Raw genomic sequence first — 136372 nt, forward strand, 5'->3', positions numbered from 1 at the left:
TCTCAGCAGGCGAGATTGAGTGCAGGTGGGTAGGTACTAGAGCTGGAGAGGGGGAATAGACCACCCAAAATCCCAGAGAAGGTAACAGAATGAACACTGAATGCTACCATTGCTTTGAATGCACGAGACCTTCTGCTCTGTGGCAGATCATTTAAGTCCTGCTTCGCCACTTGGGTCAGTTCCTAAACCTCAGTGGCAGACTTCCGAAACTCAGGCAAACTGACCGATGAGTCCAGGAAAAGGAAGAAAGCAAAAAAGACATGTACAGGTAATGATATTTTAAAGCAAGGCTCACAAACCCACACTCATGGGCTAGTGAGGGTCATGAATAATAAAATAGTAGGTTTGTTGTTGTTGTTTAGTGGTTTAGTCGTGTCCGGCTCTTCGTGACCCCCTGGACCAGAGCACGCCAGGCACTTCTGTCCTCCACTGCCTCCTGCAGCTTGGTCAAACTCATGCTGGTAGCTTCGAGAACACTGTCCAGCCATCTCGTCCTCTGTCGTCCCCTTCTCCTTGTGCCCTCAATCTTTCCCAACATCAGGGTCTTTTCCAGGGAGTCTTCTCTTCTCATGAGGTGGCCAAAGTATTGGAGCCTCAGCTTCAGGATCTGTCCTTCCAGTGAGCACTCAGGGCTGATTTCCTTCAGAATGGAGAGGTTTGATCTTCTTGCAGTCCATGGGACGCTCAAGAGTTTCCTCCAGCACCATAATTCAAAAGCATCAATTCTTCGGCGATCAGCCTTCTTTATGGTCCAGCTCTCACTTCTATACATCACTACTGGGAAAACCATAGCTTTAACTATACGGATCTTTGTTGGCAAGGTGATCTCTCTGCCTTTTAGATGGGTTTATATTATTCTGTACCTTGTTACCCCAGTGCTTTATGGACTCTCTCCTTCCTTGAAGGTTTCTAAGCAGAGGCTGAATGGCCATCTATCATGGAAGCGTTAGCTGGGATTCCTGTATTGCAGGGGGTGAGACTAGATGTCCTTCGGGGTCCCTTCCAAGTCTACAATTCTATGTTTTTATCATTCTAATAAAAGACAGGCTTGAAAATGCCACAGAGCAGAGATGGGAATGCCATCCCCCTGCTGTGCAATATATAAATTTGCTGCAAAGCAGAGAGCAATTTGTAAGCTGTCGTTAATAATTTTCTCTCAAATGAGCGTAACAGAATATTTGCTAGATCTTATCTGAGGGCGAACGCGTCGCACTGACACAAATACGGTGTGAGATATCGTAGGCCACTTGTCGAGGGCGTAAACGGATTGGTCAGAGAGAAGAGGTTTTAACCTTTAAAGCCCTATACGGCCTAGGACCCTCGTACCTACGGGACCGCCTCTCCTGGTATGTCCCACAGAGAAATTTACGGTCTGCAAATAAAAACATCCTGAAGGTCCCGGGCCACAGAGAGGTTAGGCTGGCCTCAACCAGAGCCAGGGCTTTTTCGGCTGTGGCTCCAATCTGGTGGAATGCTCTGTCACAAGAGACCAGGGGCCTGCGGGACTTGACATCTTTCCGCAGAGCCTGCAAGACAGAGCTGTTCCACCAGGCCTTTGATCAGGGCGCAGCCTGACCCCCTCCTCTGGCAATCTGCACAGAATGTTGCTTAATGGTTGCCATTAATTTGATTTTAATTAATTTTATAATGAATGTTTTTAGAATGTTGGATTATTTTGATTGTTGTTCGCCGCCCTGAGCCCAGCTTCGGCTGGGGAGGGCGAGATATAAATAAAAATTTATTATTAATTTATTAAGAGCTGGCATGAGTGAGAGAGCAGACGCTGGCGTATTGAGCTGTGTCTCACACAACTTCGCTGCACAGGGCACCAAGAAAAAGTTACAGTGGTACCTTGGTTCTCGAATGGCTTGGCTCCCGGGAAAATTGGCTCCCCAACTCCGCAAACACAGAAGTAAGTGTTCTGGTTTGCAAACGTTTTTCGGAAGCCGAACATCCGACGCCGCTTCCACTTGGGTGCAGGAACCTCCTGCAGCCAATCAGAAGCCATGCCTTGGTTTTCAAGAGTTGAAGGGACTCCTGGAGCAAATTAAGTTCGAGGACCAAGGTACCACAGTACAGTGATGCAGCTGTCATACACCAGATCCTCCAAATATCCCTATTTTCCAGGGACAGTCCCAGATTTACAGACGCCATCCCAGTTTCTGATTTCATCCCAAAATGTCCCGCTTTTCCTTAGGACATCCCAACTTTCATCAGAGAAATATTGGAGACTATGGAGTTTCCCCCAAGCCAAGGAGATAAGTAACTACACAACCTTAAGAAGACATCTGAAGGCAACCCTTGGATAGGGAAATTGTTTAGGGAAGTTGTTTAATGTTTAATGTTTCATTATGTTTTTATATATGTTAGAAGCCACCTAGAGTGGCTGGGGCAACCAAGTAAGATGGCTGGGGCATTATTATTATTATTATTATTATTATTATTATTATTATTATTAACGCTCGGGGGGTGAACATGATCCGTACAGGATGCACATTCACAACCCGCAGCATTCGCAACCTGCATCTGCGTGTCTGTGCACACGCGGGTTGCGATTCGGCACTTCTGTGCACGCGCAAAGCATGAGTTAGCGTGTCTGCGCATGCGCGACTGCCAAAACCCAGAGGTAACCTGTTCTGGTACTTCCGGGTTTCGGCTGTCCGCAACCCAAAAAAACACAACCTGAAGAAGCAGCTGTAACCCGAGGTATGACTCTATTCTTGTTGTTGTTGTTGTTGAATAGGATGCCACTGTTTTCATCAGAGAAATGTTAGGAGGGTATGTCATACCTACCTGCAGCCAGAAGCCACAAAGGAACTCTGAAGTGCAGAGCCAATCCCGGATGCTTTGCTGCTAGAGGCAAAACAAAATATGCCACCTCTTCCAGTCCCTCCTTCTCCTCCTCCCCACACCCACTTCTGCACATTGCTAGGAGAAAGTGATGGCGCACAAGACAGCTACTGCCCCACTTTGCCCCGTGAGTGGGCTGGCGCCGCTAAATTGTACATCTTGCACTTGTCTCATGAATTGCAATTATTATTATTATCATTATCATCATCATCATCATCATGAATTACAACAACAACAACAACAACAACAACAACTTTTATTATTTATACCCCACCCATCTGGTGGGTTTCCCCAGCCACTCTGGGCAGCTCCAAACAGAATATTAAAAACACAATAAAACATCAAACATTAAAAACTTTCCTAAACAGGGCCGCCTTCAGATGTCTTCTAAACGTCAGGTAGTTGCTTATTTCCTTGACATCTGATGGGAGGGCATTCCACAGGGCGGGCGCCACTACCGAAAAGGCCCTCTGCCTGGTTCCCTGTAGCTTTGCTTCTCGCAATGAGGGAACTGCCAGAAGGCCCTCGGAGCTGGACCTCTGTGTCTGGGCAGAACGATTGGGGTGGAGACGCTCCTTCAGGTATACTGGGCCGAGGCCGTTTAGGGCTTTAAAGGTCAACACCAGCACTTTGAATTGTGCTCGGAAACGTACTGGGAGCCAATGTAGGTCTTTCAAGACCAGTGTTATGTGGTCTCGGCGGCTGCTCTCAGTCACCAGTCTAGCTGCCGCATTCTGGATTAGTTGTAGTTTCCGAGTCACCTTCAAAGGTAGCCCCACGTAGAGCGCATTGCAGTAGTCATGCTGGGGAACCTCAGCTGCTTTGCATGCAGAAAGTCCCATGTTTGAGCCTCAGCATCTCCAGGTGGGGCTGGGGGAAAAAGCACTGCCTGAAGCCCTGGAGAGCCATCATCAGTCGGTATTGACAACCCTGAGTCAGATGGAGCAATCGGCTGATTTGTTATAAGGCAGATTCCTGTTTCAAAATCTCAGTTTTGAGTGATTCTTGTTAATTCATGGGTAGGGATGGAAGGACCTGTCAATGCAGTTCTCCACATTTCTATAGTAATTTGAAGGTTTTCTTTTTTAAAAAAAAAAATCCTCATGAAAGTTCTTCAGAGTTTTGGGTAAAGAATACGTTTTGAATGCAGTACAGTGGTACCTCGGGTTACAGACGCTTCAGGTTACAGACTCCGCTAACCCAGAAATAGTACCTCAGGTTAAGAACTTTGCTTCAGGATGAGAACAGAAATCATGTGGTGGCGGCGCAGCAGCAGCAGGAGGCCCCATTAGCTAAAGTGGTACCTCAGATTAAGAACAGTTTCAGGTAAAGAACGGACCTCCAGAACGAGTTAAGTTCTTAACCTGAGGTACCACTGTACAAAGTTTTGCAAGCAATTTCTCCTAACACGCTGCATTCTTGCATGTTACTTGTATGTTACTTACACTGATACATTTCTTTTCAGGCACGCTTTCACCTAATATATGCAGTTTTGTAAATACTATTTGGCAGCAGAAACGCATTGTAAAATATGGATAAGTGCAGATTTTGAAGGTTGTTTCTGTGTTTCATTTCTTATATTGTTTGGGAGAGTGTGGATTTGATAGACTTTGCTTCAAATGCAAACAGTTCTCCCCCAATGTTATTCATGAGGTCAACCCAAGACCATTTCCTCCCTGATCCAAGCACATCAACAAATGTGGGTTTTTGTTTTTTTAAAGTTACGTGTTTCAAACACAGTGCAGTACTGTTTGCGGTTTCTCTCTAATCCTCCGGCAGGAACAGTCAACTGTGTCCTTTCTAAACATCCGTTTTACAACATCTTCTTGAGCTTGGACCAAATCGCTGCTCCAGTAAGTTGTACAAACTTGCTTCATATCAAGACTTCAGTGCTGTATGGGTGATATGAAGGGATTTCTGACATTTTGTTGATGTTTATTTACAAAATATGCTGGCATTCACTTTTTAAAAAGTCAGAGCAGTTTGCAACGATTGCACACAACACCATATAGTTTTAAAAAATATAAAAGTGTTAAAATCACCTGAAGGAATAAAATGTTTTCGGTAGGCATTAAAACATAAGGTGTCTGCTAAAGCTCTAGTGGCAGAGTGTTCCACAGAACTGGGCTGATAACACTGTTGCTGTCAAATGAGGCTTTGTCAACTTGGGGAATCACGACCAATGGGTGCACCCAACCAGCTGGCAATGGACAAGGAGCAGGATTCTCACCCAGCCCTTGTCCGCTGGCTGGTTGTGGAAAGAGGCCCTCATGCTTCTGCCAGCTGAAAAAACCCAGGCAGCGGGTGTGGCGCTCTGAGCTCCCGTTTCCTGTGCGCGAGCGGCAACAGCTCAGTGCAGAAAGAGGCGGCTGTATTTATATGTGAAAGGGGTTTGTTATATTAAATAGGCAAACAAGCTGGAAAGACAGAAATCAAATATTAGCTTTCCAAAGCAGTCTTTAGGCTGGTGGTTTAACCTAAGGGTTTCATGTACTACTCATCCGTTTTGGAAAGTATTTCACAGGGATGACAGATGATGGAACAGAAGGACAGTGGGAGAGCGGAGGCTAGCTTAGGGCTGAGAGGCAAGGCTCTGCACCAGTGGCGTAGCGTGGGGGGGTGCAGGGGGGGGCCGGCCGCACCGGGCGCAACATCTGGGGGTTAGGGTTAGGGGGCGCAAATCCACGGGTTAGGGGGCGCAAATTACTTGCCTTGCCCCGGGTGCTGACAACCCACGCTACGCCACTGCTCTGCACCACATCCAGGACTCCGAGAGCTGGCTTAGGCTGGCTGAGGGATGCCTATTTTGGCTGAAATCAGAGGTCCTCATGTCCTGCTGAGCTACTTGAAGTTCTTTTAACAGGAGTTCCTAAGGTGGGAACTGTGACCTCCTCCCCTGAGATATTGGAGAAGTGGACTGGTTCTGTAATTTGACAATCAACTTAACATTGACGTAAAATTTGAGGCGGGGTACTTGGAGGTTAGGGACGCGGGTGGAGCTGTGGGTTAAACCACAGAGCCTAGGACTTGCCAATCAGAAGGTCGGTGGTTCGAATCCCCACGACGGGGTGAGCTCCCGTTGCTCAGTCCCTGCTCCTGCCAACCTAGCAGTTCGAAAGCACCTCAAAGTGAAAGTAGATAAATAGGTACCGCTCCGGCGGGAAGGTAAACGGCATTTCCGTGCGCTGCTCTGGTTCTCCAGAAGCCGCTTAGTCATGCTGGCCACATGGCCTGGAAGCTGTACTCTGGCTCCCTTGGCCAATAAAGCGAGATGAGCGCTGCAACCCCAGAGTCGGTCACGACTGGACCTAATGTTCAGGAGACCCTTTACCTTTTATTCCTCTTAGAAAACATTATGGATCGAGTGCTTCTTACTCCTTTCCTCTCAACTTGCCTTCTCCAGTCTGCAATTCCCTTTCTCTGATATCATTTCCTTGGAAGGTAGCAAGTGGAGTCATACCTTGGTTGATGAACGCCTTGCAAGTCGAACATTTTGGCTCCTGGAGTGTTCTGGTTTGCGAATGTTCTTTGGAACCCAAACGTCTGGCACGGCTTCCGTAGCTTCCGATTGACTGCAGGAGCAAGAATGGAAAAAGACTCTTCTGAGTCCACTTCCTCCTGTCTCTCCCTCCTCTGAGGGGTGGCAGGAATTATTCTGTGCAAAGCACCTTTCACAGCCACCTTGGTGTATTCTGAGGTCGGCAACTGCTGTCCTAGCTTCTCTGGCCCAGAATCGGTGTCCGAGGTGAGAGCATGGAATTGATTTTGCCACTCCAATGACATAGGGTGGTTCCTGACAGCCCTGCTTTTGGGCACCACGTACCTGCAGGGCTTCCCCTCTTGCAATGGGTGCTCTTCCTCCTCCCTAGGGACGCCCCCACCTGTGTTGCCGTTCCATCACAGTCCATTCAGCTCTATCGAGAAACTCTGCATCTCGCCCTGTAGCTGCAATCAGCTAAGTTTAACTCCATGAGCCCTAACCGTTTTCTCACCTAGCAATTACCGTATCTTTCGCTCTATAAGACGCACTTTTCCCCTCCTAAAAAGCAAGGGGAAATGTGGGTGCGTCTTATGGAGCGAATGCACACGGGAGGCTCTCCTCAGCACTCCCTTTAAAGAGCTGCGTGGAGCGTGTGTGCTGCTCTTGGGGGCTTTTCCGCTCCATGTGCTCTTGAAAAGGGAGCGCGGCTCTTGAGGAATACCTGCGTGCAGGATGAAGGCTCCCCTTGCCCGGGAGAGGCTGTGTGCGGCTATCCCATAAGCCAGGACTGGGATTCAGATTTTTCCTTTTCTTGTTTTTCTCTTCCAAAAACTAGGTCATCTTATGGTCTGGTGCGTCTTATAGAGCGAAAAATACGGTATATATTTTGACTGGGGCATCATTTTCCCACAAAGCCATCCTTGCAAGCAGGAAGAAACTGAAGGTAAATAACCCTTTCTCTTTTCTCTTTGCTTTACCAATGGGACTTCAGTATGTTTAGATTTGGGGCAGGGATGCGGGGGGCACTGTGGTCTAAACCACTGGTTCCTAGGACTTGCCGATCAGAAGGTCGATGGTTCAAATCCCCACAACAGGGTGAGCTCCCGTTGCTCGGTCCCAGCTCCTGCCAATCTTGCAGTTCGAAAGCACACCAGTGCAAGTAGATAACTAGGTACAGCTGGGGCAGGAAGGTGAACAGTGTTTCCATGCGCTCTGGTTTCTGCCACGGTGTCCCGTTGCGCCAGAAGCGGTTTAGTCCTGCTGGCCACATGACCCGAAAAGCTGTCTTTGAACAAATGCTGGCTACCCTCGGCCTGAAAGTGGAGATGAGCACCACAACCCATAGTCACCTTTGACTGGACTTAACTGTCCAGGGGTCCTTTATCTTTACCTTACCTAGATTTGGGGCTCCATTGGGTGAATTGTGAATGATGTTCTGCAGCAAGAGATTGCAGCCATGGCTCTCACTGGTGCTTTCCATGGTGGCTGGTGGTTCTGGGAGAGAAGGATACGCCCCAGACTTTTCAGCCCTGAATAGAGGACATCTCCACCTTCTGCCAGCTATAAAACTGCCTGTTCTTTCAGCATGATTTAGACAAGCATTCGACCTCTACGCATGTTGAGTTAATAGGATTCTGGAAACGTACCTTTTAGCACTTAATTAAATATTATCTTCCACTGAGGACAGCAAACAAAGACTCCCTATAGCTGCCAAACACAGAATAAGCAAAATCCCTCTCACTCAGCCCCCTGCTGTTTAGAAACAGGTGGACTGAATTTCAAGGAAAAAGACAGGAGAGGTGGAGGAGAGAGAGAGAGAGAGAGATAGAATCCAGCGCATCCTCCCAGAGTCCAACACCAGTTTATACCTTTATTCCCAATTGACAAAGGCATGGGAAGGATATATGGTTGCCAGAAAGGTTGCCAACTTTTCATCCTGGCTACTGCTCCTGTGCCATTTTACAGGAGCTTGAGCTGAAGACTGTAGTGAGTGATGGTACTTCTAAGCCAGGGGTAGGCAACCTAAGGCCCTGGGGCCGGATGTGGTCCAATCGCCCTCTCAATCCAGCCAGCGGACAGTCCGGGAATCAGCGTGTTTTTACATGAGTAGAATGTGTCCTTTTATTTAAAACACATCTCTGGGTTATTTGTGGGGCCTGCCTGGTGTTTTAACATGAGCAGAATGTGTGCTTTTATTTAAAATGCATCTCTGGGTTATTTGTGGGGCACAGGAATTTGTTCATCCCCCCCCCCTTCCAAAAAATACATAGTTTGGCCCACCACATGATCTGAGGGACGGTGGACTGGCCCCCTGCTGAAAAAGGTTGCTGACCCCTGTTCTAAGCTGTGAACAAGCACCGCAAGCTGTAGTTCAAATTAAGCAGTTGTTAAATGCACAGGAGCAGGCTAGACTGCCTTTTTTGGTCTATTGGCAAGCCTAATGATTAGAACATTGGCATCCATTGACCTCGACCACACCCCTCACAAGCTGGAGCCTCTGGCCCTCACTGTTCCCCTTAGTCTTCACAAACTCTGTGCCCTCCAGATTTCTGGATGAGTCTCCTGTCAGACCTGGGACTCTGACCTGGGAAACCAGCCATGAAGCTTTGGGTCAGTCACAGTCTCTCAGTCTAGCCGATCTCATATAATAATAATAATAATAATTAATAATTAATAAATAATAATAATAATAATAATAATAATAATAATAATAATAATAATAATAATAATAAATAATTTTTTATTCATACCCCGCCCATCTGGCTGGGTTTCCCCAGCCACTCTGGGCGGCTTCCAAAAGAATATTAAAATACTGTGATACATCAAACATTAAAAGCTTCCCTAAACAGGGCTGCCTTCAGATGTCTTCTAAAAGTCTGGTAGTTGTTGTTCTCTTTGACATCTGGTGGGAGGGCGTTCCACAGGGAGGGCGCCACTACCGAGAAGGCCCTCTGCCTGGTTCTCTGTAACTTGGCTTCTCGCAGTGAGGGAACCGCCAGAAGGCCCTCGGTGCTGGACCTCAGTGTCCGGGTAGAACGATGGAGGTGGAGACGCTCCTTCAGGTATACTGGACCGTCATAGAGTTGCTGCAAGGATAAAATGGGGAATGTACATCACCAGGTGCTTCTTGGAGGAAAGTTGGGGTATCAATGTAAGAATAAAATAAAATAAGTAGGCCAAAGGTCTGTGGTTCAGTCCTCAGCATCCCCAGGAGAGAATGAGAAAGACCCCTATTTGCAACTCTGAAGTCAAAGTAGATTCCAGGGTTCCAGTAGATTCCCTTTTTCCTCTCTCTTTCCCCAAAATAAACATGTTTCTACCCTCTCTGCAATGCAACAGTCATTGGGCAAAATGTCCAACAGGTGGCAGCAATCTCTCTCCTATTCACTTGGTGACAGTCATGCTACAGTCATGAACCGCTTGGGTTATAGTGGAACCAGTTTGATTTTCAAGCCCAAGGTAGCCGAATAAACAGTGCACCGTCTTTCCTGCCCTGACGGTGCAATGTGTCAGGCAGATCTTTCCAGGTGTGAAGTCCTGACCATCTAAAGCTCCTGAAAGTCCCTGACAGTGAGTGCTAAAGATGAAATGCCGTATTTTTCGCTGCATAAGACGCACTTTTTCCCTCCTAAAAAGTAAGGGGAAATGTGTGTGCGTCTTATGGAGCGAATGCAGGGGGGAGGCAGGCAGGAAAAGCCCCCAAGAGCCGCACACAAACTCTGCACAGCTCTTGCCGGCTTTTCCCCAGGAGGGAGAAGGGACTGCCGCGGCCAGTCAGTCCCTTCTCCCTCCTCGTAGAAAAGCCCGAGGGAGCCGCGCGCTCCTTAAAGGGTGCACGGCTCCTGTGGGCTTTTGCGGGAGGTGGGCGAATTGCCATAGCTGCGCGCAGCCTCTCCCGGCTGGATGGATCCAGCTTGCTGTCTTGGCTTCTTTGTTCTTTGGGGCCGGGGGGGGGGGACCCGGGCTTCCTCCGGCAGCCCCGAGAAGCTCTGGGAGAAGCGGACAGGCTGCGCGCAGCCTCTCCACTGCTCTTTGGGGCTGGGGGGGAAATAATATTTTTTTTCTTGATTTCCCCCTCTAAAAACTAGGTGTGCCTTATGGTCCGGTGCACCTTATGGAGCGAAAAATACAGAATTGTGTTCTTCTCAGTTTTACAAATATGGGTGAGAACATGAGAAGAGGCTTCTGGATCAGGCCAGTGGCCCATTTGGTCCAAGATGGAGGGAACCTGGAAAGGAGATGAGAACAGGAAGAAACAAAGAGTGAACTGAGAGATGGTTTGCATCCACACTTGACCTCCTGTCTTCTGCTTGCCAGGATTCAAGCAATCTTGCTCTTGAACACCTTTGACCCAGGAGAGGACTGACCAGCAATGGTGCTCTCAAGGTCCAATCATCAGACTGGGGATCAGACAGACCCAAGAGCCATCAAGTTTCATAAATAATTGAGCATCTCTTTTTTTTAACATAATTTTTATTGCTTTTCATACAATATTCGATTCAGTTTCCATACACTATTCTCTTAGCATTTTGACCTCCCATCCTTTCTTCCATGATGTTTCTCTTCAAATCTTTATATTTATTGCCTTAAATATAATACTTATTTCTATAAAATATATCCTCATTATGTTCCTTTGTCATTCTCATTCCTTTGCTTATATTTCCAGTCCTGCCTGCAATTTCATTTGGCTATAATAGTTTCTCAGATAATCTGAAAAGGGCCTCCACTCTTTCCCAAATATTCCATCCTTTTGGTCACTTATTTTTGGCGTCAATTTCGCCATCTGCATGTAGCTCAGTAGCATCTCCTAGCTATAAAAACTTGAGAACTCTCTCACTCTCTACATGTGTGTGTGCCTCTCTCTCTCTCTCTCTCTCTCTCTCTCTCTCTCTGTGTGTGTGTGTGTGTGTACATAAATAAAATTTATGTAGTGTTTGAGTGTCAAAAACAACAACCCTCAAAGTGGTTTACAAAGAGAATAAAACAATGAAACTACAACTCCTTAGAATATTCAAAAGATAAAATCAGCAATCTGCTAAAAACAGATTAAAACACACATTGACATTCTACCTATTTGTGTTGGTTTGCCCAAACTGAAATGTGTGTCCTGTTGGAACCTGCATTCAACCGAGCTGGAAAAGCTCATCCTCCAACGATGATTAACTACCAGAGCCTTTGATGAGGCTCCAGTCACATTTCCCCATTACGCAGAGTATCCAGCATGCAGGGAAGGTCGAGAAGTTCGAGCTACATTGCAAAGAGTTTTATTTCTAACTATGCAGACAGAAAAGAAACACCCCCTCTCTGTGAGAGCAGAGAGACAACTGAACAAACAAAGGAACAGGAAACCAGTAATGTCACATCCGTCTCCTGTCTTCCATGAGACTTCCAACAGTCTGGAATCCCTGGAATGTAAACAGAGTCCTGTGACTCCAAGCAACTGCACAGTGGCACAAACAGAAACTAACATGTCCGTCCCCGTCCCCCCACTGAATATATATTTTACTGAACCATGAAAGGGGCAGAAGGAGACATATTTCAAGGGTATCCTTGAAATTCCTTTAAATGTTCACAGCTCTGTGGAAATATACACCCTGATCCTCCAGATCAATAATGCATATTCCCAAGTCTCTTCCCCTGCCGTTGAAAGAAAGAAAGAAAGAAAGAAAGAAAGAAAGAAAGAAAGAAAGAAAGAAAGAAAGAGAAATAAACTCAGCTCATAGTGGTGAGGAGGAATGGAAGTTCCCCCAGAATGTCTGCTTTACAGGTATATATATTATTTACATAATGGGCCCCATGTGGTTGGCTAATTCAGAGATTCACCTGTAAGCCAATCAGGTTGCGGATTCACTTCCACCTGGAGCTGGATTGGGTGGCTCCTGTGGACCAATCAGACTGCTGCATTCTGGGTCCTATTGTTCTAGGACCAATCAGACTGCTGCATTCTGGACCCTATTGTTCTACGACCAATCAGACTGCTGCCTTTTGGATCCTGTTCAACTCAGTACAGAAAGAAAGAAAGAAAGAAAGAAAGAAAGAAAGAAAGAAAGAAAGAAAGAAAGAAAGAAAGAAAGAAAGAAAGAAAGAAAGATGTTTTGCACAGGTGCCAAAAAGAGGACAGCAAAGGCGCTTGCCTGGTGTCAAGAGGCAGGTAGTTCCAGAGTGTAACGCTTGAGACTGGCATTGAGAAATGGTTGTGCTTCTTGAGCAATCCCTTCAAGAGGCAATTCTGGCATGGTCCATAGCATCTCCTTCCTTCTTTTCCTTACAAGGGAAAACGCTCCCCGTTGTTGACACTGCTCCTAGCGCACTGTTGTGCTGTCAAGCATCAATACAAGGTGGAACAATCAGATAAGCTCCTTTATCTCCAGCTGCAGGTTTCCCATTAGTCAGAAACCTTCTGCTTCAACTCTCTGGGGGGATAAGTGGCACCTTTGAGTCCTGCTTGTCACCAAGAGCTTATTTTGGAGTGGTCTCCTGGAGCATGAGAGAATGCGAGTTATGTCTGCTTTGTGGGTGGGGTGTTAGACATCAATATGCCCCAGGAAAATAAGATCTCCTGCTAAAAGAACCTGTGCCAAGTTTTCTATTTATATTGTGAAACAGAGCTTTGCTGCGGTTCTTTCCCTGTGAGGCTCCCAAGCAGAACCCAGGGAACACCGCTGAAATCCCGTAAGAAAGGACAAACGGTCTCTAAAGAGAATGCTCAGCACCTGTTTGTGTCATTCCTTCCTTCGTAATTTTGTTTGCTGCTTTTCTGTGCTCAAAGAGGCTTACTACTGCGATAGGAATTTTGAGGTCTTAAAGGGAAAGGGTAAAGGGACCCCTGACCATTAGGTCCAGTCGTGGCCGACTCTGGGGTTGCGACGCTCATCTCGCTTTATTGGCCGAGGGAGCCGGCGTACAGCTTCTGGGTCATGTGGCCAGCATGACTAAGCCGCTTCTGGCGAACCAGAGCAGTGCACGGAAATGCCGTTTACCTTCCCACCAGAGTGGTACCTATTTATCTACTTGTACTTTGAGGTGCTTTCGAACTGCTAGGTTGGCAGGAGCAGGGACAGAGCAACGGGAGCTCACCCCGTCGCGGGGATTCGAACCACCGACCTTCTGATCAGCAAGTCCTAGGCTCTGTGGTTTAACCCACAGCACCACCCGCATCCCTTTGAGGTCTTAGTTATATGTTAAATGTTCATAAGTGTACCAACCAAGCACGTACATTGATCAGCGCAGGGGGATCAACCTGGAACCATTTTTGATTCCTAAACTGAGCAAATGTTTTCTCTGCAAGGTCAAAGGAAAATGGAAGACTCCCCATTGTCTTTTCCTTCACAAATCCTGTCTTAAGGGTATGTCTGTTTTTGAATAGGGTGTGAGCCTGTGACGTGGCACAGGAACTAAGTATTTATCATTACAAAAGACTGGCCAGGCTCCCCAGGCAATCCAATCAAGTAACCTGCCAGACAGGAGATAAACAACTACGGGGAGAAAAACAACATTCAATTTTCTGTTTTAGACCACCTTTTCTGTGAAGGTATGATATATCTGGGGGTGGTCTTAGATTACACCCCTTCTATGATGTATGTATAATGTTTCTGGGGGGTGGTCTTGATCTACAGGGTGGAATTTCAAAAGTCTTTATAAGGCCTTGCGTGCCATTGTTCTGGGTTCCTCCTCTCTCCTGCAGGTGAGGGGAGTACCCTGTTGCAACAGATCAATAAAGATCAGGCTTACTAGCTGCTTTGCTTCTCAATATTCTCTGGTTGGCCTCTGTTATTTTGTCCTACCAATAGGGAACCTACAAAAGGACTCTATATGGGTTCTTGGATACCCCATAAGGGGAAAAGGGCAGAGAGTTTGTTTACAACATACATGTGCATGCCACGCCTTCCCACAAAAGTAGACAGCCACCTGTCAGGGACGAATCCCGCATTGCAGCAGGGGGTTGGACTAGATGACCCTTGGTGTTACTTCTACAATTCTATTTTTCTCTGCCAACCCACTCCTGCACATTGCTTTGCGAGGGCACAGCCTCGAAAAGTGACTGATCAGTAACTGAAGCAAATAAACAGACTGAGAGAGTTACGGCTACCCATGGAATTGCCGCCTCAGTTGAAGTTTCGCGTACCGTTCCTGGAGGGAATCGGTTCTCCGTGAGTATCTCCCTTATCCGCACAATGAAGTGCAAGGCAGCTGCTTCAGCAAGTAATGGCGCTGGCTGCCTCCTCATCTTCCTCCAGGGAACCAGGTTTTCCCTCTTCCGCTGACACTTTGATTAATTAGCAAAAAGCGTGCTAAACGCCATGCATATTAAAAGCTGAGGCGTCAAGCACGGCTTGTTGAGAGAGGCCTGCTGCGCAACAGAAAAGCGGGTGGCAGCGCCCCGTGGAGACCCGGAAGGTTCCGTGTCGGCTTCTGTCAGAAACAGGCACCTATGGCTGGCGGGTTCAACAGGGATGCTTTGCAGGGGGGAAGTAGCCGGAGGAGCGTCAACAAAATCTGCAACGTTATATGAATTCTAAGGTCCCAAATATACAGTCATATGTCGGGTTGAAGTAGCTACGGGATGAATCTTTTCGGGTTGCGCTCCGCGGCGACCCGGAAGTAATGGAGCGCGTTTCTTCCGGGTTTCACCGCTTGCACATACGCAGACGCTCAAATTGACGTCACGCGCATGCGCAGAAGCGGCAAAACGCGACACACTTATGTGCAGACGCACAGTCACGTCTTATGTTTACTTCAGGATGCGAACGGGGCTCCGGAACGGATCCCGTTCGTATCCAGAGGTACCACTGTAAAAGAAACGTTCATAAATGTACAAGGCAAACACATACATAAATATATAAACCACGTGTCTGAAATAGTACGGGAGAGCAGTCCTGAAGTCATTTGGACTCTCCCAAATTGACCTCAAATTTTTCTCTGCAAGGAGGAAGGAAATGCGAAAGCCTCTCCACTGTCTTTTGCTTACCTGTCTTAAGGGCACATTTGTGTATGAACAGGGTGAGCCTGTGACCTGGTTTCAGGAATTTAAAGTATTTACCATCACAAAAGAACGGCCAGGCTGCCCAGGTAAAGCAACCAGTGACCATTAACAGGTATCCTGGCAAACAGGATTTCTGTTGTAGACTGCCTCTTTCTATGATGTATGTATGATGTTTTTGGGGGCTGGTCTTGAGCTACAGGGTGGGCAATTTCAAAAGTCTATACAGTGGTACCCCGCAAGACGAATGCCTCGCAAGACAGAAAACCCGCAAGACGAAAGGGTTTTCTGTTTTGGAGGCGCTTCGCAAGACGAATTTCCCTATGGGCTTGCATTTCAAGACGAAAGCCCATAGGGAAATGCTGGCGGTCGGGAGCAAAGACTTTCGCCCACAGCCGGCCTTCAGAAGAGGACCTCTTCTGAAGGCCGGCGAAGGGCAAAAGTCTTTGCTCCCCCCCCCGCCTGCCTTCCCCCCGCCTGCCCCGGGCGATTTTAAAATGCTGGCGGGCGGGAGCGAAGCGTTCGCTGCCGACCCCCAGCATTTTAAAATCTCCCCGTGTCCCGGGGAGATTTTAAAATGCTGGGGGACAGGGGGAGATTTTAAAATGCTGGGGACCCCCAGCATTTTAAAATCTCCCCGGGAAGCGCTCCCGCTGCCCCCGGACCTCTTTTGAAGCAAGCGGCTGCGCTTCTCCCCGCAGCCGCTTGCTTCAAAAGAGGTCCCGGACGTCTTTTGAAGCAAGCGGCTGCGGGGAGATCGCTTCTCTCCGCAGCCGCTTTCTTCAAAAGAGGTCCGGGGGCAGCGGGAGCGCTTCCCGCTGCCCCCGGACCTCTTTTGAAGCAAGGGGCGGTGGGGAGAAGCGATCTCCCCATGCTCCGAAGCCGGGCGGGGGGGTGGGAACACCTGCCCCAGCCACCCCGCTTCGGAACGCTGCTCCGAAGCGGGGTGGGGGGGTGGGAACACCTGCCCCAGCCACCCCGCTTCGGAACGCTGCTCCGAAGCGGGGTGGGGGGGCGGGAGCACCTGCCCCAGCTGCCGGGCTTCGTAGCGCTGCTGCGAAGCCGGGCGGGGGGTGGGAACACCTGCCCCAGCCCCCCGCTTCGGAACGCTGCTCCGAAGCGGGGTGGGGGGGCGGGAGCACCTGCCCCAGCCGCCGGGCTTCGTAGCGCTGCTGGGAAGCCGGGCGGGGGGTGGGAACACCTGCCCCAGCCACCCCGCTTCGGAACGCTGCTCCGAAGCGGGGTGGGGGGGCGGGAGCACCTGCCCCAGCCGCCGGGCTTCGTAGCGCTGCTGCGAAGCCGGGCGGGGGGGGTGGGAACACCTTCTGAAGGCGGGCGGGGGGCGAAAGTCTTTGTCCCCCCCTGCCTGCCTTCCCAGGGGCTTTTAAATCGCCCCGGACAGTGGAGAAGTCCTCCGCTGTCCGCGGCGATTTTAAAATGCCGCCCGCCAGCATTTTAAGATCGCCCGGACAGCGGAGAAGTCCTCCGCTGTCCCAGGGTTTTTTTAAAATGCTGGGGGTGAGAAGAAAAGCCCTTGTCCCCCCCCCCCAGCCTTCAGAAGAGGTCCGGGGACAGACTGTCCCCGGACCTGGTCTGAAGGCGGTTTCCCTAGGAACGCATTAATTGATTTTCAATGCATTCCTATGGGAAACCGTGCATCGCAAGACGAAAAAACCGCAAGACGAAGAGACTTGCGGAACGAATTAATTTCGTCTTGCGAGGCACCACTGTATAAGGGCTTGCGCACCATTGTTCTGGGTTCCTCCTCCCTCCTGCGTGTGGTGAGGGGAGCACCCTGTTGCAACAGTTGAATAAAGATCAGGCCTACTAGCTGCTTTGCTTCTCAATATTCTCTGCTTGGCCTCTGTTATTTTCTCCTACCGATAGGGAACCCACTTAAGGACTCTATACGGGCTCTTGGATAGGGACGTGGGTGGCGCTGTGGGTTAAACCACAGAGTCTAGGACTTGCCGATTAGAAGGCCGGCAGTTCGAATCCCCATGACGGGGTGAGCTCCCGTTGCTCGGTCCCTGCTCCTGCTAACCTAGCAGTTTGAAAGCACCCTAAAAAGTGCAAGTAGATAAATAGGTACCGCTCCGGCGGGAAGGTAAACGGTGTTTCCATGCGCTGCTCTGGTTCGCCAGAAGCGGCTTAGTCATGGGGGCCACATGACCCGGAAGCTGTACGCCGGCTCCCTCGGTCAATAAAGCCAGATGAGCGCCGCAACCCCAGAGTCGGTCACAACTGGACCTAATGGTCAGGGGTCCCTTTACCTTTTTACGGGTTCTTGGAAACCCCATAGGGGAAAAGGAACAGATTTTTTCTATATCAGCGGTAACAGGAGGCCTGCAGCTTACATGAATGTGTCTTTTTACATTCCAGGGGTCTGGGCGCAAAGGCAAAATTGTGCCAAGTCAGAAGGACCCCTGGAAATGTCCCTCCTCCCACCTGTTCGAAGGCAGCGTGCCAAGAGTGCCATACTTGGTGGCCTCTGGGAGATCTTGGGAGCCTCGCAGGGCCCTAGCGTGATTTTCCTGGGGGCATGGGTGCCAACTTGAATAAAATATTGGGGGGGCAGGTAAGCACCACCTCACATAATCAATCGCACAACACATCAGACACACACCATTTGAATGACAATGCCCATTAAATTGGGGGAGTGCCCCTCTCAAATATTTAATTGGGGGGGCTGAAGGGATCTGGGCCTCTTGGAGTTGACTTCTCTGCCTGGAGGCTGGCTGACAAGGGGGGAGCATGGAAAGCTCTTTTCATGCCTGGTTTTCTTACTGCAGCATAGGTGCCAACTCTTGGGGGCCAAGGTCCCTTTGCCTCCCCCCCCCAAAATTAGGGGAACCGCAGGGCTTACCTGGGTCCCCCAAAATTTTATGCAAGTTGGCACTTCTGCCTTGCAGAAAGAGCTTTTTATTTATTTATTTTTGTAATAATTTCCATTGCATTTTCTGTTTTACAGTTTCAAATGAGCGTTTTACAAACTTTAAAATATCCAGTGACTTCCCCTCTTCTTTTTCCATGCTTCCATTTTACGTATCATACATGCCTGCATATTTTACTACAACCCTTCAAATCAATTTCCCACCTTTACATCCATGAAAAATTATTTACGGGTCTCTGGAGGCTCTCGTGAGATCTCTCAAGCGACCCCTTCTGGCAGTTCTTTCGCCCTCTTTCTATTGATCCGCTATATTTTTCAACGGAGCATGCAAGGCTGCGATCGCATAAATAAACTGTGCACCAGGTTTTGGGACTCCTGTATGGAGGTGGCAGAGCCGTCACCTCAGGGCAGCACATTTTCAGTTTACTTTTGAGCCACAACTCTTTGCGAGAAAGTGCGCCGGTCAAATCGATCTTCATAGAATCCCACCTCTGGTTTTTGCTCACCGCCCCAGCCCCGTCGGTGAAATCGTGAATTATCTCCCAAATTAGCTGCACGTGAAATTGGATAGACAGAATGGCTCACCCCACCTTTTGTAGAAAAGATTTATTAATGGACTATGAAATATTAACAGAAAAGACAACAAGAAGAGCAAGAAAGTTGCTCGACAGGCTCCGTGAAACAACAAATCCCTGAAGCATGATTTATACCCATGGGACTTCACACTCCTTTCACTTCAATCAAATCCTCCACTGGGGGGGGGGCAGGTGTGTGTGTGTGTGTGTGTGTGTGTGTGTGTGACATTTCCTGAATATGTATTAGAGAACTCAGGGACCGTCATCTCACATAGGTCTATTCATGTGGGAGATTCAAACCACCAAGAACCAGTTGTCTGTGTAGTAGAATCAGCTGGGGCCTGAGAATCCTGCCTTTCTTTTTTGAAACTCAAGTAGCTAGCCCTCATGCTTTGTCAGAGAACTTTGAAATCAAGTAGGCAGTGCGCAGCTCTGCTGTGTTGCTCCACCTGTCTACAAAACCCGTTTTATTGATCTATAACAGTTCTCCTGGCACAGCGGTGAAGACCTGTGGCCCCCTCCCCAAATACTGCTGTGCTAAAACTCCCACCTGGAGACCCCAGATTCAGCCGCCCCTGCTCTGACCATAAAACCCTCTCGTCCATCATTAAAAAACCACGACTCTCCCTTTGGCATCTCAAAGGAGCAAAATGAAACATTATCTGGTGTGATAAGGATTTTGAGATCTTAGATATATGGTAATGTTCAGAAGTGTACCAACCAAGCACGTACATAGATCAGAACAGGAAGACCGACCTGAAACCATTTTGATTCCCAAACTGACCAAATGTTTTCTCTGCAAGGAGGGGGGGGGGGTTCAGGGAGCCTTCCCATTGTCTCAGGAATTGAGTAATCAGCATTTTAATGGGTGATAGGCTATCAGGAAAGGCAATCAGGAAAGGCAATCAAATAACCTGGCAAACAGGAAAAACAACATTCAAATTTCTGTTTAAGATTGCCTTTTCTGTTATGTAGGTATGATGTATCTGAGGGGTGGTCTTAGGTTACACCCCTTCTGTGATGTATGTATGATGTTTATGGGGGTAGCCTTGATCTACAGGGTGGCAATTTCAAAAGTCTTTGTAAGGCCTTGCGCGCCATTTTTCTGGGTTCCTCCTCTCTCCTGCGTGTGAGGGGAGCACCCTGTTGCAACAGATCAATTAAGATCAGGCTTACTAGCTGCTTTGCGTCTCAATATTCTCTGGTTGGCCTCTGTTATTTTCTCCTACCAATAGGGAACCTATGTAAGGACTCTGTATGGGCTCTTGGATACCCTATAAGGGAAAAGGGCAATTTTGTTTACAACACTGGGTACGGGGCAGAAGATTCATCCTGAATCTTTGGCTGTGTTTGAAGCAGGGTCTTGGAAACCTTTGGCCTGGAGTCAGGAGAAATGCAGCCTCGTGGACCCTCCCCCAAAAGATGGTCTTTCCTTTAGCACCAGAGTTTCATTTTCTAAGCCGTTTTCATGCACCAGAAGTGGGAGACTATTTTGGCCTGGAGGGGCCCGACCCTTATCTAAGCCCAACCCCATGGGTCAGCTTTGATGTCAGGTGATTTATAGGTGGGCGGTCCCATCCACGGAAACATGGCGGGGCAGTGGGGGGGGAGTGTCTGCTTAGCCACTGCATTCTGCGTGGTACATGGACCCAGAAGGACTGAACTCTACCCCCACCCCACCCCACCCATCAGCAGACATCGGCCAGTGGCACCAGCTGACTGTCAGCTGCCTGTGGTTTGGCCTGGCGGGTCTGGGGAAATGGCCTCATGCGGAAAATTGGGCCCCCTGGCAGAAGGTTGGCAGAAGGTTAAAATGAATTCGGGAGAAGGGTGGGGAATTCTTAGGATGCAGCACAGCCGCATGACGACGGAGCGTGCCCAGGGGGCTCAGAATGCTGCACTGTTTTCTGGGGATGGAACCAGCAGTGGTGTAGTGGTTAAGAGCGGTGGACTCGTAATCTGGCGAACCGGGTTCGCTTCCCCGCTCCTCCGCATGTCGTCGAAACATGACGTCTGATCTCCCTGGAGACCTAGAGATGTAATGTTGGACTGCTTTGCCTCTTCCATTTGACAAATGTTTTGTGTCACTGGGAAGGCGGTAATTCTGTATGGATTTCCTATGGATGTTTGTAAGGGACCCCTGACCATTAGGTCCAGTCGTGGCCGACTCTGGGGTTGCGGCGCTCATCTCGCTTTATTGGCCGAGGGAGCCGGCGTACAGATTCTGGGTCGTGTGGCCAGCATGACTAAGCCGCTTCTGGAGAACCAGAGATGCTCACGGAAATGCCGTTTACCTTCCTGCCGGAGTGGTACCTATTTATCTACTTGCACTTGGAAGTGCTTTCAAACTGCTAGGTTGGCAGGAGTTGGGACTGAGCAACGGGAGCTCACCCCGTCGCGGGGATTCGAACCGCCGACCTTCTGTTCGGCAAGCCCTAGGCTCTGTGGTTTAACATCCCATGGATGTTTGTATGTGATGCCAATAAAAGGTTTGATGATGATGATGATGGCATGCAGCTGCTGGGTGACCTTGGGCCAGTCACACTTCTTTGAAGTCTCTCAGCCCCACTCACCTCACAGAGTGTGTGTTGTGGGGGAGGAAGGGAAAAGGAGATTGTTTGCCATTTTGAGACTCCTTAAGGGGAGTGAAAGGCGGGGTATCAAGTCCAAACTCTTCACCAGGGGGAGGGGGAACGGAACGGCATCTCCGTGAAAAGAGCATGGCTGGCTGGCTTTCCGAACAGCAGGATGCCAGGCTGCAGATCCCATTTTGTTCCCATTTTGATATGAAAAATGTGAGAATTTGGCTTTGTCATTGGGGTCAACAATGGGGGCGAATGCACTGTGAGCGGAACTACGTTGCAGATATTTAGAAAAATGAGTGCTTTTTGTCATTTTGGCTACACCAGTTGTACATGGTTTGGTGGAGTTGCTAAGAGGTCAGTCGGGGCATGAATGGGCAGCCATTCCATCAGACGGCTTCAGCAGAAGAGACAGGAAGCAGGACTCATTTCATTGGCTTCCCTGGAGGCCCACCTCTGTCAGGCATCTCCTGCCCCTGAACTGCACCCAACTGGTCATTGTAGGAACCACTGTTTAAGAATAGGTGCCTGAGTTTGATTGTTTCCTCTTCCCTCCCCTGCCCTTGCCCCTTGTGTGTCGTGTTGTTGCTGTTGTTTTCTGGATTGTAAACCTGTGGGCAGGAATTGGCTTGTTTTGACTGATTGTATATAAGACACTCTGCAAGCCTTTTTGGCTGAAGAGCCAGGGTACAAGTGGTCTAAATAAATGAAATAATAAACGAATTTGAGGATACAAATACTGCTTTGGAAGCAGCACTGCCTGATTGCTTCTGTGCCGTCTGCAACATGCATAGTTGCAATCAGATTATTGCTATTTTAAAAACTAAGCCTACAGTGTTCTGTCTGCTCCAGCCTATTAAAAATCTGTCCTACACTTTCAAATGTTTGGCGCAAGGAAGCATGAACAACAAAGTTTATTCCATAGTTCCTGTACTTCCATTACTGAAGGATAGATTGATGCAGGAAAGTTTAATTTTGAAGACTTGGCCTTGAAGCTTGCATGGGTGACTATGGGCAAATGTTTATGGGATGGCCTTTGTGATTTATCCCATGAGGATGAATGACAGGATTGTATTGATATGATACATAACTCTTTTTTGGGAACCATTGAAAATTTAGAAGCCCTGGGAATATCAGATTGTAGTTGGAAAACCCACTCTGCAATATCCAACCTCCTCCTTGCCTCTGTGAGCAGACCAACAGATGTGTATATTCTACAGCTCAGCTCAGACTAGAATTGTCTCCTTTTCAGTCATTGAAGAGGGTTTTGTGAAGCTCCTGCGGGCAATAGTTGAATGGACAGTGTCCTCACTCAGCGCATTGGCCAGCCTGGAGAGGACAGTCACCTTAAACTTTTTGAAATCTTGGCCCATGAAGACATAAAGAACAGGGTTCATGCAACTGTTGGAAACAGCAATGGCTGTGACAATTGGTATTCCATTCTCAAGGACGGCTTTGCTGAGAAACTGGTGCTGGGTTTCCATGAGGTTGAGGACATGGTATGGGCACCAACAGAAGAAAAAAGTCATTATAATGGCAATGATGATTCTCAAGGGCTTTTTGGACTTGGCGAGGCGGTTTCTTTTCAGACGGACAATAATGATAATGTAACACACCGTGATGACAGTCATTGGTACTATGAAACCAGCCAGGAATCGCAGAATGGTGACTGTCTTATGCCTCTTTTCATCTAGATGGTGGTGAGCTGAAAGGCTGGACAAAGAGTAGTTGTTAAAACAAATGACACGATCTTGATGTGCTGCTGTGTCCCGAAAAACAAGGGCAGGAGAACTCAACAGAAAGCCAAGAACCCAGATGAGGGCACACAGCAACCAAGCAATCTTAGGATTCCGGTGGTTTTGAGACCAGACTGGAAAAGCCACCGAGATGCAGCGATCGATGCTGATCATGGTCAACAAGAACACACTGGTGTACATATTGAGAACAAGAAGGAAGGTGTTGACCTTACACATCCCTTTGCCAAAGACCCAGTGGTAGCCCATGGCGGTGTAGGCAATGTTCAAGGGCAGGAAGACATTGAAGAGGAAGTCGGCCACCGCCAAATTCAGGAACCAGATGGCGTTGACCGACTTCTTCATCTTGAGCGTGATGACGGAAATGACCAAGCCGTTGCCCAGGAGGCCCAGGATGCAAGTGACCGTGAAGATTAGGAGAGCAAGGATTCGAGTGATGAATGTAAAGTCTTGGGCTGATTCCTTCGTCCGGTGGCTTTCATCAGTGGTGACGTAGTAGTCGTCATTGTAGTAGCGGCTTGAATCATCGTAGTAGTCCGTTAAATTATCAGGTAGATCCATGACCTGTTGGAACACAGATTGGTGAAAAAGTTAACTTTGTGCAAGCACCACTTGCAGGGCAAACTCCAAAAGAGAGGAGCAGAGACAGCTGGAGCCCCCTAAATTTGGCCCTGGCGGTAGACTCCTGGAATGATTGGGGAGAGGGAGGAGCCCTATTCAAGCATGCTACTTGCGTGTAGTGCCTCTGTGTAAGTGAGGATGAGCCCTCTAAGGTCTAACAGCCATGCCACTACGCCCACCACTCTGCACAGGTTGGAGGGCAAAGTTTGGCTTGCCCTGATCACCTGTAGGTTGCCTGCATAGGTGAACATGATGCTTGAACAGGTTTAAAGACTGCAGCTGTAAACAAGAGAGGCTAACTGACAAAGGAGAGGGAGAGTTGCAGTAAGGGCCGGCTCAAGACATTTTGCTACCCAAGGCAAAGGACAAGATGGGACAAGAGATACACAGTAAAATGCTTCATGAGAGATATTTGTAAGAGGAGCGTTGTGTGCTGATTGGCTAAGGGTGGAGTGCGACAGCTGGAACAGGTTGTGGGGAAAGAGTGAGCTGGGTTTTCGGGGGAGAAGGAGAAGGCTGGTTGTTGTGGGTCCTGAGGATTAGGGGATAGGATTAGCATTAGGGTTTGCATTAGGAATAGGGTTTTAATTATATGTTAAAATACAAAGTATTCAAACACAGGTATTAGAAACAAATCACATAAGAAGCTGCTGTATTCAGCTTTTACTTGAGTAATAAAGTTTTGCTGTTCCAAGCACGTCTCATATTTGGCCAAGCTATCAAGAGATAATGGTGTTTTTATGGTGGCAACAGAGCACCAGTAATTAGGGTTTTCAAAGGCCAGAACTGGGAGCCTTCAATATATTTATTGCCCGGTCTTCACCCTAAGTTCCCAGGTTGGGTTACAGAATTAAAACACAATATTAAAAACCAATTAAAACAACCTGCAGCCGTAAAAATAAAGCGGGTCCTAAAAATACATGCCTCAAAATAATTTTGCAAAAGGAAGTAAGAGTTACAGAGAAGGTATACCGATTTTACTGCATATAAGACGGGAAGATATAAGACTTCATATATCCAATGAAGCTTCCAAGCCCTACATTCCTGGAATTCCTTCCACCAGATTGTAATTTTCAAGCTGCACACAATCAGCTCTCTCACTCTTGTTATCAGTGGTTGTGAAACTTTGAGTTCGTTGGAAGTGTATTTGGAGTTTTCCCATGGAAATATGTAAACATGTGAATCTACCTTTTACTGAGTTAGACCACTGTTCTGTCTCATACAACACTGACCACACTGACTGGCTTACAGCTCCCCTGAGTTTCAGGCAATAACCTTTCTGAGTCTTCCGGCATACAATTCTATGTCTGCATGAGTCGTGTCCGTTGATGCTGAGAATTGAACCTCGGACAATACAAAACAGACGCTCAGTCCAAAATCAATCAGGGCGGTCAAGACACCTTCCTCACTACTGCAGATTTCTCTTTGCAATGCACAGAGGAGTGTTGGGAGTGTTCTGGATAAAGGACATAAGGAGATTAGTGTGGCATTTCCTCTGCCCTGGAGTAGTTTACAATTCATATGATAACTAATGACATCATTTGCAATATTCAGAACTGATGTCGAAGACAATAGAGATGCGTCTATGAAGTGGTAGTGCAGCCTGACCAAAAACCCAGCAGCGTGGCTGCGAAAGTGAGTCAGGATAAAGCATTCTAATTTACAGCACTTTTCCTTTTGTCTCTGGCTGAGACCAGTGAAGTTTTTTCAGATGCAGAGGCGCAGTTCTCCAGGGCCACAGGGGGTTATTGACCCCTTACTTAACTACCACATTCTCTGCTCTATAAGACGCACCAGACCATAAGACGCACCTAGTTTTTGGAGGAGGAAAACAAGGAAAAAAATATTCTGAATCTCAGAAGCCAGAACAACAAGAGGGACCGCTTTGCAGCGAAAGCAGCAATCCCTCTTGCTGTTCTGGCTTCTGGGATAGCTGCGCAGCCTGCACTCGCTCCATAGGACGCACACACATTTCCCCTTACTTTTTAGGAGGGAAAAAGTGAGTCTTATAGAGCAAAAAATACCGTAAGTCCTACTGAGTTTGAGGGCCCCAATGCCAGCCTTACAGTGCCATCCTATTTGTGCTTACTCAGAAATAAGCCCCCTATATTTTCTGTGTTTCTGAGCAGTTGTCCTTTTTAATGGACTCATTAGAGCAGTGGTGTCCAAACTTTTTTCAAAGAGGGCCAGATTTGATGATGTGAAGGGCCGTGAGGGCCGACCGAAGGGCTGTTGAACTTTTTTTAGGATTGTAGTTGTTGAGCTTTTTTATGATTTTACCCCAAAGTTATTGAGCGTTTTTTAGGGTTGAAGTTGTTGAGGTTTTTTTTTAGGATTTTACCCTAGGATATAAACTGCCACAGGGGCTGAATTAAACCGACCAGTGGGCCGGATTAGACTCCCAAAACATGCCTACATTAGAGGGTGTCTGGAAGCGAAGCTGTGAAGAAAGTGTTGGGAAGCTGCTGGGGAGACGGGGGCATTTAGCAGGCCCCCAGCTGGCTCCAGCCACCGGCCGGCAGCTATGCAAACTCCGGTTCCCAGAGCAGCATCAATCGGCGACACGAGCCTCCAAAACGTTCAGAAGCTGTACACGCTCTTATCAGCAAAGTGAATAAATCCTCACAACAGAAGCGGCGGACAGAGACATGTGTAAGCATTATTTACAGGCGTTTATTCAGCATAGTTCAGGAACAAAGGAAAAACATGTCTGCTTCCCTTCGTGTCCAGCAAAACAGCAGTATAGCAAAAGCAATATACAAACGGAAGTTCCCAGCAAACCTATGCTGGAAGTAAACAGGCATGTGACACACAACAGTCATGCCTGTTCCTTTTAAGGTGGAACAGAACTATATCCTAACATCCTCCCCCTTTCCGTGTAACCCATAGTACCTGTGGTTCAACCCAATTGCAACCTCTGTACATAAACCTTAAGTTGCTCTCTGGTAACAACTTTAGACAACAGATCTGCAGGAATTTCGTTTCCTGGCATGTAGGACACCTGAATGAATCCTTTTTGAATACACTCTCTTGCACGATGTAACTTTATCTGCAAGTATTTGGTTCTTTGCTTGCAACTTTCTGAGTTCAGCAAAGCCAAACAGGATCTATTGTCTTGATACACCTGTATAGGACATTTCACAGACACTCTGATGTCCTTAAACAGTTGCATCAACCATTCACAATCCATGAGTGAAAATGACAGAGCATTGAGTTCTGCTTCACAGGAACTTAGGCTTACTGTCATCTGCTTTTTGCACAGCCAGTCAAAGGTGTTGCCATGGTTTATGGTCCTATCACCTCCCCCATCCCGCAAGTTTGCAGTTGCAGGCAATGTCAGGGCAAAGCCCAAGAAGACACACACACACACACACACACACACACACACGCCTACATGGCAAGGCAGGCAGGCTGACTGTGGTTCCTCTGCCTTGTCAGAGTTCGCAGAGTTCTTCTCTCACCCACAAGGCTGCCTCAGCACATTTGCTAAACCACCAGACAGTGTGTCCCAAATTAGAAGCCTCCAACTTCCTGACTCAGTTGCTGCCCACCATGTTAGCAGCGGCGAGAAAACAAGCAGGCAGCGAGAATGCCCGTGTCACAGGGCCAGGGAATAACTCCAACACGGTTTTCGTAAGGGAAAGTCCTCTTGTTTTACAGTGGAGCAGCACAAAACAGGCTATTGAAGCAGCATTTTCAGTCTGTGTGGCAAAGGGGGCCTTCTTGTCTCCGACATTTCAGTGCCAATGAAAAAGACAAAGCACTTGGTTGCCTGTGAATTGTAATTACAGGTAGGTAGCCGTGTTGCTCTGCCGTAGTCGAAACAAAATAAAAAAAATTCCTTCCAGTAGCACCTTAGAGACCAACTAAGTTTGTTCCTGGTATGAGCTTTCGTGTGCATGCACACTTCTTCAGATACCTGCAGAAGATATCAGATATGGTATCTGAAAAAGTGTGCATGCACATGAAAGCTCATACCAAGAACAAACTTAGTTGGTCTCTAAGGTCCTACGAGAAGGGGGGGGGTTATTTTGTGAATTGTAAGGCAGAAAGCATCCATTGCACAAATGGACCAATCTTCTCCTCCACCCCTAATTATTCTGTAATCTACCTCATGATTTGTAATCCCCCATGATTTGTAGTAGGGTTGGGCTGCATTTTAATGCATACCTAATTCACACATCCCTAAACAACACAAGAAGGGGAACTACAGCTGTCCTTTAACATTCACACACAGAATCATAGAATTGTGGGGTTGGAAGGGACCCTGAGGACCATCTTGGCCTACTCCCTGCAAGCAGGGAAATGTTGGACCAAGTCACCCAGTGAACTTCATGGCTGAGCAGGGATATGGACACTGCCCCCCCCCAGGTCCTACTTAGTTCAGTGGGTGGCGCTGTGGTCTAAACCACTGAGACTCTTGGGCTTGCCAATCAGAAGGTCGGTGGTTTGAATCCCCACAACAGAGGGAGCTCCCGTTGCTCTGCCCCAGCTCCTGCCAACCTAGCAGTTCGAAAACATGTCAAAGTGCAAGTAGATAAATAGGTACCACTGTGGCGGGAAGGTAAATGACGTTTCTGTGTGTCACGGTTTTTCGTTGCTCCAGAAGCAGTTTAGTCATGATGGCCACATGACTCAGAAAGCTGTCTGTGGACAAACACCGGCTCCCTTGGCATGAAAGAGAGATGAGCACCACAACCCCATAGTTGCCTTTGACTGGACTTAACCGTCCAGGGGTCCTTTACCTTTTACTTAGTTCAGCAGTCTAACCACATCAACACACAGGCATCTCCCTCTCAAAGTCAAACTTCATCATATCCAAGGCTGGCCAACTTACCTTGGCACTTGAGAGTAAAAATCCACTAATAATAAATTAAACAACTGACAATTTGCAGTTCTTCCATCACACACCCCTCTGCTTCATGGTGGGGCTGGCTTTCCCCCCATCCTTCCCAAGCTTTCTGGAGTGGGGAGGGATGGGGTGCAGTGACGTAGTGTTGGGGGTGCCAGGGGGGCCGTTGCCCTGGGCGCTTATAAGGGGGCGTAAACCAGGTGCCACCCACAGAGATCCAGCCCATGTGCACCCGCCCATCAGTGGCGAGGGCTGGGGAACGTGAAGGATGCTCTTCAACTTCCATGCCCCACCCCACGGTCTGAGCCACCCCACACCCCGGGCACTGGCAGACAGTGGTACGCCCCTGATGGGGTGGAAGCAGAAAGGTACCAACATCAGAACCCAAAAGCAACAAGCCGGAATAAACACGCAAAGAAACTTTGTCATTGGAGTTTGGCTGCGAGGCAGTCCGGACATGTAATTAACGGCAATCGCAAGCAGATGTGTAAAGAACATCTGCCGGGAGGTCTCACACTCCCACTGGCTGGCCTGAATTCCTGACGCTGCTCATAAAGCCCAGCGGCCAACAGAGTGGTTCCTTTCCCAAAGTCAGAGCTGGCTCTGTTCCTTCCTGGACGGAACTTGATGCAGCCAGCACCCTTTCCTCTTCGCAGCCAGCTGCGTTCAGACTTTCTGCTGTCAAATGCTTCATACTTAGACATTAAAGCATGGAGATAGCACGTCTCCAGCAGTTACATCACCTTCCGTACTGAATGAGCCTTTGTATTTCTTTTGGCCCTCGTGGAAGAATCCATAACGTTATACAAATCTCTGGTGTGGCTGCCTTGGGAACACTGTGTACAGCTCTGGTTGCCTCACCTCAGAAAGAGTGAAGCAGAGTTGGAGAAAGTTCAGGAAAGGGCTACCAAAATGATCAAAACCACTCAGTCCAACATTCTGTTCTCGCAGCTAGCCTTCTCTATTTATAGTCTCTCATATATATGAGCTGCGGAGCTAAAGAAGGCCAACTTTCATAGGTGAGCTTCAAATAAACAGGAAATGTCGCAATTGACTACAGGCCTATAATTTAGCTCAATTACGGGGTTATGGGGTGGGGCGGGAATCCATTAGTCAGAAGAAACTGAAAGGTCTTTTAAGGCAAATATCTATCCAAAGGCAACAACCTTTCAAGATATGGCAGCAGCTTAAAGACATTTATTATGGCATCAGCCAGGGCCCATTTTGCTGGCTACATCTCATCCTTAGAAAGATGAAGTAGGCCTGAAGTTTGAATTCCCCACGCCCAAAGCCAGAAGGGATGAGATCTTTACATGGACGGAAAGAGAGAAGTGGCAAAAAGTACAAAGCGTTATAGGAATTCAAATATACAGTGGTACCTTGGGTTACAGACACTTCAGGTTATGCGTTTTCGGGTTGCGCACTGTGCCGAACCCGGAAGTACTGGAACGGGTTACTTCCAGGTTTCGGCGCTCGCGCATGAGCATAAACACTTAATCACGCTTTGCACATGCGCAGAAGTGCCAAATTGCAACCTGCGCATGTGCAGACACGCCACTGCGGGTTGCGAACGTGCATCCCACACGGATCATGTTCGCAACCCGAGGCTCCACTGTAGGATAAATGTTGATAACTGCACAAGGTAAACACACATACATAAGTATATAGACCACATGTCTAAAACAGTACAGGAGAGCAATCCCAAAGCCATCTTGGCTCTTCTAAAGAATCTCAATATTTCCTCTGCCTCCTTAATCCCCCTTGCCCGAGAAAACGTAGGCAGATAGCAATCAGGGGAAGTTCCTGAAGAGATTCCTCTCCTATATCTATCAACCTCCTTTGTATTAATTGTCATTGTTTGCCCAGATGCTCCACATTGAGCAATGTCTGACAGGCATCCCGGTTGTTTTATCAAATGCTAATGTTTTGTGTAAACTGTGTCTGGAATTATGAATCTGGAATCCTCAGGAATATCACCCCTTGGCCTGCCTGAGCCACAATAACCCCACCTTACAGTATGTGTGATGCAATTTCTGACTGTTTATAGAGGGGATGTCCTCAGAGCCGTCTTTCCTATTGGGCTTATTGGCGCGTTGCACCAGGGCGCTGGCCTCTCAGGGGCGCCCCGGCGAGTGGGGGAACTGCGTGGCTTTGTCGGCAACCTCACCTTTCCCTGCACACCTGCCAGCTGTGCCGTGTCAACCATATGGCTGGCGGGCATGCAGCTTCCTTCCCAAGCCTCCGTGGAAGGAGAGCGATCCCTGCAGAGGCTTGGGAAAAGGTGACAACTCTGGGAAACGGGGGGGGGGGGCGTGTCTTTGCACCATGGCACCGGATATGCTTAAGACAGCCCTGGATGTCCTCCTTCTCCACGCCAAAATGCAAACCCTTTAAAAGAGATGTTTCTTCTTGGTTAAGAGCGGTAGTCACGTAATCTGGGGAACCGGGTTCGTGTCTCCGCTCCTCCACATGCAACTGCTGGGTGACCTTGGGCCAGTCACACTTCTGTGAAGTCTCTCAGCCCCACTCACCTCACAGAGTGTTTGTTGTGGGGGAGGAAGGGAAAGGAGAATGTTAGCCGCTTTGAGACTCCTGAAGGGGAGTGAAAGGCGGGATATCAAATCCAAACTCTTCTTCTTCTTCTCTTGCCTCCTTGCTAGGAGGGGAACGGAACTCTGCTGCAACAGAAAAATAAAGATCTGCCTTTTTTTCACTGCATCCTGCCTCCATCCATTCATCTCTAACCAATCATGGACTTAGGGAACTCAGTCCCTTGGGGAGCTGGGCTGCAAAAGCCAACCACCCCTATTTTTGTATATCAAAAGAAACAACAACAATCCCAAAGCACTTTCTCACTTTGCAGGCTGCTTCTGGTCGGATAGGAAAAGAAACCCTTTTTCTTCCTCTCTCTCGAGGGAGAATTTGTGGACATCCAATGAACGCTGGGAGATTCAAGACAGAGAAAAGAAAGTACTTTTTTATGCAGTGCATAAACTATGGAACTTGCTTCCACAAGGAAGCAGTGATGGCCACAGTGTTGGATGGCTTTAAAAGAGGATTGGACAAATTAATGGAGGAGGGTGGTGTGATGGCCTAGGACTCGGGCTTGGACTCGGACCCAGAGGAGTCTCAGTCTGCTCCGGATCCTTTGCCTCAGGCATCGCCTGAACCAAGTCTGCGGCCTGATCCTGAAGAGCTCCAGTCTGCACAGCTTCCCCTGCAACAAGCACCAGCTGGGCCGAGTCAGGGGCCTGAGCCTGCCCTGGCTCCAGATGCGGGGATTACCTCATTGCCTTCAGCTGGGCCATCACTTACAGCTGCTCCACTACCAGTTGGGTCAGGGGAGGCTGAGGCAGCCCATGGGTCTAGTAACCCACCGACATCTCCCGAGCTGCAGAGACTAAGGTCTGAGAGAAGGAGAGACCTGAGTACTCGCAGGAGGAGTGCTCGCCTTCGGGCGAGACAGGGAGGTGAGTTGCGGGGGGATCAGGACTAGCTGTTACCCCAACAAAGATAAAAGGCTGTCAGACCCCACTCCAGGTTGTGGGAGCAACATTGCTGTATGCCAAATCCTGCCCCTGTCCTTGCCTGGTTTCCTGCCTCGTGTCCTGTCTTGACCCTGTCAGACCGACTCCTAGCGGAACCATCGGATTCTGGACCAAACCTGGACCGCGATTCTTGGGTTACCCCCAGGCCCAGCATAGGTGGCTAATAACCACATTTGGTTATGCTCTGCCTACCCAGTCCAAGGCAGCAATGCTTCTGAAAATACCAGTTGCTGGAAAACACAGGAGGGGAGAGTCCTCTTGAGATCGAATCCTGCTTATGGGTTTCCCATAAAGGGCATGAGAAGAGGATGCTGGACTAGATGGGCCATTGGCCTGATCCAGCAGGCTCTTCTTAACGTCCTTATGAGTTGCAGTCCATTTGGACTTCAAACACCTGTCGATTCTATTCTCCATTTCACCCCAACACCTTGAGAAAGACCTACAATACAGTGGACTCTCGGGTTGCAAATGTGATCTGTGCAGGATGCATGTTTGCAACCTGCAGCGATAGCAACCCGCAGTGGCACGTCTGCACATGTGTGGGTTGCAATTTGGCGCTTCTGCTCATGTGCAAAGCGCGATTTAGCACCTCTGCACATGCACAACCGCTGAAACCCGGAAGTAACCTGTTCCACTACTTCCTGGTTTCGGCAGTCCGCAACCCAAAAAAACGCAACCTGAAGCGTCTGTAACCCGAGGTATGACTGTACAGCCATTTTCCTCCAGGTTCAAATACAGTGGTACCTCAGGATGCGAACGGGAACCGTTCCGGAGCCCCGTTCACATCCTGAAGTGAATGCAACCCGCAACTGTGCGTCTGCGGGTCATGATTCGCCGCTTCTGCACATGCACATGACATCATTTTGATCGTCTGCGCATGCGCGAGCAGCGAACGCATTCTGTTACTTCCGGGTCGCTGCGGAGCGCAACCCGAAGGCGCTCAACAACTTCAACCCGAGGTATGACTGTAGATGACATGTGAGCGCCAGTCCTTCCTGGGAGTGGGAAAGAAACAATCATGTTTCGAGCGACAAAACAACAAAATAAAATTGCACGAGATGTGGTAGAAGTAGGAGGCCAACGTGATTGCAACGGCCTCATGTGATGTTCCCCAAATAGACAGCTGAAGACGTCCATTTCTGTTAACTTCCTCTCATCAAGCCATCCTATTGCTCATTTTCCACCTGGCATGCTATAGTTGTCCCTCCCTGCCTCCATCAAGGACTCCATTCTCATTCCGAAAAGATATTGTTGCCTGTCAGTCCAACCTCTGAGTGGCAAGAGACTCCCAAGGCTTCCTGCACTTACTCAGGGTTCAGTTTCCTTGGGATGAAGGTCCACGGAGATTGTGGTGTCTTCAGGACATACCTTCTACCCCCACAGATTCAAGATCCCAAGAATCGGGAGGGACTCAGAGCATCATCCAAACAGACCCCCACCCACCCACTCACAACAATATTTGGAAGGGTCTGGCATTCAGATGGCTGAGAAGACTGCCAAAAATATAACCTGTTTCCTAGACGCAAACCTAAAACCGTGCTTGGTGAGCAGTGGAAGAGACGCTTTAAGACAAATCCAGACTTGTTGTCACCAAAGGCAAAATAATGCTCACTGAATTTGAGGGATTCAAGCCTAGCACAGGTCTCTTGAACAAAGGCCTTCTGAATGACTGTGATGTTTTCACCACCACAATGGCTTAAAATTCAGAGCCAATCTACCCTTGAGTGCAGTTACAGATAGGTAGCCGTGTTGGTCTGTCATAGTCAAAATAAAAAAATTCCTTCCAGTAGCACAGATACCTGAAGAAGTGTTATCTGAAGAAGTGTGCATGCACACGAAAGCTCATACCAAGAACTAACTTAGTTGGTCTTTAAGGTGCTACTGGAAGGAATTTTATTATTTTTACCCTTGAGTGGTAGACCAGATCACAGAATTCTGGACCACACAGCTTTAGGCTGAAACTGGAGAAGGCGTATTTTTAATGTTCCCTGCATGGAGAAATCTAGTACAGCAGAGAGAAAGGTTTCATGCATCCCTCTCCCTGACTTCCTACTTTATATACTGAAGTGAGATGGTTGGTGTGTGTGCATGTTTTAAAAAAGAAATCTCATGAGGACCATCTGAATATATGAGTCACCACTTGAGAAGCACATACAGTGGTGCCTCGCAAGACGAAAAGAATCCGTTCTGTGATTCTCTTCGTCTAGCGGTTTTTTCGTCTTGCGAAGCAAGCCCATTGACGGATTAGCGGATTAGCGCTATTAGCGGCTTATCGGCTTATCGGATCAGCTGATAAGCGGCTTAGCGGCTTAGAAAAAGGGGGGGAGGGAAAAAAACCCGCAGGAACTCGCAAGACATTTTCGTCTTGCAAAGCAAGCCCATAGGAGATTCGTTTTGTGAAGCACCTCCAAAACGGAAAACTCTTTCGTCTAGCGAGTTTTCCGTCTTGCGAGGCATTCGTCTTGCGGGGCACCACTGTAATTCAGAGGACTGCTCATTCTATCTCTCTACAGACAGAGCAACCAAAATGGCAAGGAGCCACTGCCCCAGATCCTCTATCTGACCCCAACCATGGACCAGTATGTTTCTCCCATTCTTCCTTCCATCCCAATTTCCCATTTGGTACCAGCAATCTGTCACAGCTCTCTAAGCCCTAGAGTCTGTTTATCTTTCAAGATACAATACAGACTTCTCTGTTTGTTTTCCAAAGTCATTACTTTCCAGAATGGAGATAAGGATGTGTGCAGAGTTTGGGAGTGGGGGAGGCTTTTGTGAACTTAGCATCGCTGGCTCTGCTCAAAAGATATCTGGAACAGAGGGGGAAGAAAAGAAAAACAGGACCAGAATCCAGGGTTCTGAGGTCAAGATGAGACTTCACTGTAATGACATGGCAACACCCTGACCACTGCAGCCTATTATTATTATTATTATTATTATTATTATTATTATTATTAGCCACCCATCTGACTGGGTTGCCCCAACCACCCTGGGTGGCTCCCAGCAAAATAGCCTGGAGAAGAGGAGGTTAAGGGGTGATATGATAGCCATGTTCAAATATATAAAAGGATGTCACATAGAGGAGGGAGAAAGGTTGTTTTCTGCTGCTCCTGAGAAGCGGACACGGAGCAATGGATCCAAACTACAAGAAAGAAGATTCCACCTAAACATTAGGAAGAACTTCCTGACAGTAAGAGCTGTTCGACAGTGGAATTTGCTGCCAAGGAGTGTGGTGGAGTCTCCTACTTTGGAGGTCTTTAAGCAGAGGCTTGACAACCATATGTCAGGAGTGCTCTGATGGTGTTTCCTGCTTGGCAGGGGGTTGGACTCGATGGCCCTTGTGGTCTCTTCCAACTCTATGATTCTATGATTAAAGCCCATGTGCTAGTAAACTTGAGGCTGGATTACTGCAGTGCTTTCTACGTTGGGCTGCCCTTGGGCCCCATTTGGAAGTTCCAGCTGGTGTAGAATATAGGTGCCAGATTGCTGGTGGGAACATCTACTCAATAACACAGGACACCATTCTTAATGCCTCTGTACTGGCTGCCCATCTACTAGGGAGCTAGGTTTGAGTTCCTTGTACAGTGGTACCTTGGTTTTCAAATGTAATCTGTTCTGGAAGTCCATTCGACTTCTGAAACATTCAAAAACCAAGGTGCGTCTTCCGATTGGTGCAGGCGCCCTGGAAACAATAGCCGACAGCCACATCGGACATTTGGCTTCCAAAAAACGTTCAAATACCGGAACACTTACTTCCAGGTTTTTGGCATTTGGGAGCCAAAATGTTCGAGTACCAAGGCGTTCGAGAACCAAGGTTCCACTGTATTAATTTATGAAGCCCTGAACAACTTAGGTCCAGGGTACCCTAAGGATATCCTTAACCCTTCTATCCCAGCTTTGCTCGCTAAAATCACTTTGGGAGTGTTGCTGGTCGTTCCCCAAGTCTTGTTAAAAGGTGACATGAAAGAAGTTTATCAAATTAAGCCTGGCATGGAGAAAGTGGATACAGAGAGGTTTCCCTTCCTCTCTCACTAGAACTTTTGGACATCCAATGAACTGAATGATTCCGGACAGATGAGAGATATTTCTAACCGTTCCCCAGTCCCGATTTAGCAGCCCTCAGTAGCAAGCAACTGGCCGGGAGTGGCAATTTCCTCCTCAATAAATATCCAAGCCGGACGTTAATTAAAACCTTTCGATGCTGATCTCATCAGTCCAGCTCAGCACTCCCTGCAGACGGCTCATACATTTTAATGGGAGGTGTCTGCCACTCTGCGTTTGTTCAGAGAGAGAAGTGGACTCCATGAAATCTTTGGGCTGCAAAGCGTGGGAAGGTGGATTCTCCTACCACCACGATCTCTTGGCTGCTGCACAAGAACCGGAGAGATCAGCACTCTGGTTTTTCCAAGTGGCCTTGCCTTGCAATGGCGAGGCTGGAGTCCAGCTGAAAGTGGTTCTTAGCTGGGGCTGCGGCTGTTTGCTGCCTCCCAGTACAGACAGATAATAATAATAATAATAATAATAATAATAATAATAATAATAATAATAATAATAATAATAATAATTTATTATTTATACCCCGCCCATCTGGCTGAGTTTCCCCAGCCACTCTGGGCGGCTCCCAATCAAGTGTTAAAAACAGTACAGCGTTAAATATTAAAAACTTCCCTGAACAGGGCTGCCTTCAGATGTCTTTTGAAGGTAGGATAGCTGCTTATTTCCTTCACATCTGAAGGAAGGGTGCTCCACAGGGTGGGGTGGGCGCCACTACCAAGTAGGCCCTCTGTCTGGTTCCCTGTAACCTCACTTCTCGCAATGAGGGAACTCCCAGAAGGCCCTTGGGCTGAACGATGGGAGTGGAGATGCTCCTTCAGGTATACAGGACCGAGATCATTTTTGCAGGTGTTCAATTGTAAGTCCACCTCATCCTGTTCCTGCATCATTCTGTGTTGGGTCTGCGAAAAAGTCCTCAGTGCATAGCACAAGGATGGAAGAATGAGGAAATCCCAACAAAAGAACAGTGGCAAGAGAAATTGATGACTTATGCAGAACTGGCTAAACTGACATACGAATTGCGAGACAAGGACAACTGTGACTTGAAGGAAGAATGGGAGCTTTTTACAAATTATTTAAAAAGACAACAAAATGAACTGGACTCCTTGGCAGGGTTTGAATAAACACACACAAATTTATTGGTTGATAACATGATAGATAATGTAAGGATATGTACAAGTTTATAACATGTCGAGAACAACATGTGCTGAGAAATCAGAGAGAGGAGCTGAGGGAAGTATTTGGGGGGGGGAGGGTTGGATGGGGGGATGGGGGAAAGGGGGAGAAAAGATGAATATGATATGTTGTGAAAATGTGGTTTTGTAGGAATTGTTAATAAAAAGAAAAAAGAAAAAGTCCTCAGGGCAAAAACAGACACAAAGAGGGAGAGAGGCTTGTTGTTGTCGTTTAGTCATTTAGTCGTGTCCGACTCTTCGTGACCCCATGGACCAGAGCACGCCAGGCACTCCTGTCTTCCACTGCCTCCCACAGTTTGGTCAAACTCATGCTGGTAGCTTCGAGAACACTGTCCAACCATCTCGTCTTCTGTCGTCCCCTTCTCCTTGTGCCCTCCATCTTTCCCAACATCAGGGTCTTTTCCAGGGAGTCTTCTCTTCTCATGAGGTGAGTATTGGAGCCTCAGCTTCAGGATCTGTCCTTCCAGCCACAAAGAGGGAGAAGAGAGGAGGCAGGTGTGTATTTTTGCTCCCTACACACATCCCTTTGACTCAGCAATACCAGGCACGCCCTTGGGAAGGAACATCTTTCATTCCGGTATGTTCTGTACCTCAGAAGAACACTTGATGGAGAGTTCAGGCTTTTCTTCTGCCGCTCTAGAGGGGAGGACTCGAAACCAACGGGTTTAAACAACAAGAAAGGAGAGTCTGACTAAACATTTGGAAGAACTTTCTGGCAACGAGAGCTGTTCAAGAGGGGAATGGGCTCCCTCAGAAGGTGGTGGGCTCTTCTTCCTTGGTGGCCTTTAAGCAGAAGTTGGATGGCCATCTGTCAGGGGTGCTTTAGCTGAGATCCCTGTGTTGCAGGCGGGTTGGGCTAGATGACCCTTGAGGTCCCTTCCGTGATTCTGTGGTTTCCTCCAGGCAGCTCTGCCACACATTTGTAAACTGCCGGCATCCACCAAGCACTTTCCAAGCCCCGACTTGCCAGCTGGAAAGATAGAGGGTGACAAAACGTTGTTTCATGCTTCCCTTGATAAATGCCAGAGAGGGCTTTGCACACTGGCATGCACACAGATGGAGAGAAAAATCTCCTTCCCCCACTCCGCTGCTCCTATCTCTGGAGATTTCCAATCAGGAAAGGTTCTGTTTTTCACCTGAAGTGTGGGTCGCGTTGCACACAGATTCAACTCCAAGCCTTCCCTCTGTAAGTCTGCGTTAGGCTGCTTCTCCAGGGACAGAGGGCGGTCGTGGAAGGAGGCAAAGGTGGTTTGATGCTGACAGGTGTGTCCAAGATGGGGCAACAGAGGAATGGAAGGGACAGGGAATGCTGTGTCTAGAGCACAGACTGAGCCAATATATAGAGGTGTAGTGGTTACAGCATCAGACCTCGACCTGGGAGAGACCTGGGTTCAAATTCCAACTTGCCCACGAAGCTCACAGGGTGACCATGATCCAGTCACAGCCTCTCTGCCTAACCTACTCCAGAGGGTTGTTGTGGAGATTTCATGAGGAGGGGTAGAACCATGTACAGTGGTACCTTGGGTTAAGTACTTAATTCGTTCCAGAGGTCCGTTCTTAACCTGAAACTGTTCTTAACCTGAAGCACCACTTTAGCTAATGGGGCCTCCCACTGCCGCCACACGATTTCTGTACTCATCCTGAAGCAAAGTTCTTAACCTGAGGTACTATTTCTGGGTTAGCGGAGTCTGTAACCTGAAACGTATGTAACCTGAAGCGTATGTAACCCAAGGTACCACTGTATTTGAAGATGGCTATCACATCACCTCTTGGGGCTTATCCACGTTTACCAGTCCTTTATGCTTTCCTTGCATTGTTCACACTTTCCCCATGAAAACCCACTCTCTAAAGCTGAATTGGAGCAAATGGCAATCCTCCAAAAACCCAAATTGCCATTTGTTGCACTTCAGCTTTAAAGAGCAGGTTTTTGCAAGGAGAGCTCTGGTGTGCAGGGCTCTCATGGAGCTTTAAAGTCAAACATGGAGCTTTAAAGTAAGGATCTGTGCCTGGAAAGAGCAGGGCAAAAGGTAATGGTGGCTAAGCCCTCAATCTTCTCTTCTCTAGGCTTTAAATGCGAGCTGTTGGGTGGTGGTGGTGCAAAGTCTGGTGTTTGAGATGCACTCTTTCCATGGATGGGAATCCGTTTGCTCCTTTGCATGGTTCTGAGCTTCAATTGCTAAAGGCAGACCTTTAGAAGGTGGCAGATCGAAGGCAGATCTTTGGCACTGCACTCCATGAAGACACCGGCAGGGTTTTTTTATTGGCCTCTTTTACCATCTGCGGACTGGAAGCAATGCTAAAATTAATAGCAGCCAATATAGCAAAATAACAGAAGATGAAGGGAATGTCAGAAACCCCTGGAGCAGGCTGGGCTCCTTCTTTGCTCTTTTTTTATTTTTTTTAAATAATTTTTATTGGTTTTTCACCTTTTATGAATACATAACACACACAGAAAAAACAAAAGACGAAAACATGTATAATTTCAGAAAATCCTACTTTCTTAACCTTGTTCCTTGACTCCCCCCCCCCCTTCATGCATCCCAATTCCCATAATTGTGTCAGCAAATTGGTATTTCTCCTCTTAACCATCTTAATATTACCTCTTTTATTAAAGAAAAAAAAAGTTTTTTCTAAGTTGGACTCAAATTCCCTTCCATCGATTTCCCATTTTGTCTTAAGTAAAGGTCAAATTAACTAAACCCAAAAGTCCTGAGTGTTTTTAACGTTCTATCCTTCCCTCCCTCCCATCCCCGGTTTTCGTCCCTTCCCCAGTACATGTCCAAAATAACAGTTCTTAGCCTGGATTCCTCACGTCCGAGGCTTTCAAGTCTCTTTCAGTCCCTCTCCGCCGGTCTTGTTGGTAGTCCTTTATATTGGTCGTCGAATCTCGAAGGAGTTCTGTCCCCATCAAACCAGGTTCTCTTCCCACAAGGACATTTGAAAACAACTGCTGCAAAAGTTCCGCAGGCCATGCATCTTCAGAGTCAGAGTGAAGGCCCCAATCATATTTCTTCTTTATTTTAAGTTCCTGTATTCCATATACTCCCGGGGCCTCCTCCTTCGTCTTTTGCATCTTTCGCAGATTTGTAGCCAATGTAATCCAAAAGTCTCCTTGCTTATATTCCACTGGTGTAAGCTTCTGGTTGGTACTTTCCATCTTTGCTTTCTCTTTTCCTTGTTTAGTCTCCTCCACTTCTTGAGTTATCATTTCCGACTCAGCTGCAGATTCTTTCTCATTCAGGTCCTCAATACATTCAGCAGAGCTGCTTGTTCCAGAGGTCAAGGTCATGAGTTGTTTATTCATAGCCAGACTCTGCTCTTGTAAAATTCCCACCAAATGAAACATTCTTTCAATTTCCACTAGTAACTTTCCATCCACAGCCATTGTAATGTCACAGAGTTCCCCCTAGAGGGAATCTGGTTACTTAATAATCTTTCTCCAATAATCCTCTGACTTGTTGTTGTTACTTTATTTCCAACAATTTTAGTTCTTTGCTCTTATCCACTGTCTGCAATGCGTGTTCAAAAAAGAAGTCTTCGCTAAGGACATCTCCTGCAGAATCAAGCTGAGAATGCATCCAATGGGGGAAAATAAATCCCTGATGATTCTTATATTGCCCACTGCTCAGGAAATAAGTTTTGTGCTGGAATTGGAGAACTCGCTGAGTTCATTTTCACAGATGATCTGGTTCTGGTTGGCCTTTCATGTGGGGGTGTCCACCCATGTACAGCTTTCTCTGTGGATGTCGGGACAAGCTGTTCTGGTTCCATGATGATCTAAGCCAGGACTGAGGAACTTGTGGACCTCCAGATGTTAAAAACAAAATAAAATTACACATCACTTGGGAAGACAGGCAAACTAATGCCAGTGTACTGGAAGAAGCAAAGATCACCAGCATCGAAGCAATGATTTTTCAGCATCAACTTCGTTGGACTGTTGTGTGCGTGCCTGATCATCGTCTTCCAAAGCAACTGCTCTATTCCTAACTTAAAAATGGAAAGCGTAATGCTGGTGGTCAACAAAAGAGGTTTAAAGACTCTCCCGAGGCAAATCTTTAAAAATGTAGGATAAACACCGACAACTGGGGAACACTGGCCTGTGAGCGCTCCAGTCGGAGAACAGCCTTTACCAAAGGTATAATGGGCTTTGAAGATGCTCAAACTCAGAACGCAAGGGAGAAATGTGCTAAGAGGAAGGCACGCTTAGCAAATCCATACCGTGATCAACTCCCTCCTGGAAACCTATGTCCCCACTGTGGAAGGACATGTGGATCCAGAATTGGCCTCCAAAGTCACTTACGGACTCACTGTTAAAACCGTGTTTATGGAAGACAATCTTACTACGAATGATAAGAAGAAGAAGAAGAAGAAGAAGAAGAAGAAGAAGAAGAAGAAGAAGAAGAAGCCTTACAGCTCCCTTCATCCCTCACCATTGGCTATGCTGCCTGGGGCTGATGGGGCCCAGCAAGATTAGGAGGACCAGAATTTTTCCTGCAGTCTAAATACAGGATGAACAGGTGTCTCAGGTTCAGCACTGGGAATCCCCTTCCCACCAAAAAAACCTCCCAACAACTACTAATGAAGAGTTGATGTCCTTGTGAATTAACTATTTCTAGAGTCAACTTGACACAGGTGGCGCTGTGGGTTAAACCACAGAGCCTAGGGCTTGCCAATCAGAAGGTTGGCAGTTCGAATCCCCGTGATGGAGCGAGCTCCCGTTGCTCGGTCCCTGCTCCTGGCAACCTAGCAGTTCGAAAGCACCTCAAAGTGCAAGTAGACAAATAGGTACTACTCTGGCAGGAAGGTAAATGGTGTTTCCATGTACTGCTCTGGTTCACCAGAAGCGGCTTAGTCATGCTGGCCATATGACCCGGAAGCTGTACACCGGCTCCCTCCACCAGTAAAACGAGATGAGCGCCGCAACCCCAGAGTCGTTTGCGACTGGATCTAACGGTCAGAGGTTCCTTTACCTAGAGTCAACTTGGCTGCAGGATTTGGGGCACGTTGATGCAGAATTTTGGGGCATTGGAAGAAAAGGGCCTGTTCTACCATGATCTTTCTGTTAAGTGCCTGCTCAGTACAAATGCAGCACACATTTTGAGTAGGTGGCTTGAGAGGAGAAGGAGGACACACAAAAGGTCGCAGATGTTCTTTATCCCAAAAATCTTGTGTCCCCTCCCTGCCTTTGCCTAGCCTGCAAAAGGCTTGGCATGTGAAGAAGCTGGACCCTGGATCCATCCTGGGACAGTTACGGAGCCAAAAGCATTTCCTTGGAGCAGCAAACAGACCCCAGTTAACAAACAGCTGCAACAGTCTCCACAGCTGGTTTGGACATATTGACCTTTAGAGAATAGACCCAGCCAGCCCTGATCACTCCTCTTGCTCCACACTGATGACCAATGATGCACTCTTGCACCAAAAAGCCTTTAAATTTACAGATGGGGTAGACCTGACCTCTGTTTTATAGACCAGCCAGCATCACCTTCCAAGAAGGGAAACCATCAAATAACATGAGTGCCACTCTCTGGTTTCCATCTCACTGTGGTTTCCATCTCCCCCGATTTCTGTGCTGTGTAGGGACTGCCCATTAGCATCAGCCTGGCATCCACAATGGCTGATGATGCCCAGAGCCAGGGTGAGGGCAGCTCCCAGAACCAGTTCAAGACTAATGTTCTTCTGTTCCATCATCTTAAGTCTCCCACAGCAAGTGCTAGTCATTGACTTCCTGAATACTGTGTTCCTAACATGCCCATTATTCTGACCAGCCAGGTGTTCCATACTGAAAGCCTGCCATCCCTTAGGATGTTTGACATTGCTACATAGAGAGTTAAGGATCAGACTCTTTCAGGCTGAAGCCGTTCATTTTTAAAGAAAGCTACAATCAAGCTGCCTTCTACCAACTCTGACCATTGCCCTATTTTGGCCAGTATTACCTGCACTGACTGGCAGCGGGTGTCCAGGGACTCAGGCACAGAGAGGCCTTTCCCATGACGTGCTTCTGGGTCCTCTTTAATGGGAGATGCCAGGATTTGAAACTGGAACCTTCAGCACATAAAGCAGGTTGTCATGGCCCCAGATCAGGACTCTGGAGGCAGAGTTCTCCAGCAATTCCTCTTTAGAGGAGGAAGAGATGAGTCCACTTCCTAATTTGCCGCATATAGGTCTGGGGGCTCCAGAAGCCTGCTTCCTTCCCTTCAGCCCCAATGAGACACCTCTGCTACCAGACTCTTGGGAGACCAAGAAAGTCCCAGGAAGAGATTTCCACAGGTGAAAACACCATTACCATTACTTCAAGGGAACCAGTGGCTGTGAAAGAAAACACCAGTTCTTTAACTTGCCAGGGGAATTTTTTTAAGTGGTGAGGCCTCCATACTTAGCCCTGCTATAAAACCCAGGTCTTGCTGAGGCAACTTGTATGCCTGACCTCAACTTCAAGAGTGCTATCCATGGCGCTGAATGCCCACTCTTCTTGCCTTCCAAGAAGTTGACCCATCACTTTCCCTGGCCCATCACCCCTTTGCAGTGGTGGGCATCCTTGCAGACCATTGCACAGCTGCTCTGCCCCCAGCTATGGTCCTACCCCGCTTGAAAGTGGTTTGAGAGGAGGCATCACTTCCTATAGGACGCGGGTGGCGCTGTGGGTTAAACCACAGAGCCTAGGACTTGCCGATCAGAAGGTCGGTGGTTCGAATCCCTGTGACGGGGTGAGCTCCCATTGCTTGGTCCCTGCCAACCTAGCAGTTCTAAAGCATGTCAAAGTGCAAGTAGATAAATAGGTACCACTCCAGCAGGAAGGTAAACGGCATTTCCGTGTGCTGCTCTGGTTTGCCAGAAGCGGCTTAGTCATGCTGGCCACATGACCCGGAAGCTGTACGCCGGCTCCCTTGGCCAATAAAGCGAGATGAGCGCCGCAACCCTAGAGTCGGCCACGACTGGACCTAATGGTCAGGGGTCCCTTATAGGGTTGTGGGTCAGGCTGGATGATGCCTGGGTCCTTTCCAAGCCAATCCAGAAATGTTTCGAATCCAGCAGAAGAGGCTGCCAAACCAGTCAAACCAGTTCCTTTGTTAAGGTAATGGCTTTGGCTGGCCAGTTAAGTTCTGCCATTTACTATATCCAAAGAGGCTGCTCTGTTGCCACAGAGACAAATGGGTGGGCCTTTTCCCGCCTCACCTGGCAGGATGCCAAGTCATCCTAGGAAAGGAGCCAGAAAGGAGCTCTGCATTTGTGTGAGAGAGTTTAGGCTGATTCTGGATGCTGGGGAGACAGAGGCATGTCTTGCTGTGTGCTAGACCCAAAGCTATGGCTTGGGGCTCCCCTGGAAAATTAATGGGGAGATAAGAGCTCTTGCTGTGTGAATGGTGTACTCTTATGTTCAGGTTGTATATATATGCAAAAAATAATAAAGCTTATTTTCTCCTGCTCTGGAGGGTAGGACTCAAACAATGGCTTCAAGTTGCAAGAAAGGAGATTACGACTAAATATCAGGAATAACTTTCTGACAGTAAAAGCTGTTTAACAGGAGAATAGTCTCCCTTGGGAGGTTGCAGACTCCTTTTTTGGAGGTTTTTAAGAGCAGAGGAGGATGGCCACCTGTGCTGGATGCTTTAGCTGAGATTCCTGCACTGGACTAGATGAGTCGAACTCTACAATTCTATGGTTCTATGTTCCGATGGTGTGACCTTTGCTGTCATTGTGATATTCAGCTTATTTTTCAGCTTCTGTTTGGTTAACAGGGTTTTATAGATTGCAACTGCTTTATCAATGACTTGTTAACTATTCCACACGATTTATGCTGCATTTCTGATGCTCTGTTCTGCTGATGTTGTTTATTGTTTGTAAGCTGCCCTGAGATTCATTTGAATGAAAAGCAGCAGAGAAATGCAATAAAATAATATCAATCAGACCAGTGACCTTCATTCCAATAGACACTAATCTCTAGGAAACCCTGGAGTTGCACGACACTTGGCGACTGGGCGCACGCGAAAATACATTTCTTTCATCCCACTGTCTCCTTCCATCGAGGCTTCGGAAACACTTTAAAAGTCAGGCAGACCTGTTTACCAGAGTATCAAAAGCAGGAAGAGTATTCACACCGCAAGTGACAATCCCTCTTTCAAACCGTCTCCAGCTCTCTTGACAAAATGGGCTTACTCTTTTGCGTAAGCCTTGACCCCCACAAAAGCCTTTAAAAACGCACAGCTGGTTGAAAACCAGGCTGCTTCCAACACTTTCTTCCTCCATGTGTGTCTAAATCCTCCAGAGTCACAGGGCTGAAATCCGAACACAACATGTTGATGTTAAATGAGGAAACTCTCGTTTCCTCAATGCCAGAGCCCTGATGAAAACGCTCCCTGAGAAATCTGCAAGAGGGAACTATGAACAGATGTCCTTTTAACTACGCAAACAAGGAGAGAATTGAAATCGTCGCGGCAGCCAACCTTCCACAAATCTCTACACTTCCTTCATTCCCCCCCTCCATCTGTTTTGCTTTCCTGGTCTAACCATTGCAAATACATTGTTTTCACTTCTGCAAAAGAAAATCCCCGCAAGCAATTATTTTTTTTGCTTCGTTCTTTCTTTCTTAACCTTTCCATCCCTTCACACTGAAATGTGAGGAGTCTTTTGTATTGCACAAAAGAAAAAAAAGTCCTGACCTTAAAGAAATTGGACTTTCACGAGGAAATAGCAGGGGGATTTCAGTAAGTCACGCCAAACCTCGCCTCAGTTTCCCTGTCTTTAGAAGGGGACTTTGAAGGAAATCTTTCAGAATAAATCCTGATAAAAAGAAAGAGATGTTGTGGGCAGGTGGTTAACCTGTCTGGGAATTAGGTAAACAGCCTGTTCCATATTGAGTCACACTCTCCTCGAAGGAGCAAATTTGTAGCCTGCGGCTCCTCATCGATTCAGCACTATTACCACCATGAAGTGTATTTTTCAGCTGGTACACCAGTTAAGAAAGGGACATGGGTGGCGCTGTTGGTTGAACCACAGAGCCTAGGACTTGCTGATCAGAAGGTCAGCGGTTCGAATCCCCGCGACGGGGTGAGCTCCTGTTGCTCGGTCCCTGCTCCTGCCAACCTAGCAGTTCGAAAGCACGTCAAAGTGCAAGTAGATAAATAGGTACCGCTCTGGCGGGAAGGTAAATGGCATTTCCGTACACTGCTCTGGTTCGCCAGAAGCGGCTTAGTCATGCTGGCCACATGACCTGGAAACTGTACGCCGGCTCCCTTGGCCAATAAAGCGAGATGAGCGCCACAACCCCAGAGTCGGTCACGACTGGACCTAATGGTCAGGGATCCCTTTACACCAGCTAAGGCCATTCCTGGACTGAGACGGCCTTGCCATAGTCTAGTAGCCTTCTAAATAGATTACTGTAATCCAATTTACATGGGGCTGCCCTTGAAGACAGTATAGCTAATCAGCTTTGCAAGATCGACTATGTCCTCTGTTGGAAGACAGAGGAGAAATGTGACCTTGTTAATTCTCCTTGACCTCTCAGCGGCTTTCGATACCATCAGCCATGGGATCCTTCTGGAGTGGCTGTCCAAGTTAGGGGTGCAGGGCCGGATTTAGGTTTGATGAGGCCCTAAGCTACTGAATGTAATGAGGCCCTTTATATGTCCAGCTGTCCTTTGTCAACAACAAATGGTCGCTGGTTTTTTTGTGTTGAATATATGCTATATGGACCTAATAGGTATCTAAAGCCATTTGTACATGTTGCCATGCAACCAGTCCATGCAGAACGTAGGCACCCTATATATAGGTAAAGGTAAAGGGACCCCTGACCATTAGGTCCAGTCGTGGCCAACTCGGGGGATGCACGCTCATCTTGCTCTATAGGCCGAGGGAGCTGGCGTACAGCTTCTGGGTCATGTGACCAGATTGACTAAGCTGCTTCTGGCGAACCAGAGCAGCGCACGGAAACACCGTTGACCTTCCTGCCTATTTATCTACTTGCACTTTGACGTTCTTTTGAACTGCTAGGTTGTTAGGAGCTGGGACCGAGCAACGGGAGGTCACCCCGTCGCGGGGATTCAAACCGCTGATCTTCTGATCGGCAAGTCCTAGGCTCTGTAGTTTAACCCACAGCACCACCCATGTCCCACCCTATATAGAGAAATGGGCAAACAAGTGATATTTTAGGGAGCAGGCTAGCAGGCGGGGCCCATTACTTACATCATAGGAGCCTACACAACACAAAACACTGTTGCTGTATGTAGGTTTTATTTTATTTGTTTTTTTACTTATATTTTGGAAATGTACATCCAGGTTTATTTTTTCTTTAAACTTTTTTGGGGCCCCCAAGAAAGTGGGGCCCTAAACTATAGCTTGTTTAGCTTATACGTAAATCTGGTACAGTAGGGGCTGGTGGCATCGCACTGCTTTGCAGTGGTTTATGTCCTGCTTGGGTGGTTGTTTCCAGAGGGTGATGCTTGGGGAGTGTTCTTCAACCCCATGGAGACTTCAGGGTTTGATTTTATTCCCTGTCATTATCCCTAAGCCTAACATCTACATGAAACGACTGAATGGGGTTATCCAGAGTTTTGGAGTATGTTTAGGGAAGTTTTTAATATTTAATGCTGTATTCTTTTTAACACTCGATTGTGAGCCACCCAGAGTGGCTGGGAAAACTCAGCCAGATGGGTGGAGTATAAATAATAAATTATTATTATTATTATTATTATTATTATTATTATTATTATTATTTCAGTAGTATGCTGATGGGACACGGGTGGCGCTGTAGGTTAAACCACAGAGCCTAGGGCTTGCTGATCAGAAGGTCGGCGGTTCGAATCTCCACAATGGGGTGAGCTCCCGTTGCTCAGTCCCTGCTCCTGCCAACCTAGCAGTTCAAAAGCACGTCAAAGTGCAAGTAGATAAATAGGTACCGCTCCGACGGGAAGGTAAATGGCAAGTCCGTGCAGTGCTCTGGTTCACCAAAAGCGGCTTAGTCATACTGGCCACATGACCCGGAAGCTGTACGCCGGCTCCCTCGGCCAATAAAGCGAGATGAGCGCCACAATCCCAGAGTCGGCCACGACTGGACCTAATGGTCAGGGGTCCCTTTACCCTTTACCTTTACCTTTAATATGCTGATGACCCACAGCGGGGGGTTGGGAGGCCTTGGGAATGCCCCACTTACCATCCCTACAAGTGGCTTCTCAATGGCCAGGAACTTCTGATCCAAAGTTCTCAAAGACTTCTCAACAAGAGAAAGACAATCAAGATAAAGTGGGGGAGGGCAAAAGATGTTGGACATAACATAATGATGGCTGACTGGGAACGGTTATGGACCACAGGTATGAAATTTATGGCATGTAATGCCTTAAGAGAAAATTTAATGAAAATGACTTATAGGTGGTACATGACACCAGTTAAGCTTGCAAAAATCTATCACTTGCCCGATAATAAATGTTGGAAATGTAATGAGACTGAAGGTACATTCTTTCACCTTTGGTGGACGTGCCCAAGGATTAAGGCATTCTGGGAGATGATTTATAATGAAATGAAAAATGTATTTAAATATACCTTCTTTAAGAAACCAGAGGCCTTTCTCCTGGGCATGGTCGGCCAATTGGTGTTAAAGAAGGATAGAACTTTTTTTATGTATGCAACAACAGCAGCAAGAATACTCATCGCGAAATATTGGAAGACACAAGATTTACCCACCAGGGAAGAATGGCAGATGAAGTTGATGGACTATATGGAATTGGTGGAAATGACTGGCAGAATCCGAGACCAGGGAGAAGAGTTGGTGGAAGAAGACTGGAAAAAGTTTAAAGACTATTTACAGAAATACTGTAAAATTAATGAATGTTAGAAAGATGTTGGAATGAAGTTATATGGCTTTAGTAGAAATGTTATAAGGAATTAAGTATAAATAGATTATTAGAGCATTAAAGGGAAAAATAAGGTTAGAATGTGTTAAGACAATTATAGGATAGAAAACAGAGGAAGATGGAAAGGAATTGCTGAAACAATTAATAGAAGTGGAATACAAAAAGGAAGGTGTGAGGAGGTCGTGGAAATTAGTGAAAGAAAGATAAGACATTGAAATTGGACTGTGTTTTAAATGGTTTTTGTTTTGTTTTGTTAGTTGTATGTTAGTGTTTTGCAGTTTTGGTTTTTTTTGTATTGTATTATTGTATGTGTCAGGGGTTCAGGAGCAGAGGCAAGGGCAAGGGAGGAAACAGAGAGCGAAGGGGAGGAGGCAGAAGAAAAGATGAGCGATGACGACGACCCGAGATCTCCGAGTCTTTCCAGTGAATCAGAAGATTCTCAGGAAGGGGCGCCAGTGGCCAGAGCAAGGGGGGAGCCTAGGGAGACACCCCAGGAAGAAGGGTCCAGAGGGGGCTCAGAGAGCAGCAGTTGGAAATCAGGACCAGCATCACCAACAGAACGCAGTGGAGAGGAAGGGCGCCAGGTATCGAGCTCTGGCAGCTCGCAGCAGGAGGGAGGGCAGGAGTCAGGAGTGGCCACACCTCCATCGGGGAGCGAAGAAACGGTTAGGCGGAAAGTGGAAGGTTGGGCGCGCGCGCCAAGTTCAAATGCACAGGAAGGTGGCGCAGTAAGCAGCCCGGAAAGGGAGCCAGGTCCTAAAGCCCGACTCAAGGAGACAGAAGGGTCCGGGGGGTCAGCGTCAGAAGCGTCCCGGAAGGAAGAGACCACGGGGGGCAGAGGGACCCAGAGAAGAACGGTCAGGCGGAAAAGGTGGAGTAAGGCTAGGGTACTTAGCTGGTGTACAGGGGGCGGAGACTCAGACGGAGCTTCGCCGGTCTAACCCATAAGACGTAGAGTTGCACGCAGCAGCTTGAGAATGGAAACTGTAACTCAATAAAAGACTTTCATGAGTGACCGCTGGCTAGCGTGATCCTCTGTGAGCTAGGATCTGGAAGCAGCTCTGACAGTATGTTTTTTTTCTTTTTTGGTTTTTTGCAGTGTTGTGTTCAATTTGTTGGAAAACTAATAAATATTATTATAAAAAAACCAAGATAAAGTGAGGGAGCAGCAGAACAGAAACTAAGGGACAGTAAACTAAACTTCTTTTTCTTTTCTTTTTAACGAAGAAAGTGAATTTGTACATAACTGTAGTGAGTTTTAGGAAATAGTCCTCCCTTGCGACACTAGGGATGGAGCAGAAATTTGTTCAGAAATTTGCATCCTAACACAAAGTGACCTACTTCACATTTCCCAAACCAACTCGCAAACCGAAAGGCAGCCATACGCTTCTCCAAATTTTGCAATGCAGTTCTCCAAACAAAAACAAAAAGTGTGCGGAATTTAAATCTGTTCCCACACACCTCTTTCTTTCCACCAACTTCCCATTTTTCATATGCATGTCTTTCGTATTGGCTTATATTAACATAATTTCTAACATTCACATCTCAATTTATTTTCAGTTTTTCATTACACTCCCGCCCTGTGCCTCCAAAAAAAAACTTTGAGACAATATGGAAGTATTTATCTGAGCATCTTTCTTTTTTTGTAAGAATCGTATTAAGAAAAAATTGCTTGCAATATTAAGCAAATTGCATCAAAAATATTAGTAGAAATGTTCATGAATATTCGTACACATTTTTGTGCAGACTTAAACTTAATGCGGGAGAAATTATTAAGACTAAACTTAATACAGGAGAAATGAGAACTTAATATGGGAGAAATAAGACACTGAGAGATACCAAAACAGACATTTTCATCCACACTACTTTTAAATCAAAATATCTAAATGGGCAAACATTCAGTTCAAGCTCATGGAAGCTTTTGATATTTGAAGGACCTTTTCGTAAGGGGAAACGGTTATGTGGGCGAGATGAAGAACTAATTTAGGAGTGCAAAGCATTATTTAAAGGGGTAAGCTGCAGTTGTGGTGATTTTGGATCACAAGCCATCTGACTTAAGTGAAGGGATCGGGTTACATACTCCCATCCCCCTCGTCCCCCCAAAAAAGAGAAAAAGAAAACCACTCTTCTTCTCAGCCAAAGCGCTGAGAAAAAACTTCAACCAGGAATATAAAAAAGAAATATTTTCAAATATCTAAAGGGCTGTCACATGGAAGATGAAACAAGCTTGTTTTTGTGCTACTCCAGAGGGGAGGACCTGAACCGATAGATTCAAATGACAAGAAGATTCTGATGAAACATTGGGAAAAACTTTCTGAGGGTAAGAACTAATTGACAGTGGAATGGACTTTGGAGATTTCTTCCTCCTTGGAGGTTTTTAAACAGGTAAGGGATTTTTTTAAGCTCTGTTACCTACTCTAGATGACCCTTCCAGCTCAACAATTCCATGATTCTGTGAAATTTGACAGTAGAGAGTCCTTGGATGGGTCCATCAGTCAATGCCAAAGGGACCAGTAATGAGAGGGTTGGATCTAGAAGTGATAGCATTGCCTACTAAGATGTTTTGCACACTGGGCTAGGACCTTTGGTCCATGTGACCTAGCATCGTCTTCTGCGGGTCAAAACAGTTCTTCAAAATCCTCCTCCTATTAGTTATAGAGGTAAAGGGACCCTGACCATTAGGTCCAGTCATGGCCGACTCTGGGGTTGTGGTACTCATCTCGCTTTATTGGCTGAGGGAGCCGGCGTGCAGCTTCCGGGTCATGTGGCCAGCATGACTAAGCCGCTTCTGGCAAACCAGAGCAGTGAACGGAAACGCCGTTTACCTTCCCGCCAGAGCAGTACCTATTTATCTACTTGCACTTTGAGGTGCTTTCGAACTACTAGGTTGGGACCGAGCAACGGGAGCTCACCCCGTCGCGGAGATTCGAACCACCGACCTTCTGATCGGCAAGTCCTAGGCTCTGTGGTTTAACCCACAGCACCACCAGCAAATGCCCAATGTTACCATTCTCTATAGCAGGGCTTGGCAAGGCTTACCAGGCATGGGCCGGATCACTCCCACGGAGATCCTCCATGGGTTGGTCCAGTGCAGTGCGACGCCAGAAATCGCATCTCCGCATGTCCATGGCACCGGAAATCGCTTCTGTGCATGCCCAGATGCTGAAAATTGCGCCTGTGCAGAAGCAATTTTCAGCATCTGGGCATGCGCAGAAGCAATTTCTGGAGCCGCAGAAGGGAGTCCCTGCGTCACACTGAGCCGGTTTAGTGCAGCGCAGTAAACTCGTCGAGTGGGCGGCTCAGTTTGGGGGCGGCTCGGGGGCCGGTTAAACGGCCTCTGTGGGCCACTTCTGGCCCATGGGCCGAAGGTTGGGGACCCCTGCTCTATAGCCACCACTAAATAAAGTGCATTGTCTGTCTGTCTGTCACACAGAATTAGAAGGGATCCTGAGGGTCTCTTTCTCTCCCTTTTGGACACCAACCCATCACTACCCCAATCTCTAGCTGCTGTGAGGCCACCAGGATCAGGCCAGCCCATCATCACATGAATCCTAGAATAGATGGAGGTGAGATGGAAAATCACCTTACCTACAGTGAGGAAAATGCCAGTCTCCTGGGTCCACCCTTCAGAGGAACTGATCCTGGGCTATATCAACAGCTGCTCAGATTTGGCCAACTGCGTTTGAATGAAGCCAGCATTTCTTACGAGGACTGCTGAAGTGGACGTGTGTTGTCTGGTGCCAAGAAATCAAGGTGTCCCTTTATTTAAGAGAGAGAAAAGCAGAGAGGGACTTTTGGATCTAGGCTGCAGAGGTTCTAGTCAAAAGCACCCTCCGCTGGTACTGGCATCTCAGTGAGGAAGTGGCTTTATTATTCTAAGAAATTGTGGTGAAGTCTTCCTTCCTTCCACAGCTGTCATGCAAAGTCAGCTGCATCAGCCATCGCAGGGATGTCGCCTCGCTTCTCCAAAAAGAGGCTATGGTCAGCATCTTTGCTGCTAGGGGCAAATTCTGGCCTCGTCGGGCAGCAAGCAGGGTTCTTTGGGCCACCAACCAGTTGTCCACACCAGAAGACACAGCCAGTGTTTACACTGGGTGAGGGATTTAGGGCATAATATTCAACTATCAGACTGGGAAAGGTTATGGGAAATTGATTTGAAATTCTCGGCATGTTGTACACGGAAAGAAAACTGGATGAAAATGATGTACTGGTGGTATTTGAATCCTAGTAAGTTAGCAAAAGTAAGGGATGTGGGTGGTGTTGTGGGTTAAACCACAGAGCCTAGGACTTGCCGATCAGAAGGTCAGCGGTTCGAATCCCCGCGACGGGGTGAGCTCCTGTTGCTCGGTCCCTGCTCCTGCCAACCTAATGGTCAGGGGACCCTTTATCTTTAAGTTAGCAAAAATGTATAAGACAAGTACAAAGAAAAAGAAGGTACCTTTTATCGTATCTGGTGGACGTGTAAGGTAATGAAAGCATTCTGGGAAATGATATATAACGAATTGAAAAAAATGTTTAAAATAACTTTTGTAAAAAAACAAACAAACCAGAAGCTTCATTACAGTGGTACCTTGGTTCTCAAATGCCTTGGTTCTCAAACACCGAAAACCCATAAGTAAGTGTTCCAGTTTTAGAATGTTTTTCGGAAGCCGAACATCCAATGCGGCTGTCGGCTATTGTTTCTGGGGCACCTGCACTAATCAGAAGCTGGGCCTTGGTTTTCAAACATTTCGGAAGTCAAACGTACTTCCGGAAAGGATTAAGTTTGGCGCTTTTGTTTTTGCTATTTATTTTGCATTTTTGTTTTTGAGGCTTTTTTGGTTAATTTGTTTTTGTGACTGTGTAGAACCCAGTTCAGCTACTGATTGATTGATTGATTGATTGTGTGACTACGGAAATGGATAAAAGCCCCCCATCCAAACAATGACTATCATCAGTGCAGGTAAGAATTTTTTTTTTTAAAAAAAATATCATCTACAATACTGTCTTATTTATTTTATAGTACAGTACATTGCAGGACATTCTATACAAGATCTCAAAGTAGCTGTTTTACTACAAAGGAATTTCAGAAATAGACTGGAAAGAGCAGCTGCTGAATTGCAACTCATTACCAAACTTAAAACCATGGAGAGACCTGGTCTGAACAAAGACACTGGATTCTTATCTCATTATACATGACTAAGCCATTTCTCACCTTCTCACCCCTTGCCTTTTCCTGTAAGACCTATTGCAGTCGTTAAGAGTCGTCAACAGGCTCATCTCAGCTATCTGCCAATCTCCAATTCCCACCACCCTTCTGAGTAATACCCCTCCCCACCTTCTCACTATATAGAAGGATCTGGCAACTTCTGTTTCAGTGTATCTGAAGAAGTGTGCATGCACACAAAAGCTCATACCAAGAACTAACTTAGTTGGTCTTTAAGGTGCTACAGGAAGGATTTTTTTTTTTTACAGTACATTGATTATTGCTTTCATTTTATGGATCAATGGTCTTGTTAGATAGTAAAATTCATGTTAAATTGCTGTTTTAGGGATTGTTTTTAAAAGTCTGGAACGGCTTAATTCATTTTGGATTACTTTCTATGGGAAAGTGCGCCTTGGTTTTGGAACGCTTTGGTTTTGGAACAAACTTCCGGAATGGATTAACTTTGAGAACCAAGGTACCAATGTATTAGGAACTGTAGGTACCAACATTCCAAGGGAACAGAAAAGACTTTTCTTGTATGTGACAACAGCCACACACATGTTATTAAGGTATCTCAGAGATGGAAAGAAGAGTCCGGACCAGAGAGGAATGGCAAATCAAGCTTTTGGACTACACTGAAATGGCAAAACTGACTGGAAGGCTCAGGAACCAAGAAGACAAAAACTTCAATAAAGAATGGGGAAATATTATAATTTATCTACAGTAGGAGACCATTGTAAACAAATGAAAACATTACCAGGAATTTAATAACACTTGTAATGGAGCAAATGTCATGGACAATATGGAAAAGTATAAAATATGGATTATGAAATAATATGCAGTTGAGGGTGTACAGTAGGACCCGTGGAGGGGAAGGTGGGAAGTCCAGAGATTTGGAGAAATCACTAAATATGGATATGTAATTTAGATTGTTATAAATTAATATTTGTAAAACCAAATAAAAATTATTATAAAAGAAAAGAACACACAACCAATGTTGGACAAGCCCAGCAAAGCAGGAGTGAGATGTTTGCTACTAGAATCAAAAGATCTACCAGCCCAAGCCAGGTGCAAAACACATATAATTAGAAAGAAGTGATAGCGTGCCTCTGAGCCTAGGAATTTATTTTTTGTACCCAAACCAAACTGAGCTCATATTTCATTATTTATACCCCACCCAACTGACTGGGTTGCCCAACCACTCTGGGCAGCTTCCAACATATATAAAAACATAATAAAACATTAAACATTTTTTTAAAAAACTTCCCTCTACAGGACTACGTTCAGATGTCTTCTAAAGGTTGTATAGTTACTTATCTCCTTGGCTCAGGAGACTCATAACTCCATACTCTCCAACATTTATCCAATGAAAATAGGGATGTCCTATGGAAAAGGTGGGACATTTTGGGATCAAATCAGAAACAGGGACGGCTTCTGTAAATCTGGGACGGCCCCTGGAAAATAGCCACACTTGAATGGTCTGCAAAAGTATGTATATAAGGAGGGATTCTGTTATGTACTGAGTTGAATAGGATCAAAAAGGCAGCAGTCTGATTGGTCCTAGAACAATAGGGTCCAGAATGCAGCAGTCTGATTGGTCCTAGAACAATAGGGTCCAGAACGCAGCAGTCTGATTGGTCCACAGGAGCCACCCAATCCAGCTCCAGGTGGAAGTGAATCCGCAACCTGATTGGCCTACAGGTGAATCCCGGAATTAGCCAATCACGTGGGGCCCATTGTGTAAATAATGTATATAAAGCAAACATTCTGGGGGAACTTCCATTCCTCCTCACCACTATGAGCTGAATAAAGAGCATGAAATCCACTCTCGACTCCGAGTATATATCAGATTCACACTAAAACGCTGGTGAGACTTTAAGAAGAAGGGAACGATTCACAACCTGATGTGGAGAGCTGCACTTAAGGCTGGGAAAATGAGAAACTACATCTGGCAGAGTCACCCCTCCCTATACAGCAGCCAGAGGCTCTGGAGAGTGGCTGCTAGTCTGAGTAAATCCTGGGCTGTGTAGGAAACAGGCTGGCCTGATAGAAGGCCGGCTTCCTGCGTTCTCTCTGCGACAAGGCTGACTCTGGTGCCAGCATTTGAGAAACCCACCAGATGCACAACCAATGCTTTCCGCTTTCTCCAACCAATGACGACTGCAGGATGCTAGAATCCTCCAGGAATAGAAACCTTTCCTTTTCCTTTTTTGCTGCAGAATGTCGTGGGTCATGCATGAGGATGGATTTGGGGGAGTTAATGCCTGAGGTCCTGGAGAGACACTGCAAGACAGCAGAAAATACGGAGCAAGGTGGACCAATAGTCTGTTTCAGTATAACACCACTCCCTCTGTTCCAATGGCAATGGCTTTCCAGCATCTTGATATCTCCCTCTGCCATAGCTGTCAACTTACAGATTTGAAAATAAGGGACCAGCAGCCTTGAAAATAAGGGATCAGCAGCCCAAATAAGGGATTTCAGTCAACCAGCTGAAATACGAAGTTAAAAGGGACCAGATAATTTGGGAGAGCAGCGCCGGTTTTTAGCCCTTCGTTTCCAGAGGTTGCTGCTCAAGACACCAGCCGATGAAACACTGCAATTAAATAACTACAAGCAGCAACCACTTTTCGTGCAAAACGAAGTCCAAGCTACAAAGATGCTGCTGCAGTTCTGTATCTTTTCTCTCGTGCTCCATCTGCAGCTCTCAATTCCATCAGGCGGGGCGGGAGGAGGGGGGGGAATAGCGCCCGAAGTAAACCCGCAGATTAGAGCATCTATGCTAGTCTACCACTACAAATCTATGGGAGAAGTGCTTGCAGTCCTTCCCTTGTAGCCCTTGGAACACCTGCCCGCGCCTCCGCCTCCTCTTCCTCCTCTCTCTGAACTGCTTTCTCTATGGTTGCCCTCGCTCTCCTCTCAAGGCTCCTCAGCAATTCATAGACCGCGCCAGGCTGCCCATCTCATCCAGGTCCTTCAGTGGTGCAGCCGCAGTACGGCCTAGTGGGAGCGGTGGCAGTGGCGGTGGGCAGAGGGGAGGCCCTAGACAGAGACGCTTGGTTCGGCGGCCGCAAGGAGGATGGCAGCGGAAGGGCCCGAGGCTCCCGCCAGTCCCGGCGGGGAGGGGCTCCCAGGGGCTGAGGCTGGTGAGAGGAGGCCGGAGGGGGGCGGGGCGGGCAGCCAAGCAACACAGTTGGAGCCTCCCTCCTCCCTGGCCAGCAGGGAGGGAGGGAGAGGAGCTGCTTCCTTTGAAACCCGGGAAATTTAAGGGACATCATCAATAAGGGACAGCAGCGGGACACAGCGCTGGGATAAGGGACTGTCCCTCCAAATAAGGGACGCTTGACAGCTATGCCCTCAGCCCCATCCTTTTAGCCATAGATGCTGGAACTGAGCTGGGAATCTTTCTGCATGGAGAGGTGGGGGGACTTTTCTGACCCAAGGGCCACATTTCCCATTTGCCCAGTGTCCGGGGGCCATGTTTCAGCAGAGAGCGTGACCAAACCAAAGATGGGCGTGGCCACACCCATAAATCGCACACAGGACACACAAGAAATAAAAACACCCTCATAGATTTTGGGCACAATATTGAATTGGAAGCATGGATAAAATTATGGAATGAGGGTTTGAGATTCACTGGATGTATGGCTTTGAAAGAGAACTTATTAAAAATGATTTTACAGATGGCATTTAATGCCAACAAAATTGGCTAAAATGTATAGGAAGAGGGATAGAAGATGTTGGAAATGTAAAGAAGTAGACGGAGGATATTATCACATGTGGTGGACCTGTGACAAGGTGAAAAAATTCTGGGAGTTAATTTATACTGAGCTTAAAAAGATATTTAAGTATGCCTTTCCCAAAAGACCGGAGGCTTTTCTGCTCGAACTAATGGGAAGGGAAATTAAAATAAAAGACCGAAGACTATTTATGTATGCCACAGCTTCCGCAAGGATTCTACTGGCCCAAAAATGGAAAACACAAGACATACCAGTACGGGCCACATGTTCTCCTGCAATGATTTTGCAAAGTTTTTTGCAGATAAAATCGCTCAGATTCGGGAAGAAGTAGACTCCACCGTGGGAGCAGGACCGGGGCGGGAGAGTGCTAGAGTTCTGTCTAGTCAAGTTGAGTGGGATCAATTCCAATCTGTTACCTCCGAGGATGTGGACAGGCTGCTTGGACGAGTGAAACCAACCTCCTGTCTCCTGGATCCTTGCCCATCCTGGCTTATAAAAGCTAGCCGGGAAGGACTGGGCGATGGGCTTCGTGGGGTGGTGAATGCCTCCCTCCGTGAGGGAGCCTTCCCAGACCCGCTGAAAGAGGCGGTTATTAAACCGCTTCTTTAAAAACCATCTTTAGATGCGGCCACGATGGCCAACTACCGCCCAGTCTCAAATCTTCCATTCCTGGGCAAGGTGATTGAGCGAGTGGTTGCTGAACAACTCCAGGCACGCCTGGAAGAAGCGGACCATTTGGATCCCTTCCAGTCGGGATTCAGGCCTCATCATGGGACTGAAACTGCCTTGGTCGCACTGGTTGATGATCTCCGGCTGGCTAGGGACAAAGATGAGAGCTGTTTCCTAGTTCTGCTGGATCTCTCAGCGGCGTTTGATATCATCGACCATAGCATTCTTCTGGACCGTCTTGAGGGGCTGGGAGCTGGGGGCACTGTTATACAGTGGTTCCGCTCCTTCCTCCTGGGCCGTGTTCAGAAAGTGGTGGTGGGGGATGAGTGTTCAGACCCCTGGGCTCTCACTTGTGGGGTGCCTCAGGGTTCTGTCCTCTCCCCCATGCTTTTCAACATTTACATGCAGCCGCTGGGAGAGATCATCAGGAGGTTTGGGCTGGGTGTTTATCAGTATGCGGATGATACCCAGCTCTACCTCTCTTTTAAATCAGAACCAGTGAAGGCGGTGAAGGTCCTGCGTGAGTGTCTGGAGGCGGTTGGAGGATGGATGGCGGCTAACAGATTGAGGTTGAATCCTGACAAGACAGAAGTACTGTTTTTGGGGGACAGGAGGCGGGCAGGTGTGGAGGATTCCCTGGTCTTGAATGGGGTAACTGTGCCCCTGTAGGACCAGGTGCGCAGCCTGGGAGTCATTTTGGACTCACAGCTGTCCATGGAGGCACAGGTCAAATCTGTGTCCAGGGCAGCTGTTTACCAGCTCCATCTGGTACGTAGGCTGAGACCCTATCTGCCTGCGGACTGTCTCGCCAGAGTGCTGCATGCTCTGGTTATCTCCCACTTGGACTACTGCAATGCACTCTACGTGGGGCTACCTTTGAAGGTGACTCGGAAACTACAACTAATCCAGAATGCGGCAGCTAGACTGGTGACTGGGGGCGGCCGCCGAGACCATATAACACCGGTCTTGAAAGACCTACATTGGCTCCCAGTACGTTTCCGACACAATTCAAAGTGCTGGTGTTGACCTTTAAAGCCCTAAACGGCCTCGGCCCAGTATACCTGAAGGAGCGTCTCCACCCCCATCGTTCTGCCCGGACGCTGAGGTCCAGCGCCGAGGGCCTTCTGGCGGTTCGCTCATTGCGAGAAGCAAAGCTACAGGGAACCAGGCAGAGGGCCTTCTCAGTAGTGGCGCCCGCCCTGTGGAACGCCCTTCCAGCAGATGTCAAAGCGATAAACAACTACCTGACATTCAGAAGACATTTTAAGGCAGCCCTGTTCAGGGAAGTTTTTAACGTGTGATATTTTACTGTATTTTTGGTTTTTATGGAAGCCGCCCAGAGTGGCTGGGGAGGCCCAGCCAGATGGGCGGGGTATAAATAATAAATTATTATTATTATATTATATACCTACTATTACGGGGTGGCAGATGAAGATGACAGACTTTGTGGAATTTGCCAAATTGACAGGAAGGATCCGGGACCAGGATGACCAGAGATACCAGAATAACTGGAGTAAATTTATTGAGTACAGTGGTACCTCGGGTTACATACGCTTCAGGTTACAGACTCCGCTAACCCAGAAATAGCACCTCGAGTTAAGAACTTTGCTTCAGGATGAGAACAGAAATTGTGCTCTGGCAGCACGGCGGCAGCAGGAGGCCCCATTAGCTAAAGTGGTACCTCAGGTTAAGAACAGTTTCAGGTTAAGAACGGACCTCCAGAATGAATTAAGTACTTAACCCGAGGTACCACTGTATTTAAAGGAGAACTGTAAAAGCTTAAAGACACTAGCAGGACTGAAGTATAATGGAGTATAATGTAACCTATAATGTAAAATAGTAGAGATGTAAGAATAAAATACGCGATAAAAATGCGACAGGTGATACCAATTGAAGGGATGGAGGAAAATCAGGACTCGGCAGAGTCAAAGGGTATATATTTTGACAAATGTATGGATTGTTGGGAAAAGGTTATTTAAAGAAAACAATAAAAATTTATTTGGAGAAAATAAATAAATGCAATTCCAGGCCCCAAAAAAGAAAAGAAAAAAGAAATAAAACCGCTCTCGTGATTTCTGCATTGCAGGGGGTTGGACTAGATGAGCTCTGGGGTCCCTTCTAACTCTACAATTCTATGGTTCTATGAAACACAGGTATGCATGCTCACATACATGAGTATGCACACTAATTCCCCACCCCATCACACAATAGTGGTTGGGCGGAGGGGGGGGGGAATAAATTTAAAAGCTGCCTTGGGAAATTTTATTTATTTATACATACATACATACATACATACATACATACATAGGGACACAGGTGGTGCTGTGGGTTAAATCACAGAGCCTAGGACTTGCCGATCAAAAGGTCGGTGGTTTGAATCATCACAACGGGGTGAGCTCCCATTGCTCGGTCCCTGCTCCTGCCAACCTAGCAGTTCGAAAGCACCTCAAAGTGCAAGTAGATAAATAGGTACCACTCCAGCGGGAAGGTAAACGGCGTTTCCGTACACTGCTCTGGTTCGCCAGAAGCGGCTTAGTCATGCTGGCCACATGACCTGGAAGCTGTACGCCAGCTCCCTCAGCCAATAAAGCGAGATGAGCGCCGCAACCCCAGAGTCAGCCATGACTGGACCTAATGGTCAGGGGTCCCTTTACCCTTACCTTTACATACATACATACATACATACATACATACATACATACATACCCCGTCCAACTGGCTGGGTTTCCCCAGCCACTCTGGGCGGCTCCCAACAAAATATTAAAAACAGAATAAAACAGGCACAGACAAACTCGGCCCTCCTGATGTTTTGGGACTACAATTCCCATCATCCCTGACCACTGATCCTGTTATCTAGGATCATGGGAGTTGTAGTCCCAAAACATCTGGAGGGCCGAGTTTGCCTATGCCTGGAATAAAACATCAGTCATTAAAAACTTCCCTAAACAGGGCTGCCTTCAGATGTCTTCTAAAAGTCAGATAGTTGTTTATTTCCTTGACATCTGGTGGGAGGGCATTCCACAGGGTGGGCACACCACTGAGAAGGCCCTGTGCCTGGTTCCCTATAACCTCATTTCTCACAGGGAGGGAGCCGCCAGAAGGCCCTCAGCACTGGACCTCAGTGTCCGGGCAGAACAATGGGGGTGGAGAAGCTCCTTCAGGTCTACTGGGCCGGGGTTCATTCAATAATAAATTCAAACATCAGGAAAGCCCTTCTGGAGCACCCCAAGTCCATATCTAGTCCCATAATGGCTGTTCAAGTGACCAATGGAAGCCCCAAAGTAAGGCTTGAAGTTAGCTGACATTGAGGCTTCTTTATTTAAAGATAAGTTTCTAGTCCTTAAGGTGGGGAAAGTTTACTTAGAAGTGTGTCAACAATTCCTTTGGACATCTCAGGACAAGCCCATGAGTGACTGCATAAGATTCCCAGTGATTTCGGGGCAGGGGTGGAGCTCGTAGCAGTTTGCTCATATCTAACAAGTTAAAGAAGGTAAATGAGTAATATATATTTTTTAAAATAAATGGCAGAAGGTGGACTAAATGAGCTATTGGTGCTCCCAGTTCTGTGATTCTCTGTTGCGAAAGCAGCTCCGAAGCCAGGCACTCTGGACCCTGGTGGAAAACGCCTTCGCAACACCTGCTTGTCTCAGCTTTCAGTAGGGAAATGGTTTTTGGATTACACAGCGCAGTGAAGTCACTGCATCTCTGTGGCGCGCACACCCCTTCCAGAGGTTTATTGCCGATTAAACTATTTCACAACCACATAGAACTTCAGAACAGGAGAAAATATGCTTGCTTGGCGTTTGATGTTCAGCTCTGCAGAAAGCGGGGGCAGAAAAGGGGAACAGAATCCAAGGCGAACAGATGTCAGAGCAGAAATGCTGAAGCCGGGGGGGGGGGAGGACTCCCCCAGATTCTCCTCTGCAAAGCCGGGTGGCAAATATTTTTCTGGCCGCATTTTATTCTCAACATCTACACCTGGCTTCCAGCGCATTTTTAACAGCAGACCACATTTGATGGTATCAGCTAACTATTTGAAATGGCATTGAGTCAACTATTCTGTGCTAACTTCATTTGCACAACCAATCAGGAGACAAGCCTTTTTAAATACCAGAATTCAATTCTGAAACCCAAATATACATATTTGGCAGGGGGAGAATCCAAACTCAAGACTGAGATGGCCTCGTTTCAAACATCCATTCTCTTTCATCCCATCTGAGCAAAACTGGCCTTTGCCAAACTGACAGAACAACTAAGGGCTTCCAGAGGGCTCTCTTTCGAACCAGCCCCTCAAGTTCTGCAAGTTTTAGCTGACTCTAAACACAGAGTTTGTTAGATGAAAGCAAAACACGAGAAGGAAATACCTTTGGGATTAGTTGAATTTTCCACCGCTTCTGCCTCGTAGCTCACACTTTTCTTCCCCACGAGAAGCTGCACCGATCTCTCCAAACCGTTGCATCAAGGCAGAGAGGAACATTTCCAAGTTCTTTCCAAGGAGCTGGTAACAGAGAAAGTCCTTCAGCAGAGGCGATGCCCTTTGCACATGCTCAGAAAACGTTTGGGGCTCCTCTTCATCCTCACAAGTGGCTGTTCCCAGGACACACAGATCCTCTAAACTGAAGTCATAAAGGCACAACGTGCGCATTTCATCTCCCTTTTAAAGAACGGAGGAAGAGAAAAAAACGAAAGGAAACAAACAAGCCCCACCAGAATATCAGGATGAGAAATTTGGCAGGGATTCCTTCCCTTAAATCAGCAGCTGGAAGGAGAGGGTGTAACCCACTGACCTAGGAAAGCTGGCGAACAGCCTGCTGGAAAGCCATAGGCTAATAAGTGCTGGTAGTGGGAAGAACCCATTGCCAGACTTTTCTCTCTTTTTTTTAGCACACCGGGATTTTGCTCGGGGCACCATTCAGAAAAATCAAAGGAACGGAGGTCTTCGGAAGAGAGGCTGGTCTGTTTTATCTGATGAAGGTGCAACAGGCTGCACTCTGCAGGTGGGGACATCATTGGGGGGGGGGAGGGACTATTCAGGTTAAAGGGGTCTCCGTACAAGAGTTAGAACATAAGAACATAAGAACATAAGATGGGTTTGCTGATCAGGCCAAATGCTCATCCTGTCCTCACAGTGACCAGCAAGATACCTCAATGGACACAAAAGTTGTTGAGTTTGTCTGTTTTTGCAAAATCCTAGCTATGTCCAGACGTGTGACAACCCTGCCTTTCTCCTCCTGAAGCTTCCAATAATTGGTATTCAGAAGTATTACACATATCCTCCAACATTTCCACAATTAAAATGTTGTTGTTTAGTCGTGTCCGAGTCTTCGTGACCCCATGGACCAGAGCACACCAGGCACTTCTGTCTTCCACTGCCTCCCGCAGTTTGGTCAAACTCATGCTGGTAGCTTCAAGAACACTGTCCAAACATCTCGGCCTCTGTCGTCCCCTTCTCCTTGTGCCCTCCATCTTTCCCAACATCAGGGTCTTTTCCAGGGAGTCTTCTCTTCTCATGAGGTGGCCAAAGTATTGGAGCCTCAGCTTCAGGATCTGTCCTTCCAGTGAGCACTCAGGGCTGATTTCCTTCAGAATGGAGAGGTTTGATCTTCTTGCAGTCCATGGGACTCCCAGGAGTCTCCTCCAGCACCATAATTCAAAAGCATCAATTCTTCGGCGATCAGCCTTCTTTATGGTCCAGCTCTCACTTCCATATATCACGACTGGGAAAACCATAGCTTTAACTATACAGACCTTTGTCGACAATAAAAATAGGGATGTCCTATTTCATAGTTGTTGTTATTGTTGTTATTTTACAATTAGACCCTGCCCATCTGACTGGGTTGCCCCAGCCACTCTGGGTGGCTTCCAACATACGTATAATCATTAAACTTTTTTTTTAATAAAAAAAACCCCTTCCCTATACAGGGCTGCCTTCAGACGGCTTCTAAAGGTTGCATATGGCTGGGGGGTTTTATAACACCATACCCTTCGATGAAAATAGGGATGGCCAACATTCCTACAATGAAAATAGGGGCATCTTAAGGAAAAGTGGGTACATTCTGGGATCTAACCAAAAACTGGGACGGCTTCTGTAAATAGTGGCACTGGGAAGGGTCTGCATTTTTGCCTGTGGGGGCAGAGAATATCCATTTTGGCTTGTAACCATTGGTAGCCTGATCGTCCATGAATTATAAGGACATGAGAAGGACCCATCTAGCCTGGGGTTACCAGACGTCCCCAGTTCCCAGGGACACTCCCCGGATTTGCAGATCTGTCCCTGGCAGTGGCGTAGCGTGGGTTGTCAGCACCCGGGGCAAGGCAAGTAATTTGCGCCCCCTAACCCGTGGATTTGCGCCCCCTAACCCATGGATTTGCGCCCCCTAACCCTAACCTCCAGATGTTGCGCCCGGTGCGGCCGGGCCCCCCTGCACCCCCCACGCTACGCCACTGGTCCCTGGACAAATTCCGTCCCCGGAATGTCCCCAGATTTGCAAATCCATCCTCTGGAAACGTGGCAGCGGCAGCCTCAGCAGCCCGGAGCCAGCCTGTTAGCGCTGCCCGCTGCCGTGGCGCCCGCCATTTCCCCTGCGCTATGGCAGCGAGCATCTCCTGAAGCCAGCCAGAGCCAACTGCACTACCAGTCTGGCACCTCCTGGGCAACGGCCGCCTGCCCATGACTCCTGAGCCTCCCCTGATATGTCAAAACAAAGGGGCAAGGGGGAAGGAGATCAGGGAAGGCTCGGGAGTCACAGGCGGGTAGAACGCCGTTGCCCAATTTTTTAAAAAACTGCGTATTTATGTTTCACAGGGTGCGAAAGAAGGGCTTTGCACCTTTATACAATATATATGTGTGCTTGGGCCCAGGGTCTTTTGCCTCACCATCCCCGCTACTGACTCCCTGTTGCTACTCAGCTTCCCCCCCCCAAAAAAAGAGGTGTCCCCGGATTCATTGAAAAAAATCTGGTAACCATAATCTAGCCCAGCTTCCTGTTCTCACGGTGGCCAGACAGATACCTCTTCTTGGGAAGACAACAAGCTGGATTTGAGCACAGCAGTGGTCCTCTCCCCGGTCCTGCTCCACATCAACTGGCCTTCAGTGGCACAGACTGCAAGAGCAGCCTTCTGCGCTGAGAGAGCGGTGACCTTTCCCCAGATGGACAGCCAGACATCCCGGCAGCAGCTGGGCCGCGAACCTCCCTTGAAACAGGCCCCCACCCACTCGCACCGATGGATCTCATTTGGCTCTTTCGCAACCCCTTTCTGGTTTGCTCTGGCACCTGGTGGAAATTGTCCTCCGGGCTGCCAGGATGTCCCCCACTCCGGGAAGCGGGTGGGTAATGCCGGATGAGGCCAGAGAAGATGGGGTTGGGCGGGGGGGGGGGGGAGAGAGATGTTAAGGTTGTCTGCCTTTGCTCTCCCCTTCCATCAGCCGATTTGCAAAATAAGCAGCCCTAAGCAAAAGTTATTTGATTTGCGCAACGCACACTGCCTCAGGCGTCTTCCGAGGTGCAGATTTAATCGAGATAAATAATGCATTGTTTACGGGGGCGATGATGCCCCAAAATGCTCACGAAGTGGTTTTTCTGCCTGCCTCTTCCACAATCGCTTTGACAGCGAGTCCTGGGATGTTTTGTGTCCCTGCCAACTTTCACTAGAGATGGAGTTCTGCCCCCAGACCTTAGTTAGGGACTGTGAAGAGGAGTTTCCCTGCTTGGCCCTGCTTCAGGAATCCACCTGTGCCTTCACGACAGAAGCGACACTGGCAGCAACTTCCATCTTCCCCCTCAAATAATAATAATAATAATAATAATAATAATAATAATAATAATAATAATAATAGGGACGCGGGTGGCGCTGTGGGTTAAAACACAGAGCCTAGGACTTGCAGATCAGAAGGTCAGCGGTTTGAATCCCCGTGACAGGGTGAGCTCCTGTTGCTCGGTCCCTGCTCCTCCCAACCTAGCAGTTCGAAAGCACAAAGTGCAAGTAGATAAATAGGTACCGCTCCAGCGGGAAGGTAAACGGCGTTTCCGTGTGCTGCTCTGGTTCGCCAGAAGCAGCTTAGTCATGCTGGCCACATGACCCGGAAGCTGTCTGTGGACAAACGCCGGCTCCCTTGGCCAATAAAGCGAGATGAGCGCTGCAACCCCAGAGTCGGTCACGACTGGACCTAATGGTCAGGGGTCCCTTCACCCTTTACCTTTAATAATAATAATAATAATAATAATAATTTATTATTTATACCCCACCCATCTGGCTGAGTTTCCCCAGCCACTCTGGGAGGCTCCCAACAGAATATTAAAAACACAATAAAACATCAAACATTAAAAACTTCCCTAAACAGGGCTGCCTTCAGATGCCATTGAAAAGTCAGTTAGTTGCTTATTTCCTTGACATCTGATGGGAGGGCGTTCCACAGGGTGGGTGCCACTACCGAGAAGACCCTCTGCCTGGTTCCCTGTAGCTTTGCTTCTCGCAATAAGGGAACCGCCAAAAGGCCCTTGGCGCTGGATCTCAGTGTCCGGGCTGAACGATGGGGGTGGAGACGCTCCTTCAGGTATACAGATCTATTTGCATGCCTAACTACCAACGCACCAAAGGGAGAGGCAGCGACTGTCCCAGTCAACAGGCCTAGAAGCAAGAAGGTGTGTGATTAATGTGGGTGAGAAACTCTTTATCATCTGTATTTAATGATATGGTGGCGGCGGTTGTTTTTCTGAACCAGAACAGCTCTCCGGGCAGCAAAAATGAGGTCTGGATCTTACTGGGGCAGCAGAAGGAGTATTACCAAAATGGCCACCATTTGTTTTTACCCACAACTCCCCTCGGAACAATGCTAGGTGACAATGTAGCTTCATTCATGAGGCCATGGAGTGGGGGTTAAAATGGAGGCCTGCCATTATTGCTTGAAACTGGAGCAACAGCGAAAGAAAAAGAAAAAGCAGTGAAAGAAAGAGCAAAAAAAATAGGCCTGCTTTTGTCCGCCTCTCGCCCTCAATTCAGGTGGAAGTTCCTTGAGGAGAAAGAAAGACAGTGCTTTTTTCTAAAAAAAAAATGTTTAGGGGTACTCTCATTTTGACTCAAGAAAATCCCTATTTTGTAGTTCAAATCAAGGGGGGGAATACAGTAAATGGACAAAAGTACAAAGATTCACAAAATGTTTAGGGGTATGCGTACCCCTAGAAACAAAGTACTGGGTGCGGTACTGTTAAGTTGTGGGTGAACATATCAGACGACACAGCGATTTTTCAAACAGCTCTTGTTTATTCACAGGCCAGAACAGAACTGAACTGAAGGGTTCAGCCAGCCTGCTTATATAGAGCTCCACTAGAACGTAACAGTAACCACTTTCTGTAACTATCCAATCACTGAACGTCACTTTCAATCCCTTATTTGCATATATGGACCTGAGTGAAAACTATCTACAGTATCCCCCTGCTGGCCCAGGGTGAGAACTTCAGTACATAACAAATACATTCCATGGCAGCCATGGGCTGGCCCAGCGAGGGCCGGCCCCTCAAGATTGGGGGGGGGGGCGGTTTTCCAGCCCCATCCCAATATTTGGGGGGGGGCTATGTCTGTCATCATGCCCTCCCCTGAACAGCTGCCCCAGGAGAGCCAATGCCCTCAGCCGCACCATCAATTATAAAATGTAAACTTTCATAAAAAATTATAGACTGCTCCACTGTAAAACAACAACATAACCCTCCAAGGGGCTTACAAAAAAGATATATAAATAAGCAGTGCTCATTTTTCTAGAAAATTAGGTGCCAGTACTCACCATGAAGCTGTTAGGAAGTGCCATACTTTTTAACAACAAAAAGAGGGGCCGGCTCTGTGTACCCCCTGAAGAAAAAGGCACTGTCAATAAGGAGAATTAACAGGTTAAAACTCACACCAGCTTTCTAAACATACAGGTAGGTTCCTCTAAACAAGGAGTTTTTCAGCAGAGGCCAAAAAGAGCACAGCAAAGGCCTGGTGTCAAGAAGCAGGGAGTTCCAAAGGGCACATGCTGCCAAACTTAAAGTTAGAGTGTTTACAAATATGGACTGGGCATTATGTGGCACCTATAACAGGGCCAGTTCCACTGAACACAGTTCCCACTTTGAGCCCTGGGGCACATGACATCACTACCCTTTAAAGCAGGGGTCAGCCAACTTTTTCAGTAGGGGGCTGGTCCACTGTCCCTCAGACCTTGTTGGGGGAAAAAAAAATAATGCCCTATGCCCCACAAATAACCCAGAGATGCATTTTAAATAAAAACACACATTCTACTCATGTAAAAACATGCTGATTCCCGGACCATCCGTGGGCCAGATTTAGAAGACGATTGGGCTGGATCCGGCCCCTGGGCCTTAGTTTGCCTACCCATGCTTGGACAAGCTTAGTTTGCCTACCCATGCTTGGACAAGCTTTTCCCCCTTTTTCTGAGGGCATCAAAAGCAGAAGTAAAGTGATATCCATCTCCAAAGCCCATGACTCACATCCTTCCTTTCTTCCTTGACTTTTAAGCACCATTCCATTTGCCCTCCTTTTGCAAGAAGGTGACCTTATCCCCTCCTCTTCCTGCAAGCGTGAGCCAGAAGATGCAACCCAGTGCCAGATTTATGTATAAGCTAAACAAGCTTTAGCTTAGGGTCAACTCTCTTGGGGCCCCCCCAAAAAAATTAAAGGAAAAAAACCTGGATGTACATTTCCCAAAAAATAAGATAAAAAGCAAATAAAATAAAACCTACATACAGCAATGTTGTGTAGGCTCCTATGGTGTAAGTCAGGCATCCCCAAACTAGGCCCTCCAGATGTTTTGGGACTACAACTCCCATCATCCCTGGCCCCTGGCCCTGGAGGGCTGCCTGGTGTAAGTAATGGGGCCAGCCTGCTAGCCTGCTCCCTAAATTATCACTGGTTTGCTCATTTCTATATATAGGGTGCCTACCTTCTGCTATTTATAATTGTTAGCAGTTTGCATCATCTATTGACACCTATTATTTCATGTTATAGAAAGTTTCTAGAGACTAGATTATGAGTCTTTGTAAATTGCGTTTCTAAAGGAACTTTTGTTCTTGCCAAATGCCAATGTGTTTGCATTATTAAGTTTGTTATGAACAAAAAATCATTTTAAGTTAGAGCTTAATAATTATTTCAGTATTAATATGCTTCTTCTTAATTGTATTTAGCTCATTCACTTAGAACAGGCATGTCCAAAGTCCATTTTGGGGGCCTAATCTGACCCGCCGCTCAATTTAATTTGGCAGTATATGTCTTGGGATAAAACCCTAAAAAAATGTAAAAGAAGCTCAACAACTTCATCAATCCTAAAAAATAAAGCTCAGCAACTTTGGTCGGCCCTCACGCATGTTCACTTCATCACATCTGGCCCTCTTTGAAAAAGGTTTGGGCACCCCTGACTTAGAACCGACCACTAATGCCACTTTGTCGTTGCATAGAAATCCTTGTTACTTTAAGCTTATCAATAAAGCTTCAAAAAAAAAAAAAGCTTCAAATATACATCGTTATTTCTTAGTGATAATTTCATCTTTTAAAAAATTCTTTTTGAGGTGTTTTGCAATCATACATTTTATGGGACAAATAAATAAATAAACCTCGCCTAAAGCTATGGTTTTCCCAGTAGTGATGTATGGAAGTGAGAGCTGGACCATAAAGAAGGCTGATCGCCGAAGAATTGATGCTTTTGAATTATGGTGCTGGAGGAGACTCTTGAGGGTCCCATGGACTGCAAGAAGATCAAACCTATCCATTCTGAAGGAAATCAGCCCTGAGTGCTCACTGGAAGAAGCTGAGGCTCCAATACTTTGGCCACCTCATGAGAAGAGAAGACTCCCTGGAAAAGACCCTGATGTTGGGAAAGATGGAGGGCACAAGGAGGAGGGGATGACAGAGGACGAGATGGTTGGACAGTGTTCTCGAAGCTACGAACATGAGTTTGACCAAGCTGCGGGAGGCAGTGGAAAACAGGAGTACCTGGCGTGCTCTGGTCCATGGGGTCACGAGGAGTCGGACACGACCAAACGACTAAACAACAACAGAGAGACCACTGGGGATTGGTCTTGCGAACTTTTGCCGGCTCCTGAGCTACAGCCCTTCCTAAAATCAGTGTTGTTGTTGTTGTTGCTGCTGCTGCTATTGTTATGTCTTTTGAAAGAATGCAAGAGTCCACTTATGGTTTTCAAGCAAGCCATAGCAGCCCCCCCCCCCCCCCGCTTCATAGTAAGCAACAAGTTCCTGATGCAAGACACGAATCAGAGCTAGAGCCTAGTAAAACTCAGATGGTTTAAAAATTATGTGTGGTCCGTTCTGCAATTAATGTTGATTTGAAGGCCCAGGCGGTCCGACATTTTTAGAAAAGAGGATAGTGCTATTTTCCTCTTCCAAAAAAAACAACAACCTGCTATGGATTGTTGTAGCATTTATGATTGAAAGTTTAAAGTTAAGATGTAAAAAGAATTATGAAAGTAATTAGATAAATAATTAGATGCAATGTAAATAAACATAAGAAATTGGAATCTTGAGGGGGCGGGGGGAAGGCAGTCAATTAGAATATGGATATGTTATGTTATTGAAATTGGTTTTTATTGAGAATGTTTATATATATACACAGGAAGAGCAGGTTATACGTCCTCAAAGGGCTTTATAGTTGCATGTAAATGGCTGTGCTCTTCATTTGTTAGGAGAACAAACCCTCTTCAACCCTCACCTCAAAAAAGGTACAGTGGTACCTCGGGTTACATACGCTTCAGGTTACAGACTCCGCTAACCTAGAAATAGTGCTTCAGGTTAAGAACTTTGCTTCAGGATAAGAACAGAAATCGGGCTCTGGTGGCGCGGCGGCAGCAGGAGACCCCATTAGCTAAAGTGGTGCTTCAGGTTAAGAACAGTTTCAGGTTAAGTACGGACCTCCGGAACGAATTAAGTACTTAACCCGAGGTACCACTGTATTGCAGAGTTGGGGGGAAATCCAGAAAAGGCAACCAAAATGATCAGGGGGTGGAGCGATTCCCCTTTGCGGAAAAGCTGTCCTTTCCCAAATTCTGGAGAGGGGAGAGACACCCAACCTCACAGAGAAGGAGCAAGGAGGATTTCCTATTTGTTGAGAGGGGACAATTCTTCCCCCAAAGAATCCATGTTATTTTAAAAGCTGTGCCACGTTAGTTTTGACATTTGAAGGCCTGCTGCTCCCGTCACATCGCGTTAGGGTGACGGGACCAGATACGTTGTCACCTCAGGTAACATGGCCAGAGTTAGCCAAGTGTGTTGTGAAGGGAGGCAGGCTGGTGAGTCACGAGGAGAGCAGAGGAAGGACACCATCTCAGTGGACAGCCATTCTGCCCCACAATGTATTGCCAAGAGGACTAGTCACATTAGACCAAGGCCAAATTTGCTGGCTGCTCTGCCTGAGGAAGTGAAGCTCAAGCAGGGACCTGATGGTGGTCTCTCCTTCCTTGGAGGTTTTTAAGCAGAGGTTGGGTGGCCATCTGTCATGGATGCTGCAGCTGAGGTTCCTGCACTGCAGGGGATTCGAACAGAGAACCCTCGGGATCCCTTCCAACTCAACAATTCTATGACCCCTTCTAGTCCAAGAATCAAGACATGGTGTAGCGTCCCTTGGCTCACTCATGGCAGTTGAAGGGTTGAGATGGAAGAGATGGAACTTGGCATCCATCGAGCAGAAAGTCCTGTCCTGTTGACCAAAAGAGGAGATAGATAGATAGATAGATAGATAGATAGATAGATAGATAGATAGATAGATAGATACGGTAGATAGATAGATAGATAGATAGATAGATAGATAGATAGATAGATGATAGATAGATAGATGATTAGGGGTCAGCAAACTTTTTCAGCAGGGGGCCGGTCCACTGTCCCTCAGACCTTGTGGGGGGCCGGATTATACTGTAACCCGAGGTACCACTGTATTTTGAAAAAAATAATAATGAACGAATTCCTATGCCCCACAAAGACTCTCTGCCTAAGAGCCTGTAATGCTGGGCACTTAGAAAAGACTGTCCTAAAATGGATGGGCCAAGGATTTAACTCCATGTAAGGAACGCTCAAAGCTAAAAACAACTCTCTCCCACCACTGGAAAACGTTGGTTTCTGTTAAAACGAAGGGCAGAATTTGTGGTTTTGTCAACAGCCAATTTTTACTGAAATTATTTCCAGGAACATCCCCAAAGTTAAAGTTCGGGAGGATAAAACTCACCACCCAAACAAGAACAACATGTCAGAATTTGGAAGCACATGAGTGGCAATCTTGCTGGCGCTCGATATTTCGACACTTAAATTCAGAGTTGAGAAAAGGAGAGAATGGTGGTCAGTTTGGAGAGCAAATCCCAGCGGGGTAGCTGTGTTAGTCTGTTACAGCAAACCTAAAGGGGAAATAAGCTGTCAAGTTATGAAAGCAGCTTTAAAAACAAACCCTCCCAAAAAACCCAAGAAGGAAGTATTTGGATGTTATAGTTGGTTCCACACCAAATAGCTACTCCTGACCTCACTAAAAACACTCTCTTTGCATGGTATGCAAGGACCAGGCCATAAATGTTTCCAGGGACTCAACCTTTGATGTGTTTTCTGTCTGGTTCCATGGTTACCAAGGCACTGACGTATAAATGAAGGATGTCATGCCATGGTTCCACACTGGCCTTGCCCACCTGTCCATGGAGCCAGCCAAGGGCGGACCCTTCTGGTGGTAGCACCTCATTAAAGATGATAGCAAGCTGGGTCACAGGCATTCGGACGGGTGGCCTCTGGAGAAAGCAAATTTGGCACTGGCAAGAAGTCTCCCCGGGGTGTTTCCCACCCAACTCAGTGCTAGGTTACCCATCAGACAGGCTAAGCATGTGCCCCAGCAAAGCAAACAAATGAGATACTGTTTTGTTTTTTATTTTTAATAAAGAATTTGATTATTTATTTTTAAAAGCATTGAAGTAGCCATCATGGGGAAAACCAGATCTACATTTCACTGATGAATTGTTAGCAGATGTGCAGGCCATATTGCCAAAGAAGTCTCGGTGTTTGGCATGCAGAAGGCACTGCCTTCAATCCCTTGCAGTGGCGTAGCGTGGGTTGTCAGCACCCGGGGCAAGGCAAGTAATTTGTGCCCCCTAACCCGTGGATTTGCGGCCCCTAACCCTAACCCCCAGATGTTGCGCCCGGTGCGGCCGGCCCCCCCTGCACCCTCCACGCTATGCCACTGATCCCTTGCACCTCCACCTAGGGCTGGGAGAGAGGGCTCTTTAGAGCCCATCAACTTCCTTCCCTCCCGCCTCATGGCTTTCAAAATCAACCTTTATATCATTGCATTTTATACGTTTTCCAATTCTAATTTCGCTCGTTACAAAAAGACATTAAAATTTAGATTAAAATAAAATGGGAGAAAGTTTCTCATTACAAGTCTTCAGACAACCCTGCGAGTGATGTTAATTGCTTATTACAGTAATCTTTCAAATATCATATAAATTTACTCCAGTCCTTTTGGAATACTTGATCACGCTGGTTTCGGATTTTTCCTGTCAGCTTCGCCAGTTCCGCAAAGTCCATCATTTTCATCTGCCACTCTTCTTTCGTTGGTAGTTCTTGTTGTCTGTCTATCATCTATCTATCTATCTATCTATCTATCTATCTATCTATCTATCTATCATCTATCTATCTATCTATCTATCTATCTATCTATCTATCTATATCTATCACATGGGTAGGCAAACTAAGGCCCGGGGCCGTATCCAGCACAATCGCCTTCTCAAGTGTTTTTACATGAGTAGAATATGTGCTTTTAAAAAAAAAATGTTTATTAAAGTTTCACAAGCAATAAAAAGTTTCAAAAATTAAACATAAAAAAACTACAAAAATGGAAAAATACAAAGGCAAAACACATAAAAAATACACAATAGAAAACAGCTAACAAAAGAGGAAAAGGAAAAAAGGAAAGAAAAGAAAAACCAAAAAGCAAAACAGAAAATAAATTAGTATTTTCATATCTTATACTTCATTCACTAGTTTCTTGACCTCCTCACACCTCCCTTTTTGTATTCCAGTTCAGATATTTAATTCAGCAAGTCCTTACCCTATAGCATTTATCCTCACTCAAGATATTAACCTATTATAAATATCAATTTTCCAATTGTCAATCCCTATTTACATTTGCTTAGAAATCTTTTTACCAATATCACTCATTTTCCATCAGACATCGTTTTAACATTCCTTAATTTTACAGTATTTCTGCAAGTAGTCTTTAAATTTCTTCCAGTCTTCTTCCACCGACTCTTCTCCCTGGTCACGAATTCTGCCAGTCATTTCTGCCAATTCCATGTAGTCCATCACCCTCATCTGCCATTCTTCCAGTGTGGGTAGATCCTGTGTCTTCCAATACTTTGCAATGAGAATTCTTGCTGCTGTTGTAGCATACATAAAAAAAGTTCTATCCTTCTTTGGCACTAATTGGCCGACTATGCCCAGGAGGAAGGCCTCTGGTTTCTTCAGGAAGGTATATTTGAATACCTTTTTCAATTCATTATAAATCATCTCCCAGAAAGCTTTAATCCTTGGGCACGTCCACCAAAGGTGAAAGAATGTACCTTCAGTTTCTTTACATTCCCAACATTTATTATCGGGCAAGTGATAGATTTTTGCAAGCTTGACTGGGGTCATGTACCACCTGTATATCATTTTCATAATATTCTCTCTTAGGGCATTACATGCCGTAAACCTCATACCTGTGGTCCATAACTGTTCCCAGTCAGCAAACATAATGTTATGTCCAACATCCTGTGCCCATTTAATCATAGCAGATTTAACCGTTTCATCCTGAGTATTCCATTTTAACAGCAAGTTATACAGTAGAATACAGTATGTGCTTTTATTTAAAATGCATCTCTGGGTTATCTGTGGGGCGTAGGAATTCGTTCATTATTTGTTTTTTTTCAAAATACAGTGGTATCTTAGGTTACAGACGCTTCAGGTTACAGACTCCGCTAACCCAGAAATAGTACCTCGGGTTAAGAAATTTGCTTCAGGATGAGAACAGAAATTGCGCGGCGGCGGCGGCGTGGTGGCAGCAGGAGACCCCATTAGCTAAAGTGATACCTGTGGTTAAGAACAGTTTCAGGTTAAGAACGGACCTCCAGAACGAATTAAATTCTTAACCCAAGGTACCACTGCATAGTCCGGCCCCCCACAAGGTCTGAGGTACAGTGGACCGGCCCCCCTGCTGAAAAAGTTTGCTGACCCCTGTGCCTAAACTTTGGTGTTGAGCCCCTGATCTCCTACCCTTCCACTCCAATTTTCTAATGAATTCTGGAAACTGTAGTCTGGTGGGGGTGAGGGTGTGTGTGAGTAAGCGTAAGTCTGTAAACAGGAACTAACACCGGCACCTCATCAGAACACAATCCCTCGAGTTTCCTCAATGGTGAGAAAACCGCTTGCAAGTCTGTTTTTATGCTTCCCGCACAAGGCAAGAAATATTTGAAGGAGGCTGCAAAGAGTGATGGCTGCATGTGTTTGCACCTTTCATGGGGTGCATTGGCTTAAAAAAAAAAAAAGACCTGTAAAAAAATATGACTTGGGGGAGGGCAGTGAGACCAAAGAGATGTGCTTTTAAAGAAGATATTTTCTCCAGCTCTTTGAAAGTCCTCATTCCATATGCACAGGGTGTGTTTTATAATGTTATGCTTTATGTATCTGCTTTCGGCTGCTCAGCTGCAGAAATGCAAGCTCCAGAGCTGAGTTTTGGCAATGTCATCAGGATCTCAGGCACGCATCAACTTGATTCCCAGCTTCTTTTGCTGGCTGAGCTGCTTTTTATAGGTCAGCAGTTGCAAAAGTCCCATGTCTCCCTCCCCTCTCCTGCAGCCACCTCCAATCTTTGTGAAATCAGCAAAACTGTCTCATTCGTGCCAGCACACGGGATGTTTTGCTTTACATATTCATCTTCTATTCAGCGGCAGAATCGATTCACATGCTTTTTTGTTTTTTAAAAAAGCAAAAACAAAACAGGTTGCGTTTCTTGCGAAACCTTTGGCAAAGATCCACAGCCGTGCTTGTCAGGACTGCTCATTGAAAGATCCTTGCAGGTGGATCATAACAAAACATTTCGCGTGGCACCTAGAACTCTTTTTTCACACAGGGCATAGTTAAACTGTGGAACTCACCGCCACAGGAGGCAGTAATGGTGATCAACCTTGTTGTTGTTGTTTAGTTGTGTCCGCCTCTTCGTGACCCCATGGACCAGAGCACGCCAGGCACTCCTGTCTTCCACTGCCTCCCGCAGTTTGGTCAAACTCATGCTGGTAGCTTCGAGAACACTGTCCAACCATCTCGTCCTCTGTCGTCCCCTTCTCCTTGTGCCCTCCATCTTTCCCAACATCAGGGTCTTTTCCAGGGACTCTTCTCTTCTCATGAGGTGGCCAAAGTCTTGGAGTCTCAGCTTCAGGATCTGTCCTTCCAGTGAGCACTCAGGGCTGATTTTCCTAAGAATGGATCGGTTTGATCTTCTTGCAGTCCATGGGACTCTCAAGAGTCTCCTCCAGCACCATAATTCAAAAGCATCAATTCTTCGGCAATAAGCCTTCTTTATGGTCCAGCTCTCACTTCCATACATCACTACTGGGAAAACCATAGCTTAGCTATACAGCTTAGCTTTGTTGGCAAGGTGATGTTTCTGCTTTTTAAAATGCTGTCTAGGTTTGCCATCGCCTTTCTCCCAAGGAGCAGGTGTCTTTTAATTTCATGACTGCTGTCACCATCTGCAGTGATCATGGAGCCCAAGAAAGTAAAATCTCTCACAGCCTCCATTTCTTCCCCTTCTATTTGCCAGGAGGTGATGGGACCAGTGGCCATGATCTTAGTTTTTTTGATGTTGAGCTTCAGACCATATTTTGCGCTCTCCTCTTTCACCCTCATTAAAAGGTTCTTTAATTCCTCCTCACTTTCTGCCATCAAGGTTTTGTCATCTGCATATCTGAGGTTGTTGATATTTCTTCCGGCAATCTGAATTCAAGCTTGGGATTCATCCAGCCCAGCCTTGGCGATCAACCTGGGGTTGTGGAGGAGAGGGATATTGGTGGCTGCCGAAAAAGATAGCTCTGCTCTGCCTCAGCGGTCAGAGGCAGTAATGCACTACTTTGAGCTCCTTGGAGAAGGTGGGATATAAATGCAATATAAAAATAACAACCTGTAGGCTGCAGAGGTATCCCAATATGACTCCATGGTGGAGATAGCACCCAACAGAGGCCAGGGATGCACCACCAGTGACCATTAAGTTAAATGGAAGCGCCTTGCGCTTCCCTCCTCTGTCCATCTGACTTTGGCCATGCCACAAACTCAGTTGTCCTTGCGCACACACAAAGCCACTTCCGCCCTGCAGAGGAGGTGGGATCGCGAGCGTCACGGCCCAGCCCCCCGCGCGATCATGGGAATCCCCTGCTGTGTCACCCCCTGGCCAGCCAATCGGCTGGCTCTGGGGGCGTGGCCTGCCCTAATTAACGCTAGCGCAGCCGGGGATCTCCCTCTTTTCCCGCCTATCAGCTGTTCCTGAAGCACCATCACTTGCCATGCATATTGAAGGATAGTCTGATAAAGGATTCCGGGGGGGGGGGCTGTCCGAAGCCTGGGGAGGTGAGGGCCTAAGGCACGCCCCCTATTGGTGACCCTGGGGGAGTTCCTAGTTGATGTGCATCTGCAGGACTCCCCCTACTGGTGGTTAACCCTTCCTGGACTTCAAGCAGACAGGCTGAAGCCGGATATAGTCGGTTAGGACCAATGCCTAAGCCAATACCACTCATCACCTGCAACCAATAAAGTTGTGGCCTTATTTAGCCCATTAACCTTAATAATTGTGTCATGTGTCTTTATTTGCACTGGGGGGGACGGGAACTTGCCACGCAACTGCACGCGCAGAGAGACCAATCCCCATCTCTGAGCAGCAGGAGACTCCGGGGTGCCTGTGCTTAGCCTGGGTTCAGTTTCCTTGCAATGAAGACTGGTGTTTCTTTGGGATAACAGGCGTTGCTTGCACATAGATGCTAGGATGGAGCGTTTCACGGCAGTAAACCTCCAAGCGATCTTGCTTCCCCCGTAGCTTCCCAGGGATGGCCCAGGCAAAAGCTCTGGGTCCAGCTCAGAGCAAGACAATCTCTTGCCTCTCCAGATTCCAGCATCCTCCTAACTCACCAGACACAACCCCTGCCACCAGCCTCTATGTCTCCATCTTGGGATGACGGGGCATCCCTCCAGGGAAGTGTGTAGAGATTTCTCTCACTAGCTTACTTTCCCAGAGTTCTCAGCAGTGTTTCTGTATGTTTTTGAAGGTGCTTCTTTTTTCTTCTTCTTTTATAATAATTTTATTAGGTTTTACAAATATTTTCCAACATAACATCATTTTTATATAATCATCAGAGCTACATTTGGCTATATAAGCCTGAGACTTCCCTCATTCCCATCTGTTGGCTTTCCCACCTAATCTCTAATAATGCATTTTCATAATTTATTATTATTATTAAATCTTAATCTTTGTCAATCATTTATATATTATACTACTACTAATTAATAATCATTTAACCTTATAAAACTTATTGTAACCCTACTAGCGATGTCAATTGCTTACAATTGTCTTTCAAATATATCATAAATGTATTCCAGTCTTTCAGAAAAGTCTGGTCCTGCTGGTTCTGAATTTCCCCCGCCAATTTAAGCCGATTCTGCATATTCCAATAGTTTCATCTGCCATTCTTCTTTCGTTGGTATCTGTCAGGGAACTGCCATCGGAGAGACAGGTGGTGGAAGGGCTCACGGAGGTTGGGAGAGACCCAGCAGCTGAAGCAGGAGCCAGCAGGGGGAGAGGTGGGTCTCTGAGGGAAAGCGAGCAGGAGGGAGGGCTCAGGGATACCTCCAGCGAGAACAGTGGGGAGGTTTCTGGACCTCCCATAGGGAGACCCACTCCTCGCCGGAAACTGTCACGCCGTGAGTCCAGAAGACGTGCTTCCGTTAAGGAGCTTTTATGTTGGAAGCGATTCCGAAAGCAGCCACTGTCGGAATCTGCCAGTGACTAGAGGAGCCATGTCTGAGGGGCTCCGTCACAGACAGAGGTTTGTGGACTTGAACAAACTCTGAGGGACTACGATTTTACGCACAAGCAGCTCATCATCCCATCATAGCATTCCAACAGTCTTTGAAAGCAGCTTGTGCAGGAGAAGGCATCATGAGCAACCCAGCCGGAACCGGAGAAGCAGGAGCGGGAGCGAGTCCAAGCCTGGAAGAAAGGTACCGGGTGTTGGAGGTCCAGCTAGCACTGCAGACGGCGAGGCTTGAGGAGAGGAGGGCTCAGGATGCAGACAAAAAGGGGAAAGCCACCCAGCTCGCCAGAAAGGTACCAGGATTGGTGCAGAAGTTTGGGGGGGAGCCCAAGGACTATCATGCCTTTCGGACAGAGATCTGAAGCGAGAGAGGAAGGTCAGAGATGCCCACAGGGCAGGGCTGGGGAGCAGAAAGCCCAGGTGCTGCCTCTGCAGAACTCAGAACATGTGGTTTGAGAGACAGCGACTTACCCTGGCAAGAGTGTGACAATTATCCACGAACAGTTCAGGAACCGGTCCTCCGGTGGATTTGAGGACCTTCTCAGCTCTGGTGAGAAGTATTTGGTTCCTTAACGTTTGTGCCAGTGTCTCTGCAAAGGAAAGCCAAAGGGTTAGTTCGGGTCTTGCTCACCCCCACCCCATGCTGGGATGCATTCTTCCAGTCTTACCTTCGTTGTGCCGCAGGATGGGCAGAAGATGGCAGAGAGCCTTTGCTGCCCTCTGCCTGCTCTCCGGGTCTTGATCCAGCGCGCAAAGACTGGTAATCGCCACCAGTTGGCCAAGGGAGGATGCAGGAAGCGCTTCCGATGGCTGAGAAGGAACCCAGAGAAGGGACTGATAAGAGAAGCAACCCGCCACCATTTTTCCTATAACATTTTAATTAAATCTTCCAAACATTCCAAAACATGTAGCATCCTATGCAGAAAAAAACCATTTCTTTTTGACTTCCCACCCCTCTTTTCCTGATGTTTGCTTTTTACTTCTTTTCTCAGCCGTCTTACTCACTATGGCCCAGCTCTGTTCTCCAAATTGGGTAAGTGCTGGGATGCCTGATCGTCCCTTGGGCACTTGGCAGGGTGGGCCTAGAAGCAGCAGCCTTGACAGCCCTGCATGGTTGCAATGCTTCCCTTCAGTAACTCACATATTCCTGGATCTTCTGCAGGAGGGCGGAAAGATCTCGGAGCGCCTTCCTTCGGATCTTCCCACTCTTCATCCTTGTGACCACATCCGCAAGTCTGTCCTTCAGCTGGTCCTCGTTGACGCTTTCAGGAGGAAGATCAGCCGGAGAAGCTGTGGTTGGGATGCTGAGGGGAGAGAGGAGTAGCACTTTTGTAAAATGGTTTTATTGCCTCCCATCCTTCAAAGACCCCAAGCACCACCACCATAGAAATGGACCGGGGTTTTTTTTGTTCCAATTCTCTTTGCATGTTCATCTTGTGGCACCTCTGTCTGAACATACATCTGGGAATTTGCTTTCCCCTGAAGACCTTTCTCAGCAGAAGCACCCCTCCCTGCCCTCCGTACGTCTCACTCACATGTTCCATAGGATGCCATGTCTTGATTGTGGATGAAACTGGCATCCCGGAAAGCCAGATGACCTAGAGAGAGAAAGAAGCAAGAAAAGGGACGTCATCTTGATGCAAAGCAAGTGGAGACAGAGGCAGCTCGGCAGGAGGACAGGTATGCTCTAGAGGCCTCCACCCTCGCGGAGCACTCAGAGCAAGATCTGGGCACAGATGGAGGCCTACCTAGCAGGTGGCCTGGGGACATGTCCATCCTCCCTGCCATTGTTACCAAGATGTTTCTGTCCATCCCTACCAGGGAAGGACGTTGCTTGACTTACCCAGAAGCAGAGCTGCCACCCTGAAGACTGATGGCAGCCTGTTGGCAGACGGCTTCGTACAAGATAAGGCAGCACTCCGAAGGATGTCCTTGCTGAAGGTCTTGCTCTGTGGGCAAAGACAAAGGAGAAGTGGCATCAGAGAAGCTTGAGAGCGCGGCAGAAGAGCCTTGCACTCCCAAAGACATCCCTGGGCAAAGCTGCCAATGAAGCAGAGGGACCTTACCATATGCTTGGCAGCCTGGTGGAGAGCAAAGTGGAGGCTAAATTTGTTGGGATGAGCCCACCACTTCACTTGTGGGGCTAGATGGGAAAGAGCCCTCCTTGCAGCCTGCAACACAAGAAGAGAAGAGGGTTACAAACTGCGGTACATAGTCTCGTAAGCTCCTGAGAACAATCCCTCCCTCCTACTGTGTAAGTCCACCTCTTTGGCCCTCACCTTGGCCACCTCGTCCTCGTCTTCGAGGTGAATGAGGACCACAACCAGTTCGTGAATGGCTTCTTCTTCTGTTGTTGTTGTTGTTGTTATGGGAAGCCTTTGGTCTCTCACCCAGCCCCGAAGCAGCCCCAGATGTTGGATGGCTGATGCCCGGACGGAGGCTTCCTCCTGTAGGCAGAAAATATCAGAGGTTGTATTTCTCATCAGATCAGTTTCCTTTCTCCTGCCCACTGGGGTGTTTTGAGGCTGCTCAGCCCCTTATCCTCCTCCTGGGGGAGACTGGGGGCAGGGGTGACTCTCCCCCTGTGTTTTCCAGGCAGGCTTCCAAGAGAAGGTGCTCCAGAGGAACACCCTCCTGAAGCCAGAACATCTCCGCTGCATGCCAGTCTAAACCCCACCCTTCCTCTTCCAAAGCATTCCTCCACCACCAGGTGTGATGTCATGTTTCCCCTCATACTCACATGGGCAGCCAGGCCGCAGTAGGTTGCCGCCAGCATCTTCAGGTCTTCCTCTCCCAGCTCCCTGGAATGGTAGGCTTGGTCTACCAGCTCTATCAATTCTGGGAGGACATCAGCATCTACATAAGACAGGGATTCCAGCAGCGAGAGCCGCAGAAGCGAAGGGTCCTACAGCCTTTTAGCACAGGCCCTTCAGTATTGTGCCAGCAAAAGAGTGCTGGGCCATGATTAGAATCGAGATCTGCACCCCCCCTCCCTCTGAGCATCACTTGCCATGTCAGAGTCCAGAAACAGGGATATCCCTCTGATGCTGAGCTTCCGGACGTGCAGCTGGTCATGTTCCAGCCAGCTGAGGAGCCGCTCCAGTGTATCCTCACAGGGATAGACCTCCAGACGGCAGCTGAGCAGCTAAAGAGGCCCAAAGAGAAAGAAACCCTTCAGTGATGAGAGGCTGAGGCACGTTCTCCTTTTACCCACCATTTGCAATTCTGCACAGAGCAAACCCACTGAAGTGAATGGACCAAAGTTTGCCATGTACATCAAATCCAATGGGTCTACTCTGAGGAGCACTAAAACAGGCAACAGTCCTTAGGCACAAAGTAGCCCAACACTCGGCAGAAACCAAGCCAGGGCCTCCTTGCTGCACCCATTTCCTCCCGCGTCAGTCCCCCTCACCTCGATGTAGCTAGCTGCCGCGACTTGTGGCATTCCGGCAAACTCCTGGTCCTCGAGAGCAGCGATGATGCTTTCCACCATGGGAGGGATCCACCAGTGTCGCTTTCCGACAGCTCTGAAATGGAGAAACAGATCTTGGTAAGGAAGGGAAAGACACTGCAGGAAGCAAACAGGGGCACAGTCCGATCCCGTGCCTTCAGCTCCGTTTGCCAGACCATTGGGGAAGGTCACCGTGTTCTTCCTCTTACCTCACCATGGCAGACAACCCCTGGCTGAAAGTCTCCCGGCAGAAAAGTTGGTCAACGATGGCCGCCTCCACTTGCTCTCCAGTGGTGCCAAGAAGGAGGTGCAGAACTTCCTTAGCCCCTCTGCAACCAAAGCAAGGCCAGTTTTACCAAGGAGGGTCATTGTCACACACTCAAATCCCATCCCTCCTCCCTAGCAGCCGCCTGAAGGAGAGCCTCCCTTGCAAAACCAAGCTGGACAGGAAACCCCCCGAGGTTGAAGGGGAAAGGACTCCATTGGTTCCTTTGCAACACACTACTCACCCGAGGAATTCCTGGTCATAGTGGAAGTTGATAACCATCCCCAGGAGAGCGATCAGCAGCTGTGGGAAGTTCTGGCGCACAGCTGCCTTGTAGTCCTCCATCCTGAGGATGGCGTGCAACAGGCTGGTGAGATGTTGCTGGAAGAGAGAGAGGTGCAGGTCACTTTCCCTGCTTTTCTGCAGAATACGGGAACCCCTAGATATTACCCTGGGAAGGAAGCCAGAAAGCAGGTGGTAGGTCCTTACCACTTCGGTGGCAGATTCTGCCAAGGGGCTTTGGTAAAGCTGCTCGGCTGTGAGATGGATCAGTTGTTCTGGGTCGGCCGATGCTAAAACCTCCTTCCACACTCTCTCGCAGTCTCTGTGAATGCAAAAACAAGAGCAATGGTCAGATTAAAGTCTTCTGCTTGCTGCCATGCTCCAGAGAGAGGAAATGGCAGCAAGGGCTTTCTGAGCAAGCCCTGCAGCTTGCCAACAATACGATACCATACGATAATACAATAATCTTTATTGTCATTGTCCCATACAGAACAACGAAATTGAAAAATCTACATAAGACATTCAAAAACCAACAAGCCTGCTATCCCAGCTATCCCAACCTGGTTAGCCCCCTAAAAACTCTGATACCCCATTTTTAAATACAATATACAGTACTCCCCTAGAGACTCCTTACACTGTGTTTAAAACCAAAATCACATTTGGGTAGAATGTGATTGTTTCTCAGGCGGCTAGTCCTAGTCTTTAGTCCCTTAGCCCAGTAGAACCTAGAGGGCTCCATACCCGAAGGGAAACTGGAGGAGGTATTCAACCACTTTGTCCAGGTGGTGGTGTGACAAGATGATGTGTTTAGTTCCTTGACGTTCATGCCAGTGTCTCTGCAAATATAATAATAATAATAATAATAATAATAATAATAATAATAATAATAATAATAAATGTTATTTATACCCCGTCCTCCCCAGCCGAGGCCGGGCTCAGGGTGGCTAACAAGCAATAATAAAAACAAGTTGAATGAATACAACTTAAAAACAAGATTAAAATACAACATTAAAACATTAAAATGCAGCCTCATCCCAGAAGGAGAAAGGAAAAAAGAAAGAGGGGGAGGGAATCAAATTGACTCCAAGCCAAAGGCCAGGCGGAACAACTCTGTCTTACAGGCCCTGCGGAAAGAAACCAGATCCTGCAGGGTCCTGGTCTCATGAGACAGAGCGTTCCACCAGGTCGGAGCCAGTGTTGAAAAAGCCCTGGCTCTGGTTGAGGCTAATCTAACTTCCTTAGGGCCCGGGACCTCTAGGGTGTTGCTATTTATGGACCTTAAGGTCCTCCGTGGGCCATACTGGGAGAGGCGGTCATGTAGGTATGAGGGTCCTAGGCCGTGAAGGGCTTTAAAGGTCAAAAGCAGCACCTTAAATCTGACCCTGTACTCCACCAGGAGCCAGTGCAGCTGGAAAAGCACTGGGTGAATATGCTCCCATGGCAGAGACCCCGTGAGGAGCCTCGCTGCAGCATTCTGCACCCGCTGGAGTTTCTGGGACAGCTTCAAGGGCAGCCCCGCGTAGAGCGAATTGCAGTAGTCAAGCAAAGGAAAGCCGAAGGGTTAGTTCAGGTCTTGCTCACCTCACCCCATGCTGGGATGCCCAGGAGAGCAGCTCCTCACTGGCCTCTGTCCCAAAACATGGCATGGAGCTGCCCAGGGTGTTGCTGAATTCTGAAAACCTTGCCTTGCATTCGTACAGGCTTTGCCCCGGCTTGCTCTTTTTGTGCAGCCCAAAGCACTTAGCTCAGGTCAGAACCCCTGATCTGCTACAGTCAGAACAGATCAAAACTCCAACATCAAGGGCAAAAGTTGCATGAGGGGAAATCCCTGTAGGATCTTCGAGTAAAGTGTGAAGCTCTAGCTGCCCCCTTACTTGGAAGGAAGCACCACTGAAATCAAAGGTGTGAGCTGAGTTTCACAAGTCCTTCCTCTGCCTAGGGCAGGGGTCAGCAACCCGCGGCTCCGGAGCCGCATGTGGCTCTTTTACACCTTTGCCGCAGCTCCGGGGCAGATACTAGCGAGGGGAGGAGGCGCATTGTGTGCCCCAACACTCCCCACTGTTTTAAATGTTGCAATGGTTTTGCGGCTCCCAGTTTTTTTTCCTTCGGTCCAAGTGGCTCTTTTTGTCTTAAAGGTTGCAGACCCCTGGCCTAGGGTATTTTGCAATTTCAAGGATCACAATGGGCAAGTCCAGGTGGCACACAGCATATGCCTTTCCCAGGCGCTGCTGTCAGTCCCTGGGGCCTTGGGCTCCAGAGAGAATGCAATTTATATCCGCCCATCGTGTTTCTAATTTCTGGGATTTAAACTGCAGGGCCATGAGCTGTATTAAGGACACGGCTGATCCATCGCCAGTAAATCAAAAAAGAAAAGGGGAATAAAACCAACCTCCAAGAGGGGCTTTGGAATAAATTATTTCCCCATGTCATGAGGGGAGATTCACTTGCCTGCCACATTTTAATGCACTTCCAGATCGAGATAGATAAGGTGAACTTGCTGCATTAAAAAGTTAAGAATGAGCACCTCCTGGCTGGCTTTAAAGTTCAAGCATGGTGCAGATCATAAATCGAAAGGGGTGGCAGCCTCCTGCTAAATGCCAGGCTGACGGAATGCAAATATACACCTTTTCTCACTCGCCATTAGGCTCAAGAAGCAGAAGAGCTGCTCCAGGGAAGCTCATGTTGTTGTTTAGTGGTTTAGTCATGTCCGACTCTTCGTGACCCCCTGGACCAGAGCACGCCAGGCACTCCTGTCTTCCACTGCCTCCCACACTTTGGTCAAACTCATGCTGGTAGCTTCGAGAACGCTGTCCAACCATCTCGTCCTCTGTCGTCCCCTTCTCCTTGTGCCCTCCATCTTTCCCAACATCAGGGTCTTTTCCAGGGAGTCTCCTCTTCTCATGAAGTGGCCAAAGTATTGGAGCCTCAGCTTCAGGATCTGTCCTTCCAGTGAGCACTCAGGGCTGATTTTCCTAAGAATGGATCGGTTTGATCTTCTTGCAGTCCATGGGACTCTCAAGAGTCTCCTCCAGCACCAGAATTCAAAAGCATCAATTCTTCGGCGATCAGCCTTCTTTATGGTCCAGCTCTCACTTCCATACATCACTAAGGGAAGCTCATAGCAGAGGACAAAGGATGTTTGCAATGGGGAACATAGGGCTGGACGTTGGGGCTGAAGTCTGTGCTCTGCTAACCTCTAGGCTGGATTACTGCAACGTGTTACTCATAGGGCTGCCTCTGAAGATGGTTCGGAAACTTCAGCTGGTGCAGAATTCAGGGGCCAGGTTGCTCATGGCGGCAAGGCAGTTTGAGAATATCACACTGATCCTCACCTGACTGCACTGGGTGACACTTAGTTTCTTGACCCAATTCAAAGTGCTGGTGTTGACCTAAAAAGCCTTAAATGGCTCAGGACCGCAATACCTCAAGGACTGCCCCTCCCCATATAAACTAACCTCGACCCTGCGATCATCATCTGAGGTCCTTCTTTATGTTCTTCCTCAAGAGGTCTAGCGCAGAGGTAGGCAAACTAAGGCCAGGTGCCGGATCCGGCCCAATCGTCTTCTAAATCCGGCCTGCAGACAGTCCAGAAATCGGCATGTTTTTACATGAGTAGAATTTGTCCTTTTATTTAAAATGCATCTCTGGGTTATTTGTGGGGCATAGGATTTCGTTCATTTCCCCCCAAAAATATAGTCCGGCCCCCGACCAGGTCTGAGGGACAGTGGACCGGCCCCCTGCTGAAAATGTTAGCTGACCCCTGGTCTAGAGGGCGGCAACACAAAAATGGGCCCTTTCTGAAGTGGCTCACCATTTCTGGAATACTCTCCACTGGGAGGTTTGTCTGGTGCCATAACAAGAAAACAGCACAACACAGCACAACACAACACAATAATTTTGTACCCCGTCCATCTGACTGGGTTTCCCCAGCCACTCTGTGTGGCTTCCAACATTATATATCTTTAGGCGCTAGGCGAAAACATTCCTATTCATCCAGGCCTTTGGCTGATTAATATTCTACAGCCTTTTAAATGTGACCGGGGGGGGGGGGGAGGATATTGTTTTTGCAACAACAATTTATTTGTGCTTTTAACTTGTATTTTTATTTTGTGAACCACTCTGAGACCTTTTGATGAAGGGTGGTATATAAATCTAATAAATTATAAAAATATAAAAATAATCCCTCTGCTTAGCCCAACGCACAGGGTTAGGAGTTAAAATGGGGCTGTTGTTCCCCTGCGCTAGGAAGGATGGGACAAGAACGCCAGGAGCAGAGAGGGGGAACTATTGCCTCCATGTTCTGCTGGCTTTGGCACCCATTAGGTGTCAAAGAGATAAACAACTAGACACAAGATCTACCCACCTTGGAAGAATGGCAGATGAAGGTGATAGACTACATGGGACTGGCAGAAATGACTGGCAGAATCCGAGACCAGGGGAAAGAGGCGGCGGAAGAAGATTGGAAGAAATTCAAAATTTATCTTAAGAAATATTGTAAAATTAGCGAATGTTAGAATGATGTTGGATAAAAAGAAGTTAAGTTGTTACCAGCTGTAATGATTAAGATAATTTGGGGGGGGGGAGAAAGAAAGATGTAAAATTAAGTGAAAATTAAGGGTGAGGATTTGCTGAATGAATAATTTGAATTGGAATACAAAAAGGGGAGGTATGAGGAGGTCCGAGAAATAAGTTAAAAGAAAATAAGTGAATGAAATTATATGTGTTTTTATTTTTGTATTTTTGTTTTTTGCATTTTTTTGTATAACCTCTGAAAAGTTAATAAATATATTTAAGATAAACAACTACCTGACATTCAGAAGACATCTTAAGGCAATCCTGTTTAGGGAAATTTTTAATGTATGACATAGTAGTGTATTTTGGGTGTTTGTGGAAGCCTCCCAGAGTGGCTGGGGGAACCCAGCCAGATGGTGGCGGGGTACAAATAATAAATTATTATTATTATTATTATTATTATTATTATTATTATTATTATTATTAAATGATTGCTGCTAATCTTTTAGAGGTTGTTTCATTGTTTGGGTTTTTTTTGTAAACCGCTTTGAGATTTATTTATTTTAAAAAAGAATTGGTATAGATTGTATGAGATCAATCAAAATAAATAAATAAATAAATAGATAAATAAATAAATAGATAGATAGATAGATAATGGGGAAACGCTTAAATTCTTTAAAGAGAGCCATCCTGGATCTGACCAAAGTGCCTTCAGTCCAGCCTCCTGTTCCTTGGAGCGTCCATGCCAATGGAGTCATTTCAAGGTCTGGACAGCAGGAAACAAATCTTAGGTTTGCAGCTATGACAGGTATAGGTGCCACAATGTCCGAAGAACATCAGGATCCTGCTGGATCCTGCCAATGGTGGCCCAGCTAATCCCAAATCCTGTTCTCACAGTGGCCAACCGGATACCCTGCAGGAAAACCCTCAGCTAGGTCCTCTATTGCATCTAAATCCACCAAGTTAAACCCCCAGCTTCCTGGCACAGAGGACCAGAAAGTACCTACCTACAACTTCCAAAGGGAGCCGAATTCCACTTTGATGCTAACTGTGGGCATGAAAAAAAACCCTCTGCTATTTTTATCTCCCCAACAGGCTATTAATCTGTCGTCAGTGTTTGGGATTTCTCTCCCCCCCCCCCCCACCTTTAAATAGGATATATAAAGTCTCTATAAACTCAGCAGCATGATTTATGACCCGCCACCAAGGGACAACAGGAAAGTAATTCAGCAATGTCGCTTTGGGTTGCCTTCTTAACTCAGGTGCTTAGGATTAATGTCTCCCCTGTCCACCACCACATGCTGAGGGATCTTTTACTAGGCTACAGGTGAGTCCAAAAAAGCAAAAGGGGCCAAACCAACTAGATTCCCCACGGGGAGATTTTGCTCACCTGCTTTTAGGAGATCATTTATCCATTCAAGATTCCATGCAGGTGGATCTTCCCTGGGGTGGAGATCCTCACGTAAGACAGTCTGGTTCAGTGGAGATGTGTGCCTTCTCCAAGCTGCCTGTGGTCATTCACAGGCCGCCGTGTCTCTCTCTTTTCTAATTTGTGGCGCTTATATCCAACTTGGCATCTCAGAGTAGTCCCAAAGCGGTTTCCAATCTAATCAAAACAAAATCATAGAATTGTAGATTTGGAAAGAACCCCAAGGTGCATCTAGTCCCATCTCCTGCAAAACAGGAATCCAATTCAAGAATCCCTTGCAAATGGCCACCCAACCTCTGCGTATAAAAAACCTCCAAAGAAGGAGAGTCCACCACCTTCTGAGGGCGTCTGAATTGATATCCCATCTTTTTCTCCAAGGAGCTCAAGATGACATACATAGTTCTCGCCTTCTCATTTAATCCCCACAACTTGGCCCCAGGTCACCCAGTGAGCTGCATAGCTGAGTAAGGAGGGATTTGAACCCTAGTGTCTCCCAGGGTTTCCCCTTCTGAGAAACAGCTCTTCACTTCACTCACAGAAGCTGCTCCGTTCTGCTCCTAATGAGCAGTTGCTGGTGGGGTTTATTTTAAAAACTGCATGCATTCTATGTCACAGTAGGGGGCTTGCAGGCGCTGGGCAACCGAAGTTGGCATGAGTGTTACACAAATCTGAAGGTGCACTCATAGCAGACCCGCACCCTAGAGAAAAACCAATCCTATTCCCTGAAAAAAGGGACACTTTCTTTGAGTTCACAGAGCAATCCTGAAGCCATCTTGACCCTCTTAATGCCCCCATTTACTCTGTCGCTGAAGGAAAAACCTTTTCCAATAGTTCTTTTCACTTATAAATCCTTCCAAAGCTATAAACATGAGGAGGCACCTCTCTTTAGGGAAGAGGCAGCAGCTGCGGCTGTCCAGAGGACTCCTAAGGAGAGGGGAGAGGAGAAGAGGGGACACTCCACAAGGGAAGGAGTCAGAAAAAGAACAAGAGGCTGCCAGCTCAGCTGGTAAGGGGTGACATAGCTGGGCTCCTGAGCCTCACAGGGCTGCCACAGAAAGAATGTAGTTGGTCAAGGGAGCCATGGACTCAAAAAAGTCCAAAACCTCTGGGCTAAGGGAAACCCAGCCAGATGGGCGGGGTATAAAAAATAAATTATTATTATTATTAGCAATTTCTCAAGTCTTTAAAAGTTGTTACACACACTTGTCTTGGCTCCTCACCTCCATGCAACATGTACGGTGAGAAACTCCGTCGCAACAGTAAAATTAAGATCTGCCTTGCTTTGACTGGTTCCTGCCGCCGCTCATTTTTCTCTGACCCATCATGGATTTAGCCCCAACCCCAAGAAACCAGTAACTGAAGGAGGTGGGTCATGGGAGTTGAAGCGTATGCTTTCTGCATACAGCACACCCACTGCCAAGCACCTCCATCTCATCTGCCCCCGACCCCATACCACCCTCTCTCCTAAAATAGACCGGGGTCACTGAGTCCTTCCCGGAAATAGAATCAGCCGTACTGGAAGATTCCTAAGATGTTATTAATCCAGAGTCCAGGAGGTTCTGTTATAAGAATTCCAAGGTCCCAAATATAAAAGAAATGTTCATAAATGTACATTGCAAACACATACAGAAGTACAGGGGAGCAATCCTGAAGCCATTTTGACTCTCCCAAACCATTTGGACTCTCCCAAATTGACCTCAAACATTTCCCTGCAAGGAGGAAGGAAATGGGAAAGCCTCTCCCTTGTCTTTTGCTTACCTGTCTTAAGGGCGTATTTGTGTATGAATAGTGCGAGCCTGTGACCTGAATTCAGGAATTAATGTATTTACCATCAAAAAAGAATGACCAGGCTGCCCAGATAAAGCAGTCAGTGACCATTAACAGATATCCTGGCCAACAGGATTTCTGCTGTAGATCACCTCCTGTGATGAATTTCTGCTGTGGACCTGCCCCCTTCTGTGATCTATGTATGATGTTTTGAGGGGTGGTCTTGAGCTACAGGGTGGGCAGTTTCAAAAGTCTATATAAGGGCTTGCACACCATTGTTCTGGGTTCCTGATCCCTCCTGCGTGTGGTGAGTGAGGACCCTGTTGCAACAGATCAATAAAGATCAGGCCTACTAGCTGCTTTGCTTCTCAATATTCTCTGGTTGGCCTCTGTTATTTTCTCCTACCGATGGGGAACCCACTTAAGGACTCTATACGGGCTCTTGCATACCTCTTAGGGGGAAAGGAGCAGGCTTTTTCTATAACATAGGACATCACATTTGCACACCACCAAGTTGGGCCAGTTCTCCAAGAAAGGGCCCAAATATGCCTTCATGCCTCTTTCTCCTCCTCCTCCTCACACACAAACGCTATTCTCCCTTGTGTATTTCCATCTCGACTGATTGCATACCCTCCAACATTTCTCTGTTGGAAATACGGATGTCCTATTATTATTATTATTATTATTATTATTATTATTATTATTATTATTATTATTATTATTATTATTATTATTATCCTCCGCCCAGCCACTCTGGGCTGCTTTCAACATACATAATAACATAATCAAACATTAAAGACTTCCTATACAGGGCTGCCATCAGATTGCTTCTAAAGGGTGCATAGTTACTTCGCTCCTTGGCTCAGGGGTCAAATAATTCCATACCCTCCAACATTTCTCTGATGAAAATAGGGACGTCCTAAGGAAAAGTGGGACATTCTGGGGTCAAATCAGGAACTGAGACGGCTTCTGTAAATCCTGGACAGTCCCTGGGTGACTCCAGCTGAGGTCCCAAGGCCCAGGTGGCCGAGGATGGAAGAAGACCAGAAGGACCAGGGAGCCTGGAGGTCCTCCTTGGGAATCAGGGGCTGCCCAAGGCCTGGCTGGACGGAGACAGCTGAGAGGCTCCTTGACCGTCAGGACAGTCCTGGGAGCCAGAAGGACCTCATCCAGGAGCAAGCCCCAGCTGGGGTGGCTACCTGGCCTTCCAAAGATGGTCTGGTTCGCTTTTGGGGGCACAGAGTCCCCTGCTCCCTTTGGGATGCCTTTGGTCATGTTCTGGAAGGCATAAGAAAATGTCAAAGTTTTTCCCTCACCCTAACCTGCTCATCTTGCGCAGTCTACCTGCCTAGGCACCTCGCAAGATGAGCCCTCCCTCCCTAGCTGGCTGATTGACGCTCCAGGCTAGCCAATAGCGCTCATCAGCCAGCAGGCTCTTATGGGGTGGGGGGAGCTGCTGCCAATGGCTCCCAGAGAAGCAGCCACACCTTTCCTGGAACAGCAGCCTCTGCTTGCAAAGCTCCATCTCCCTCGGCCTCTCGCTGGGGATCGAAGGGGTCTTTAGGCTCCTTTCCACCTCTAGAATGGAGGCTGCACAGGAGGCCTTCTTCACTTGAGGGTTCTGTCCCTGAAATGGCCCGCATGAAGGCTGGCATACAAATTTAAGAAATCACCACCACCACCTGCCATTCCCTGGGCATTAAAGCACCATAACCATAGCTGTCAACTTTCAGATTTGAAAATAAGGGATCAGCAGCCTTGAAAATAAGGGATTAGCAGCCTCACCTATCCCGGGGACAGTCTACGGGATATCTAAGAATCTGGGATAGCAGTGGGAAGCAGCGGGAAACAGCGCTGGAATAAGGGAATTTCCCACCAAAAAAAGGGAAGGTTGACAGCTACAACCATAACCTTCCAATATTGGAGCTCTCAGGGGGATGAGGGGTTATGCCCCTTAGGATGATGGAGGCAAAGCTCCATGAGGAAGAGAAGCAGAATTTCTTGTTATCTCTTCCCCCTTACTTACTTACTTACTTACTTCCATTTTGGACTGGTTTCTAAATTTACTATCCTTCTGCCAGACAGAAATTCAGCAGGTGGGGAGCATTTTCTTTCAATCTTCTTTTTGGAATGTTTGCACTTACAGATCACTTCTATTTCATCATTGTAATGAAGTGCTTTGAAGCCATTTCTACACTGGGTAAAGTAATTTTTAGTCGTCCCCCCCCCATTCCCCCACCAATATAAGGGCCTTATATTGCCTAACGACAGAATACCCTCCAACATTTCTCCGATAAAAAGAGAGATGTCCCATTGCATAATGATGATTTTACTGTTTAAACTCCAAACATCTTACTGGGTTTCCCCAGACACTCTAGGCAGCTTCCAACATATATAAAATCATAATAAAACACTGGACATTAAAAAAACAAAACTTCCCTATAAAGGATTGCCTTCTGACGGATCAGGGAACAGATAACTCCATACCCTCCAGGCCATTTTTCCAATGAGAGGGATACTCTAAGGAAAAGTGAGACTATCCAGGATCCAATCAGAAACCTGGATGGCTTTGCTAAATCAGAGACGCTCTTGGAAAATAGGGACACTTGGAGGGTCTGCCAAAGGGGGCGGCCGAATGCCCAGCAGAAGCCTTGCAAGCGAAGTTGGAGGCCGTATTTCTATTTCCTATCAGGGAGGCCCTTGACTGGGCCAGTCCAGCCGCCTTCCGACCTTGGCCCTTGTCTGTGGGGCAACGCAGAGGCCTTGCAGTCGGTTGCTCCCAGGAAAGGGGGGGTGCCAGGGGTTCTGTCTGCTCCTGGGGGTCTCCTCCTCTCAGCTCAGTCCACATCACAAGGCAGGACAGGCTTCTGAAGCCTGCATTGGGATTGGCCGCCTAGTTTCAAAGCAGCCAATCCTGCCCTAGGTGGGTGTTGCCAGGGGCGGGCGGAAGTGTATATAAGCCCTGTTTTGCCAGTCTGCTCCCAAACCCAGCTCTCTTCCCTTTGTGAGGGTGAGGGGCCCTTGGAGCCGGGCTACCAATTCTCCATAAACACCCACCCACCCCATCCTGGAACCTGCAGGATAAGGCGGTTGCATTTGAGCCCCTCAAGTGAGCCTGTGTATTTGCATAATTTCTTGTTATCTATTCCCTTCCTTCCTTCCTTCCTTCCTTCCTTCCTTCCTTCTTTCTATTTTGGGCTGGTTTCCACATTTATGATTATTCCGGCAGGCAGAAATTCAGCAGGTGGGGGCCATTTGCCAGGCACTGCCTGCTGCCTGTGGGGCCCATGTAAGCCCCCCAGGGGAATCTGTGTGACTGCAGTATAACGTTTATTGCTTTCATTTTATCGATCAATGGTCTCATTACATAGTAAAATTCATGTGAAACTGCTGTTTTAGGGGTTGTTTTTAAAAGTCTAGAGCGGATTAATCCGTTTTGCATTACTTTCTATGGGAAAGCGCACCTTGGTTTGGAAACGCTTAGGTTTTGGAACGGACTTCCAGAACGGATTAAGTCTGAGAACCAAGGTACAGTGGTACCTCGAGTTAAGTACTTAATCCGTTCCAGAAGTCCGTTCTTAACCTGAAACTGTTCTTAACCTGAAGCACGACTTTAGCTAATGGGCCTCCCGCTGCCGCCCTGCTACTGGAGCACGATTTCTGTTCTTATCCTGAAACACCATTTCTGGGTTAGCGGAGTCTGTAACCTGAAGCGTATGTAACCCGAGATATCACTGTACCATTATGACTACCAGTTCTCCATAAACACCCACCCAGCCCATCCTGGAACCCAGTGTAGGACAAGGCAGTTGCAACTGAGCCACTCAAGTGAGCCTGTGCATTTGGGGCCAGATCAGCCCCCCAGGGGAATCTGAGAGGGGCTTGAGCCCCACAGCCCCCTTGGAGTTGGGCATGAAGGCCGACAGGGTCAGTTGCTGCGTCTCTGTCCAAGAAGAGTTGGGGGTGGGGAAGGGCAGCTTGGCCCCAGAAGGACAGGACTTGCCTGGCGACATCTCAGCCCTCTCCTTGGGCCTTGGGAAAATGGCTCTTCCTGTGCCTTGTTCCTCCACGTCCCTTCCATTCAGTTTCATGTCTCTGGACTTTCCAAACCTGAGGACAGGACTTGTGTCACCTTCTTTTAAATTGGTGTAAGCTGCTTTAGGAGACAACAAGAGTCTGCAAAGCAGGATAAAAATACCGTATTTTTCGCTCTATTGGACGCAGTTTTCCCCCTCCCAAAATTGAGGGGAAATGTGTGTGCATCCTATGGAGCGAATGCAGGCTTGTTCCATAGCCGCGCGCAACCCCTCCGGCAGGGAGAGGCTGCACGGGGCTATGGCTTCTTTAGCCCTGCGCAGCGTCTCCCGGCAAGGAGAGGCTGAACGGGGCTAAAGGGGAAGCCAAAACAGCGAGCGGGATCCATTCCGCTCGCTGCCTTGGCTTGTTCCATAGCTGCGCGCAACCCCTCTGGCAGGGAGAGGTTGTGTGCAGCCTGTACGCTGCTCTTTGGGGCTGGGGGGGGATAGGCCTTCAGGCTGCTGCTTTTAGGCCCACCCTGCCAAGTGCCCAAGGGACAATCAGGCATCCCAGCACTTACCCAATTTGGAGAACAGAGCTGGGCCATAGCAGAACGAATCCCAGCGAGTAAAACAGCTGAGAAAAGAAGTAAAAAGCAAACATCAGGAAAAGAGGGGTGGGAAGTCAAAAAGAAATGGTGTTTTTTTTCTGTGGAGGATGCTAAATGTTTTGGAATGTTTGGAAGATTTAATAAAAATGTTATAGGAAAAATGGTGATGGGTTGCTTCTCTTATCAGTCCCTTCTCTGAGTTTCTTCTCAGCCATCGGTAGCGCTTCCTGCACCCTCCCTTGGTGAAGATTTCCTGTCTTTGTGCACTGGATCAAGACCCAGAGAGCGGGCAGCAGAGGCCCTCTGCCATCTTTTGCCCATCCTGCGGCGCAACGAAGGTAAGACTGGAAGAATGCATCCCAGCATGAGGTGGGGTGGGCAAGACCCGAACTAACCTTTTGGCTTTTCTTTGCAGAGACGCTGGCACGAACGTCAAGGTCACGAACCAAACACTCAGAGCTCAGAAGTTCCTCAATTCCACCAGAGCTGGTGAGGAGGCTGCTGTGTTCACAGGGAACCTTACCCGCAGGACTTCCTGAGCTGCATGCCAGGTGAGTGAGGCATCTGGTGGGCTACTGGGACATCTGGTGGGCTGTTTGGATGGGACGTTGCTCAAGGAGCCCCTTTCTCCTCCTGACAGAACATCAGCATGTTTTTGATCCATAAAACCATAGCTGTCAAGTGTCCCTTATTTGAAGGGACAGTCCCTTATTCCAGCGCCATGTCCCGTTGCTGTCCCTTATTGATGGATGTCCCTTAAATTTCAAAGGAAGCAGCTCCTCTCCCTCCCTCCCTGCCGGCCAGAGAGGAGGGAGGCTCCAACTGTGTTGCTTGGCTGTGTTGCTGACCCAATAAGAAGTCTAAGAATGACTGGGGGGTAGAGCTTGCATGCCTTGTGTGTGGCTAGTTAATGCAAGCTGAGGGGTTTTTTGAATGCTGGACGCCATTTTGTTGCACGTGCTGCTGCAAACTTTGCAGTGCAAAGCCAGGCCGGGGAGCCATCTTAAGTTGAGGCTGCATAGGCCTTGTGGTGCATGTGATTCAGATTCTATTCAGTTGAACCTCTGGTTACAAAGTTGGTTGGACAGTATTCTCGAAGCTACCAGCATGAGTTTGACCAGACTGCAGGAGGACAGGAAGACTGGAGTGCCTGGAACAGGTGAGGCTGCAGGTCCCTTATTTTGGCTGCTGGTCCCTTATTTTCAAATCTGTAAGTTGACAGCTATGCATAAAACGTGGGTGGTGTTGCGTTTCAGGGCGGAGCCCCTTTGTGGAGGTAAATAGGGCCTTTGTGACAGGCTTTACATTTTCAATAAAAACACACACAATCTTAGAACTTGCAGTTTAACACTATTGCAGCCAAGCCTCCTATAAACGCACACGCTATTCCCCCTTGTGCATTCCCGTCTCTTCTGGCAAGTGGCTGAGGCAATAATTTTAGGTAATTTAATGAAGTTTTCTTCTGCTTTATGTCCCGTGACATAAAGATGTAATGAAATTTTAAAATGCAGTAATTTTACACCCAAAGATTATTAATACTGCAACAGGGCTGCTAGCAACAGAATGTCAAATTACCTGGTTTGCAGACGCATTGAGGTACCCCCCCCCCCCATTTTTCCTTTCTCTTTCCAGAGGTTTGTTATGTAGGATTTACACTCTCCTGCAGAGGGTTGCTATTATCATCATTATTAGGGGCTTGAGTGATGATTTCTCTTTGGCAGGAAAGCTGCCAAAGCTTTGTGGCTCCTGCATGTATCTGGTTCCAAAAAAAAACCCCAGGCAAAGTCCATGAGTGAGGCCACATCAACAGCATCTCAGGGCAAGGTGGAAAGGGGGATACAGAGAGACCAGGCACATTGAAATATAACCTTAATGGGGCAACGGCACCCAGTTCAGATCACCACTCAGTCACAAAGCTCCCTAGGTCTGTAACTGTCTTGTAGCCTGAGGTACGTTGCACGATTGTTGTGAGGGTGCAAAATGAGAGAGGCAGGGCCATCATAGCCTCCAACATTTCTCCGATGAAAAGAGGACATCCCATTCCACAATAATAAAAATAAACATAATTTTATTATTTATACTCCGCCCATCTGACTGGGTTGCCCCAGCCACTCTGTTTCCAACATACAATGGTAGCTCAGGTTAAGAAATTAATTCGTTCTGGAGGTCTCTTCTTAACCTGAAACTGTTCTTAACCTGAAGCACCACTTTAGCTAACAGGGCCTCCCGCTGCCACAGCGCAATTTCTGTTCTCATCCCAAAGCAAAGTTCTTAACCCAAGGTATTATTTCGGGGTTAGCGAATTGTGCAACCTGAAGCGTATGTAACCCGAGGTACCACTGTATATACATAAAAGCATAATAAAACATTAAGCGTTGCAGGGTTGCCTTCAGATGTTTTCTAAAGGTTGCATAGTTACTTAACTCCTTGGCTCAGGGGGGTCGCATAACTCCTTATCCTCCAACACTTCTAAGGCAGTGGTGTCCAAAATCCACTTTGGAGGCCTAATCCGGCCCTCTGTTTAATCCGGCCCCTGTGGCAGTTTATTTCCTGGGGTAAAATTCTAAAAAATCTCAATAACTTTGGTCGGCCCTAAAGGCCCTTCACTTCATCAAATCTGGCCCTCTTTGAAAAAAGTTTGGACACCACTGCCCTAAGGAAAAGCGGGACATTCCAGGATCAAATCAGAAGCCGGGGTGGCTTCTATAAATCCAGGACTGTCCCTGGAAAATAAGAACATTTGGAGAGTCTGGACCATGGGAGTTCTGTGGTTTAAAAAAAAAAGGCAGGACAGAAATGAAATTGATTGATTGATTTGGTTATTTCTTTTCCCCATGACATGAAATTCTGCACCACCCAAAATGCTCGACTATTAAAGGTGCAAAGGGATAAATGCTTAGCATTTATCTCATACTATCATTTTTAAAATATATTTTTACCCTTTAACGTATTTTTTTTAAAATTAGTTTATGAAATTATGCATGGCGTAGGGTTGCGAGTGGCGTTGTGGGTTAAACCACAGAGCCTAGGACTTGTCGATCAGAAGGTCGGGAGTTCGAATCCCCGTGATGGGGTGAGCTCCCGTTGCTCGGTCCCTGCTCCTGCCAACCTAGCAGTTCAGAAGCACGTCAAAGTGCAAGTAGATAAATAGGTACCGCTCCGGCGGGAAGGTAAACGGCGTTTCTGTGAGCTGCTCTGGTTCGCCAGAAGCGGCTTAGTCATGCTGGCCACATGACCTGGAAGCTGTACGCCGGCTCCCTCGGCCAATAAAGCGAGATGAGCGCCGCAACCCCAGAGTCGGCCACGACTGGACCTAATGGTCAGGGGTCCCTTTACCTTTACCTTAGGGTTGAGAAACGTTTTTCTCCCTCTGGAACTCGTGGACATGCAAGGAAGCTGAATGTGAGAAGATTCAGGACAAAGAAGGGCTTTTTCACAGAGCACATGGTTATACAGTGGAACTCCCTCCCACAAGAGGCAGCGAGGGCTTGGATGGCTTTAAAAGAGGGTTAGCCAAATTCACGGAGCAGGAGGTAGTTTTGCAAAAGAAAAAATAAAACTTGGATGAAAGGGAGCTGTTGAAACAAATCTGGCCTCAGAAATGTTTAGCATTCAAAGGGTGCAGCGCTGGGCTCCTGGAAGTTAAGCTGAAAGCAAGCAGTGAGCTGAGTCAGCATCAATGATTTTCTTTTTTTTTCACAATAGAAGGCACGAGAAGCAGAAAATCCTGATGAGGCAGCAGAAAGGCAAGGCCTTTTCCTAAAAGAGTTGAAGGGACTGTTAGCGGCCAAGGTAGAAACAGGCCATATATTCTTTCACGAGGGGCAGGGGAGCGCTGGGGTTTTGTGAAACGCCATTATTTCATTCCAAAAAAGTCACTGGCCTTTTGGATATAAAGAACGTGGGAAGAGGCTACTGGATGAGGCCAATGGTCCATCGAGTCCAGCATTCTGTTCTCACAGTGGCCAACTGGATGCCTGTGGGAAACCAGTGTGGGATGTAATCCACTGAGAGCAGTCAAGTGCAACATTCCTTGTTTTGCTAGAGTGGACATGCAAGGGAATGTTTGGTGCAGCCAGTCGAAACTTCCTGTTCCTTCTGGCCTGGAGCATCCTTCCTTGCATGTGACTAATGGGTGGGCGTGACCTTTCCAGACCTGGTAAAAGGACATGACGTGTTTGCACTCTTTTTCTTTTCCATCTTCTTTTCGTCCTGGAATGAACTGCTACCTGCCAGCCAAGCAGTCCCCCCGGTCATCTCCCTTATGGGATAAACCTGTTAGTGTAAGTTGGTAACATTAAGCCTAAAGCCTGCCTTCAGGGATCACACTGTGCTCTGCCTGATTGTGAGTAAACTTTCTTTTTATTGATTATGAATAATAATTATAATTATAATTATAATTATAATTATAATTTATTATTTATACCCCGCCCATCTGGCTGGGTTTCCCCAGCCACTCTGGGCGGCTTCCAAAAGAATATTAAAATACTGTGATACATCAAACATTAAAAGCTTCCCTAAACAGGGCTGCCTTCAGATGTCTTCTAAAAGTCTGGTAGTTGTTGTTCTTTTTGACATCTAGTGGGAGGGCGTTCCACAGGGAGGGCGCCACTACCGAGAAGGCCCTCTGCCTGGTTCCCTGTAACTTGGCTTATCGCAGTGAGGGAACCGCCAGAAGGCCCTCGGTGCTGGACCTCAGTGTCCGGGCAGAACGATGGGGGTGGAGACGCTCCTTCAGGTATACTGGACCGAGGCCGTTTAGAATAAGACTGTGGTGCCTTTATTCTTTTAGATTTAAAAGGGGATCTTACCAGGAACATACAATTCAGTCTGAGGGAGACTAAATTGCATAATAGTAAGAGGTTCTAACGAGCCTGCAACCAGATTTCTGCTGTGTGAGAGAAGGGGAATGTAAACTTTGCTAAGTAAAGGAACTTGCTAGCACAATTTAGGAAGGGTATTGTGGCGTTCATATGGCGCCCCCGGGTGTCTCACGGACTATTGACCTGTATACCACTAATCCGCTGCCACCAACCAGATCCTCCCCAGTAAAATCACTTCAGTCTCAGTCAGGTTCTCAAATTAATAAAGAAGAGTGTAGTTTATTTCAGAAACAAACAAACATTTACGGCATTCCAAACCTTGTTACTCTTTACTTTCTTAGTCTTATTTTCCTCTCTCTATCTCTTCTACCTCCCCTCACTCAAGAATTGCCCTAACTATCTGCCAACTGCTTCTCCAACTGCCTTTCCCAACCAGCCAACCCACTAAAACCAACCAACTACCCTCTAATAAACCTCGGGCTAACCCCTTTTATACACATGTAGGCTCCGCCTCCAGCTTTCCTATTGGTCTACATTTTTAACCCTTTCTTTTTCCCCTGCACAGACAGGCTCTAAACGAAAGGGCAAATGCCACAGCCTCAAAAACAAAAACGCAAAATAAATAGCAAAAACAAAACATCAAACTTAATCCGTTCCGGAAGTCCATTTGACTTCGAAATGTTTGAAAACCAAGGTGCAGCTTCTGATTGGTGCAGGCACCCCAGAAACAATAGCCGACAGCCGCGCCGGACGTTCGGTTTCTGAAAAACGTTTGAAAACCAGAACACTTATTTCCAGGTTTTTGACATTTAGGAACCAAGGCGTTTGAATACCAAGGCATTTGAGAACCAAGGTACCACTGTACTTCCACTTTATTGCAAAGTCTTTGATCAGATCCTCAAAACTAATCTTATGTAACGCAACTGCTTCTAAGCAGCGATAAGGCACCCAGACTGCCTTGTTGCGTAAAGGTAAAGGGACCCCTGACCATTAGGTCCAGTCGTGACCGACTCTGGGGTTGCAGCGCTCATCTCGCTTTATTGGCCGAGGGAGCCAGCGTACAGCTTCCAGGTCATGTGGCCAGCATGATTAAGCCGCTTCTGGCGAACCAGAGCAGCGCACGGAAACACCATTTACCTTCCTGCCGGAGCGGTTCCTATTTATCTACTTGCACTTTGACGTGCTTTCGAACTGCTAGGTTGGCAGGAGGCTTTGTTGCATAGGTGTTCTTTAATATACTTCAACTGAGAAAATGAACACATGGCTGAGCAATTTGTGACCATTGATACTAAAAATCCGGCCGAGGGAAATTTCCCTGGTGCCCCTTTTCCCTTGCTGCCCTCAGCAAGTGCTTATTTCACTTAATGGTTCGCCCACCCCTGGGCCCCCTCCTCGTACCTTGACAACTCCTGACTCTCATGTCGGCAGCGGCTGGCAATGTGATCTAGAATTGCATCCCTGCAAGGCATCCTAAATCACGGAAGATCTCAAGGCACGGTTTCTCTTTCCAGTCTGCGGTGGTGTTTGCTTATTTATTTATTTTCCTGCTCAGAAATCATCCAAGCCGCACTTGCAAAACAAAAGGGAGACGGAAAGGGAGAGAAAGGCAGAGAGAAGTCAATACAAGACCCCAAATTGCCTTCCTGTGAATTTAAAATTGCCCCATAAATTATTTTCATGGCAGTAACTGTATTCCTCTCCCTCTTCTGACTGATCTTTCTCTCTCACACACCCACCCTGTTCCTCCCCCTGCCCTCATCTCCTTTCTTTATATCTGGTCCTTCCCGCTAACGAGTTTAAGGTTTCCCTTTTAATAAACCTTGCATAGGCATTCCTCACTATCTGGGGCCTTCATCAATCTAAGAATGCCTTCTTCACCTGAGCCAGACCCTTCCTGAAGTCTGCAGGAGTCCATAAAGCATGAGGCTCACGTACAACGACTCCACCAACTGCCAACGCCAAGGAGAATTCAGTAATGAAAAGGCTTTATAAATCAATAGAGCTGAATTGAAGAGCCCAGGCAGAACCCAGCGTCAGTTCAGCTAGGGTGGGGCTACGGGCTGCTTTTAGCGGCAGCAGGAGCTTGGGAAGAGGACAAGGGGAGACTTGTACCTTCCTGAATCGTTCACAAGTCCAGAAAATTGTAAGGGATTTGCAATCCTTGACTTCTCCCTGTGGGGCTGGGAATGTTCCCTACCTGAAATCAGGGATAGCTGCTTCTAGCCATTGGAGTGCTGAGCTAGAAAGGTCAATCATCTGACTCAGTATAAAACTGCTTCCTTAATTCTAAAGTTTGGAATAATAATAATAATAATAATAATAATAATAATAATAATAATTTATTATTTGTACCCCGCCCATCTGCCACTCTGTGCAGCTTCCAACAAAGATTAAAATGTCACACATTAAAAACTTCCCTAAACAGGGCTGCCTTCAGATGTCTTTTAAATGTCAGGTAGTTGTTTATCTCTTTGACATCTGATGGGAGGGCGTTCCACAGGGCAGGTGCCACTACTGAGAAAGCCCTCTGCCTGGTTCCCTGTAGCTTTGCTTCTCGCAGTGAGGGAACCGCTAGAAGGCCCTTGGCGCTGGACCTCAGTGTCCGGGGTGAACGCTGGAGGTAGAGATGCTCCTTCAGGTATACAGGACCGAGGCCGTTTAGGGCTTTAAAGGTCTACACTTTGAATTGTGCTCTATTTTATTTTTGTCCTACACTTATTTAACACTGAACCACAACTTTTGTTGAATGCAACAGCAAAGGTGAGTCTGTTTTCAAGGAGACATTCATCATCATCAAAAACAATAATAACAATTAAAATTTATGTCCTATCCTTCCTCTCAAAGGAGTCCAGGGTGGCATACGTCAACATGTTAAAACAAGGCAATTTAAAAAAAAACAGAACCACAGCCTCCACTGACTTTCATTCCAAGGAAACTGAACCCTGGGAAAACACAATACTCCCCAGAGTCTCTTGCCCTTGGAGATTCGGATGGCAGCAGAGACAGTGAGAGCCTCCAAAGGTTCCAGTTGTTTACTTAGGTTCCGTTTCCTTGGAGTGAAAGTTGGCAGAGGGCTCTCAGCTGCAACACCCCATCATATCTTAGTTCTCCCATTAGCCACAACTTTGGATCCAGCACAGTGCAGTGGAGACTCTGTGTCTCCAGCTTCCAGCCTGCTCCCAGCTCAGTTCACACATACCCCACTGGCTCTTGTTCTCCTACTAGGCGAGGGGGTAGAGGAAAGCCCCACTCCTTAGCCTGCAGGGTCCCATCTGTGGCGATCACACAGGGTCCCGGACGTTTCATCGTCTATTGATCCTTGTGCCACCACTTTATTTCTCGCTGCCACCACCCAGGCCCTACCTAGTACATTACTGAGTCCAGTCAGGGTTAAATTAGAACATAAACTTGTATTTATTTATTGCAGTTTAACAAGCGTGTGGTTTCATAAACGGTATCGGTCAGTTACAATCATGGGGTGCCTATCCAGACCTATAACTTCCGCTACCTGCTCTCACTCACTAAACCACCTCTCAGATATTCCTAGCCCCTAACTGTTCCTGACTCAGCTTATTTCTCTACACTAACTCAACCTACCCACAGACTCTATCCCAATTCACTCCTACTCCAACCAAACCTCCCAACGAACTCCTCCCTTCGCCCCTCCCAGAGCTGGTTTTATAGTCCCTCTGACTCCACCCCCTGGGTCCTGATTGGGTAACCTGCTTAACTATTTCACCTTCAGCACTCTCATATGTTAACGTCACACCATCACTTAGTTTATGCTCTTGCAACCTGGCTCATTCTGATGAGGACACATAAGTGGCCAGCTAGGTTGCTAGGTTCCGTTGTCTCACTAAGAAACCTAGCAACCTCCTCCCTTAGATTCCAACCCTCCTTGGACACAGGACCCCAAGATCTGGAAGGGACTCAGGACAACATCCAGACTGATGGCTCTCTAATAGCTGCTGATGGATTTGTGTGCCATGATTTTCTTTAACCCTTTATGCTGCAGGAGACCAAAGGTCCCTCTGGAACCTGTGGGACTTGTTCCCCACTGGAGCTGGGATAAGAGCAAAATAATTAAAGCCGCCCCTGTGCCCTTTTTGCTTCTGGCATCCACACAGCATCACCTGGGCGCCCGGATTAAAAGTGTCATTTTCTCTGCACAGTGCCCTTACCCAGGAAGGATGATGAGCAAAGACAGCGTAAAACCAGATAGAGATGGACTTATCAGCCAACAGCTGTTTGCCTGGTTTCAATTACACTGAGCCACACTAATCTCCTACTTAGAGGTCTGTGCTTTCTCAATCAACTCTCAAATTATAGAATGAGACCCAGGCGGCCAGAGGAGAAACACACTTACACCCCCACCAAAGGTCACCGAGTCCTTCCCAGCAACAGAATCAGCCGTACTGGAAGATTCCTAAGATGTTATTAAGCCAGAGTTCAGAAGGTTCTGTTATAAGAATTTTAAGAGCCCAAATATAAAATAAACATCCATAAATGTACAAGACAAACACATACATAAGTATATAAACCACATGTCTGAAATAGTACAGGAGAGCAATCCTAAAGCCATTTTGACTCTCCCAAACCATTTTGACTCTCCCAAATTCAAGAAGAAGAAGAAGAAGAGTTTGGATTTGATATCCCGCCTTTCACTCCCCTTCAGGAGTCTCAAAGCGGCTAACAATCTCCTTTCCCTTCCTCCCCCACAACAAACACTCTGTGAGGTGAGTGGGGCTGAGAGACTTCAAAGAAGTGTGACTGGCCCAAGGTCACCCAGTAGCTGCATGTGGAGGAGCGGAGACGCGAACCCAGTTACCCAGATTACGTGACTACCGCTCTTAACCACTACACCACACTGGCTCTCAAATTCACCTCAAATATTTCTCTGCAAGGAGGAAGGAAATGGGAAAGCCTCTCCATTGACTTTTGTTTACCTGTCTTAAGGGTGTATTTGTGTATGAATAGGGTGAGCCTGTGACCCGGATTCAGGAACTAAAGTATTTACCATCACAAAAGAATGGCCAGGCTGCCCAAAGCAGTCAGTGACCATTAACTGATATCCTGACAAACAAGATTTCTGCTGTAGACCACCCCCTTCTGTGATGTATATATGATGTTTTGGGGGTGGTCTTGAGCTACAGGATGGGCAATTTCAAAAGTCTATATAAGGGTTTGCACACCATTGTTCTGGGTTCCTCCTCTCTCCTGCGTGTGGTGAGTGAGGACCCTGTTGCAACAGTTGAATAAAGATCAGGCTTACTAGCTGCTTTGCTTCTCAATATTCTCTGGCTGGCCTCTGTTATTTTCTCCTACTGATAGGGAACCCACTTAAGGACTCCGTACGGGCTCTTGGATATCCCATAAAGGAAAAGGAGCAGGTTTTTCTTATAACAGTTCCAGATGAGGATCAGCCTCTTGAAGGATCCATTGCATTTCGTCTAGAAGCAGGTCAGGGTGATTGTGGGTTTGCAGCACAGCAGTCAACACACACAAGCCCTGTGGTGTGCTTTATCTAGCAACTCACAGAGGCCTGCTTATTGGGAGATTGCTTTGAACTTAATTCTTCAGCAGTTGATGAATATGAGCTATAAAGTCACCCAAGGTGAAGGGGTGTTCCGGGGGGGGGGGGCTTCAGCCCTCCTTCCCCCTGATACCAGGTTTAGGTACTGCAATAGCCGAAAAACTCACTCATTCTCTCATTCCAGGGGTGAAGCAAAACCTATGGACTCTGCAGCATGGTGGTCATTCACATGTGAAACGACAAATGTATGGCTGGCAGATATCTGCAAAGCATGGATTTGATTGTATTCCAGGACTTCTTATTGACTGCTCCATTATGCTTCCGTGGAATCATGATCTTATTATTCATAGCATTGTTTGTAATCTCTCTGCAATAATCATTACTCCAGTCTGTATCCTTTTCCCCCCCTTAAGTTATGGACCCAATGATGTCAAACAGGAAAACCATGGTTCGTTTCTGTATCTCTCAAACATTTGTGTTGTATTTTTATGTAACAAAATAAAAGAATTTTTAAAAACCCACAATTATTTGATTTAGATAGATAGATAGTGTTATGTATTAAGATTAGTTGCAGTTCTCACTCAGGGCCACCAGTATGTAAATGAAGGATTGAAAACTGTCGCTCCTGATTGGTTAGCTAGTTGTGAGTTGTTACTGTTTCAAGTTACTTAGTATTATATAAAGCAGCCAACTAGGCTGCAGTCAGTCTGATTCCAGGAGCAGTTTTAACTGCTTTAATAAAGAGCTGTGAATCCAACAGAGCTGTGTCCTTCGTCCATCTTTTCCACTATTCAACAGATAGATAAGATAGACAGATAGACAGAACCACTGGTCCCCTTCCAGCAACTGGTATTCAGAAGCTTTGCTGCCTCCAACTGTGGAGACAGTTTGGCCATCATGCTACTAAGCCATCTCTCCTCTGAGAACTTGTCCAATCCTCTTCTGAAGCTACTCAAGTTGGGGTGGCCATTCCTACCACCTGTGGCCAATGAGCTCCATAGTTTAACTGGCATGAAGAAGTAAGGTAAAGGGAAAAGGGACCCCTGACCATTAGGTCCAGTCGTGGCCGGCTCTGGGGTTGCGGCGCTCATCTCGCTTTATTGGCCGAGGGAGCCGGCGTACAGCTTCCGGGCATGTGGGCAGCAGGACTAAGCCGCTTCTGGCGAACCAGAGCAGCACACAGAAACGCCGTTTACCTTCCCACCAGAGCGGTACCTATTTATCTACTTGCACTTGACGTGCTTTTGAACTGCTAGGTTGGCAGGAGCAGGGACCGAGCAATGGGAGCTCACCCCGTCGCGGGGATTCGAACCGCCGACCTTCTGATCGGCAAGTCCTAGGCTCTGTGGTTTAACCCACAGCACCGCCCGCGTCCCGCATGAAGAAGTACTTCCTTTTATTATATTTTGTGCCTTAAGCAAAATGCCTAAGTTCCTGCCTAGGCCGAGATCAGAAATACAGGGAACTTTTGTTGATGCTCTCTTTATTGTAACCTTAAAAACTCACAGGGTTTCCTCACCCCCCCCACCCCAGCTGCAAATGTCTGTGTCTCGATTTAATGGCTACAGGATGTAAGCGAGCAAAACGCTTGGCTGGCGCCTTGAGCGAACCTCGGCAGTTGCTGACCAGGGCTGTGAAGCAAAATCAATTTTTGCTAGTGAATGAATTAGTTCTAGCTGAGCTGCAGGGGCCAAGGGGAGGAAGAAGCCCAGTTAGCGGATTGTGTGAGGTCAAGTACCACCACAGCACAGACGGACCTCTCTGCACAACTCCAGAAATTTATCCTGGCAATATTGGATGCCATCTGGCAGCCTGGATAAACGCCGTTTCTGGATCAGCCTGGTGCCAGCCATCCAGAAAGCTCCGAGTCCATATAGACCAAGGGTGCACAACCTTTTGATTTCGAGGGCCACATTCCCTTGGGAGAAAGAGGTTGGCGACCTTGTACTGCTGGTGGCAGGTAGATACAAAGCAAAGCTTGGTGGGACACCAAGGGAGTGCCACATTCACACCGTACAAGCGATTTGTTGTTGTTGTTTAGCCATGTCTGACTCTTCGTGACCCCATGGACCAGAACATGCCAAACACTCCTGTCTTCCACTGCCTCCCGCAGTTTAGTCAAACTCATGCTGGTAGCTTCGAGAACACTGTCCAACCATCTCGTCCTCTGTTGTCCCCTTCTCCGTGTGCCCTCCAACTTTCCCAGCATCAGGGTCTTTTCCAGGGAGTCTTCTCTTCTCATGAGGTGGCCAAAGTATTGGAGCCTCAGCTTCAGGATCTGTCCTTCCAGTGAGCACTCAGGGCTGATTTCCTTCAGAATGGAGAGGTTTGATCTTCCTGCAGTCCATGGGACTCTCAAGAGTCTCCTCCAGCACCAGAATTAAAAAGCACCAATTCTTCGGTGATCAGCCTTCTTTATGGTCCAGCTCTCACTTCCATACACCTCAAGGACCACCTCTTTCCATATGAACCTACTCAGACCATAAGATCATCTTATGAGGCCCTCCTTTGTGTGCTGCCCCCTCAAGAGGTCCGGAGGGTGGCAACACGAGAACGGGGCCTTCTCTGCAGTGGCTCCCTGTCTGTGGAATGCTCTCCCCAGGGAAATCTGCCTGGCGCCTTCATTATACACCTTAAGGCGACAGGCAAAAACGTTCCTTTTTAACCAGGCCTTTGGTTGATCTGATTTACACCCTATGCCCTTTCAAACTGTGGGGGGTTGGGGGGTTGGGGGGGCTATTGGGTTGTTTTTGTTTTTATTATATGGCTTTATATCTTGATTTTATTATGTGAACCACCCTGAGACCCTTGGGTATAGGGCTGTATAATAATAATAATAATAATAATAATAATAATAATAATAATAATAGAAGACACGGCTTCCCCCAGAGAACCTTGGCTGCTGCAATTTGTAAAGGGTGCTGAAGATTGTTAGCAGGCCCCTGTTCCCCTGACAGCGCTACAGTTCCCAGAGTTCCGTGTGAAAAGAGATTGACGGTTAAATGAGATCCTGGTTAGAGCAGGAAGGAAATAGCCGCGATCTATTTCCTGCCCTGCCAAGGTAAACGTCCGTTGCACAAGGATGCTTCTTAGTGATTCAAAATGAGGGAAAACTCAACATAGTGTTATGATTTTGGGGGAGGGGGGTGTCAGTCAATGATACCCTGGATCCTTAGGATCTTGAAGAGGCTGCTGAACCAGTCAAGCCAGTTCCTTTGTTAAGGTAATGGCTCTGGCTGGCCAGTTAAGCACTGCCGTTTACTATATCCAAAGAGGTTGCTTTGTTGCTATAGAAACAAGTGGGTGGGCCTTTTCCCACCTCACCTGGCTGGATGCCACATCACCCAAGGAGAGAGAACCGAGAAAAGGGGGCTGTGTAAGAGAGTGAGTTTTGGCTGATTCTGGATCATGGGTAGGAAAACTAAGGCCCGGGGCCGGATCCAGCCCAATCGCCTTCTAAATCTGGCCCATGGACAGTCCAGGAATCAGCATGTTTTTACATGAGTAGAATGTGTCCTTTTATTTAAAATGTATCTTTGGGTTATTTGTGGGGCCTGCCTGGTGTTTTTACATGAGTAGAATGTGTGCTTTTATTTAAAATGCATCTCTGGGTTATTTGTGAGGCATAGGAATTCGTTCATTCCCCCCCCCCAAAAAAAATAGTCCGGCCCCCCACAAGGTCTGTGGGACAGTGGACCGGCCCCCTGCTGAAAAAGTTTGCTGACCCCTGTTCTGGATGCTGCGGAGACAGTGGTACCTTGGGTTACATACCCTTCAGGTTACATATGCTTCAGGTTACAGACTCCGCTAAACCAGAAATATTACCTCGGGTTAAGAACTTTGCTTCAGGATGTGAACAGAAATTGTGCAGCGGCAGCGCAGCAGGAGGCCCCATTAGCTAAAGTGGTGCTTCAGGTTAAGAACAGTTTCAGGTTAAGAACAGACCTCCAGGACGAATTAAGTTCTTAACCTGAGGTACCACTGTATTTCTGTGTGCTAGACTCCAGAGCTGTGGGCCTGGGGCTTCCCTGGAACCCCAATGAGGAAGCAAGATCTGCCGAGGAACCAGGGTATTAATGCCGTTAGCCACTCCATCCTCTGCTCAGCTTGTATATTTGCAGAAATAAAACCATTTATCCTCAAGACACCACAGTCTCTCCATGGACCTTCGTCCCAAAGGAAACCCAGCCCTGCGAAAGCGAAGGCACCCTTTCACTTGGAGATTGGGATGCACACAACAGTAAGGTACCTAGTTCTCTCCTGCATAAAAAGCAAAGCAATTAATGCGTGTTGGGAATGGGTGGGGAGGGGGGAATAATCCCCTTAAAATACCGGTGTTATTTCCTTCTCATTTAGCCAAATAAACAGCATCGGCAGTTGCTGCTTCTTTCTATCCAGCCTGTTCGTCATCTTTGCCGAGTGCAACGCAGCTTCCCTGAGCGCTCCCCTGGCTTGTTCATCAATGGATAAAAATGAGTTTCTGCCTGGCAGTTCCTCATCAGTGGCCGTCAGGAGTCAGGGCATGAATTTGGGGGTCTGATTATTGTGACAGATGAGGCTGGCAGGAGCTGGGATGGATGGATGGATGCGGCTGGGCTGGCGTTCCAAAGGTTCCTGAAAGCAGATTCTTGCACAGGGGTCTTAGGAAGGCATGAAAGGAGTCCCCAAAAGCTGCTGGGAATTTGCACATGGAAATGCTCTGCACTGACTCAGCCAGTTTGCGCAAAAGATTGCTCAAAGATTGAGTTTGGTGCACATTTTTAAGTGGCAGTCTTCTATAACGGTTACAGTTTTGGACTAGGAGTGACCAGGGTTCAAATCCCCACACAACCATACAGCTCACTGAGTGGGATTTGCTCAACTTATTCTCACACGGGTGAACTTTTTCCCCCCTGCGGGGTCAGTCTACAGGAAAAAGGAACATTTCATGGAATCACAAGGACTGTAGAGTTGGAAGAGACCTACAAGGGTCATCTAGTCTAACCCCTCTGCAATCATAGCTAAAAAAAAAAATCTCTGGCAGACAGCCATCCAATCACTGTTTCAAACCCTTCAGTGAGTCCTTCTGAGGGAGTCCATGCCACTGCCGAACAGCAGCTCTTACAGTCAGAAACCTCTTCCTAATGTTTAGTCAGACTCTCCTTTCTTGAAAACATGCAAAATCCAGTGCTGAGGCCCCTCCCACTCAGTTTCCCAATTTTCCACAAGAAGAGGTTTCCTCATTGCCACACGATGGTCACTGGCTCAGGTGGCTCTAATAAGGGATGGATGAAAGACGCCAGCTATTGGAGACAATGACAATATCCCTCTGGGTACCAGTTGCTAGGGGCAACAGCAGGAGACGGCCCTGCTTGTGGGCTTCTGATTGGCCCATGTGGATGCTGATTGAGATGGAGCCTCTGTCCAACTCAACACGGCTCTTATTATTACTTTTATTTTATTATTACCATCTCAAGGCTGTTTACACGTAAGATAATTGAAAACACAAATGCACGGCAAGACTAAATTGCCATGCCTAACCATAATTACATACCACTTGCGAAAAACAAAACAAAAAACCCTCAAAGCAGTCTACAAAAAGAATAAAACAATTATATAATCAATAAAAGCAGTTTTGGAAAACTATTTGAAACACAGAAAATAATTAGGATCCACAAGAAGCCCCAGACAGATTAAAATACACACCAACATCCCACATATCTGGACAAGCTTGTCTAAAAAAGAATGTTTTTAGCAGGGGCCAAAAATAATACAGCGAAGGTGCCTGCCTGATGGCAATAGGCAGGGAGTTCCAAAGTGTGGGTGCTGTCAGACTAGAAGATTGATTTCTTACAAAGGTGGTATTATGTGGCAGCTGTAAGAGTGCCAGTTCCACAGACTGGAGTGGGCATTTATGGGGTCCCAAGTTGTTAAGGGCCTTATATACTAGTGTTGCCCTATTTCAAAAGGTGAAAATATTGATTTGTTAAAAAACTTTTTTTTACTTTTTATGTATTTTGTCTTTGTACTTTTGTATCTCCTTTTCTTTTATTATTGTTATTCTTTTTTATTTCTTATTTTTAATTTTGTAACCTTTTGTTGTCTGTAAAATTTCAATAAATATCATTTTAAAAAAAAGAAAAAAGGTGAAAATCCAGACACAAAAGATGTTGAGTTTTTTTTGTTTTTACTTTTCCCAAAAGTTGATCTGTTTATCAGCTACTTTTAAGGAAATTCGCCAAAATCAACATTACTGAGATGGGTTGCAGCACGTCCGGACTTTCCAGGACATTTTTTCCCAAGACCTTACTTGGAAAATAAATACAACCAGATGGCACCACCATAATGGGTTTAATTACAAGTGGAGACGAATTACAGGTGGAGACGTATAGAGGGGAGGTCCAGAAAGTATCTACATGGTGCCTAGGGAACAACTTGCACCTTAATATCAGCAAGACAAAGGAGATGGTGTTGGACTTTCGGAGGAAGAGAGGAGAACTAGCCCCACTGTACATCGGGGAGGGCTGTGTGGAGAGAGTCTCTTCCTTTAAATTTCGAGGAGTTTATCTCAGTGAAGACCTTACTTGGAAAATCAATACAGCCCAGGTGGTTAAGAAAGCCCAACAGAGACTGTGGAGCGAGCTTCTTTTCTGCTGCTCCAAAGGCCAGAACTTATAACCCATGGATGTAAATTCCAAGAAAGCTGAGTCCAACAAGGACTTTCTGACGGTAAGAGCTGTTCAACAGTAGAATGGTTTCCCTTGGGAGGTTGTGGACTTTCCTTCCTTGGAGATTTTTAAGCAGAGGTTAGATGGATGCTTCAGCTGAGATTCCTTAATTGCAGGGGGCTGGATGAGATGATCCTTGGGATCTCTTCCAACTCCACAGCTCTCTGAAAATGGAAGGCACTTGAGCTCCTTGAAGGAAAGGCGGGAGTATCAATGTACCGTATTTTTCGCCTTATAGGGTGCACTGGCCCATAGGACGCACCTCACTTTTGGGGGGGGGAATGAATTAAAAAAAATTATTCCCCCCCCCAGCCCCCAGAACAGGCTGCCGCCCGCAAGCCTTGCGAGCCCAGCGGCAACTCCCGCCAGGCGCTTGCAGACACCTGTGTGAAGCACGGGGCATCCTCCGGAGGGCGCCAGTGCTCCGTGCTGCAGGCTGCCGCTCGCAAGCCTTGCGTGCCCGGGGGAACTCCCGCCGGGCGCGCAAGGCTTGCGGATAGCTTCCTGAAGCCTGGAGAGCGAGAGGGGTCGGTGCGCACCGATGCCTCTCGCTCTCCAGGCTTCAGCGAAAGCCTGCATTTGCCCCATGGGACGCACACACATTTCCCCTTCATTTTTGGAGGGGGAAAAGTGTGTCCTATAGGGCGAAAAATACGGTAACAAAAGAATTTCAAAGGCTCCAGGGTTGGTCAGCAACTTTAAAAACTGCTTGCAGAAATTTGAGGCCTGGGTTCAGGTTTCCCTGGCTGCAGCTAACAGAGTCTCCACACAACAGCTGTCACACTTGAGACAGTCATAGTTGCGGGCTACAAACACCTTGACCTGGTTCCAATAACTGGGATGCTGTGAACTTGCACTCAGTACCCTTTAGAAATCTATATCAATACACCTGCCTGAGATTCTCATATATCTATGGCAGTGACCCCCTGTAGATTTTTAAAAGACTGCAGGCATCGCCCATGGCTACAGACCTCCATAAACAACAGCCATCTCTACAAAGGTTTCTGCAGTAAGTATGGAACAGCATCCATAGGCAGGGCAGAAAATCTACCATCCGAAGAGAACTGTCACTTCTGATATTCACCTTCTCTGCTGAGGGTATCTTGTTTTCCTTGAGATCTGGGGGCTTCGCAGCCTGCTGCTTCATAATTCATCTGCAGGCTAATTTGATCTCCTGCTTTATTTGATCAGAACTGCAAGAACCAAATCAATTCCACGCCTTGAGGATGCTCAGGAAGGAGTGATTGGATAATGTCTTGGCAGAAGCCTGTTGCTTCATTTCATTTCAGCTTTCCAAATACAAGGTGTGCGAAGGAGGGAGAGGGAATATAGCATCCACCAGGAAGATTTCTCAGTACAGTGGTACCCCAGGTTACAGACGCTTCAGGTTACAGACTCTGCTAACCCAGAAATAGTACCTCGGCTTAAGAACTTTGCTTCAGGAAGAGAACAGAAATTGTGGGGCAGTGGCGCGGTGGCAGCGGGAGGCCCCATTAGCTAAAGTGGTACCTCAGGTTAAGAACAGTTTCAGGTTAAGAACGGACCTCCAGAACGAATTAAGTTCTTAACCCAAGGTACCACTGTATTTTACAACATTAACCCATTAGCTGTGATTCCTGTATTGCAGGGGGTTGGACTAGATGTCCCCTGGTCTCCCTTCTGATTCGATGGTTCTAGGTGCCTTGGTGGTCTTTCTGCTCCCCACCTCTAAAGGTAAAGGGATGCCTGATTGCTAGTTCCAGTCACAGACCACTCTGGGGTTGCGGCGCTCATCTCGCTTTATTGTCCGAGGGAGCTGGCGTACAGCTTCCGGGTCATGTGGCCAGCAGGACTAAGCCGCATCTGGTGAAACCAGAGCAGTGCACAGAAACGCCGTTTACCTTCCCGCCGGAGCGGTACCTATTTATCTACTTGCACTTTGACGTGCTTTCGAACTGCTAGGTTGGCAGGAGCAGGGACCGAGGAACGGGAGCTCACCCCGCCGTGGGGATTCAAACCGCCGACCTTCTGATCGGCATGCCCTAGGCTCAGTGGTTTAGACCACAGCGCCACCCGCGTCCCATGCTCCCCACCTCTAGTGCCTACCAATTCAATCATGCCCTATGCACACATTCCTTTTGCATGACCCAGTTTCTTTGCTCTGACAGTTAAATGAGCTGGGGATGTTTAGTCTAGAGAAAGAGAAGACTGAGAGGTGTTGTGATAGCTATCTTCAGATATCTGAAAGTGGTGTGTGTGTGTATGCATCCATTCAAGGAGCGATGGCACGTCCCCATCCAAGACAATAGATGTGTATGCATCCATTCAACCTGGCACGTCCCCATCCAAGACAATAGTGCAGAGGACCCTTATCCGAGAGATGCTGTTTGCAGATGACGCAGCCTTGTCGGCCCACTTCCAAGGAAGCTCTACGGAGACTCATCGACTGCACGTTGAGCACGCTGCTTTATGGAATCGAGTCGTGGGTGACTTACACCTGCCACAGGTGGCCCCTCAACACCTAAGCTTCGTCAGAAGGATTTGGGGCATCACACAGCAGAACAGAAATTCAAAGAAAGATGTGCTCTCCCAAGTCCACATTCCCAGCATGTTTGTACTCTGTCTCAGCGACATTTACACTGACTTGGTCACATCCACAGAATGGAAGATGGCAGGATCCCCAAAGACATGCTCTATGGCAGGGGTCAGCAAACTTTTTCAGCAGGGGGCCGGTTCACTGTTCCTCAGACCTTGTGGGGGGCCGGACTATATTTTTTGGGGGGGAAATGAACGAATTCCTATGGCCCACAAATAACCCAGAGATGCATTTTAAATCAAAGCACACATTCTACTCATTTAAAAACACCAGGCAGGCCCCACAAATAACCCAGAGATTCATTTTAAATAAAAGGACACATTCTACTCATGAAAAAACACGCTGATTCCTGGACCGGCTGTGGGCCGGATTTAGAAGGCGATTGGGCCAGATCCGGCCCCTGGGCGTTAGTTTGCCTACTCATGGTCTATGGGGAGCCGGCTTCTAGCACCGGGCCAATTTGGCAGACCAACTGGGTTACAAAAATGTACGTAAATGTGACATGGAGACTATACTATGCGTATATTGGATGGTCTTTTTTGACACCTGGCTCACTACCCATATTATAGTATAGGCACATTTTTAAAGTGGGTTTTTTTTGGGGGGGGAGGGTGTGATTTTTTTTAAAGTCAAGGCTTTCAAAATTCTTTACCGATCTTCTTTCAGTGCCTGAGAGGAGAAGGAGGTGGAGGAACAACAAATGTTTGCTGATTAAATGTCCAGCGCTTGGAAGTCATAAATACGAAAAGGCAATCAGCTCCCAGCTCTCCAAATCAACAGCCACACCGTTTCCCACATGGCAATAAATCAGGGATGGACAGTGAGGTTTAAGGGACCATCGGGACTGCAACAAAATGTTGCAGCATGCCATCTGCCCTCCCCAAGAGTGCTTCTGTTTAGGGCTCCAGGCACCCATTAGGCTACTCTAGTCCCCCTACTTTCCCAGTTGATAGACAACATTCCATTAACTGAGCATGCTCAGTCTTCTGACAGATGTTTCAGGGAGTTTACTGCCGGGATGTTTCCATTTATTCTATTTTTGTACTTCTACAAACCTTGGGTTCCCCACCAACACCACCAACCCCCCCCCCCCCCACCAGAGCACTCATTTTGGCTGCAGTCGCAGTGCCTGGAGAGAGGCAGTCAAGTCGTGTATCCATAGCAGTGGCCAGAGGAGAAATGACGGCTGGGAGGAGCACAAAGAGAAGAAATGCCACTCCTCCATTGTCCCCTGAGACAGACGGATGCCAACCGATTGTTTATTTGTTAAATTTGCATACCACCCTCATCTGAAGTTCTCAGGGCAGTTCACGACATCAAAATGGACCCTCGTTGTGTTTTTTTCCAAATAGAAGTTTTGTTCTTTTAAAGCAGTGTTGAGTTCTTGGTAAAGGTAAAGGGACCCCTGGCCATTAGGTCCAGTCGTGGCCGACTCTGGGGTTGCGGCGCTCATCTCACTTTATTGGCCGAGGAAGCCAGCGTACAGCTTCTGGGTCATGTGGCCACCATGACTAAGCCGCTTCTGGCGAACCAGAGCAGCACACGGAAATGCCATTTACCTTCCCGCTGGAGTAGTACCTATTTATCTACTTGCACTTTGACGTGCTTTCGAACTGCTAGGTTGGCAGGAGCAGGGACCGAGCAACGGGAGCTCACCCCATCATGGGGATTCAAACCACAGACCTTCCGATCGGCAACCCACAGCGCCACCCGCGTCCCTTGAGTTCTTGGTAGGGAAGTCCAATTTCTAAGTCCAGTGCCCAGACTGTTGGCTGGGGTATAAGTTCTCTTTGTTCTGTGCTGGTTACCAGAAGGGTCTTTAATTTACTTAGACACCCTCCTTCCTGAGGTCGCTAGTGACAGGCAGGCTCTGTGTGTTGGTAGGCAAATCATGCCCCCCTGTTTTTTTTACTGAGTTAGATGGACCACCGTATGGCAGATTCCAGTTTTCCTAAGAGCACAAGAGGATTAAAATGAAGCATTCTTGGTGTTTTACTTTAAAAACTGGTACCTTTTGAAGTGAAGACTTTTAAAGTTATAGACTAAGGGAGGAGGCAGGGGTGTAGCTGAGAGGCTGTTGCATTTCTCTAATTCTTATATGGCTGCCACCATGTGGGTAGGGGAATGTGTCTGTGTGTTTTACAGGCAGAATGGGGAAAAGCCAAGGACCAGAAGCCACATTTACTATCTCGAACAGGCATCTGGAGCAAAGCCACCAGCTGGGTTGGGAGGGGCCAGCAGAACAACTACCCTTGCTTTATATCTAACAGCACCTGCAGCCAAAACGTAATTTATGACAACGCATCAAATTTTACCAGGCATAAAGTCCTACACAACTCCGGCAAGGAATTGCCTGCTCCTTCCATAAATTGTGCTGTTTTAAGGCTTCCATTGTAACAGGATCCCAGAAGTGGTAGCGTGGGAGGTTTTAGAAGAAAGGTTACTTAAACATGCAATCCTCACCATGGCAAAGGAATTTGAATGGCTTCGGTTCTTCCTACAAGGCTTCCACCTTCCATTGGCCATGGTCACTATCCAAGGGGCTGAAACTCTTTGCACCAGTTCTCAGGCCTGAGAAGATTCAGCCTAGCTTTTCTTATATAGCCTGTGGGTAACTCCCAACAGGAGGGCTGATTAACTGGTTAAGCAATTTAACAATGCCTTAGTTGGCTAAAAAGAAGCCCCTAATTAATTGGATGCTAGATTTTATGTCTATTTTTAAGCCAAGCACGCAAACATTAAGAGAAGCTGAAGAAAGCACAAGAAGAAATGGTTTGCTTTAAGACTTCAATATCTCTGTTTTATTAGTCACTGCCATAAAGGTATGGTTTAGTGTTTAACTGCATCCTTCCAGGATGTCCAAAGCGCTGTTAATGCTTTAAAAAGAGAGGTAATCTTAGACAAAAACCGAGAGCAAAACATAGATATAAAAATGGACAGCTCTGGTGGCGTCTTCCAAGAACTGTTTTAGAAACTGGGAAAGAATAACAGAAGTTCAGCAGGCAGCCCAGGAAGCAGCAATGAAGATCTGAAATGCCACGAACAGTTAAGCCATGGGTGGCAAATTCTCAAGCCGTGACCCAGATCATTCTTGCAGAGCCATTTGAAGTGGGTCCCCGAGCCCCAATCTCCCCATCAAAGCTCTGGACTGGGAGAAGAGATTTCTTGCAAAAGGTTAGCCACCCTGGGTCTAAGTCAAACACTGAAAAGGATGGAGAATCACTGAAATGAATAAGAACAATGCTCTCACGTTTCAGGGTGGATCATGCCGCAAGCTGCTTTTGCGCTTCTCCTGATATGAGCATCTAACACAATCCATACAAAAGAGGAAAATGTATTCATTGCTTTATTTTCTTCCATTATGAAACCCCAGGGGGCATCTGCCAGGCAGAACTCCTTCCAGGCAGTGACAAGACCCCACCCCCTTTAGCAAGTTGGGCGCCTCCTGTGCCTTCAAAGTCACTTGGGCTTCTCACATTCTGCTTGAACTGATCCCATTACACTGTGGGTCTGATCTTGAATCGATTAGTTCTCCAGGGATATCTAAGGGGAGAAGAGGGCTCCAAAGATATACATTTGGCCACACTGACATCCAAAAACAGTTGTTGTCTTTTCATCTGACAAGTCAGCACCGTGATGCAAATCAAGCAAGTGAGAGGCAGGCAAGAGAATCCCATTTCAGTTTTTGAATTTCTCAGGCCTCTGAAGCACCCAAAACAATTATTTTCTACACGCCTCAGCCAAGCGGATCTATAATTCTTGAGTGACAAGGGACTAGTGCTCAGGAAATGAGCCGCTGGCCCTGATGGATGGATGGGTCAACGAAGAGTGCAATGATCAATTGGCTCAGAAAATTCCCAGCACCTGACAAACATTAAATCAGAGGCTGGCAGGAGCCGACCTCCCAAGCTGCTATCTGGGATGGCTCTGATATCGGGCAGCTTGGCGGTCAAGGGACCTGGCTGCCTTTCCCTTGGAGAGTAATATTCAGGGAGGGGTTGTGTGCCAAGGCAGAGAGGCTCACTTCTGTATTTTCACACACAATTAAACATTCAAACCAGACGCTTTCAGAAACTGCACATCCACCGTGTAGCCAAACTAACTCTCAGTTACCTCTTACGAAACTGTGCTCCATCTAGGAACATAGGGATCTGTCTTAGGCCCAGTCAGCCCATCAGCACATCCAGCCCTGCATTGTTTACACCAAACTTTCCCAAGCTGGTTGACTCTCTATCCCATCATCCTTGACCACTGGGCACCAGGTGATGAAAGGCAGCTTTACACTGACTGCTGGCAGTCGTGGCCCTGCTCTGACCTTGGTAGCAAGCAGTAAGCATAGATGGAAAGCTCTTACCAACTTGCTCCAACCAAGTCCAGGCATGTTACCTGTAGAGGGCAATAGACCTTCAGGGTATGTAAGTTTTCAGACTATGAATTCTGGAGGCAGGGGTGAAACTAGGCTTTCTTGCACCTGGGTCAACAACTCAGTTTGGCATAGACACACCCGTGTTTACATACATGTGTGTTTACATACACATTCATGTGTGTGTGTGTGTGTGTGTGTGCGTGCACGCACACACACACATACCTCAACACATTTGTTCTTAGGTAAAGGTAAAGGGGCCCCTGACCATTAGGTCCAGTCGCAGACGACTCTGGGGTTGCGGTGCTTATTTCGCTTTATTGGCCAGCGTACAGCTTCCGGGTCATGTGGCCAGCATGACTAAGCCGCTTCTGGCGAACCAGAGCAGCGCATGGAAACGCCATTTACCTTCCCGCCAGAGCGGTACCTATTTATCTACTTGCACTTGATGTGCTTTCAAACTGCTAGGTTGGCAGGAGTAGGGACCAAGCAATGGGAGCTCACCCCGTTACGGGGATTTGAACCACTGACCTTCTGATCGGCAAGTCCTAGGCTCTGTGGTTTAACCCACAGCGCCACCCGCGCTGTGTTCTTAAAGGGCATTAAAAAACCCAACATAACTTAGAATCCTAGAATTGTAGAGTTGCAAAGGACCCCAAGGGTCATCTAGTCCAACCCCCTGCAACACACGAATCTCAACTAGATCATAGACAAAAGGTGACCATCCAACCTCTCCTGAATAATCTCCAAAGAAGGAGAGTCCACAACCTCCCACTGGAGTCTGTTCCATGGCCAAACAGCTCTTACTGTCAGAAAGTTCCTCCTGATGTTTCGTCGGAATCTCCTTTTTCATAACTTGAAGCCATTGGTTCAAGTCCTACCCTCCAGACTAGGAGAAAACAAGCTTGCTCCATCTTCCATGAGACAACCCTTAAGATATTTGAAGAAGGCTCTCCTATCTCCTCTCAGTCTCCTCTTTTCCATGCTAAGCATACACAACTCTCTCATCTGTTCCTCCTAAGGCTTGGATTCCAAACCCAGTGATCATCTTGGTCACCCCTCCTCTGCACACATTCCAGCTTGTCAATAGCCTTCTTAAACTGTGATGCCCAAAACTGGACACAGTATTCCAGGTGTGCTCTGACCAAGACAGAATACAATGGTACTATGACCTTCCTTGATCTGGACACTAGACTTCTGTTGATGCAGCTGCTGCATCACACGGTTGACTCATGTTAAGCTTGTGGTCCACTAAGGCCTCACGATGCTTTTCATGTGTACTGTTTACTTGCTGCTACTGTTTTCTTGGTTTTACGTGGCTTTATGTTTGCCTGTATTTTATTTTTGTTTTCAAACTGAGCTGCCCTAAGAGCACTCATGTGCTAAAGATGGAGGAAATATATAAAACAGGCTAATAATAATAATAATAATAATGGTAACTGAGCCCCCCCCCCAGCATCTGATACTCAGAGATAGACTGCACCTGCACATTCTGGCTCCATTTTACTATCATGACAAATTCAGAAGGAGATATTTGACACAATAAATACATCCGTCAATAAATTCAAATTAGATTTAATTGTCCCTGAGATTACCCAGAGCAGCTGACTTGGAGGTCCCTTCCAGCTCTGATCGTGTACAGAAGGCACCTCTCTCTCAGAGTTCATTTTTCATTATTACTACAATGTCAGAATGCATAACTGACAAAGTCAGGAATAGATTTTTATGAACTAATTCAACATGAAATAAAATCACTTGCTGCCCTCTAGCGGCAGGAGAAAGAGAAAAATTTCCACATTGTGAGTTGAGTTTTTAATTTTCTTTGCTCTTTTAAGCATATCTCCATGCTTACTCTTTGGGATTACTCTTTGGGTCTGCAAGACTCTCCTGATGTTCTTACTTTGGAGTAGACATGCACAGAATTGCAATGTCAGACCTCCGTCTCACCTTAGCTCATGGCACCAGCTTACTGAATTGCTGTGGTTAATTGAATAGGTCACATAACAGAGATAGGTAGCCAGGGACTCGTCTCTGCAGCACACCAGGTGCCAACTCTGCCTCCGTGTCTGCTACGGCAACATCAGTAAAGAACCTAACACAGTCATTTACAATATCAGGACGTTGTATTCACCTACTCACCCTCCAATGTTATAAGGTGCCAACATCTGCCAGCAATGCCCTTCTGCATTCTACGCAGGTCAAACGTGATACCTGTTGTGCAAAAAAATCAAATGGATACAAGTCTGACATCACATCAGAAATGGCAGTACCCCAAAAATGGTGGAACAGGACAACACTTTTAATTTCCCAGACTACACTGTAACTCTCCTTAGATGTGACCATCCTGCAACAGAGATTGCACTATGAAACCAATGAATTCCTCCAACGGTCCAATGCTATCATGTGTGGATTAAAGCAGGACAATGGGCTTTTAAATCACACTAAATGTGCTAACTGGCATATTAGAAGTCTACATTATCAATAAATTTTTATTTTTATTTTTGTAAATGGCCAATGTTCATAACCTAATGATGGCCACCTGTAATTTCTGGCATTTCAATTCCTCGGACCTCGCTGTTGACAACTCCCCCACCCCAACCCCACAGATTAACATTCTATGCATCAAAGGAGGTGTGCTGCGGACTGGAAAATTAAGACCACCATACATTTGCAAGGCTGCTTCCAGGCAAGAACTAAATACTGAAAACCAGGCATGGAAATATCACAAATGGGCCATTGGTAAGTTTAAAAAACAAACAAATCAGATTCCCCCCAGAAAATATGAATTAAAGCACAGAGGTGGGGTAGGAGATGGGTTGTTATTTTGATGCCAATGACATGAATGGGCACTTTTAAAAATGTACCTGCTCAGGGGCACCAGTACCAACACCTCTCTGGGGGACCCTTGGACTCTAAGGTCCCACAATACTGTTGCTTGTGCTGCAACTTGACTAGCACAATCAGAGCAAAGGAAGCTTCCTTTTTACCATGTCAGACCACTTATCACCTAGCTCAGTAATGTCTACACTGACTGGCAGCAGCTCTCTGTGATTTCAGAAAGAGAGTCTCTCCCAGTCCTACCAAGAGATGCTACTGGAGATTGAAAGTGGGACCTTCTGCATTCAAGGCAGATGTTCTGCCACCAGTGGCGTAGTGTGGGTTGTCAGCACCCGGGGCAAGGCAAGTAATTTGCGCCCCCTAACCCGGGGCAAGGCAAGTAATTTGTGCCCCCTAACCCCTAACCTGCCGCCGCTGCCAGCTTCTTCTTGCTGCTGCCTGGGCTGGGCTGGTGTGGTTCTCTCCTGCGCTCAGCGCTGCGCTGGGCGGCCACTGCACTGTCCCTCCCCCAGGTGGTCCCTCGCTCTCTCTCCGCACCGCACGCCTGGCACCCACCCCCTCCACAGTGGACGGCGACCCGGCGGCTCGGATCGGATTCGCACAGCCAGCACTGCAGTGAGAGTGAGTGAGCCAGGTAGGGGCAGAGAGCTGCGAGTGCGAGCGCCCCCCCCAGATGTTGCGCCCGGTGCGCCCGGCCCCCGGCTTTCGAACTGCTAGGTTGGCGGGAGCAGGGACTGAGCAATGGGCGCTCACCCTGTCGCAGGGATTCGAACCGCCGACCTTCTGATCAGCAAGCCCTAGGCTCTGTAGGCTCTGTAGTTTACGCCTTAGCTTTTTCTTCTCCTAAATATATCCTGCAAGACAGCAGTGCTTTAGGAGTTTACCTTCTCCTAAACGGGCTACCTTCTCAGGTGAGCAAGTCCCATCTGCCCCACCTACCCCTCTAGAATTTTTTTTTTAAATCTGCTTGGAGCCTTGTGTTTAATTTAAAGGGTTTAAAATTAAAACAAGGATTTTATTACGTATAGCATTTCCTGGTCTACTGCCTGCTAACAATAAAAAGCATTCCATTAAAAAATAATAATCTGTCATGGATGCTTTAGCTGAGATTCCTGCATAGCAGGGGGTCCCCACCAACTGTACAGTCATATGATTCTTTGTGGATTTATTTCTCAAACAAATATTGAGGCACGTGGCCATTCTGCGCTGTAAGTCCCTGGCTCATTTAAGACTATATTTATTCTTAATAAGGACGAAATTCGCAAGCGAAAAATATTGTGTGTTTTTAAAAAATAAAATTGTAAATTGGATTTTGTATGAGTTAATATATTATTATTCTTTTGGAACTGTGCTGCAACTTTGCACGTGTCTTTCCAGGCTGTAACGCTTTATGGTTATTTCCCACCCACCCCTGGGTTGCCTTTCTTTTTGCCATGTTTGCACTTTTTGTTAACAATAAAAAACATTAAAAAGGGGGGGGGAGCGAATGTGTGTAGCTTCAGAACACGTAACTTCAACTCCTTAAGTACTACAGAATATTTTTTATAGATATAAAATGCTTCCGTATTTGAAAAGGGCACCACTAAAATCGATCGGACAAAAATTAAAGGCTTTTGCTGCCGTCTGCTTCTCCATACGGGAGATCCTTTAACCGGCCCGGGCCTGACGTCGCACTCGCGTACGCCTCACGCCCGTTGCCCAGGCAACCAGGCCGCCATCTTCCCCGGGCGCTTCTTGTCCCCGCCCTCGAAACCTCTCCATTGGCCAAACCCGGCTTTCTGGACGGACGGAGACTTGGACCAATCGCAGCCGTCCACGAACACGGAGCTTCTCATACCTCCTTGCCCGCCCTCTCCAGCGGAGGGAAGGTTGGCGGGGACTTACAAACAGATTGGCGGGGCGGGATAGCCAATGGAAGACCTTGTCCGCTGAAGGCCTTGTCCGCGGAGGCGGGACAGAGGGAGAGGGGCGTGCGCAGGGGCCAATAAGAGAGGAGGGAGGAGGCTAAGGGACGGCCTGGCCTTCCAATGGGCGGAGACGAAGTAGAGGAACTGGAGGTTGGATTGGAGGGAGAGGAAGCGATGCGCCAGGGGCGACAGGAGGGAGGTAGGAGGCGGGGGGGGGCCTTTGGGGGAGAGGGGGGCTTTTGGGGGGAAGAGTATTTGGGGTTTTAGGGGGAAGGGGTCGAAATGTGGGAAGGGGATTTGGGGAAGGGGGTTAAAATAGTTATTTTAAAAAATATGGGGGTGAGCAGTGGGGCTGCCCCTGTTTGTGTGTCGGGGAGGGAGGGGGAAAGTGGGGCAGACTTGGGGGTCAGGAAAGGGAAGAGTGTTGTGTGGGGCGAATCGGTCTCGTTTGAGGGGAAGAGGGGCAGGAGGGAGGGGGCCTCGGGCCTCGCTGGTGGTCGGGGGGTCCCCCATTCGTTTGGGAGAAGGTAAAGTGGGGCGTGTTGGAGGGAAAGCTAGGGAGGGAGCAGAACTGGGAGAAGGGATATTTTTTTTTGGGGGGGGTGCCAGGCTGGGTCTTGGTTGAGAAGGTCAAAAGAGGGAAGAGTACTGTATATTTTTTTTGGGGGGGGGGTGTCTCTAGTGGTGGGTAAGTAGGTGGGTGAAGTTGGTGGAGAAGGGGAAGATTGGACGTGAAGAGAAGGGAGAGATCAGGCCATCTCTCATGGATGCTTCAGCTGCAGTTCCTGCACTGGAGAGGGTTGGACTAGATGACCCTTGCGATCCCTCACAACTCTAATAATAATAATAATTTTTATTTATACCCCGCCCTCCCCAGCCAAGGCCGGGCTCAGGGCGGCGAACAAGCAATAATAAAAACAAGTTGAATGAATACAACTTAAAAACTAGATTAAAATACAACATTAAAGTATTGAAATATTTAAATGCAGCCTCATCACAGGAGGAGAAAGGAAAAAGAAACAGTCCTATGATTCAGTAGTAGCAGTAGGGAGATCGAGGGTGGTTCTTGGTGGCTCTGCCCTAGCTTGATGTTCACGGTTGGTTGGATGGATAAGTGTGTTTGGTATTTGGTTTTTTTTAACTGAACACTTTATAAATTTGCCACTGGGCTGGTTTGCATACTGAGCCTTCAGACTTCCTGCCTGCAGAGAAACAGAATGGCTTCCAGGTGAGCAGGCTCAGGTGCTGTTTAGGTGGGCAAGTAAACTGTACAACTTCTGTGGGTTTGCTCGCCAAGCCAAGTTAAGGCTGACCTGTCACAAGCAGGGACAGCTGGCATTGGACGGCCTCTAGAGGCGAAGACCTGTTTTGCATGTTTAGGTATGAAGGTCCTGAAGTGGTAGACTGGACTGTGCCACTTCGGTTGGTTCATTTTAAAATGCTCCCCTGTCTAAAGAGCTCGGTGCCAGATGATCGTAGTCATCTAGTCCAGTGTTTCCCAAACGTTTTTGGGCAACGGCACACCTGTTAGCCGGAAAAAAATCTCGCGGCACACCACCATTAAAGCCCCGCCCCGTGACGTCAGCGCGCAGCGTCACGCCGGGAGGGACGCACAAAAGTGAAAGTTTTTTCCCTCCCCCTTGCCGGGGTGGGAGGAGGCAGCAGAGCGAGGGCAGCTGAGGCGGCGGCGGCTGTTGTGGTGGTGGCGGCGATAGCGGGCGGAGGAGGGGGCGGTGGCGGGAGTTGCTGCTGCTGTTGTTGCTGCTGCTGCCCGGACATGCCGGCCTCCTCCTCCTCCGCTGTCTCACGATCCTCCCTTTTGCGCGCGCTGCCCCGCCGCTCGGCACCACCACCGCGGAGCCGCCCCCGGCTCGACGCGGATCCTCGCCGCCGCCACCGCCTCTCACCGCCCGACTTGCCCGCCTTCCTCCCACGGCACACCAGCCGATGTCTCACGGCACACTAGTGTGCCGCGGAACACCGGTTGGGAAACACTGATCTAGTCCAAACCCCTGCAATGCAGGAATCTCAATCTAAAGCATCCACAACAGATGGCCATCCGCACTCTGCTTAAAAATCTCCAAATAAGGAGAGTCCACCATGTCTCGTGGGAGTCTATTTCCCTGTCGAACAGTTCTTATAATCATAAAGTTCTGTATATTCTTAGATGTTTGTAACTGAGAATTGTAGAGTTGGAAGGGGTCCCAGGGGTCATCTAGTCCAACTTGAATCCATTGTTTTGGGTTTTACCCTCCAGAGCAGGAGAAAACAAGCTTGCCCCATCTTCATGTGACAGACCTTTAGATACCTGAAGATGGCTATCATATGTCCTCTCAGTCTCATCTTCTTCAGGCTAAACATACCCAAGGCCGCAGGATCACATTCATCCAGTGCTTTACCAACTGCACTGGCTGCCGGTGGAATGCAGGGTCAGGTTTAAGGTGCTGGTTTTGACCTTTAAAGCCCTATGCAGCCTAGGACCCACGTACCTACGGGACTGCCTCTCCTGGTATGCCCCGCGGAAGACCTTAAGGTCCACAAATGACAACACTTTGGAGGTCCCAGGTCGCAAGGTGGTTAGATTGGTCTCAACTAGGCCAGGGCCTTTTCAGTACTGGCCCCGACTTGGTGGAACGCTCTGTCACAAGAGACTAGGGCCCTGTGGGACTTGACATCTTTCCGCAGGGCCTGCAAGACAGAGCTGTTCCGCCTGGCCTTTGTTTGGACTCAGTCTGACCCTTATGTTTCCCTCCCCTTATGGTTTTGATTTATGGGTTACTTTTAAAATGAGGCTGCATTTTAAATTGCATTTTAACCTGTATTTTAAATTGCCCCCCCCCTATTATGTTTTTACTGTAATTTTACTGGTGTTAGCTGCCCTGAGCCCAGCTCTGGCCAGGGAGGGCAGGGTATAAATTATTATTATTATTATTATTATTATTATTATTATTATTATTATTATTAACTGTTCCTCATAAGGCTTGGTTTCCAGACCCTTGACCATCTTGGTCACCCTCCTCTGCAGATTTTCCAGCTTGTCAATATTGTGGCGCCCAGAACAGGACACAGTACCCCAGGTGTGGTACAATCCATTCTACCACCTCATTATTGTACATGGGTAGGCCTACACTAAAAGTGCCATGAACATTGGACACTACAGCCTAAGAAAATGGGAAAAGGGGGATTCGAATGGCCGGACAAGACAGGTGGCAATTGCTTTAAATTTGTAGTTTGCCTAGCAGGTTGTAGAATCATAGAATTGTAGAGTCGGAAGGAATCAATCTAAGTGACTTCCAATCAGGTTTAAAAACATACAAAAATGTTTTTTAAAAACCAAAACAAATGGCAACAGCCACAGAAAACAGAGAAAAACAAGCAATCGCTCAAAATAACACTAATGAAGCTATGACACAGTAGGATCATATTCAGTCGAATATCAGGGAGAGGAGAAATGTTTTAACCTGGTCCGTGTTGGTGTCAGGCAAGCTTCACTTTGGAGAGGGTTCCACAGGTGAGGACCCACAACCAAAAAGGTCCTCTTCCTTTTTTATTTCCTCTGAGCCTCTTTCTGAGGGAAAACTCAGGGAAAGGTCTCTGGGAGATGATCTTGGGGTGTGAATAGAGTCATGCTGAAGGATGGTATTTTGGTTCAGAGAGAAAGAGGGTAGCAAGAGGGCCACCCGCATGATGCTTCTTTGGCAACTTACTCATTTCCATTCCTAGGTGAGGCCCGCAAGAGAAGGAATGTGCCTCTTGCCCTTCCCTGAGGCCAGATGAATCTTGTATCGATGGCAGCTGTGGTGGCAGTGGCAGAGCCAGAGCTGAAATGGGTGTCCCTGTGGCTCCGTGTCCGCTGGGCGGCGGTGCTGGTGGTCCTGCTGGCTGCACTCCTCATGTTGCTGCTCCCGTTGACGTCCGTGGAAGACCAGTACCATGCCTTTTACAAGAGCTTGTCTTTGCTGAAGAGCAAGCTGGGATTGGGCTACACAGGGATCACCACGTACACAGGGCAGACGACGGACCTCAGCGTGACCTCAGGTGGATTGCAGCTGCTGGTGTTGAAGCCCAAAGCCTCCCAAGGTATGGAAGGGGGAAGGGGAGTTTCTAGGCTCCAATAAATCTCTGTGTTGATAGCAGTTCAAGTCCACACAACAGGGTGAGCTGCCTTTGGTCTGTCCCGGCTCCTGCCAACCTAGCAGTTCGAAAGCATACCAGCTCAAGTAGATAAATAGGCACCACTCCAGCGGGAAGGTAAACAGTGTTTCCATGCGCTCTGGTTTCCGTCATGGAGTCCCATTGCACCAGAAGCGGTTTAGTCCTGCTGGCCACATGACCCAGGAAGCTGTCTGGACAAACGCTGACTCCCTCGGCCTGAAAGCAAAATGAGCGCCACAACCCCATAGGCACCTTTGACTGGACCTAACCATCCAGGGGTCCTTTACCTTTTTTTTTTAACCTTACTAATTATTATTATTATTATTATTATTATTATTATTATTATTATTATGACAATTATTTTATTAATCACCTCCTAAACTGCTACAGTGGAACCTCAGTTGTTGAATGCCTCCATAGTTGAGAATTTCGGCTTTCAAACGCCGAAAACCTGGAAGTAACTGTTCCGGTTTTCGAACGATTTTCGGAAGCTGAACGTACTGCGTGGCTTCCATTTTGAGTTGCCCTGTTGTATTGAGGCTTCCGTATTGAGTTTTCGGTTTTTGAACGTTTCGGAAGTCGGTCTTCTGGAACGGATTACATTCGAAAACTGAGGTTCCACTGTATCTCAAGGTGATTTATATATAAAATAAGTAAGAACAGTTTAAAAACAATGCATTTAAAATAAGACTCAAGGCAACAAATGGACATTCATGGTAAAGACCCCTTTATCCAGCTGGGACAAAAATGCCTTTCAACTCTTTCTGGAGCAGGTGCCTGTCATATCTCAACAGGAATGCTGTTCTACAGATCAGGGGCCACCACACTAAAGGTCCTGTGGAGTGGGCTTCTGAGTTCTTAGGAACTTGCAGAAGAAACACTCTCACAGTGATCTACTGGGTGTGTAAGGGATAAGTAACCTGGTCCCGAGCTATATAGGGACTTAAAACAGCACCTTGAACTTGTCCTAGAAGCAAATTGACAGCCAGTGCAAATCCCACAAGCAAGGTGGTTTATTTGTAATATTCTGTGGTATATTTCTATCCCTGCATTTGATATTTGAAAAGCAATAGCTCATGCGTTAATAGTATAGTGCAACTTCAAAATACAACTTCGCCCCACAGAGGTTAAGGAAGTTGGAGTGAGTTGAAAAAGAGTACATCAGATGCTAAGACAAGAAGGCTCTTGCAATAATCCAAGAGTCAAACATCACATAAAGAACAGCAGTTCCAGCATCCATACTTCCATACAAAAAGAGCTGAGTCTTTGAATAACCAGGTAGACAGGAGGGTAATGTAGCAGGCTGGAATTCCTTTATCACAGCTCTCATCATCCTTAACTGTTGGCCATTCTGGCTGGCAGCGATAGGAGCTGGAGGAAAACAGCAGCTGCAAGAGCCATGGGTACCCCACCTCTGCTCCATAGCACACCTTTCTGCAATGCTAACCCTGGTTGCTTTTTTTCAGAGGTCAGGTTAGAAGCCAGAGCAGCCCTGAACCAGGCCCTGGAGATGAAGAGGCAAGGTAAACGGGAGAAAGCTCACAAGCTTTTCTTGCACGCCCTCAAGATGGACCCTGATTACGTTGATGCCTTGACCGAGTTTGGCCTCTTCTCTGAAGAAGAGAAGGACATAATTCAGGCTGACTACTTGTATTCCAAAGCCCTGACCATCTCCCCCCGTAACGAGAAGGCTCTGATCAATCGCGACCGGACATTGCCCCTCGTTGAAGAGATTGACCAGAGGTACTTCAGCATCATTGACAGCAAAGTCCAAAAGGTCATGTCCATCCCGAAAGGCAGCTCGGCTCTCCGCAGGGTGATGGAAGAGTCTTACTACCACCACATCTATCACACGGTGGCCATCGAAGGGAACACCTTGACGCTTTCTGAAATACGGCACATCATCGAGACGCGGTACGCCGTTCCCGGCAAGAGTCTGGTGGAGCAGAACGAGGTCATCGGCATGCATGCAGCCATGAAGTACGTCAACACCACGCTGGTGTCCAGAATTGGGTCTGTGACCCTCACGGACATCTTGGAGATTCACAGGAGAGTGCTTGGCTATGTGGACCCAGTAGAGGCTGGGAGGTTTCGCACTACCCAGGTCTTTGTAGGGCACCACATCCCCCCGCACCCTTGCGACGTCGAAAAGCAAGTGCTTGAGTTTGTACAGTGGATCAACTCTGAAGACGCCATGAGCCTGCACCCGGTTGAATTTGCCGCCTTGGCCCATTACAAACTGGTCTACATCCACCCCTTCGTGGATGGCAACGGCAGGACTTCCCGCCTCTTGATGAACCTCATCCTCATGCAGGCGGGCTACCCGCCCATCACCATCCGCAAGGAACAGCGGGCGGAGTACTACCACGTCTTGGAAGTGGCCAACGAAGGCGACGTCAGGCCCTTCATCCGTTTCATTGCCAAATGCACCGAGACCACTTTGGACATGCTGCTCATAGCCACAACTGAGTATTCCGTTGGGTTGCCCGAAGCACATGGCAGCACCACGGTTTGCAAGCAGACCATCCCCGTCAAAACCCGAACATGAATGCCAGTGTAGGGGTCGGAACCCGCTTGGCATTATCAAACACATGACTACTGGCACTTTCTTTTAAGCATTTCATTTATTTAAATAAGTTTTAAGTTAAATCTTGGGGAGGGGGGCAAGAATGTTTCAATATTTATTATTCCCGAGATATATATATTTTTCAGTTTCACCGGCTTTATTCTGGAGAGGGGAGCAGGGCAGCGCCCTGAGGTGGATTCAGCCAAGGACATCTTAGCAAATCGACATTGCTGTGTTTAAGGGAAACTGTTCTGCAATGGACTTCTCAGCCAGCGCTCATTGGACAAGAAAAACCTGTTGTTTGCTTGCCTAGGACATTCTGGCCGAGGGGTCCCTTCCAACAAAGCAGTTCAGTTTGGCTTGAAGGCATGGTGATGCCCAAATTCAGTGGCAGGGGGGGGGATGTATTTGACTGAATCCACCCCAGGCTGTATTTCAGATCAGGGAGTGGCTAACCAGTGGTCTCTAGGTGTTGTTAGACTCCAACTCCCATCAGCTCCAGCCAGGACATCCCATGGCCAGCAACAATGGGAGCTGTAGTTGACCCACAGAGCCACAGGTTAGCTACCTCTGCTTTTGACTGCCTTTTGTTTTACCCCATTTTTGTGTCAGTTTGTATTCCAAACCTGAAACCCAACATATTTCCCCTTTACCCCGTAACTGTGGGACCTAAGTTGTTCCTTCTTCATAACACAGGCTTGCCTATTTAGCCTTCCCTGCCCTTCAAAAATTGGGGGGGGGGGGAAATACAACACTCCTGTGAGACATTTTGATTGGGGCACTGAAAGGATACCACAAGTAATTCTGCCAGTGCTGGAGCCTGTTTGGAAAACACAATTTGATGATGCAGCAGGGAAAACCTGGGATATGTGGGGGATAAGGAAGGTTTGCTGTTCAAAAGTTGGACCCCCTGTGTACATACATGTACATGTATGTAAGAGCCCTGCTTTGGTACTGTTCACTTGTACAGAGTTGATTTCATGACCTGGCGCATATCCACTATTTTTTAAAAAAAGGTATCTAAAGAAAATTTGAACAGATAACACATCTGTTATCACCCCTTTTTGATAGCACTTTACAAATTCACTTGACTTGCCAATAAAGAAATGGTGCTAAGCGTTGCACCCGATTTGCGAAAGACAAATGTGTACATGAGTGATATGGCTAATATCCAGCACTTAGACATACGTGCAGTATTAGCGGCGGAAGACGCTTGCCCTTTTCTGCATTTCACACCTCATTCTCTGCTCCTCAATCTACTGTCCTAGACTTCCAACTGAAAAACGCGATCATACAAAGCACTACAAAATAAATGTATTAGAATTGAATGGATCAAATTTAAGAAATCAAGTACACTGAGGTGCCAGAGGGAGAGTAAGCTACAGGGGTCATCTGTGCCTTTAAAGCACTGCCTAGATGAGAATATACTGATCAAATAGTATGTAGCAGGAGCTCTGCCTTTACCGCAGCCTTTACCAGCCTGAAGTCTGCCAGATGTTTTAGGCTGCAACTTTAATTCCAAAACTCTTAAATGCAATAAGGTTGATAAAACTTTTAATAACAAATATGAACTATACTGGGGACACGGGTGGCGCTGTGGGTTAAACCACAGAGCCTAGGACTTGCCAATAGAAGGTCGGTGGTTCGAATCCCCGTGACGGGGTGAGCTCCCGTTGCTCAGTCCCAGCTCCTGCCAACCTAGCAGTTTGAAAGCACATCGAAGTGCAAGTAGATAAATAGGTACCGCTCCGGCAGGAAGATAAACGGTGTTTCCATGCGATGCTCTGGTTCGCCAGAAGTGGCTTAGTCATGCTGGCCACATGACCTTACCAGCCTGAAATCTGCCAGATGTTTTAGGCTGCAACTTTAATTCCAGAACTCTTAAATGCAATAAGGTTAATAAAACTTTTAATAACAAATACTGGTATCAACTATACTATACCTGGAAAGGCTTGCTGAAATAAGGTTTTCAGCAGACACAACTTCTGGCTGGCTGGGGCTGATGGAAGTTGTAGTGCAGAACATCTGGAGGGCCCTACATTGGCAAGGGCTGCTATATGGCATTGTGAATTAAGCATTCTCTGTTGCACAACTCTTTTTGAATAGTACTGGAGTGCTATGCACTATGGCAAAGATGGGCAGAAGGAAGATTGAGATCTGGTAGAGCTCTGGCTGTTCTGCAGATGGGCAAGGTCTCTGTCTTCCAATAATAGGGACAATGATTTTTGCACCAAAATAAGGCTTCTGAAATTAAGAAAACTAATAGTGAACTGTTCAGTTCAGTTCTAGTACTAAAAACGAATTCTTTATTTCAAAATGTGCTCAGTTGCATTGTTCTAACTGTATGACTTTTGCACCTGGTTCTGGTTCGATCTTGGAGCCCTAGTTTTAAAAAAATCAAATCTGAGTCTGCCCATGCCTGCACTATGGTATCTGGTTTTACACAAAGCACTGTGTGACTGTAGCTGAGAGTACGATCCTAATCACATTTATGGAGGTTGCCTCATTGACTTCAGTGGGCTTATGCAACAGTAAGCATGCAAAGATGTGAATTAGGGAGGAATCTTCAGTTGTGTAGATTCTCCAAAAAAAACAAGGCAGTTAAAGAATTGCAGTTCCATTTATAAGGGGGCCTGCCTTTTATAACCACAGCTGAGCAGTGTTTTCTGTTGATGGTGGGGGCATGAGTACTACCAGAGAACAAGAGTAAGCGAATTTGAAAGACCTAGCATACACACACACAGTTGAATGGATGAAAATTCTACACTTTGGCTATCTGTTAAGATAAAGATGAGAGATAAGGAGATACACTTCAATAATTCTTGACAGTGATTAAACCAGGCTGAGGTGCAGAAGAAGGTGTCTCTTCTTTTATACTAATAGGTTGTGGTCGTCAGAACAGAACCTGGCCTTGAGAGACTTGCAGCCTGCTCTCACATATCTTTCAGAGTCAATTCCACCGCTTTTAAGGGATTTTATGCTCAAGAGCTGACGATCCCGGCCTTAAGAATCAAGTTGCCTTCCTTTACCTCCATAAGAGATTCCATTTAGGGGTAATTAGCCACTGACATACATAACGTGAAAATCATGACCCGCAAGTCAGGAGAAAGCAACATTCTGGAAAACACTTAGAACATGAAATTGTGACCCACAGGTTTAGGAGGACGTGAAATTATGAAAAAACATGTGAAATCACTTCTGGGTGTTTTTAACTTTTTTTCTGGGCCTCTGTTTTCTTTTACAATGCTGTCTGTTGCATTTAGGCTGCTTCCCATTCTTTTTAAGTGGACAGGAGCGGGTGGCTGGTACTTAAATGAGGCAAGCCAGGCAAATATGGAGGAGGGTGGCCCCTGTTGCATTTACACACACACTCCTTTTTTTTTACCCTATCCTTGTTTTGGGCACGACCAGCCCTTCCACACGAGGCAGCAAATTCCGAGGGGCGGAAAGTGACTCAAAATGTGTGTCACCTGGCCTGCCCTGCAGCCCCTAAGCTCCCTTGCTGCCCTCAGGGTGTGATTTAGGACCCTGTTTAGTCACAATTTTGTGCAGAACGGGGAATGCAACATCCCAGGGATGTCCAACAGGTCGATTGCGATCTACTGGTAGATCCCCTTGATTTTGGTAGACCGCGGTCATCTCTGGCTCCCTTTTCTCTGCGTTGGTAAATCGGACTCCTGTCCCACCCTCCATTGTTTGAACTCAGGAAGGGAAGACGGACCTCCCTCTGTGTGGCTGTTTTCATCCATAGCGATGTTTTTGTGAATGACTTAACCCCAACTTCCCTTGCCTTCCTTCCCCCTCAAAAATGGAAGTACCCTCCCCCCAAACTTTGAGCTGCTGAACCCCTAAAAATTGGGGGTAGATCACGCCAGATTTTAGTTCTGAAAGTAGATCGCAGCCTCTTGGGAGTTGGCCACCCCGTAACATCTTGTCCTTTGCCTCTGGCGGCAAAATGTCTTGGGCCGCTCTTCGCTGTGGGAGCACAGGGTGGGGTGGAGGGCTGTCCTTGCCTCAGCTCACCGCTGCTCACCGTTCTGCCTGGACACTGAGGTCGAGCGCCGAGGGCCTTCTGGCGGTTCCCTCGTTATGAGAAGCCGAGTTACAGGGAACCAGGCAGAGGGCCTTCTCGGTAGTGGCGCCCGCCCTGTGGAACGCCTTCCCACCAGATGTCAAAGAGAAAAATAACTACCAAACTTTTAGAAGACATCTGAAGGCAGCCCTGTTTAGGGAAGCTTTTAATGTTTAATAGGTTATTGTATTTTAGTGTTTTGTTGGAAACCGCCCAGAGTGGCTGGGGAAACCCAGCCAGATGGGCGGGGTATAAATAATAATAATAATAAAAATTATTATTATTATTATTATTATTATTATTATTATTATTATTATTATTATTATTATTATTATTATTATTATTATTATTATTATTCCCTTTCTGGTACATGCCTGTCCTTGATTCGCAGCTGCCTGAGACGCCACCACAGATCCTGAGCCAAACCCCCAACCCCCCCAGTGCCTCTGTCCCTCAGCCACTTCCACACAACAAGCAATTCTGTCTTACACCCTTCTTTCCAGGGCTCCGTTTTGAATACCATGCTGTTAACAACTTCACCCTGCCATGACATCACCCCCTCCTCCTATCCTCTTGTTCCTTGGAGGAAGCGGAAATCATA

At 47.3% G+C, this 136372-nt stretch overlaps 4 protein-coding genes across 9 annotated transcripts; 1 reads left to right on the forward strand and 3 right to left on the reverse strand.

The window, feature by feature from the left end:
* Positions 1 to 18795: 18795 nt before the first annotated feature.
* Positions 18796 to 63656, reverse strand: CMKLR1 (chemerin chemokine-like receptor 1). 4 transcript variants are annotated; one of them, XM_081203181.1, is made up of 3 exons: positions 63181 to 63656; positions 52818 to 52984; positions 18796 to 23679 (listed from the first exon to the last, which is right to left on the reverse strand). In XM_081203181.1, exon 3 carries the CDS (start codon positions 23674 to 23676, stop codon positions 22588 to 22590), a length of 1089 nt encoding a protein of 362 aa, XP_081059307.1. In that variant the 5' UTR covers positions 23677 to 23679; positions 52818 to 52984; positions 63181 to 63656; the 3' UTR covers positions 18796 to 22587. The 4 variants fall into 4 exon arrangements, with proteins under 4 accessions (XP_081059307.1, XP_081059304.1, XP_081059306.1 ...); XM_081203178.1 differs by having other exon boundaries at positions 52814 to 52984; positions 63181 to 63640; XM_081203180.1 differs by lacking the exon at positions 52818 to 52984 and having other exon boundaries at positions 63181 to 63641.
* A 16636-nt stretch (positions 63657 to 80292) lies between these two features.
* On the reverse strand, positions 80293 to 81279 carry LOC308591857 (uncharacterized protein). Its single transcript, XM_081202838.1, has 3 exons — positions 81041 to 81279; positions 80568 to 80709; positions 80293 to 80489 (listed from the first exon to the last, which is right to left on the reverse strand). Exons 1-3 carry the CDS (start codon positions 81110 to 81112, stop codon positions 80338 to 80340), a joined length of 366 nt encoding a protein of 121 aa, XP_081058964.1. The 5' UTR covers positions 81113 to 81279; the 3' UTR covers positions 80293 to 80337.
* A 35-nt stretch (positions 81280 to 81314) lies between these two features.
* Positions 81315 to 84692, reverse strand: LOC308591858 (uncharacterized protein). The gene is made up of 11 exons (XM_081202839.1): positions 84639 to 84692; positions 84105 to 84219; positions 83860 to 83996; positions 83560 to 83679; positions 83312 to 83426; positions 82910 to 83044; positions 82640 to 82804; positions 82179 to 82346; positions 81966 to 82070; positions 81743 to 81848; positions 81315 to 81497 (listed from the first exon to the last, which is right to left on the reverse strand). Exons 3-11 carry the CDS (start codon positions 83958 to 83960, stop codon positions 81427 to 81429), a joined length of 1086 nt encoding a protein of 361 aa, XP_081058965.1. The 5' UTR covers positions 83961 to 83996; positions 84105 to 84219; positions 84639 to 84692; the 3' UTR covers positions 81315 to 81426.
* Positions 84693 to 125075: 40383 nt separating this feature from the next.
* On the forward strand, positions 125076 to 132843 carry FICD (FIC domain protein adenylyltransferase). Of its 3 annotated transcripts, none has more exons than XM_081202475.1 (3): positions 125076 to 125177; positions 128702 to 129058; positions 130600 to 132843. In XM_081202475.1, exons 2-3 carry the CDS (start codon positions 128752 to 128754, stop codon positions 131679 to 131681), a joined length of 1389 nt encoding a protein of 462 aa, XP_081058601.1. In that variant the 5' UTR covers positions 125076 to 125177; positions 128702 to 128751; the 3' UTR covers positions 131682 to 132843. The 3 variants fall into 3 exon arrangements, with proteins under 3 accessions (XP_081058601.1, XP_081058603.1, XP_081058602.1); XM_081202477.1 differs by lacking the exon at positions 125076 to 125177 and adding an exon at positions 125456 to 125505; XM_081202476.1 differs by lacking the exon at positions 125076 to 125177 and adding an exon at positions 127919 to 128489.
* Positions 132844 to 136372: the final 3529 nt, after the last annotated feature.

Source organism: Podarcis bocagei, assembly GCF_964188305.1.
Source record: "Podarcis bocagei genome assembly, chromosome: 7".
Taxonomy (NCBI): domain Eukaryota; kingdom Metazoa; phylum Chordata; class Lepidosauria; order Squamata; family Lacertidae; genus Podarcis; species Podarcis bocagei.

Bases quoted from the DNA above. Each gene is read 5' to 3' on its own strand.
- FICD (XM_081202475.1), top strand. From the start codon at position 128,752: ATGAATCTTGTATCGATGGCAGCTGTGGTGGCAGTGGCAGAGCCAGAG. The intron at 129,059-130,599 runs GTATGGAAGGGG...GCTTTTTTTCAG, and splicing joins GAAGCCCAAAGCCTCCCAAG to AGGTCAGGTTAGAAGCCAGA.
- LOC308591858 (XM_081202839.1), bottom strand. From the start codon at position 83,960: ATGGAGGACTACAAGGCAGCTGTGCGCCAGAACTTCCCACAGCTGCTG. The intron at 82,347-82,639 runs GTGAGTATGAGG...TTCTGCCTACAG, and splicing joins ACTGCGGCCTGGCTGCCCAT to GAGGAAGCCTCCGTCCGGGC. The intron at 81,849-81,965 runs GTAAGGTCCCTC...CTTTGCCCACAG, and splicing joins ACCAGGCTGCCAAGCATATG to AGCAAGACCTTCAGCAAGGA.
- CMKLR1 (XM_081203181.1), bottom strand. From the start codon at position 23,676: ATGGATCTACCTGATAATTTAACGGACTACTACGATGATTCAAGCCGC.
- LOC308591857 (XM_081202838.1), bottom strand. From the start codon at position 81,112: ATGAAGAGTGGGAAGATCCGAAGGAAGGCGCTCCGAGATCTTTCCGCC. The intron at 80,710-81,040 runs GTGAGTTACTGA...GTTCCTTCTCAG, and splicing joins TGCAGAAGATCCAGGAATAT to CCATCGGAAGCGCTTCCTGC. The intron at 80,490-80,567 runs GTAAGACTGGAA...TTTCCTTTGCAG, and splicing joins CATCCTGCGGCACAACGAAG to AGACACTGGCACAAACGTTA.